The sequence below is a fragment of the Clarias gariepinus genome, chromosome 20 (assembly GCF_024256425.1).
Source record: "Clarias gariepinus isolate MV-2021 ecotype Netherlands chromosome 20, CGAR_prim_01v2, whole genome shotgun sequence".
NCBI lineage: Eukaryota > Metazoa > Chordata > Actinopteri > Siluriformes > Clariidae > Clarias > Clarias gariepinus.
The window spans coordinates 17551795-17676551 of NC_071119.1; the positions used below are offsets into that span (position 1 = coordinate 17551795).

The 124757-nt window shown below is 39.0% G+C and overlaps 3 protein-coding genes across 3 annotated transcripts; all 3 read left to right on the top strand.

Annotated features, from left to right (window-relative positions):
* Positions 1-8428: 8428 nt before the first annotated feature.
* On the top strand, positions 8429-14366 carry LOC128508428 (fucolectin-like). The gene is made up of 6 exons (XM_053479769.1): positions 8429-8441; positions 10306-10371; positions 10467-10749; positions 13428-13567; positions 13697-13788; positions 14289-14366. The coding sequence occupies exons 1-6, from the start codon at positions 8429-8431 to the stop codon at positions 14364-14366; spliced, it is 672 nt and encodes a 223-aa protein (XP_053335744.1).
* Positions 14367-54030: 39664 nt separating this feature from the next.
* Positions 54031-91880, top strand: arhgef40 (Rho guanine nucleotide exchange factor (GEF) 40). Its single transcript, XM_053480040.1, has 27 exons — positions 54031-54259; positions 63397-63486; positions 63824-63931; positions 65415-65700; positions 68788-70036; positions 72981-73222; positions 73312-73500; positions 73590-73704; positions 75065-75158; positions 75252-75338; positions 75494-75610; positions 77109-77207; positions 78877-79028; positions 79166-79304; positions 79392-79511; positions 79587-79778; positions 79865-80380; positions 81195-81586; positions 82407-82656; positions 83082-83171; positions 83541-83747; positions 84743-84922; positions 85133-85313; positions 86735-86845; positions 87429-87538; positions 89034-89080; positions 89198-91880. Exons 1-26 carry the CDS (start codon positions 54257-54259, stop codon positions 89058-89060), a joined length of 5346 nt encoding a protein of 1781 aa, XP_053336015.1. The 5' UTR covers positions 54031-54256; the 3' UTR covers positions 89061-89080; positions 89198-91880.
* A 3589-nt stretch (positions 91881-95469) lies between these two features.
* On the top strand, positions 95470-110934 carry znf219 (zinc finger protein 219). The gene is made up of 5 exons (XM_053480173.1): positions 95470-95572; positions 103942-104016; positions 104122-106150; positions 106440-106577; positions 106797-110934. Exons 1-5 carry the CDS (start codon positions 95534-95536, stop codon positions 107891-107893), a joined length of 3378 nt encoding a protein of 1125 aa, XP_053336148.1. The 5' UTR covers positions 95470-95533; the 3' UTR covers positions 107894-110934.
* Positions 110935-124757: the final 13823 nt, after the last annotated feature.

Below are 124757 nucleotides of genomic sequence, written 5' to 3' on the forward strand. Positions count from 1 at the left end.
AGACGGAAGACACTAGAGGGAGACACTAGAGGGAGAGGGAGACACTAGAGGGAGACACTAGAGACACTAGAGGGAGACACTAGAGGGAGACGGGAGACACTAGAGGGAGACACTAGAGGGAGGAGGGAGACACTAGAGGGAGACACTGACGGGAGACACTAGAGGGAGACGGGAGACACTAGAGGGAGACGGGAGACACTAGAGGGAGAGGGAGACACTAGAGGGAGACACTAGAGGGAGACGGGAGACACTAGAGGGAGACACTAGAGGGAGACGGGAGACACTAGAGGGAGAGGGAGACACTAGAGGGAGACACTAGAGGGAGACACTAGAGGGAGACGGGAGACACTAGAGGGAGACACTAGAGGGAGACGGGAGACACTAGAGGGAGACACTAGAGGGAGACGGGAGACACTAGAGGGAGACGGAAGACACTAGAGGGAGACACTAGAGGGAGACGGGAGACACTAGAGGGAGACACTAGAGGGAGACACTAGAGGGAGACGGGAGACACTAGAGGGAGACACTAGAGGGAGACGGGAGACACTAGAGGGAGACACTAGAGGGAGACGGGAGACACTAGAGGGAGACACTAGAGGGAGACACTACAGGGAGACGGAAGACACTAGAGGGAGACACTAGAGGGAGAGGGAGACACTAGAGGGAGACACTAGAGGGAGACGGGAGACACTAGAGGGAGGAGGGAGACACTAGAGGGAGACACTAGAGGGAGACACTAGAGGGAGACGGGAGACACTAGAGGGAGACGGGAGACACTAGAGGGAGACACTAGAGGGAGACGGGAGACACTAGAGGGAGACACTAGAGGGAGACGGGAGACACTAGAGGGAGACACTAGAGGGAGACGGGAGACACTAGAGGGAGACACTAGAGAGAGACGGGAGACACTAGAGGGAGACACTAGAGGGAGACGGGAGACACTAGAGGGAGACGGGAGACACTAGAGGGAGACACTAGAGGGAGACGGGAGACACTAGAGGGAGACACTAGAGGGAGACGGGAGACACTAGAGGGAGACACTAGAGGGAGACGGGAGACACTAGAGGGAGACACTAGAGGGAGACACTAGAGAGAGACGGGAGACACTAGAGGGAGACACTAGAGGGAGACGGGAGACACTAGAGGGAGACGGGAGACACTAGAGACACATTGGATGCTAACTAACTTCCTTCTGCTAAATCCGGATAAGACAGAAGTTCTAGTCATAGGACCGCATACAGCTAGGAGTAAAATTTTAGATCATACCGTAACTTTAGATGGCCTTTCTGTTCCATCAAATGCAACAGTGAAAGACCTTGGTGTGATTATTGATTCCAGCCTTTCATTTGAAGCACATGTAGATAATATTACCAGGATAGCATTCTTTCACCTCAGAAATATTGCCAGAATAAGAAATTTATTGTCGCTAAACGACGCAGAAAAACTAGTTCATGCTTTTATCACCTCTAGGTTGGACTATTGTAATGCCTTACTGTCTGGTTGTTCAGCTAGATGCATAAATAAGCTTCAGCTAGTCCAAAATGCAGCAGCGAGAGTCCTCACCAGAACCAGAAGATATGAGCACATCACCCCTATCTTATCTTCACTCCATTGGCTCCCTGTGAAATTTCGCATTGATTTTAAAATACTACTCTTGACATATAAAGCATTAAATGGTCTCGCGCCGCAGTACCTGAGCGAACTGCTAGTGTCTTACGATCCGCCACGCCTACTTCGATCAAAGGATGCAGGCTGCTTGTCAGTACCGCGTATTATGAAAAATACAGCTGGGGGCAGAGCTTTTTCTTACAAAGCCCCAAAGTTATGGAATAGTCTTCCAAATAGTGTTCGGGACTCAGACACAGTCTCAGTGTTTAAGTCCAGGCTAAAAACCTATTTATTTAGCCGAGCATTTTTATAAATAGATTTGCCATAGGTAAAGGAGCAGATCTGGGGGACTCATGGACGTAGAGTATTATGGTAAACTGGTATGTTTGGATGCTGTCTTCCTCACTCACCATACCTAACTGCCATCTCTCCTCTTCTTCTCTTTCCCCCCCTCTTTCTTTTTCCTCTCTCCTCCTGTCCCCCCCTTTCACTCTTTCTCTCTCTCTCTGTCGAGCTACACATGTCGTTCCTGAGCTGCCAGTGATCCAGACTCCCTCTGCCCTCCGGACCTGTCTGACCCATCCTGGTGCCCCGCTTCTGGCTGAAGATCTCGTCACATGGATGCCCCGTGTGTCTCTCTGGGATGTGTCTGTTGTCTGGGAATGATTCTCTCTACCTAGAAAATGGTTCTGGCCTTGACTGGTGTTGGCAACTGTTTCTCTGGGGACTTGACAGTTCGATAGTTCATGACTGGAACTTCTTACAAGTCTACCTGGGTCTTCAATAACTACCTGGACTCCATATTAACATCAATTAACATCAGCTATTTTAGCTGAACTGCCTCCCACCCTACACACTGTATAAATGCAGATCATTTACTGCTTTTTGTTTCACCCAAATGAGGATGGGTTCCCTGTTGAGTCTGGTTCCTCTCAAGGTTTCTTCCTCTTACCATCTCGGGGAGTTTTTCCTTGCCACTGTCGCCCTCGGCTTGCTCAAAACTGACCATTTTGATTCATACAAATTCACATTTCATACAAACCTAAATAATTCTTTTGACTATGTAAAGCTGCTTTGCGGCAATGAAAATTGCTAAAAGCGCTATACAAATAAAATTGAATTGAATTGAACTAGAGGGAGACACTAGAGGGAGACGGGAGACACTAGAGGGAGACGGGAGACACTAGAGGGAGACACTAGAGGGAGACGGGAGACACTAGAGGGAGACGGGAGACACTAGAGGGAGACACTAGAGGGAGACGGGAGACACTAGAGGGAGACACTAGAGGGAGACGGGAGACACTAGAGGGAGACGGGAGACACTAGAGGGAGACACTAGAGGGAGATGGGAGACACTAGAGGGAGACGGGAGACACTAGAGGGAGACACTAGAGGGACGGGAGACACTAGAGGGAGACACTAGAGGGAGACGGGAGACACTAGAGGGAGACACTAGAGGGAGACGGGAGACACTAGAGGGAGACGGGAGACACTAGAGGGAGACGGGAGACACTAGAGGGAGACACTAGAGGGAGACGGGAGACACTAGAGGGAGACACTAGAGGGAAGGGACGAGGGCTAAAGACATGGCAATCAGCTAGGCATGGCTTTTAGCTAAACATGGTTAAGATGTGCTTAACCATGGCAGTTAGCTACACATACACCTAGCTAAGCATGTCTTTAGCCCCAACATGCACTAAGCTACACTTACCTAATAGCTTAACACACACTAGGGAATGGGGGCACAGAAACACAGACAGAGGATACCCAGTGGCTAGGCGAGGCGGCCCTCTAAGGCTAAGCGAGGTGGCACTAACAAGCTAGTCGGTACTTTAAAGCTAGGAGGGGCGGCACTCTAAAGCTAGGCGCACTGGGACATTAGGGGGATAGGAAACACAGAACAGCTAGAGACACAAAGGGGCTATGGCTAGAAGCATGCTAGTTAGCTCAGCACAGATTTTAAACTTAAAAAAGAACTGTGGGATTATTATGGTATTAATATGGTATTATATTTTCATACATATTTTAGTAAAGTATAAAAAATAAATGTTAATACACAGCAACTTTTATAAAATTATTTATCTCTATAGGGTGGCTCTTCTTAGGGCCAGAGACAAGGCAAAATGTTTTCCAGAGATCAGAGACGATCCCCAGTTGCAATTTTAGGTTAAAAATATTTTAAATGTGCTCCTTTCAGCACATGCTTTCAGCGGTCTTGGGCAGACCTATGTAGGGTTTCAACTCTGGGTCAGAGGTGACTTAAATCTTTAACAATTTGTGTTAATTTGATTAAACTAAACGAAATATATACAGTTATAAATTCATACACTTAATCATCTTTCCGTCCAGCGTTTAGCACAATTTAGTGTATTTTATCAATTCTGTTTATCTCGCGACCGAGGATGATAATACAAAATCAGGTATTTACTAATTTATGAGTAAGATCTGGGCAAATGTTTAAACTTTAAAATACATGACCAAGACGACAGTTCTTTATAAAGAAAAAAGAATTTATTTGACTAACCTACGATACATGAAACTACGCTACTTAATTACACACACACACATAAAAAGTTCAGAGGGTGAAAGTTAATGGAGTTCTTCTAGTAATGTTTAAAAGACCTGAGAAAGTCACAATAGCGGAGCCTTGAGTTTACAGTAATATTACTGTTTAGTTATTAATCATCGTTTGTTTACTTGAGTTACGTTTTGTTCTCATCTAGTGGTTCGCCTCCAGCGAAGGGAATTACAGTGTTGCTAATTGTTTGGTCCGCGGTTGTTAAAGATGAAGAGATGGCGCTCTAGAACATCTGTTGTTTCTTTGTTGCAGGACTTCTGGACTTCTCAGGACTTGTTTTTATTTATTTTTAACAAGTGTATGGTTTTATATGTGACAAACAAAATTTGAATTTGAGTGCTGGGGGGAGCCCCCTCAGTTACTTTTTGACCAGGGGTGCGTTTCCCAAAAGCATCGTTAGCCAACTATGGTCGCAAGTTCCGTCGTTACCAACATAGTTCAACAATTCGGTGTTTCTCGAAACCATAATTCAAACGAACATTCGCGAACAGCGTCGCTAACTTACGTGTTTGGAACTACAGCCTTCGACCTGTGGTTAGAAGCATAGTTCCTTGCCACGGCTGGGTGTGTTCTATTCACAGTTCACGACCCTACGCTCTATTAGTTTATAAAAAAATTTCCCAACCACTTTGAGCGATTTGGAAAACGTAATGTTTTGGTGCTCAGATATTAGGCTATTCATTTTTCAGTTATTTTGATTACAAATTTACTTTGAAACGATATAACAGCGATACCATCGCAATTATTCTCCCTTCGAAGTGCCCTACGAAAGCATTATTTATGCCGGTTGGAACACAGCCTTGGTTTCGTTTGTGCGAAGAAAAGGTGAGTTTTTAAGTGAGTATCCTTGTTGTGCTCTCAAAAATTGAAGTAGAATATGGACTATTCATAGGTTAAAAAAAATAAAAATTATATATATATATATATATATATATATATATATATATATATATATAAAAAGGGGGAAATTTTTCTTGACTGCAATGTTGTGGACAATTGCAGTAACTACAATTACATAGCAGCTTTTGGAGGGGTTCAGTTTCAGGCCACCACTGGACTTGTTTGTTTGGTCACACTTGCAAAGTCCCTCCACTTGTTTCTGACTTCCTCTGGGCTTCTCTCATACCCATTTCCAGAAGCATTAATTTTTTGTGCGATTTTATTCCATGTTTTTTTTATTTTTTGTCAGAATTTGTAACTGTGTTTTTTTTATTTGGAGAAAAGCAAGATTTGATTGTTTCCCACCACCTCCAAAAGAACTGCAAGCTCTTTTGTCGTAATTGTGGTTTCCGTGTTATTTTTTCACATCAACTCTCATTAAAACATGGCTTTATGTAAAGGGACTTATATAGGAAATAATCTTGAGCAAAATAGGTAACAGGTGTTCACAACACAATCCCAGCATTTTCAAAACCCATACTTTCTTTTTATTTTAATTGTACTTATGTATCAATACCAAATAAAAATTAGTTCAAATGAAATATAACTAAAAGTTATAGACTTTGTTATTCGAAAAGAGCACATTTAAACTGTGTATGCCTATATATGTTTTATTGTACAAATAATTAATGTTGCGTTCGTGACATTATTACACCACTTCTACGTAACGTCACTGCGAAAGTGCATTGAATGCGAGACGAAGAGAGAGAAAAAACACTTTACACTAGGGTGCGATATGTGCCTATGGCACTACTCCGCCATAGTATTGAAGAAGAAGAAGAACGACAGATTAAACCAACATGGTTTTAACGATGGAAGTGCGACACAGGTACTATGGTGTTGGGAAAGAGTTGTGACTAGTTAGTTATTTTCTTCAACGTTGCATCGTACAACGGTGGTTAAGCAAAGAGCTACATCGTTGTACGGGAAACGCACCCCTGATCTGCAGTAATTGTGGGGGAGAGGCTTGGTACATGTTGTGGAGGATTGATACTGTAGTTCAGGAGGATGGGGGAAGGGAAATAAACAGACCTCATTAGCCCTCTCAGCATCCTCATGTATTACATTGTTGTCCTTCTTCTTATTACCTGTTGTGGCTTTCATACCATGCCACATGTTATTTTTCTGCAGGTTCTTCTCTAAAATGTTTTGTATGACAACTGGGGCTACCTCAGACTTATCTTAAGTTCTCACTAAAAGCATTTAGCTCTGCCTGATCTCAATTCTTCACCATGAGGCCCCTCCAGCACAAACCTAAAAAAGTCCTTCATGATCTTCTTAGCCTCAGGCGAATATTGTTATGAACCTGCCCGATCAGCCAAGCACATCCAGGTCATAATTTCACCTTAGGTTTACAGTACCTTAACACATGTATAACCCATAAAGTAAATTACCTTTGGCTTTAAAAAGACGCAGAGAACACCATTCCCTGCCATATTTTGCTTGCGAGCCACTCATCCTGTTTTTTAGCGATTTTCATTACAGTTCAATCTGTGTTTGACCCTGCCTGTATTTTGGATTTCGTCTCATGTTTTTGTCCTCTTGATCTTTTGCATTTGGATTTCCTTATGTGTATGATCTCAACTGCTTTACAACCCTGCTTTGTCTAATGGACTTCCCACTCTCAGTTTTGTATGTGTGCTGGCACTTCAACATTTGTGGATATGAGACAAGAGTGTGTAATCGGCATATTCAGACATTCACTCTCTGCTAGTGAAAGGAACCGAACATTGGGCTTAGTGAACGTGTTTACTCTGCCATTGCTTGAAGACTTTACACGCTTTTCTGATACTTTTCCTTCACACTGTTCCACGCGTTCTTGGGACATTGATCAGCCCTATCACGTCATTGGGGATTTTCCCTCTCATCCAAGAAGTCTCCTATTACACACTAATTTACCACATCAGCACATTATCTGCTCAGCCTCTGCTTCAATGTGTTTAATTCTTTATATTAAATTGTCTAAACTTTTAAGCGTCTGCTTGTGAGTTCAGTGTTCCTGAATGTGTGTGTGGTTGTTGACTGGCTCAAGACACGGGGCTTGTACTTGGGCCATTCCCTATAATAGCCAAAAATAAATTAGCTTAGCAATGGCTCTGAGATCCTGATACTTTTTTTAATGCTTAATGTTTTGAATAAACAAGAAGGCTACATCCACAGCATGTAGATGAAAATGGCATATTAATAGGATACTAAAATCTAATAAAAAGACTACTAAATATCCTACATGGTTTAGGGGAATGACATATGCATTTTTATGTGCAAGAATCTAAAGTGTAGTGTTGGCATCAATAAAATTTAAAAAGTGTAGAAAAGCCAACATTTTATACCCTTTTTTTCAAGGACTCCTAATTTTTTATCTCAGCACTCCTAAGGACAATCATAATGCATGATCTTCTAAAATTCTATTTAACCTGCTTAGAGACAGGACCAATGGTGTCATTAGGTCCAACCATTTACTCAGGGTTTAGCCCCAAACATTTTCACCTTGAGGTGGAGGTGTTTCGTAGCAAAACATTAGATTAATCACTAATCACCACTCTATCTATAGAGTAAGCCTTCCACCAAAAGTTCATGACTGGATAAAGATGCCATAGTAAGTGAGGCTATGGGTAAGGCCTGCTTACAGAATGTGAGTTCTTTTTTCAGCAGACACTTGTGGTTAGCAGAGAGTCGAAGTTAATATAGCCAACACAACAGTCCCACTCTTTACCTTGGCATGCCATGATCAACTTAACCTTTCTGTTTGTTTTTCTTTTTAGTGGAAAGAGTATACACTGAAAAGTGCTTGTGTTTAAATAGTCTAACTAGGAACGATATTGTGGCGTTTTTACGCCGGGAAGAATGCTGGAGAGACGAGTGAGCTTATTTGCTACCCAATGCAATGGCTGGGAGTACTTTATTAAGCACACAGCATGTAAGGCATGAGCAGCACCTTCACTCAGGAGCCTACATCCAATTCAGCACTAGCTTGAACTGGAGCACATTTCACACGTCACACCCACCTCACACACAACAGGGCCTAAGCCACTAACCAGAACACCTTTCCCCAACATGGTGAACACACACCGACATCCCCGCAAGGCATGCTGGTCGTCAGCCGCCGCCCCGCCCACGCCACAAAATAAATAAAAGGATGCATAAAGCTCTGTCAAATGGTGCCTGTATACACACACACACATACACACACACACACACAAACAAAAGGGGATCGATATAGTATGATTTCTGTACATATTTTTTGTCACATGCTCTCAGCATTCTTGGGAAGACCTATTCCAGGCCAGCTGCCATGGTGCCATGATGCAAGGTGCAGGTGAGGTTGGCTGATGTTGCAACTTTTCTGACAACTCTTTGTTTGTTTTTATTTATTTATTTATTAAAACTTAATAAAAGAAAAAGTAAAATGCCTTTTTGCAGCTGTCCTTAACGTGAAGATCATACAGCTGTACTTACAGTAGTTCTATGGTCTTTAAAGTCCCTTGGACGCATTGCACCACTCTTCCGCATTTTAAGTGTCCGCCATGTGACTCTGCTCTGTAGACCTCCAGGACCTTAAGCTAAACTCCCCTCCTCGTTTTAACATGGCAAAAAGCCCAAGACCCATTTAAGATGATTATCAGCCAGCCATGCCCGTTTCCAGTGACCCCACCCCTTTGCACACCTGCAGAAAGGAAGGCCACCTACCTAGTAAGCCTATGGCGTGAGTGAGGAACAACAAAAGATTAGGGCACACCTCCATCTCTGGCGCACATTATAGCAGGTTGTATATGCAACAAATTAAATTTGAATTTGAATTTGAATGCTGGGATGGAGCCTCCTATGTTCCTTTTTGACCTGATATGCATTTGACCTGACCTGCATTTTAGACTCTGGTAATATATTGTCATGATTACAGAACTTCATTAAAATAACAGTATTATACCAGCAGCAGCAGTCTGGAAAGTTTGTGCTGTTGATGCCAAGTTCTGATCCTATTATTTACATGAGACAAATGTAATTAGGTAAAAAAAAAAAAAAACAGAAACTATGATTCATCAAATTGGGCAACATTTTCCAGTCTTAAGCTGGTTAATTTTAATGAGTCTTTGTCCAGTCATCAGCTCCTGAAATATTTCAACCCAGCTATTTTGACATCAATCAGTGAGGACACATTTCTCCACTTCTTGGGATGCTACCACATGAATGAGCTTAGTCCACCCCCCACCGTCCAATGTATTCTACAAAAACAAACAAGATACTTTCGAGAGTCTAATGTAAAATGAATGCAAAATGCTACTACAAAAATCCCCCCCCCAAAAAAAACTCAAAGAAGACCAAATAATTAACACTTTACATACATCACATCTTACGACACACATAGTGTTACACCTATTGAATTGATCCTTGAATTGCATGTTATCAAAGGGGTCATAAGGCATATGCAAGTGCAGTTTTTCTTTAATAATCATTATAAACTAAAAAGGCAGAAGCAGAAACTGGATCACTCTGTATAAGTTTTTTATTAATCAGAATTAGATTGATTCATTAATTCACTGTGACACTAAATAAAACCCATACATATATTATATCGTTCTTTATGAATAAAACCTAAATGGAAGCTTTTTGTTTCATGTTTTCGCTTTAAACTTTGTACCAGATTGTCATCTGTGGCAACTCCCACCCTTTTGTTTGCATTTGTAAAACACCAATGTCCATTTGTCTTGTAAATTTGCTGCATAATCTTTAAGTGAAACACCAAGTAGCCAGCTTAAAGTATAAAACGGTTGAGGAGTTAACTTTCTGATCTATGTGAAGCAAGGTAAGAAATCCCTCAAAAACTGTCTTTATGTGGCTTGATAATATACATACAGAGTTGTACAGTAAATCTGAGGCTTAAATGGTGAATGCTACATTGTTTCCTAATTGAACTATTTACCTTTCTATTTTTTCTGGAATAATGTTTAAATTGCTTAAAAAATTGGTATCTTTCTGTTTCAATAGAAAATGAAGATATCCATGAGACATTTTTTAGGTAAACTCTAGTTTTATGTATTAAAATGATTTCAGGTAAAATCCTGAAATCCATAGATAATATGATTTGATATCTAGAATAATTTATTAATTTTAAGATAACAAAGTCTTATACTTTTTAAAAATGTATAAATGTTACATCTCTCTTTAAAAGGCATAGTGTATAGGTTTATATATATGTTGCACAGGGATCTGTTTTTTCTCATTGAAATGGATGCTGACCCAACAGAAAGGTAATACTATAATGTGATATGTGTATGCACTATATATATCTCCAACCTTTTAATTGACATTTATGTATATAAATATGTTTTCTTTTACCCTCCAGTCAATGTGGCCTTAAGAGGAATAGCAACACAATCTTCTTTATTCTCAAATTCTGTTCCTGCTAACTTGGCTATTGATGGCAACAAAGCATCTTCCTTTACATCTTACTCATGTGCTTGTACAGTTTGTGAAAACAGCCCGTGGTGGAGGGTAAATTTGTTGGCTGTCTATGATATTAGTGATGTAATCGTCACTAACAGAGGCGACTGCTGTGCAGAACGGATACATGGTGCTGAGATTCACATTGGCAACACCCTAGTCAACAATGGCAACAATAACCCCAGGTGACTTTTTTAAAATAATAAACAATTATATAAAACAAAACAAATATTTATTCATAAGCTAAATATAATAACAAAAAAGTAATAAAGAAATTGAAATATATTATATGTTTAGACAGACTATCTGTTTTTATCTGTCTATTGTTATTATTAAAGAAAACAGCACAAAAAACAGCTCAAAGGCTTGTAAAAACATTTTAATTTTAAACGGTAAAAATGTCAATTTTGGAATCCGCAGAAGCTCAGTGGTCTGAGCACAACGTAATAATCTTTGTATGATAAAATGACTCGTGGCATGAATCTACACGGAGCGCTTCAGTTTTAAATAATCATACAACTCTAAACCCAAACAGCAAAAGAACATGATAATAATAATCAAAAGAATAATAATCATCATGCTTTTTGCTGTTTATGTTCAGCATTGAATAATTATTTAATTATTAATTATTAAAGCTGCTCACTTCGCGCACGCTTTTACTTTTAAAAACTGCAGTGTTTATTCAGCAAGTATATGTCACCCCTCTTTATGATAGGTGAATATTATGACTGAGACAAAGCTGCTTGTGTCGGCAGCTCATATTGGGAGCATTGTGATTGAAGGGCGATGAAAAGTGAAAGGTGAAATTGTGTACCAACAACACAGCATGTGGTTGTAAAAAAGCCTTTTAGTGAATGTAAAATGTTCGCGTGAACCCGCGGCGATATGAGAGATTTATAAGAGATTTCTCATTCCCAGAAATACAACAAACACAAATTTATACTTCATAAAATAAGCGCTGTCTTTGCGGCGCTGTGCAAAATGCACATTGATGTGAGTCGCGTTATTTCAGGCATAATATACTAACATATTTTTGCTGTGTAGTGGACCGCGCACGCACAACCTCTCATGGGTGAGCCTTTCTCTGAATACGCCGTTTTAACGGGGGTGAGGTTAAGAAACACCGCACAGACAGAAGTAGACTAATGATTATGAATGCGTCAGGAAAAACGGCAAGGAAAATGATGGCCATTTTAATAATTAATTAATAAGTTGATGTATTCGGTTTCAGCTGTAATAAATGTGATCATGTCATCACGTCATCTCCGCAAGCAGTGGATGCGCCAATAATTCACGTTTCATACGAATTACACAAGCTGATTTTTTTTCCCATTAGTTTATATAAAATCAGACATTTTATAGTTTATATAAAATCAGACATTTTATAGTTTATATTAAATCAGACATTTTATAGTTTATATAAAATCAGACATTTATGGGCAGACATGCCCATTAATCTGACAACAGCTGTGACTCACCACTTTTTTTGATGCATACCCAGAGTTTTCTGGCTACACGAGTGTTACACATGATAGAATATAAAGGCTCACTGTGTTACCATTCACTTTGCCTAAATTACTAAATTCGATTAAACTAAACATATTATTCAATTTAAATTCTAAATTTGTACTGTAATTTTACAACTTTAATGTTTAATAAAGGTATATAATATTAATGTAACGTTGCTCATGGCGTAATGTGGAGTTGTGATAATTATATTTACACATAATTATGAAGTATGATTCTGTATCATTGTCTTATTGAGTTTTATGTAATTGGCATTTAAACCGAATGGTCTGAATGTGTTTATAAATTTTCTATTACAACAGCTCTTACAATAATTTTAACAACAAGACAAATCACAGGCTTATATGAGTGCACTAATTTTAATATAGTAACATTTCTCTTATTAAGTTCAGTCTCCCTCAGTTCAGTCAAATATTTGATCAAGGTTGGCAAAACTCATAAACCCGGGCAGACAAGAAATCAAAAACCAGTACAGTAAAACGTCAAATTGCTAGTATCGTGGTTTGCGAGTGTTCCGCAAGTCGATTTTTTAATTAATTTTGACATGAAAAGTCTTGGTTTTTGAGTACCGAGTATCATGTATCACGCATGTGCTTCTTGTTTTGACGCCGAGCGTCACGTGATCACAATGTTTTTTCTCTCTCTTGCGCTGCGGAATTGTGGGTAATCGTCTCTCCTGCTGGATCTTAGTGCGCGTCTCACTAGTATAATCAACATCTGTGCACGCATTTTCTTCCTCAGCATGTTGTTATGTGTGTGCGTAATTTGACAACAACCGTGCTGGTTCTCTCTCTCTCTCTCTATCTTTCGCGCCTTTAGCGGTGTCAAATTACACGCGCACACACATAACAACAAGCCCAAACACACACACACACAGCGCCTGCACGGATAAACGGAAACACTTATAGTCCTCATAGTGTTTTCTAAAAATCCATTTTCTCTCATCCTGTCGTTATGTGTGTGCTCGCATAATTTGACACCATGCCCGTTTACACACTTTCTCTCTTTCTCTGTCTCTCTCTCTCTCGCCTTATTGGTGTGTGTGTGTGTGTGTGTGTGTGTGTGTGTGTGTGTGTGTTTGTGAACCGGCACGGTGTCCGCACACACATAACGACAGACCCAAACGCACACACACACACAGCGCCCGCGCGCATAAACGGAAACACTTATCTGTCGGGATTATTTTTACTTTGTTGGTTCTGCTGCTTTAGCTGGCCGAACAGTAATGCATAATTAATCTTAAATTTAACTTAATATTATCCTTAACTTGAAAGGCTCGTAATTACCTCTTGCCCCCTACACCCTCCTCTCTCTCTCTCTCTCTCTCTCCCTGCAGTTGTGTTGTTATTTCCAGCATTGCTGCAGGCACCTCTGCAAACTACACCTGTAATATGAGGGGCCGTTACGTAAACATCAACATTCCCAATATTACCCAGTTTCTTACTCTTTGTGAAGTGGAAGTTTATGGAGTTCCAGGTTAAACTTTTAATTCAACCTTTAATTTTAATTAAGAAATTTATACAAATGTGAAGTCATAACCAGTTTCACACCATGTGCTAAATTTGAACATTGTTTTCAACATTGTTTCCTTTTTTGTTTTTTTAGCTCCTGTTATTAAGAGGGCATTTTTAAAAGTGAAGTTTAAAAGCATCGAGGATCTCATCAACCCTACCATTAGGGACAAAGTTCTTCAAAAGGTGTGTGTTTGTGAAAATATACACTCCTTGTAAGTTTGTTAGGTACATACCCCTTGTAGCTACAGTCATTACCTATTACTGATTGCAGCCCCCTGTTGGGTTGCACAGCTTCTTGCCTTCTGCTGTTAGTAGACAGGGGCTTACTGTTAGCTGCACAATTACTCAAAAAAGCAGTGACCCAATCCACTGCTACCACAGCTCCTGATACCCATGTGGTCCACAAGGGTCAGTGTAACTGCTGGTTTGAGAATGTGCACCAATTACAGTAAATAAAACAGAGAGTCAGTGTCACTGCTGGGTTGAGAGTGGTTACCAATTAAATAAAAAATTTGATCATAGTTGGTCAAATGGTTGTTCCTTTCTACAAAATAGATTTAGAAATATGTAGCATTACCTGAAGTCAGAAATTGTATATATGTTTCAAGTGCATTATGGTATATACTGTTCATAAAGTATTATGAAGTATTGTATAGCATATAATAATATTTTGTTCTTAATAGATAAAATCTGCCAGTGTCCAGTCAAAAGTATTTCAGGTCACCTGGGCAAAGCCACCAAAACTAGAAACTCAAACTTGAAAGTAAGTAATAAAAACTAAAACAGCACCAGTTCTATACTCATACAACTTCGCATACCACTACTTCTATTACTACTACTATTTATAATAATAATAATAAGAAGATGATGAAGAAGAAAAAAAAAATAATAATATTAATGTGGTATGATTATATAGTGATTAGCAGTGTGACCTCACAGCTCCAGGCTTGAGTGTCTGAATGTTAGTGTCTGTTTTTGTTTTCTTGGTGGGTTTCCTTTGGGGGCTCCAGTTAATTAGGTTCATTTCCAAATTGTCTGCAGTGTGTGAATGAGTGAGTGTATATGTGTGCTTGAAGGATTCAGGCTTCCTTGGACCCCATACAGGTTAAGCAGTATAGAAATTGAATGAATAATAATAACAACAACAACAACAACAATAATAATAATAATAATAATAATAATAATAATAATAATAATAATAGCTAATTGACAGAAGACCAGTACCTTTTTAAAATAATTCAGTTAAAAAAGCTAAAGCACACCAAAATTCAACTCAAATGGTGTTTTGGTTCCTAAAAAAAACACGTATTTAAACTTAACTCTGACCACTATGAACACGAATATGGCTCTCACAATTTCAGTAATACTGTATCGGGTACCATTAGTAAAGCAGTACTTTAATCAATTACCATTTATGTTTTATGCCAATAGTTTAGCGACAGGTGTCATGGTGGCTTAGGGATTAGAACTGTTGACTTGCACCTACAGGTTCCATGTTCCCTCTTGTGTGTTCCCTCTTGTGACATGCAGATTAGGCTGAGTGTGTGTATGTGTGCCCTGCAGTGGATTGTACAGTGGCCAAGAAGTGCAAAACTAAATAAAAAAAACAAAAACACAGAAAACAAAATCACAAAACCAAAAACAATATAACAAATCAGTAAACACAACGACATATCCAGATACAAAATACCAAATGAGAAAACACAACAATTTACTCAAACCGGAAAAAGAGTGTATAGTTTGCGAATGAAATTCTTATCGCTGATTGGATGAGTCACTCAAGACCTACAACCAGTACTATAAAGTGAAGTCAGAATAATTTTTAAAGCACATTTAACACAACTTAGTTGATCAAAATAATATATAATCCGAAAATACTGAAATTAATCCTTAAATGAAAATACATCTAAATGTCCGTGTGGCTGCAGTACTTCCTGTGTATTTTGAGTGACAAATGTCTTGTCCAATCAGCGGTGAGAATGTCATTCGCAAACCACACCTACCTTTTGGTTTGTTGATTCTTACCTCTTATATAAAGTACTGCAGCTACACGGTCATTTAGATGTATTTTAATTTAAGGATTCATTTCAGTATTTTATGATTATACAGTACTTAATTATATTTATATTTAACTGTTGATTGAAGGTTTTTTAAGTCACATGAAAAAAAAAAGATGTACTATTCTTACCTGCTGCTCATTTGGAGACCTGCTCCAATGTAACTTAAAAAAACCTTCAATTGTCAAAGAATTAACAGATAAATGTTTGACATTATTGGCACCCACACAGTTTATTCCCTTGTCCAGCCTCATAGGTGTGTTGTTTATATTGCTAATCAATGTGAGTTTAAAGTTATATGCTGTTTTCTGGTTACATTTTTCTGATTGTACTTGTACATAGAAAAAGGTTTATAGGGTAAAAAGATTGTGTGATCGAGAAGACTCATTTGAGTACTGATTCTGAACAAGCCAAATATGTATTAAACATCTATGGGGGCTGAGCCCCTCTTAACTAAAAATCCTAGAAACTCCCCTGCTACACATTCTACACCTGCGCCATTATCATCACCACCAAACCCGGCCCATATTATCTCAAAACATTGAGGATGCAAAAATGCAGAAATTTCTAAAGTCTCAAACAGTTTAGCCATGGTGACGCCTTAAATTTATGCTGAACAGTGGCTAATAACTTCCCGGGTGACATCATATTAAGTGACATTATATTGAGTGACATCTGTATCCGATGCTTTTTGGAGGTTTTAATACAGTATGCTCAAAAGGCATACAGGTTGATTGTTGCACACAGCTGGCAATGACTCAGGTACCTGGGCCAGTCATCAGTACACACACACACATACACACACACACACACCCACACACACACACACACACACAACAAATCCTACACACACATACACTATACACACACCCACACTACACATCCTACACACATCCTATGTCCTACATACACACACACTACTTATCCTATACAAACTCTCTCTCTACACACACTACACATCCTACATAAACAATGATCAGCCCAAGCACCTGCACCATTGTCTCCCATGCGCACCAGAATGGAATGTCCAGCCGTGGCTGATCAAAAACTCACACAGATTGTGCAGTGCACCCGGGTGGTGTTGTTTTTTTGGAGGTCTTAACATGTTCAAAAGGCACACAGGTTGTGTGGTACTCCCCAGTGCCGATGGCACAGGTGTTTGGGCCCACTCATCGTTGCTTGCAAATATATTTCAAATTGTAGTACTGCGGGTATAGCTCAAATCATGAACAGCACCTGCATTAAAATTGTCTTTTAAATTTTCCCAACAACCTCTGTTCGCCACACATCCTAATTAGTTTTTTGTGTGCACTGTTTACTATACCACTGTGACCACGTGTGTAGGTAAAACATATTTTATTTTACGTTTGTATGCGTGTGTTTACAGCGCGTGTGTAAAGCAAAAGCAAGTCTTATTAGAGAGGTAAAAAATCAATTCTCTCTCTTTGTATCAGCCTGCTACTACTTTCGCCTTTGCAGACACACACAGACACACACACTCTTTCTCTCTGCTATACAGAGAAACACTGCTCTTTCGCGATTCTTTACAAAGGTAAAGTGCAGGTTAATTTTTTTTTTTTTTACTTTACAGCAGTGATTCTGTTAATGTGTCGCTCAATCGAGTGTCAGATGTTTTTAATCATGTTTTTGTGTTAACGTTTTGCACAAAAATATTGTTAAAACAGTGGCCACTAACTTTTATACATGCCTGTATGATACTATGATGTTGTTTCAGTTAGTACGAATTTACACTTGAGACTTGTTCTGACCTGTAAAGTCAGCAGAGCTATTATCAAATGCAGGGGTGGACTGGGACCAAAATGTGGCGCTGGACTTTCTGGCCCACAGCAGCCCACCTCATAATACATTGGCTAATGTAAAAATTAATTTTTAACACAAGTTACTAGTATAAAAATATAACACAATACAAAAACCAATGCTATTTAAACATTATTAGAAGTTCACTGAACATATAGTGGGTCATATTAGTAAATCAAAGAAAGAAAGGAACGAACATCAAGAGAAACAACATATAAAACTATAAAGACAATATTTTAAAAAGAATGGCAGTAAAACTGAACAGGTACAGTAAGCTGAAATACAATCAGTAGCAGCATTAGCTCACTCCAGTAAACTAGTTACTTATTTGAATTATTATTGTAGTCAATATCAATAAAAAAAATTCTGAGAAACGTTATTTTGAATTATTATTGACTACCATAATAATTACTAGCTTAGTTAATGCTGCTACTGATTTTATTCCTGATTGCCATTCTTTTCACTTGGCTCTGGTAGATTAGGGGAGAGGTGATCAGCATCAGCAGGCACTGGTTCATCATCACTGACCCTGCTGCACTAGCAGCTTACACTGATGAGTGGTACAGTATATCTTACACTGCATCAAGATGATACCCCCTGCGAAATGTTTATTATACAGTATCTCACAAACAAAAAGGCCAATTTGTCTTTTCCTTACGAAGTGTTTGGGTGAAATTCCACCCATACAATGTGACAAATATGCAAAGAAAAAAAAATAGAAAGGGGCAAATACTTTTTTATGGCACTGCACATGTATTCAGATTGTTCCACTGGGATGAAACTGTGCCAGGTGGAGTTACAGCACTTTCAAAATCATACTAACTTTACACTGATATGAATAACTTTAAATAATAATCCTTTTTAACACCCTTGTGACTCAATAAGAGACAATGCACAGAATATTTTCTAACAGCCTGTAAATGATACATTTTGGCAGTATTGTCTTGCATCTTTTAAAATAAATAAATAAAAAATCACAATACTGCCAAAATGTTTAATTTTGCTGTCAAACTGTTTATAAGCCTCCTGGGTCTCTGTGAGACTGGTGCTACTGGACATTGAAAATATTGTCTTTATATGTAGTTTTATATGTTGTTCAAATTAAAATTTTATTTGTCACATACACAGTCATACACAGTACGATATGCAGTGAAATGCTTATACGACCGCCGGTGACCTTAAAAATAAAAAACTATATATAAGGAATAAATATTAATAAAAGAAAAAAAATACTAAGGAAAATAATTGTAACTAGTAAAATTAACAACTGTACAACTAAGGGCATGTAAAAATATTACAAAAATAGAATATAGGAATATGGGGGGGAAATATATATATAAAATTTTTAAAAATGTTTTAAAGTGGCATTAAAATGTCTTAAAGTGTCAGAGTGGCAAATTGTCATGTGCAATGGCAGGTAAACATGTAGTGTATAAAGTGGCATGTGCAATGGCTTCAGATATGTAAATATGTATTGCATGAATGTGTCCATGATTGTCCAGTCAGTGTCAATGTTTAAAAGATATTACTCCTGTGTGGTGTGATGTGATTGAGAGACCTTATCGCCTGCGGGAAGAAGCTCCTCCTCAGTCTCTCTGTGTTGGCCTTCAGGAAGCGAAATCGCTTCCCAAACCGCAACAGAGAAAACAGTCCATTGTTGGGATGGCTGAGGTCCTGCACAATCTTCCTGGCCTTGGTCCAGCATCGCTTGCTGTAGATCAAGTGCAGGTCAGGGAGCTCGGTGCGGATAATGCGCTCAGCTGATCGCACCACCCTCTGTAGAGCTCGTCTGTCCTGCATGGTGCTGTTCCCGAACCAGGTCGTAATGTTTCCCGTCAGGATGCTTTCTATGGTACAGGAGTAGAAATTCCTGAGCACCTTAGAGGGCAGTCTAAAGTCTCTCAAGCGTCTGAGGTGGTAGAGACGCTGCCGGGCCTTTTTTACCACGGTGTTGATGTGACAGGACTATGACAGGTCCTGCGTGATGTGAACACTGAGGTATCGGAAGCTGTCCACTCTCTCCACTGGGTTCTCATTGATGATGGGGGTCTGGTAGTTCCTCTCCTGCTTTGTACTAAAGTCCACTATCAGCTCCTTTGTCTTGCTGGCGTTCAGGAGGAGATTGTTCCTCTGGCACCAGTTCTCCAGATTTCCAATCTCCTCTAGGTAGGCCGACTCATCATTGTTGGTGATCAGACCCACCACGATAGTGTCGTCAGCAAACTTGATGATGGCGGTGGAGTTGGTAGTGGCCACGCAGTCGTGGGTGTACAAAGAGTACAGCAGGGGGCTCAGAACACAACCCTGGGGGGCTCCAGTGCTGAGAGTGAGTGAGGCTGAGATATGTCCGCCCATCCTTACTGCCTGTGGTCTGCCAGTCAGAAAATTGGAGATCCACTGACACATGGATGAGCTGAGTCCCAGGTGCTCCAGCTTGGTGGTGAGTGTGGGGGGGAATTATGGTATTAAATACAGAGCTGTAGTCGATGAAAAGCATTTTAACATAATTCCCTTTCCTAGTGTCAAGGTGAGTAAGTGATGTGTGGAGGAGATTGCATCGTCTGTGGAACGGTTCTGGCGGTATGCAAACTGTAGTGGGTCGAGTCTCTGACCAGGCGTTTAAAGCACTTCATCACTACTGAGGTGAGGGCTACAGGGCGATAGTCATTGAGAGAAGCAGGATGAGGTTTCTTCGGAACAGGAACAATGATGTACTATTTGAAGCATGTGGAGATCACCGACTGAGATAAAGAGATATTGAATATCTCAGTAAACACAGGTGTTTGTCTTATTGTTCTTTCCTTTGTTTGACAAATATGACCCAATATATGTTCAGTAATCCTTTTTTATTTACATTTTTGTATTGTGTTATATTTTTATACTAGTAAGTAGTTTTAAAAATTAATCTCCACTTTAATGAGCCATTGTATTATGATGTGGGATGTGGTGGGCTGCTGAATCCAGCCTTGCTGTCCCTGACTGTAATGTTAGAGATGCGGAACTGTAACTTTTTTCTCAAAAAAAAAGAAAATAAAACTCAAAGAAAGGTGGGGTCGTGTTTCAAAACATGGATGGAATAGACCAAACTAATTAATATTGAGGAAGAGCAATACATCCGCATGTGCGGTAACAAAACACACGCACTTTGTCTGCGGCGCCCGTGCAATCGACACACTCTTCCATATGTGTAGAAAAAAGATGCAATATTATGGTTTCCGTCATTTATTATATATTTGCGTAGTGACTGGGCTGGCCCACATAGGTCAGCGCCCACCGGGAAAACGCTCCAGATGGCCAGTCCGCCACTGATCATGTACCCACCCTAAATACTGAGTTAAGGGATCCCTTAGTTTGTTTCATCACATTTTTCTGTCTACAAGCTTATATGATTAAATTCAAGAAATCAGAATTGTGCATTTTTCCCATCCTTATTCCATATCCAGCTGTCTACGCTGTGAGTAGCTGAAAGCTGATGAGCAAGCCAGAGGGGATGGTGAAATAAAAACCTCTCATGCCCTCAGCAGTCCGCAGCCAATATAGCCAATATAGTATCAGCCCCAGGTGTAACTTTTTTGGGTTTCCCCTCAGGTAGGTCCTTCTAAGTTCTTCAAGGACCCTTTCAGGTAGTAAAGGTGATCCCTTCCTTTTGCCTGTTGACACTAGTATGGTACTGTAGGTGCTGTGCTGCCGTTGGCCACAGTGAGTTGAGGCACCCTGCCCTGTGTGCATGAGGTGCACACGAGAGGTGCTGCCTCTAGGCCCACACAGACACACACACACACACACACACACAGAGAGAGGATCTTTAACCTCTCTAATGAGACTTGCTTATGCTTTACATGCGCGCACACACGTGTGTTATAATCTGTGTTGGGGGACGTTACTTTTTAAAGTAACTAATTACATTACAATATTACTGTCATTAAAAAATAATCAGTTACATTACACCATTACTTTCTGATAAAAGTAACTAGTTAGAGTATTTTTCCATTGCAGAAAATGAAAACTCCTTTGTGATTTCTCATGCATGTTGTTGTCCTTAAGACTCTTATAATTATTCTACCATCATTATTCAGCGAAGTTTGGCCCATAATCTCTTAATTACTAATTTCCCTATCTCACGTGCCCGCTTTCGCGCGGTGGCTGTAAGTACCGTTCATTATGATTCACCGAAAGTTTTGGCGCTGCAATTACGTTTCCATCTTTCCACGCGACAGTCCTCGCATATTCAAACAGCATAGGTGAGATAGGGGTATAACAGCAGGAATAATAGAGGGGGGCAGGTTATCGGGGGCGGGGCTTGTAGGACACACGCGCACACACACACCAACGAATTGGGAATGATTGCTGTCTAGCTTACGGATTACATAAATTGTCTGAATAACAGATTCCATTGTTAAAAATATAATTAAATAACTGAGTACTTAAATAGCGGACCTAACACCTTAGATTACTCGTTACATCAAAAAAGTGATCTAAGTACTCTAACGCGTTAACTTTTGTAACGCGTTACACCCAACACTGATTATAATAAACAGTACACGTGTGCTGTACACACATACATAAAAACACAAAATAAAAGATGCTTTACACGCACACACATGGTTACAGTGTGAGACGATTACCCACAATTCCGCAGCCCAAGATGGAGAAAAACCATTGGCTCAGTTGTGATCACGTGACACTCAGCATTAAAACAAGAAGCGCATGCCCCAGCAATGACCCCTAGAGGGCACCTTGTGTCCAGAGAACTAAATTTACCAGAATGCACCTTGGTTCATGTGATAGGGCACTCACCTGAGGCGAATTTGCTAATTAGTTTTTGGGTTATAAATAGGCGTGTCTTTTGTGTAGAGTGGTCTTGCATCTGTGCTGTGCTTCCAAGCTGTTTTGGTACTGTTGGTTTTCCATAGCTTTATGTGTCGTCTGTTTATCATCCAGTTCAGTTTTCTTTGTGTTTTATGGTTTCTTAATTTAGGTCTTTACCTCTGCAACTATGCCTCGCCTGCAATACTCCAAATGTGACACATGTTCTATATTTTGCTAACAACAATGTAGGCACCAAGCATAGTTAAATAATGTATATTTTTTTAAACTCCAACCCACAAAACAACTAAAATAAAAAAAATAAATAAACAAGTTGAGACACATATGAGACATATTGACATGTTTCGGAAAGAAAACTTCCAGGACATACTACAGAAGTGGCAGGGACACTGTATTACTATACAAGAGGACTATTTTAAAGGGAGAGACCTGTGTAAATACAGATAAATAAACAGAGCTAATCTCTTAAACTTTTTGATACCACCTTGTATAAGATCTCACAGTAGATTTGTATGCCAGAGTAAAAACAAATCCATGAGGTTAAGAGAATTAGCTGTTGACCTGCGAGACAGAGTAATGTCAAGTTACTGATCTGGTTGGTGCATGCCTACCACCCTCTCTTACTCTCTCTCTCTCTCTCTCTCTGTGTTGAGGTACAAATGGCACTTCTGATATACAGTACCAGCGATCCTGACACCTTCTCCTGAATTCTGCCTGATTCATTCTGATTTTCTACTTATCTCATGAAGAGAAGTAACTACTGCTGAAAATGGTGCTTTGTGGTTTGCCTAAAATATAGTAACTGGGGATGGAAATTCAACAGAAAATTCTTGAAGAGGGCTTTGGACTGCATTGGTAAAAATAGTTTTGCAATAACTTCACTGGTGTCACATAAATGATTACACAATTTATCTGGTATCACCCAACTAAAGGTTTCTTCCTCATGGCTTCTCAGGGAGTTTTCCTTTTCACTGTCACTTCTGTCTTGCTCATCAGGAACAAATCAAAATGCAGATTATTTTTTCTTTATATGAAGTTGCTTTGTGACAAAGTTCTTTGTTAAAACTGCTATGCAAATGTATGTGAATAAAAACGGTTTGTCTGTACATTGGTTTTAGAAAATCATCTGTCTGTATGTCTATATGTCTGTCCAGCCATTTGTCACAGCATCATGCAAAAAGTATTTGCCTGAAGTTAAACATGTGCCATAAAAGAAATTAAATTGTTGATGAGTTATGAGCAATTCATTGCCAGATTATGTCACAGCATCCAGAATTTTTTATTTATTGTTTTTTGACACAAATAGCTTTTTTTCCAATAGAGGTGGGCATAGCTATACGCGTCACTCAAAAGAGCCAATCAATGCAACAGTTTACTGTATATAAACAGTATGCAGAAAACACAAAAAAAACATAATGCACCTACAAGTCACCAAAACCCCCCCCCCCCCCCCAAAAAAAAAAAAAAAAAAAACTTAAGCGCAACACAGCATGGCTTACAAAAAAAAAAGGAAAGCAGACTATGAAACCTAAATCATTGTACTGTATGTTTAACCTTCCTCCACATTAAAATAAAACACAGGTTGTTAGAGAAAACATATCTGCGGCAGTCTGAGGTACAGTAGGGACATGTAAAATACCCAAACTAAAAGCCCAGTGTAATGCTCTAAAATGCCCTTCCCCCCCCCCCCCCATATTTGCTATAAAAATATACATTACAACATACTTTTTTCACTCAAATCTGGCTGAACTGACCAATGAAAATTTTGCAGCTCTTTGGTATCTGCCTAAAGTTTAACCTGCACCATAAGTGACAACAAAATTTTAAGTAAAAGCAATGTTACGAAATGCTTATGTGCCGGATTTATTAATCTACTTTAGAATAAGCTATTTGCTCAAAGTAAACAAACACCTATATCTGTATAGTTTAAATAACAGCAATAACATAATAAGTGGTATAAGTGAATTCTAAGGCACTGAAGTATTTTTAAGACAAAATTAATCTTTATCCAATCTACTTTTTCGATTTCTTATTTGTGATTCACGCTCTGATTTACTGTACAGGAAGTGTATTTGGCTGATAATGAAAGTAGTCAAACTTAATGTAAACACAGTGCAAGATACTCAACCTTACAAAATTCAATTTCTTTGTATAACAAAAAGTTAGGCAGAGAGTTCTGCTGTTCAGAAAGACAGGCAGACATGTCCGTGAGCTGCATACATATACATGGTACATAGCAGTGGTACAGGTAACTAACTGTTGTTCAAAAAGCAATATAACTGTAATGTAAAAAAAAAAATTACAACATAAATTTTGAATTTATTATTAATGTATTGTTGCAAAACTTCTTCTTACTGTGGTATTTGTTGAAACAACAGGTAAGATTGTGTTCTTGAAAATTTAGAGACTAAAAAACTTATTTAAAAATTTTATACAACTCCCGTCTCCCTCTCCTCACCACACTGACACTGTCAAACTGCACTAAAGCGGGATGGCTGTTTTGCAGACTCTTTATTCTGGGTTTTTCTTTAAATAAAATAAGTTGCAGCTAGCTAAGAGGTATTTCGGACAGTTAGCATTATATATGTGAGGCTGATGTAACACCGCTTATCGTAACACGGAGGCACGCTGACATTACTGAGCTGAGCTTATCTAACGTTTTAGATAAGGCTTTATGTTACCACACTTTATAGCAGTTCATTACCGCATCTATCTTTTTTCCCCACTCTGCCCTGACTTTTTCCCAGCAACAGCATCATGCTCCACCCCAGCACACATGGGTGCTCAACTAATGAAAGTTTGAGAAAAACCCTAATTAATTAACAGATAAAGAGCTACGATGCTTCAAGACGCAGTAAGTTAAGGGATATAAAAATGTCTGTGTTAGTTTGGCTTCAGAGTCACTATAAAAAAAGCTCTGAGTGTTGCTAGATCGTTTTATTTTTCCACTCTTATAGAAACTAACAAAAATATCGGTGATAAAAATATCCTAGATTTTTATTTAACACCGTAGCACATCTACGAGTGTTATATTGTTTAGCTTATCGGTATGAAAAGCAAATTGATTAGATACCCAGTTATTTTAAAACATCACTCCAAACTGTAACATCTGAGAATGGCAAAGTAAAACCCTTATATCAAAACTATTTTGAATATGAAGCAATATGTAGCTTTAACCCACCATTAGAATTCCAGAAACAATGTTTTACACTCTCTGGTGGTATATAGCCTTATTAAAATCAAATCATAACTAGATATGACAGATGGCCTTTTGGAGCTATGGAGGAGCTATGTTTGGTCAGGTCTGTGCTCTAAACATTACATTTTAAAATAGACTGTATATACACATATAAAGCTATCCAAACTATTTCTACTGGACTTGAAGGGACATGCTCCTCTCATATTCACATGCTGAGAAACAAACACTTGTTGACATATATTCTTTTTTTTGCATCTGACACATTTGGACACACCGACATCACTGAGACACATTCAGCGCTTTGTGCTGAAACAAACACTGGTACCAATGTACACAGCGCAAGCGCAAAACTTGATGCCAGTGCAGATTTCATTTACAGTTTACAGCTGAAAGTGTCCACGCACCAAACGTTTGCACCAAAAAAACAGCAGTCACAGACACTTAATTAAAAATAAAACACAACCAAACCGAGGAAACAAATAGAGGAGACATCCGCCACAGAACTGACAAATAAACGGAAAACCCGCAGTCAGAATCCGCAGCACAGGAGTGCGAAGAGGCCAGGTGCAGCACCGTACAGCAAACACACGCAAACACACCTGTAGACATAGAGGAGCAGATCAACTTCTTTCCACAGCTGTCTAAAGCAGAGAAAAGACAGGTAGTAAAAATGTTAAACGAAGAAATGGACAACAGCTGAACCAAACCACAAACTGTAAATAGAACTGCAAATGGACAAAATTTTTTACAAAAAATTAAACTGGGAAAAAGAGGTCAAAGTAAAAGTAAGTAAAAATGTAAAGTAGTTTTTTCATGTATTTTTCAAGGCATAAAGAAAATGCTGGAAAATTGAGCTTTGAAAGGCACACAATAACCTGGTAAGGGAGTGTTGTTAGTGCATGGCTTAAATTGGAAGGAGAAGTGATTATTGCTGAAAAACAGGTGTGCAGAGTGGAGAATAAGGCGGTGGAAAGAAAGGAGTGGGGTGGATTATGGAAGCGGAGTGCACAGGTGATGTGTTGCACAGGTAACCTGGTTGGTACCCAACAGGAAATGATCTTGAGTGGGAGGTTGTAAGCTGATAACATGACCATTTTGGCCAATACAATATCTGGTAGGTGGTAAATAGGGGCGGCTAGTCGTCTTGTTGTCCTGGCGCTTAAGAGCTCTTGTTGAAATATGTGTGTGACCTATCTGCATGTGTTCAGGAGGTGATTTAGAATTGGTAAATGTGGGAGTCGGGGATTAGGATTTATTTAAGTCAATGAGGCCCTGCAGGTCTGATGGAACGCGTTTTTTAAAGGAAATTGTTCTTCTGATTGATAATAATAATAATAATAATAATAATTATTATTATTATTATTATTATTATTATTTTTATTTATATAGCGCCTTTCCAGAGCTCAAGGACACTTGTGACAGATTTAATGTGAGGCTGAAAGGAGAGTGCAGAGTCAAAGATTACTCCTAAATTTTTGACAGAAGTAGATGTTTTGATGTGAAAGCCAGCAATCTCACAGGTGAAGTTAGTGGAGATGTTGCTGGTGAGTGCTGGGGTTCCGATGAAAATTATTTAAATTTTGTCCATGTTAAGTTTCAGAAAGTTTAAGTTAAGCCAATCTCTAATGTCCTTCACGCAAGCAGAGATTTTGTCAGTTTGGGCAGATGGAGTAGGTGTACAGATAGAGTAAAGTTGAATGTCGTCGGCATAAAAGTGATAGTTAAGACCATGACGTTGAAGGATCAGACCGAGTGGGATTATGTAAATCATAAATAATAGTGGGCCAAGAACAGATCCCTGGGGAACACCTCGCTTCAGTGGGACGGTGGGCGATCGAAAATCCTTAACAGAAATATAAAATTGTCTATCTGAGAGATAGGAAGAAAACCAAGAAAGAGCAGTACCAGAGATACCCAGACTAGAGAGACAAGAAATTAGCAAATCATGGGAGACAGTTTCGAAGGCAGAGCTGAGATCAAGTAGCAGCAGTATAGACAAGGAACCAGAATCACAAGAAAGAAGTAGATCATTCACCACCTTTACAAGTGCAGTTTCGGTACTATGGAGGGGGCAAAAACCAGACTGAAAATGGTCGAAGAGATTATTATCAACTAGATAAGACTGGAGTTGGGCAGCAACAGTACTTTTTCAGTAATTTGGATATGAAAGGTAAATTAGAAATGGGACGATAGTTAGATAAGACTGAGGAGTCAAGGTTGGGTTTCTTAAGCACAGGTGTAACTGCAGCAGTTTTTAGTGGCAGAGGAAATAAGCAGAGGTAAGAGATGTGTTAAATGTCCTACACATCATATTTTTCATTAAATGTTAATATGATCTTTAGGGTCCTAATGAAAAGTTGTTATTATACGTTAATAAAAAATTCAAAAGGATTGTGTAAAACGCTAATAATCCGTTCCCACAACTTCTTAAGCTGTTCCCTCAGTTTAATTATCCGTGTACTCAGATTTTGTAATCCGTACCCACAAATTCATAATTCTGTGCGCACGCTTTTGCAATCTGTTCCAACAGGTTTGTACACAGACTCCTTTTAGAAGAACAGGAAGCTCCTCGCTACGTGTAAATGAATCTTATTACATATTGTTTTATTGTGGATTATTAAGTGTAATACATCAAAATCTCTTACAGCATGCTTACAGTGATTCTCTAGATCTCAATTGTAGCAGCTTTGAAACTGAAAGCGTGCGCACAGAATTATGAATTTGTGGGTACAGATTACAAAATCTGAGTGCACGGATAATTAAACTGAGGGAACAGTTTAAGAAGTTGTGGGAACGAATTATTAAACTGAGGGCACAAATTACAAAACTGTTGCCACAGATTGTTTTTTTTTTTCTCCTCTAGGTGACTTCCAGGGCTCCGTAGATTTAAGTACGGAACCTACGCGGAAGTTTGTAATATCGCCTGACAACGCAGAAATCAAAAGAATGGACATGCATCGACTCGATTTGTCTCTCATCACTGCATGGGCATGAATTAATGGGCTGTTGCGCTGCCGCGAGCAACAATAACAAAAAGCGGAGAAACTTACTGAGAGAGATACGGACGCGATGTGTTTACTGATGTGTTTACATGACTTCTTAATCTTCGACAGACATCGTTATAAACCATCTAATGTTACAAAGGTAAGCATAATATAGTTTCCCGACTACGTACACAGTTTGCAACTAGACAGTCACCTTAATGCATTGTTTATTATAAACGGGCGATTAGGAATTATATAGAGACGGATATACACAGAGAAGAAGCCATAACCATGTTCTATTAGAGTATAAGTTAACTTACACTCCGCATTCATCATGATTATTAGAAAAGGCGATCTGCAAAGAGTCATAGTAAAATAAATTACACTCACCGAGCCTGGTGAAGATGAAGCAGGAACACGAAGCGTTAGTACAGATCCATTTTTAGGAGCAGCTTCCTAGTAAAACCTGCTTTATATTGACCCGCGTTTATAAAGCAGTCTGGTGAAAAATGATTATCGCAAACATCAGCGGGTAAATCAGCGGGGAGGTTAGCTTTAAAAACTAAATTCAGCCACTGCCTCCTCAGTGGCTCAGATACCTAACCCTAGGTAGGTACCCTAGGTCACTAACCCTAGGTAGTGAATGACGACTGCTGTGTTCGCTATTACACCCAACAACTGTACACAACACTCGCTTAGGCAACATTTTGCTCCAGCGGCGAAAAACAATGGCCGACAGCTTCTTCTCACTCGGGGCGGGTCTTTGCTAAAACACCAGTGTCAATCAACTTGTGTAGGAGCGGCCTCTGTCGGTTTGGCGTCACATCGACAGGCATTTGTGATTGGCCTGATTTCAGAAGGGGGATGTTACTGTAATAAACGAAAAGAAAACCACTGGGCGGCTCTTTATCATCGTAAAGTGGTTGTGTACGCACTCTCCTAACACACAGTTCAGTCCAAACAGCTTAAAATAGTGCATGTAGTGCTGTATGACCCCTTTAATGAAATGAGAAATAGGTGCAGAAATGGCAGAGTGACATAGTTTCAGGAGAGAAGTAGGAGCAGGATCAAGGTGACAGGATGAAAAGTTGGATTTAAGGATTAGCTTAGAGACAGAATCTGGGGTCGTCGGAGAAAAACAAGAGAGAGACTGACGGGATAAATTTGTTGGATGGCTGAGCTCTGTATTAGTAGGGAAACATTGGTGGACAGCATTAGTCTTCTCAAGCAAATAATTCAAAAAAGAGCAGCAAAACTCATTAGATACTAGAGCATCTTGAGGTGGGCAGTTGGTAAGTTTATTTATCGTATTAAATAATGCTTTTGGCCTGTTGCTCGATTTATTAATTGTGGCAGAGATAAAGTTAGAGCGGGCGTAGAAAAGAGCACATTTATGACATTTAAGATGATCTAGAAAAGCCAAATAGTGAACAGTAAGACCGGCACCGTACTCTTAGCGCACACAGACATACAGGACATACTGTATTCACACACACACACACACACACACACACACGCTCGCTCATATTTCATTCATCTAAGCTTCACACACAGCAGGCAATACTAGCTACACACACACATCCATGGGTGCACTAAGGCTTGTCACATGGAATGTGAATGGAGCTGGCTCCAGAGAGAAGAGATTAAAAATACTCTACCAACTTAAAAGACTACAAGCAGACGTTGTTTTATTACAAGAGACTCATAGACCTGCCACAGCTATAGATGAACTTAAAACAGCTGAGTTCCCTAATGTGTTCGCAGCCTGCTATAACTCTAGGCAAAGGGGGGTAGCAATTTTATTACATAAAAATGTTACATTTACAGTACTCAACACAGTTATAGACCCGGAGGGTAGATATCTAATCACTAAATTATCTATATTTAATAAAAAGTTTTGTATTGCCAGTATATATGGTCCAAATGTTGATGACCCCTCCTTTTTCCACACTTTTTTTACTGCACTTTCTGAACATCTAGACTGTACACTGATTCTTGGTGGAGACTTCAACTTTGGACTAAATAAAGAAAGGGACAGGCTCAGCACAGCTGGAACTCAGCGTAATTGGGAATCCACTAATATAGTTAAACAGTACATGAGCGACTACGGACTTTGCGATGCATGGCGATCTCTTCACCCCAACTGTAGAGAATATACTTTTTTTTCAAAAGTCCATCACAGTCACTCTCGTCTGGATTATTTTTTAGTCAGCAGCTCACTGCTGAGTGACATTTCAGACACAGAAATACACACCATAGCTGTCAGCGACCATGCTCCTGTATCTTTAACTTTAAAAAACAAGAAGGACACTCCACCAAGTAAAAACTGGAGATTTAATACATCATTGCTTAAAGATGAAGATTTTATTAATTATTTTAAGAAAGAATGGGCTTTATATCTAGACTATAACGACCAGCCTGGAACTTCAGCATCTGTTCTCTGGGAAGCAGGCAAAGCTGTGATGAGAGGTAGAATAATCTCATTCTCATCACATAAAAAGAAAAGGGAGAATAAATATATTCAGGAATTAGAAGAAACAATCAAATCTCTAGAAGAAGCTTATGTATCCTCTCAAGAGAAGGAAATATTGAAGAAAATATGTAAAGCAAAACTAGAATTAAATGAAATTATTGATAAAAATACTCAGTTCTTAGCACAAAGACTCCGCTGGCAAAACTTTGAATATGGTAACAAATCTGGTAAATTCCTAGCTAACCAGTTAAAAATAAATAAAGAAAAAACAACTATATATGCTGTTAAAAACTCAACTGGGGACACAGTATATGACCCTGAAAGAATAAACAATACTTTCAGGGACTTTTATGAATCTCTTTATTCACCACAGATGAACCCGTCTAAAGAAGAAGTTGACCAGTTTCTTGATCATATAACTCTTCCGAAATTATCAGACAACCAAGCGATGGCATTGGATTCTCCACTGACATCAGATGAACTCCAGGAAGCCTTGAACAGTATGCCCAATAAAAAGGCTCCAGGTCCAGACGGCTTCCCAGCGGAATTCTATAAAGAATTCTGGACAATTCTGGCACCAACATTCAACAGAATGTTGCAGGAATCTAAGGAAAATGGTAGACTCCCGCCAAATATGAATTCTGCTAACATTAGTCTCTTACTAAAACCAGGTAAAGATCCGGTACTGCCTAACAGCTACCGTCCAATATCACTTATTAATGTTGACATTAAAATAATCTGCAAAGCGCTCTCAAAAAGAATAGAGAAGGTAACCCCTCTCATAATCCATCCAGACCAAACTGGTTTCATAAAAGGAAGGCACTCCTCAACAAATACGCGCAGATTACTTAACCTGATAGACTATTCATGTAATAAAAACCTTCAAATTACAATATTGTCTCTAGATGCAGAAAAGGCTTTTGATAGGGTTAATTGGAATTTTTTATTTGCAACCTTACACAAATTTGGTTTTGGAAACTCCTTCATAAACTGGTTAAAAATATTATATAATTCTCCAACAGCATGTGTCAGGACAAATGACCAAACATCCTCCAGCTTCCATCTTAAGAGGGGCACCAGGCAGGGATGCCCTCTCTCCCCTTCACTTTTTGCAATTTTTATTGAACCATTAGCAGCAGCTATTAGACAGACTATAGCGATTAAAGGCATTAAATGCAAGAATATAGAACATAAAGTTAGTCTTTACGCAGATGATGTGTTACTTTTTCTCCAGCATTCACAAACCACTCTCTCTGAGGTAATTACATTAATAAACTCTTTCTCAAGAATCTCAGATTATTCAATAAACTGGTTAAAATCTACTGTTCTTCCGATTAACTGCTCCTTTCAGTCCTCCTCCTCCACTCCACTACAATCTGGAAATATTAAGTATTTAGGTATTAATGTCTCACCTAGGCTCGCAGATTTAACAAAATTAAACCACATCCCACTGTTAAAGACGATAGAAGATGATCTAACCAGATGGAAGTCTCTACCCATATCACTCATGGGAAGGGTAGCTTCAATAAAAATGATGGTTTTGCCAAGAATTAATTACCTATTTGCAATGATCCCAAGCAAACCGTCAACTGACTGGTTTAGATCTCTAGACTCCTCCATCTCTAAATTCCTTTGGAAAGGTAAACCCCCGCGTATTAGCTTAAAAACACTACAAAAGACCAAGGACAAAGGAGGTCTAGATCTGCCGAACTTTCACCACTATTTCTTAGCCAACAGGCTTCAACACATATCAGGGTGGTTAAAACACACCCTTTTAGATGAGTCTTGGCTAGATGTAGAACAGGCACTATGCAATAATATAGAGATTTCAGATCTACCATTCATTAGCTCAAACATTAAACGACATGTTTGCTTCAAAAGTATCAGTATCAGCTCCTCTCTGACAGCATGGTGGGAGTTTCTTAAAATGACTGAGTCTTCACTAATCCCATGCAAACGCACTCCCATATGGAACAACCCTGACATAGTACAAAACAATAATATGATAAACTTCAGGGACTGGGGTGGTAAAGGTATTAAATATTTGGAACATATATTCGAAGGGTCAGATTTTATTCCTTTTGATATATTGGTCAATCAATATGGGATTAACAAGAATAGATTTTTAGAATATCAACAAGTTAAATCTATAATAAGAAAGAAATTTAATTCCGATCATATCAAATTACAAATGCCACCAAGAGTGGCAAAATTCCTTGACCTCAGGACCCCCAAATTATTATCTAAAATATACAGGACACTATCCAAAATAGATGAATCAGTATCGATTCCTATTGCAAAATGGGAGGCAGATTTATCAGTCAGCTGGGACCACAATTTCTGGTCTCAGATATGTTTAAAACCTTTTGAACTGATTAGAAATCCCAGTTTACAATTAATACAATACAAAATTCTGCATAGAGTGCACTACACAGGTCATCGGATGTTCCGGATGGGTCTTACAGCTTCTAACAACTGCTCATACTGCCAAAACAACACACCTGACAATTACATACATGCTCTATGGTTCTGTCCACCTGTTCAGAAATTCTGGTATGAGATTTGTGAAGACTTATCAAAGTGTCTTAAATGTTCCATTCTAGCCTCTCCTTCAGTTTGCTTGTTGGGTGACCTAGAGGGTGTCACTACAGAGGTCAACACAATCCACATGGCTTTCACCGCCTTATGCATTGCTAAGAAGACTGTCCTCATGAACTGGAAAAATAGAAATAATCTTAATATCAACCAATATAGAGATCGTTTGTTAGACTATATTAGTCTTGACACGGCGTCTGCTGCCACATTAGGTCAATCTCTCTGGGCTCCTTTGATCGGCTCCATTACCTAGTGTGGCTGGGGGCCGCAGTTCTGTCCGGTTTGGTCCTGGTTGCTGGTGCGGCGGGGGGCATGCTGGCCTGGGGCGTCTAGGCGTTCTTGCGGGGTGGGTTTCTTGGGGGGTCCGGCGCTGGGGCTGCGGTCCTGGCCTGGAGGGGGCGCGGGTGGCTCCTGGGCGGTGTTTTTTTTTTTTTTTTTTTTTTTTTTTTTTAATTTATTTATTTATTTACGATAATTTTATTTTTATTTCTTTTTTGTCTTCCCCCCCTACCGTCTGCACGCGGCGCTGCTGGGGAGGGCCGTGTCGGCGGACGTAGGTTGCCGGCCTGGCGGCCATACTGCTCCGAGATAGGTCCGGGGGGGGTTTGGGGTCCTGGGTGCGCTCTTCCTCTGGGCTGGGGTTCCGGCTGGGCCTGGGGGGCCTGGGTCCTGGCTGGTGTGCTGCCGTGGTGTGGGTTGGTGCTTGCCCTGGTGCCCGGCCCTGGGCGGGAGCCTTCGACGCATCGGTGGAGCTGGGGGGCCTCTTCAGCTGGTGGGTGTGTTTTTACCATCTGCAAGTGTCCTCTTTGCAGGGGGGGTCCATTACAGGAGGAGGACGGGCCTAACTTGGGTGTCTATTGTTCTATGTAGTCTGGGAGTCGACTGAATGTGGGGGTGGGAGTAATTTTTTTTTTTTTATTTTTTTTATTTTTTTTTTTTTATTTATTAATTAATTTTTTTTTTTTTTTTTGTTTCCTTCTTCTTCCCCTCTGTTGTGGGGCCTGGTGGGCTCCCCCGGGCTCTGCGGTGGCCGGTGGGGCCGCTGCCATGGGCCCTGGTTTGGATGGGCCTGGGCCCCCGCCCCTGGGCGTGTTTTTTTTTTTTTTTTTTTTTTTTTTTTTGGGGCAACGGGGGTGCCTATGGGGGTCAGTAGGGGAGCTGGTCCCAAGGGGGGGTACTTGCCTCCTCTGATTATTTTCTCCCCATCCCCGATGCTTCCCTCTTCCCGCTCCATCATAACACCATACAGGTAGGGCTTTGGGGTGCGGGGGTGTTGCTGGGATGCAGGGGAGGTTTTCCTTTCCTGTCTCCTTGTGACCACCTGCATCTCAATTTTATATCACATTTTAGACACTCTCATTACTTACTGTCATGTTACACATACATATAGGGCCTTGGGGGTGGGCACACTGAATGGCGTCCAGAGGGCGGGCTGTTTAATCAGCCTTACCTCTGGTGCCAGTGCCCACTTCCCAATTTTAAGTGGCACGTAGACATTTAGGGTTCTTGTGAGGGGCAGAGCTGACACGAGCTGCCGGAGGGTGGTTAGTGTCTTGCCCCTCCCTTGTTTTAAAGCACTTTAGAACAACACACACCAACACTACATTAGAGCGGGAGGAGCGAAGCAGGGGTCTTCCTTTTTTCTACACCCCCGTTCTCTATCCGCGGTCCAGGGCCGGGGGCTGAGAGGAGGAGCTGGCCGTTCGGTCGGGGTCTGGGCTGGTGGTCCTTTCCGCTGCTGCGGGGACCGGGGGGGTCTTTCTGTCCCCACGGCGGAGGGAAGTGGGTATATGGGGAGTGTGAGTGTGTATATTGTCTATTTTTGTGTGTCTACATGTGTGAGTGTGTGAATATTTGTTTGTATGTATGAGGGTGGGAATATATGTTTGTGTATGTGTGTGTCTGGCTGTCTACGTTTAGGTGTCAGGTCAGGTCCTAGACTCCACCTCTCTCAACATCCCAGGCCCCCCCTGCTCTGCCACCACACACAGCTGTGGGGTGCCCCCGGCCGCTGGTGGGTTGTTGGTTTCTCGCTTCGGGGCGGGGCGCCCGGGTGAGCGCTGGCTCACTCGCGGCGGTCGCTGGGCGGGATCTGGCTCTCCTGGCTTGGCGAGGCACCAGCTTGTGGATGGGGGGGGCCCTGGGAGCTCTGAACCCAGGAACCGGACTGCCTCGGAGTGGATGACCACCGGCGGAGCCTGCGGTCCTGTCACCACGGCACCCTGGGGCGTCTGCACTGGGGCTGCTAGATGACCCCCCTCTGGGCTCTCCGCTGCCCCTTTCGAGGTGGGGGGGGCTGTCCCTGCGGTGGTTCTCCTGAGACTCCTGTGCTCTGGGGGACCTCTGGATGTCTGGGACCCGTGTCTCCGCCGTATCTGCTCCATGCCTCGCGGGATGGGACTGTGGTCCCCCACACACACTATTAAACATTTACATGGAGGAACCCTATGAAAACAAGCGCGCTCACACACACAGGTGTGCACACAAACGTTCACACTGGTGTACAAACAGGTGCTCACACACACACTGTCTTTGCTGTTGCTTCAAAACAAAATGTTTATTTCAAAATATTTTATGTGCGCGGCTCAACAGATTTAGGGACTTGTGGTTTGCCGCGAGTCGTGCAGGTGTTGGTTGTGGCTGCGGTTTTTCTGCTGTTGTTTTTTCTCTTTTTCTTCGGCAGGTGCGGAAGCGAGTTTTGACTATATTCTCTCCCCCCTCTCACCCCCCCCCCCTTTCTTTTTTTTTTTTTTTTTCTCTCCTTCCCCCCCCCCTTTCTTTTTTTTTTTTTTTTTTTTCTCTCCTTCCCCCCCCTTTTTTTTTTTTTTTTTTTTTTTTTAACTCTCTCTTCTCTTTTTTTGGTCCCCGGTCTTGTCTGTTATAATATGGGAAACAAAATAAAAAAATAAATAAATAAATAAATATTAAAAAAAAAAAAAAAAAAAAAAAAAATGGCTGTGAATGATGATAGAACAGCTACACATACTCTCTGCTATGTGTTATCTGTGATACTGACAGGCCGGGAAAAAAAAAAAAAAAAAAAAAAAAAAGACCGGTTCCCTTTCAAAAGCTACACTCGATGCTGCGCGAAAGCGCTATGGGAAACGATTCCTCGTGACCGGTTGTGAAGCACGTGTGTGTCAAACACGCCAAATATTTTGGCATCTATAACCTCAGGCAGGTGACGTCAACCGATGAGGTGCACCTGGAGGTTATAAATAGGCATGAACCGGAAACACCCTCAGATCATTTTCTCTTCAGGATCCATGTTGTGTGTGTGCGTGTGTGCAAGCATTTGAACAGAAAGCGAAAATAGAAGTGTCTTACTACTCACCAGAAAGATGGCCGAGTAAGACACGAGTCCGTCCCTCCGTGTAGAAGAATATCTCGCTGAGGGCGATCTTCGCGTTTCTGTCTGAGTGTTTGGGGGAGGAGCACGCTATCTCGGGCTTCAGGGAGCAGGTAAGTATTGCGATTTTCTCCCTATTAAAGTCCCGCGCGCTCGGGTTCGCTGTCTTAAAGTGAAACCGCGACCCGCAGCGCATTTCTGGCGTGCAATCTGGCCGAGGTGCGCGAGACAGGATTTTCCTTTTCTCTCGCTCTCTCGCCGGATTATGAGTCTTTTACCTTCCACTTCTCCAGCGCGCTTCGGCGCTTCTGGTGAAGGGGGGAAAAAAAAACTTTCTCTCTCGCTCCCGCGGAGATGGAAACTATCACTCCAGACCGCTCCTCTAGTGATGAGCCGGTGTGTTAGTTTGTGTTAGAGGTGGTAACGCGCGGTCCGACGCGTACACCTCGATTCGTGGTAAAAATAAAAATAAATAAATTAAATAAATCCCCCAAACGCTCACGGTCAGCCGACAGGTGTCTGTCGGGTGGCCGGAGGAGGAGGGGCCTCAGTGATGGCCCCTCCCCTCCTGGCGACCTCCATGAGTTAACTCTTTCATGGAATAAGCCATATTTATCCTGTGTTTTTGTGCTATTGACATTTGGTTTGTTCCAATGTCATGGATGAAAGCGCGGTCCTTTATGATGATGTCCCAGATCAGAGAGACGCTCACGGGCTATCTCTCCCCTGGGAGCTCATCCTCTTGGGAAAAATCCACACTCCCTACCAAGCGTGTAGACTAACATCTTCGTTGGTGGGAGAAGATTTTTCAGGCAGCGGGTCAGCCTGGTGCAGCCCTGCACACGATGGCTTTGCAGGCAGACCAGACTGACCTACTGAGAGCTGCACCTTTTAGAGCGGCTGGCAGCGGGGAACCTACTGCCAGCTATGTCTCTTTAGGTACGAAGCTATGAAGAGGACCAGCATCCTTAGGAGGCCGTGGTTCAATCTCCGCCACCATTGGTGTTTCGGAGAGCAGCGGTCTCCAGTGACACACCCATCTAGCCGAGGTGGTAAAGTTCGTGCACCTTTAGAGAGGCTGGCAGCAGGGAACCTACTGCCAGCTATGTCTCTTTAAGCACGAGGCACTATAAAAGACCACCACTCTCAGGAGACCGGTGTTCAATTCCCGCCGCCACTGGTGTTTCGGGAGACAGCGGTTTCCAACAAAGTGTTAGGTGCTCGGTTCCCTCCTGTCGTGTTTTCAGGACACCAAACACCTAACAGCCACCACCATCACCACCACTCCTCTGCCTAGCTGAGCAAAAAGCTACCGCCCCTTTGGAGAAGCTGGCAGCGTGAAAGCTACTGCCAAGCATGTCTCCTGGACTACAGGATTCAGCCATTGTGTTTCTACGGCGTGGGTTTCCACCTCCGTGAAACCACAGTGAGCACCTCTGTTAATTCAAATCACAGGCTGGCTGGCAAAGGGGGCCATAGCGCATGTTCCCCTCCCAGACGAAGCCATCCGGCGCCAACACGTCGCCCTAGCTCACCTATCTTTCTCTTCAGGGCAGAGTTCTAACGCCCAAAAGCGTTCTCCTTCCTGCACGAGATATGAGCTTGAGTGTCATGCGGAATCCGAGCGCAAGGCCGGCACAGCTGTTTCCTGCGTGCGCCGAATTCCATACAGCACTCCAAAAGAGTATAAGCTAGGCCAGATGGTAACATTACTGCTTCCAGAGTGGTTTCAGTGGTGGCTAAGTGCCGGGGGATTTCATCTAAGGGCCAATCCCCAGAGGCAACAAGGGTTACGCGCCGGGAGCTTCGTACCCTTTCTATGTGGTTCAGACCCTCGTCCTTGACTCTGGGTCCCACTCTAGGTCCGTGCTGTCGTCGCGAGTTGCTAACGGCAGACGTTTTTCCCTTAGGGGCCGGAGCGCAACCTTAGATGGCCGCCCAGCCCAAGGGAGCTGGAGAGGTCATCTTCTCGTGTGGCACATTAATTGCCCCGAAACGATGACTCTATTTCTGGCCCTGAAATACTCCCTCCAGCAACTGAGAGGCAACAGGGGGTTACGCGCCGAGAGCTTCGTACCCTCTTCATGGAGCTAGCGCCTTGGCATCAACATGTCATTGTAGCTCACCTCGTTTTCTTTAGGATCGAGTCCCAACGCCACGGAAAGCGTTCTCTTTCCTACACAAAGCATACATTGAGTGTCATGTGAGATCCGACCGCAATGCGGGCACAGCTGTCTCCTGCGCGCGTCGAGTCTATTCTGAACACTCTAAAGGAGTTCAAGCTAAGCAGGAAGTAACTTTCACCGCTTCTGTGGTGGCTAAGTGCCTGGGGATTTCATCCAAGGGCCAATCCCCAGAGGTAATGAGGGTTACGCGCCGGGAGCTTCGTACCCTTTTTATGTGGTGCAGACCCTCGTCCTTGACCCTGGGTCCCACTCTAGGTCCGTCCTGTCGTCGCAAGTTGCTAACGGCAGACGTTTTTCCCTTAGGGGCCGAAGTGCGGCCTAAGATGGCCGCCCAGCCCAAGGGATCTGGAGAGGTCATCTGCTCGTGTGGCACATAAATTGCCCCGAAACGATGACTTTATTTCTGGCCCTGAAATACTCCCTCCAGCAGTCAGGAGGTTAACATGTCCTAGCGTGGAAAACTACACTAGGACATGGCAAAACATGCAGACCCAGTCCACTGCCGAACTGCTTCAGTGCTGGAGCTTCTGCAAGAAAATTGACCTCAGGCTTTTGCCCTAGTGCACTCAGAACATACGTAGCCGCTCCTCGCCTACGTCCTGACTGATGGGGCTGGTGGAAAGCACCCCTTAGTTGCAGGCTTATTCACGGGCCTCATCAGCCTTCTTACTGTGCTTAGGCTTTGCCATTGGCTAGCTAGAGCTATTCTGCATCCTCACCCAGCTATCTTCTGCAGTTGTCTTCGAAGCTTCTGTTCTCCGCCGTTACAGCCACGGGGCAGTAAGACTTCATTAACTGCGTCTAGTTCATGCTCATTAGGATTTACAGTACACCACCGCACTAGCCAGTGGCGTAAATCAGAGCAGATTTCATATGTCTTGGGGCCGCAGCCGGAGGGCAGCAGCCATTAGACGAGTTGATGCTAGATGCTAGCGCTCTAGCCTAGGAGTACAGGAGAAATTCTGTCCCTCGGGACCTTTTACACTCCAGCCCAACTATCTTCCACAGTCGAAGCCTTCTGTCCTCCGCCGCTAGCTCCGGAGCAGTTAAGACTTCAGTCGCTGTGTCCAGCTCATGCTCTTCAATTTACAGCGCACCTTTGCATTAAGCCAGGGCCGTAAATTAGAGCAGGGTTTCATACGTCTTGGGGGCGCGGCCGAAGGGCAGCCGCCATTAGACGAGTTGGGTTGGAAATGCTAGTGCCCTAGCCTAGGAGGACAGGACAAATTCTGTCCTTCAGGATCTTTTACATTCCAGGACATAAAACATGTAGACCCAGTCCACTGCCAAACTGTTACAGTGCTGGAAGTTGCTGCAAAAAAAAAAAAAAAAAAAAGCCGTTCTGCATTTTACCCAACTATCTCCCACAGTTGAAGCCTTCGGTCCTCCGCCGTTAGCTCCGGAGCAGAAAGTCTTCATTCGCTGTGTCCCGCTCATGCTCTTCAATTTACAGCGCACCTCTGCATTAAGCCGGGGCCGTAAATTAGAGCAGGGTCTCATATGTCGTGGGGCCGCGGCCCAAGGGCCGCCGCCATTAGACGAGTTGGGTTAAAGATGCTAGTGCTCTAGCCTATGAGGCGCGTGGCATACTTCGCCTCTAGTGACTAGGGCCGTTCGACCAGGAAGCTTGCCTTTGTCTATTGCTCCGGCAGGAGGGGCTTCCAAAGATGGCATGCGGCAGGCTGCCTTTCCGCAAGACATCGGTCAGGCGTCATGGTTTGATGCCATGCTTACGGGGTCTAGGACTCCTTGGGGGTACTGTGCGCACACGACACAACCCTGGGGGTCCAGACACTTGCAGTGCGGCGGAGTGGGTATTCTCGTTCCCATAGCGCTTTCGCGCAGCATCGAGTGTAGCTTTTGAAAGGGAACGTCTCGGGTTACTTTGCTGTAACCCTGTTCCCTGAAAAAGCGGGAACGAGATGCTGCGCTACAATGCCGCACTGCATGTGTGACTGGACATCCTTCAGACAAAATTGACCTGAGGGTGTTTCCGGTTCATGCCTATTTATAACCTCCAGGTGCACCTCATCGGTTGACGTCACCTGCCTGAGGTTATAGATGCCAAAATATTTGGCGTGTTTGACACACACGTGCTTCACAACCGGTCACGAGGAATCGTTTCCCATAGCGCTTTCGCGCAGCATCTCGTTCCCGCTTTTTCAGGGAACAGGGTTACAGCAAAGTAACCCGAGACGTTTTCCTGTAAAGACGTTCAAGCTGTCTGCCAGTAGCCTTAAGAATACGGAGCTCAAGGGTATACCAAGGAGAAGAGTGCGTGGCAGGGACGTTTCTGGTCTTAATAGGAGCATGCTGCTGTAGGATTTCAGAAATTGTAAAGTTGTAATTAAATAGTATCATGGATGGAGAAGAAATATCAATGACATTAGAAAGATTTGAAGAGACAATAGAAGTACAAAATGATAGTGTCAATTTTTTAAAATTACGATATGAAATAACAGTTTTAATGCATTTAGAGTGCATAAGCAGATTGAGGCTAAAGTTAAGGAGTTTATGGTTAGAAATACCGGTGTCAGAAGCAGAAATGGATGTAATATCTCCCCTTGAAGTACATATTAGATCAAGGGTATGACCACGTGTATGAGTAGGAAAGCGAACATGCTGTGTCAAATTAAAACATTCGAAAACAGACAGTAATTGGGTGGTGTTGGGGCAAACTGTACCAACATGAATATTGAAATCACCTAGCAGAAGAATAGGAGATGACAATGAACAGGCAAGGGTTAACAGTTCACTGAGTTCAGAAAAAAAGCTCAACGGGGCATGGGGAGGAGGGTAGAGTAAGATGATTGTGAGACAGTCAGCTTTCAAAACAATGTATTCCAATGAATTTGTATTGTGAAAATCAAGTTGTTTCAGATGAAGATTGTCCCAGTAAATGACAGCGAGACCACCCCCTTTGCCATGCAGTCAAGGTCGGGTGAGATACTTATATCCATCAGGTGCAAGAAGATTTAACTGAATAAAGTCCTCCGGGGCTTGCTGGGTTTCAGTGAGAAGAATAATGTCAAGCTTATTGTCAGTGATAATTTCATTAAGATAAGGGGCTTTGTCCGATATTGACCGATAGTTCAGAAGTGCAAAGTGACGATGTACAGAATTAAAATTTGCAGTACGATACTGAGTACCAGTGAGATAAATTAGAGAGCGATGTACAGTACGACCAGCAGGAGGTTGTTTGGGATCAGATAATCTACTGTATAGTTAGTCAAGATGCATGAAAGGGCTTCTGGTTTAGAGCAAAAGGTACTCCTGAATACACCTTGTGAGCAGTGGATGTAGCGTGGGCGCCGGAGAATCCCTAAACTCCGGCAGAGCTCATACGTCATAGAATCAAGACGCGGATGGTTGTTCAAGGCCCTTGACTGTAATGGTGAATATCCAATATCCATTACGAAGGCGAGGTGTAAAATAGGGCAAAAAAGAGAGCAGAAAAGAAGGAAAAAAGAAAAACATTGCCCAAGACATTATAGTATTGAGCAAGTGAGAGCCAGACACAGGCAGAAACTGCCTGACACCAAGTCTGGCTATTTTGAGGCGTGAAGCACAAAAAGAGAGAGTGGCGAGTCGAGCACCCCCTCTTAGGGACTGGGTTGCGGCCCGCCGCACTTCACAGTCTGCTTCAAGGAACAAGCTACCGCAGCAGATTCTGCTTTGGGCACAAGACAAGTTCTTGTCCCTCAGGGCGATTTACATTCCAGGGCAAATGAATGTGGTAGCAGACTTGCTGTCCAGACAAGCTGTGGCACATGGGGAATGGAAACTCCACCTCGAAGCGGTCAGTCAATGTCAGTCAATTTTATGTAGCAGAGGTGGACCTCTTTGCTTCGCAGGACACGGCACAATATCCCCTTTACTACTCTCTGACTCTCTGCTCCCCTGGGTCTGGACGCCATGGCCCACATGTGGCCCAGGCTGCATCTTTACGCATTTCCTCCAATAGCTCTGCTCCCCGAAGTCCTAGTGAAGGTCCGTCAACAGGGGTTTCGCCTCTTATTGATAGCGCCCCGTTGACCGACCAGAGTGTTGTTCTCAGATCTAATATCCTTTCTTGACGGCTCACCTTGGGCAATTCTAGTCAAGGAACAATATTTCATCCCAGGCCCGAGCTCTGGAATCTCATGTCTGGCCCCTGAGGGGGGCCAACTGAGAGATGCTGGTCTTTTAGTCGATGTAATAAAAAAAATTTTTTTGTTCTAGGGCTCCCTCTACTAGAAGAACTTATGCCCTCAGATGAAATGGTTTTGAAAATTGGTGTATGGCAAACCATGTGGACCCAGTCCACTGCCACTTTCCTCGGGCATATGTCCTAGCACTCTTAAAACATAGGTGGCCGCCATTTCGGCTCGCCATGTTCTAATTGATGAGGTTTCTGTGTTCTGTGGGAAAGCACCCTTTAGTTGCATGCTTTATTGGTGAAGCTAAAGTTTGCCACTTGGCTGGTCAAAGCTATTTTGCATACTGACTCGAATTATCTTTTGAAAGTTCTATTCTACGACCATCCAGTTGTTCTCAAAACCTTTTGTCAAGTTGGTCCTCTCCGCACACATTTGTCAGATTTTATAGCTTGAATATCCATGTTACTCCAGGCTCACGGGTCAGCATCCCAGAGTCAGGTCTAGACCTCTTTGGTCATCGTACGCACACGCTACACAACCCTGGGGGTCCAGACACTTTTCAATGCAGCAGCGTTGGTATTCTCGTTCCCAATAGCGTTTTCACGCAGCATCGAGTATAGCTTTTAAAAGGAAACGTCTTGGGTTATTTGACAGTATCCCTGCTCCCTGAAAAAAGCGGTAATGAGATGCCGCACTGTATGCGTGACTGGACGTCCTTTAAGGCAAAAATTGACCTGAGGATGTTTTCGGTTCATGCCTATTTATAACCCCCAGGTGCACCTATTCAAATTATGTCACCTGACCGAGGTTATATATGCCAAATTTTTGGTGTGTTTGACACATTTTCTTTAACAACCGGTTGCGCAAAAAACGTTCTCAATAACGTTTTCACAGCCATGAATAAAGAATCCCCCAAGAGCCACATTCTCCGAGAGCCACTTGTTCCACCCATCCAAGAACAGTTTGGGAACAGAAAATGCTTTTTCCAGCATGATGGAGCACCTTGCCATGAGGCAAAAGTAATAACTAAATGGCTCATGGAACAAATAATAGAAATTTTGAGACCAAGTGGTCAGTCCTCAAGAGGTTAGTGGACAAACAAAAGTCCAAAAATTCTGACAATCATTAATCATGCAAAAATGGAAAACGTAATGTAATTGTCAATATAAGCATTTGACATTTATAAAATGCATTTAATTATATTTTCTAAAAACATTAAAGCAGCAGAATATGTGAAAATTAATATTCGTGTCATTTGGCCATGGCTGCACAGAGTTGGGTGCTTTGCCTTTTTGACTGCTTTGCCTATTTGGCTGCTTTGCCTCTCTGGCTTTCTCGCTTTGCACTTTTCTACGTCATTGTTGTGTAACTTCATGGATACTTCATCTACACAGCTGCCTGCTTACATGACTTAGATTTCATTGTTGTTTTGTTTTCTTCACTCCTTGTCTTGACCTTGTTTTTCTTTTTATGTTTTTCACTTTTATTTCTGCTTTTTTTGTGTGCATTTGTGTTTTTTTAATTACTTTTTTTTAAATAATACAGTTATTGTAGCTCCACATGCTTGCTCATTTCCATTGTTACATCAAGCTAGCATGTTATTTTTATTTGATGTTTAATGTTTTTCTTTGTTTCTTATTTTTTGTATCTCATTGGAGCACAGCTTATATGGCTATTTTGTTATGCCACTGTTTATGTCTTCTTGTTTAATCATTGTAGCATTTCTTTATTTTTCCTGACATTTTATATACTATATCCCAGTTTCTGTTATTTTCTATATTTTGTTTATTATTTCATGGTTATTTATTTATATGTTATAGGTTTTTGATGTAGGCGGCATGGTGGTGCAGTGGTTAGCACTGGACCTTTGCACCTCCAGGGTCCGAGTTCGATTTCTGGCCAAGCTCAATTCCCGTCTCTGGCCATGGTGTCCCTCGCCTTGTGCCCTAGGCCTCCTAGGATATGATAAAGCAGTATAGACAATTAATGATTAATGTTTCTCATGTAATGTTGACCTATTTGTTTTGTTGGCTATTGTTTTATTTGGTTAGATTTGTTTTGGCTAAGGCAGGGGTGTTAACAGGCAACAGGCTCACCTCATGGTTTCAATATATCTTGTGTTTTGTGTTGTGGTGGTGTGGATGCACCTTCTTATTTATTTATTTATTTATTTATTTATTTATTTATTTATTGCCAAACTGGGCGAGAAATCCCAGATTTATAGCTTGGGCTCTAACTTGTTTTCCATTTTTCCCTTTTAGAGCCAGTCTGTTAGTTACAGTCACCAGGTAGGGAGGGTTATTTGTTTGGGGTCTCCACACACTGTATTCAATACTAGTAGTAGTGGAACACATCTCATTATTTATTGCTGCTTTAGGCTGTGGTGCATGAAGGTGTGTTTGCATAAAAATAAGGGCACTATGGTGTTTTGGTCCACTGTGATTTCCCCCTACAGCTGGTGCAACATACTTTTTAATGCTATTTGCGAAGGTACTGGCTAAGGCAGGGGTGTTATCAGGTAACAGGCTCACCTCATGGTTTCAATATATCATGTGTACTTACATAATCATTGGAAGTTGGTTGTGTAGCCAAATATTTAATGCAGCAGATGAAAGACACATAAAGCTTACTTACCTTTGAGAGATGCTTACGTCCTACAGTAAATGTCGTCCAGCAGTGCCATCAGGAAAGAACTGTGTGAAGAACTATCCATGTAAATGTAAATCCAAATGAATCTCCAGGGCTGCTGTATACTGGCTGACCCAGCGCACTGACCACAGCTTATTAAAATAAAATATCACTGTGCTATAAGGTGCATGTGACAAATAACTAAATCTTAATCTTAGAGAAATTGATGGCAGTTTTGGGCTGTCACATCAAATACTGATTTCATTTGATTTTCTCATCTGCTCATTTACTTTCCATTTTGTTAACTGATAATAATAAGCTAAATAATTGATAATAGTATAGTAAGTTTACACTTCTATATTTGAAAGCATTTTTCCCCACACCTTTCTTAAACATTTGCACAGTACTGTACATACAGTACAATACAGTACCTGCAGCTGTGTTTATTTTTAGTCTAAACTTTTTTTATACATTTCTATTTTATGACTTCTTTTTTAAATTAGTACAAAAACAATTTCTGTTTTCAAACAGTAGTATTCCAGCAAAAATAATAATAATCTTACAGGAAAATATATGTAGCCCAGAAAAGAAACTAGCATGTTATGTAACAGACAAAAACTAACAATAAAATGTTTTAGTTTCCCCCTTTTTCTTTGATCATCACAATTGCATTCACATCTGCATGGTTTTATGTATCCTACACTCCAGGAGATTTGAGCAGCCTAATGCAATACTATCCCTAAAAAAATGTTTTCATTGGATTTATTGTATTTTATGTAGTGTAACAACCACTGAAAGAACTATTTAAATACACGTGTTTCATCATTTTTAAATATAATAATAAAAATAATAGACTAAAGGAATAAACATGTGTAACTTAATCAGTGTCCCATTTATATTAAGCGGGCCAAAAATCCCCCACACTATTATACCAAAACAACTAAAACGTTGATACAAGGCTGAATGGATCCATGCTTTTTTGTTGTTTATGCCATCATCCAAATGTCTAAGCAGAAATCAAGACTTATATTCCAATGTACAATTTTGGTGATCCCATGTGAATTGTTATTTTAAGACACAATAATCATAGTTAATCGATAATCTTTTAAAATGTAGTCTCCAAATTGCATGTGAATTTTTTTTAACAGCAGAAGTTGAACCATTGCTAACATACACACATGTGCAGACACACACACAGTCTTTCAGAAACACATATTTGCAAACAAGTCTTGGGGAATTCATAGAATTACTAGCCAGCTGATTTATGAACAGTTTGACTGCAAAACACAATAAATGTCATTCACTCAATATGGAAAAAAATATTTTCCTTTAGGATACAAAGTTGCTATAACCAAGTTAAAAAAAATTCTATATATCCTATTTTAAAAGCTTTACACCTACAGTACCTGTTTTTGTTTAGGCAAACAATAACAGTGAATGGCCGCATTAAATGATTACCACAATGCATTAGAAACAAAAAGCTAATCAATATTCTTTCCTATGATCAGTAAAGCCTGACTATAGGCTGGGCAAAATAGCAGCTTCAATCCATTAATCATAAAAATAATAAAAAATAAATTTGGAGAATTTTGAAGGCAAAGTTCCTCATGATTGAGGATTGTTGTCATCTGGTGGTGAAGGTGCTGAGGTTGCACTGCTGATGATGACCGTTTTTATGCTGTATTGCAAACTGAACTTTTTTTATATGTAATTAATATTGGTTCTTGCGCTATCAAACTCCAAACAGATTCTGCTGTATGACTACTCACTAGAACTTAATCAGCATATTACTGATACAATGTTCATACTAAGTATTACTGATTTTCATATTTATGTCTGCACAAACACAACTGCAGGCTAATTTATCAATTACCAGTAAACAATGGGAGGTGAATTTATAGTGTTTGGAAAATCACACACACACAAAATATCACTGATATGACTATAATTTCCACATACTATGTTTGAATTTTGTTGTTGGTGTTCTTTTGTCTGCTCCCATCAGTGGTTTACCACAGCAGATCATCTAATCACAACTTAACACAACTCCTAACCACATGCCTGTCCTGGTGTGACCCTCCCATTTTATCTGGGCTTGGGACCAGCACTGCAACCATAAGCTGGGGTTTGGATATTGGCTTGGAATCAAATTCAGCCCATCTAATAAATTAACATAGAACTCTTTCTGTTTCTCAATCTGTCTTCTCTAATTGAGTTAGTCAATTTTTGTGTGTTAGTCTAATGTTTAAGAAATCATAAATTATCTTTTAGAAGGAGTATATGTTTAACTTTACCCCTGTTAAAATGAACAATATTATTATTTTTCCCCCTGTTCTGTGGCTAATGGTTTATGCATGCAGCTTTATCTTCATTTAAGCTCACTTTAGTTAGCTAATGTTAGCTTAGGAAATGAGCCACAGTAAGTGGACCTTGGGTCCTAAGGTGCTACATACATGCAACATAAATTGACACCATAAATGAACACTGATAAAACCATGCAGCCAAAACAACCACTGCTCATTAACATCCAGGCTAAGTCTTGCCCACAGAGCTCATCACAGACAGATGACTTTCTCAAAAACAGCCAGGGAATTCAGGACAATATACTACAGCCACCGAAAACACCAGAGTCAGAGCCGATCTCGCAAGACACATTACCCCTCTCTTCAGCAAATCCACGTCTAACCTTCTTACAGAAGATGAAAGCACTGGTGTATACTGGGAGCAAAGTCTCCCACTCTTTTGCTGCAAGCCCCTAGATGCCAATTAAAAAACAGCCAGCTCTACTACCCCCAAGGTCTGTGGCCCCGTGATAGTAAATTTAAGGTCTTCTCAAGCCGTATGGCTGGCCCATCTAATCTGCGGCCTATTTTCAAATTAAGATTAAGAAGTAATGCCATCAGGTTAGCATTTTAAAATATTTGCTCATCAGTCCCTTTTTATTGAGGAGACTGATGGCTTGTGAAAAGAAGGTAAGAGCAGAACTTGTCTGTGGCCTCAAGGCATGACTCTCTACGAGACATCTAAAGGTGTGCTGTGGTATCTGACACCAGGATATTAGCAGCAGAACCTGTTGTAGTTTGGAAATTTCAGGTTAGGGGCAGTGGTGGCTCAGTTGGTTAAGGCTGTGGGTCACTGGGTTACTGATCGGAAGGTCGGGGGTTCGAGCCCCAGCATCGTCAAGTTGCCACTGTTGAGCCCTTGAGCAAGGCCCTTAACCCTATATGCTCCAGGGGCGCTGTAAGCTGGCTGACCCTGCGCTCTGACCCCAGTTTCCTAATTAGGATATGCGAAGAAGACATTTCACTGTGCTTTAAAGTACATGTGACAAATAATTGAATATTATTATTATTATTCATGGATCAGGCATGCTTATCCAGCACATGCAATGGACGCTCGATTGGTGTTAGATCTGGGGAATTCGGAGGCCCTAAATGTTCTTCTTTTTATTATTATTATAGCCAGCAGTGTTTTTTTTTTTTCAGCAGTTGTATGCTAAATTAGCTTTTCCATGGGATTACAGTAGATGAGACATTTTAGCTTTTCCCCTCCACAGGCACAAATGAGTACAGTCACCAATTTACTGGAATATAAATAATAATCAATGCTAATAATCACATGGTGGTAGTGGTGGTGCTATTAATGTTACAGCTGATCAGTGTATATTTTTAAATTTTTGTATGAATACCAGTGTGATATACCAGTGTGAGTCAATGCAAACATTTGTTACTACTACTACAAAAAATTCTTATTGTGCCCTTCTTTGGGTTCTCTGGTTTCCTTTAATCTAGCAAAAACATGCAAGTAGGATTGTCTTTTCTAAATTGCGTCTTAGATGTGAATAAGTTCCATTTAGGGTGTATTCCTTGTCCCCAATCTTCTTAGGCTGTGATAAGTTTCCAAATGATACCTGATGCAGAAAAATGTATCGTGCTTTCCTTCAAATTTACTATTCCTTACGAACAGCAGATGTCGCCACTTCATTATTTTGTTGGTGAGAAAGATGAAATGCTGTATAAATGTGTAAGCAGTAGAATATAATTCTTACAGGAATGCTGTAAGTTTTGGAGACTATCACAAATGCTTTTTGTCCCAGCACACTATTCCTAATATTTATGACGCTATGCGATATGTTGCAATAATAATAATAATAATAATAGTTCAGCTTTTATTTGTCACAGATACATTAATCACATTCTTCGTTCTTCCCATATGTTAGCGTTGTTAGTAGGCAGGGGTGAAGGCGCAGGGTCAGCTATTCTACCGCACCACTGGAGGAGAAAGGTATACCTATGATGAAAATCACAGGCCTCTCTCATCTTTTTAGGTGGGAGAACTTTTTGGCAAAATTGGTGGCTGACTAAATACTTTTTTGCCCCACTGTACATAAAGTTAGCCATGAATAGCCCTGGAGGTATAGTACACCTTCTGCTGAAAGTAAGAGACACAACCTTTAAACCTGATATATATATATATCACACAGTGATATATATATATATCTCACACAGTGATATATCTGTCACTATACAAAATAGTAATATTGAACATTTAAAATTTCAGACAAACATACATATGTTTAGGTAGCAATTAATAATGGTGCAGCAGCATGAGCAGAAAAATGTTTTTTCTTTTATCTAATGTGTGGCGAAATGGCTAAGGCAGCTACATTGAAAGTGGACATTATAATTCATATTTCACTTTTATGTCAAGTAGTACACAGCATAAAACAGCATATCTCTGCTTACTGTTTGTATACAGATATTGACTTACATGTAGGTAAATTTGACTTATATTAGGTAGTTTTCTGTTTTTGTTTTTTTTTTCCTTTTCTTGGGTTATTCGGAGGGAATTCTGCCCTATTATTTAGACGTTCGTGCGTGTCCATTAGGTTTATTAGTGATATTACTGCTCATGGAATGCTTCCGGTTTAATCATACCTCAGTAACAGTTTGGTCGGGATTAACTGTAACATTCAATTCAGTTTTATTTATATAGCCCTTTTAACAATTATCACTTTCACAAAGCAGCATTACAGAATTAAAAGAAAATTAATAAAATGAATATACTGTAAAATGTGTGACAGCATATGTATGAATCAAAGGGAGTGCCTGATGAGCAGCCTAATGCAAATTCCATGTGAAATACTATCCTAAAAACCCTGAAATTTGATTCAGTGTATTTTATGTAGTGTAACAACCTACACTGAAATAGCCATTTACAGTAAATACATGTGCGTTATCATTTTAAAATGATCAAAAATCCCCCACACTATTATACCACCACCAGTGAACTGTTAATATTAGGCAGGATGGATCCATGACTTCATGTTGTTTATGCCAAATTCTGACCCCACCATCTAAATGTCTCAGCAAAAATAGACTCTAAGCCAATGGTTCTTCCTGCTCTATGAGATTGTGGATAATCGTTTCCAATACTCAGTCTCAATGTGCGTGTCACTCGTATAGTCAACATTCGCGCACATAAATCTTTTTTTATTTTATTTTAAGTATAAGTATAGTGACTGTTCTTTAAACTAATCTGTTCAGAGGAGTGATTCGTGTGTGTGAAATTCATTCTACACAGTAGCCCAGTCACAATTGTTTTCAAAGGTAAAGTGCAGGTTAATTTGTTTTATTTTTTACTTTATATTTTGTAATAATATTAATATTTTAAGCTGTGGAACGATTCATTGGGGTTTCCATTATTTTTTATAAGGAAATTAACTTTGATATACAATTATTTTAATTATACAAGCATGGTTCCAGGAGTTATGTTCCAAGGTTTAACTGTAATTGCAAACATGACTTAGGGTTCTGCTGCACCCATGGTTTGAGTGTAGCATATGAAATTACTAGACAGCTGATGTATAAACAGTGTGACTGAAAAAACAATAAATGTCATTTACTAATTAAAGCTAATTATTTTCCTCCAGGATACAAAGTTGCCTATAACCACACACAAAAAAAGTAATAAAACATCACATATCGTATTTTTAAAAGGTTTTAACCTACCTGTTTTGGTTAAGGCAAACAATGACAGTGAATGACCACATTAAATAATTACCACAAGGCCAATCTACCAGTAAAAAAGAAAAAAGCCAATCAATTTTCTATGATTATATATCAATTTTCAAACCAAATACTCTGGTTTGAAAATTATAGAGAGGCATAAATCAAGAATTTCTATGATAAGGCAGTGTTGTTATCTAGAGATGGAGGTCCTGAGGATGCACTTCTGATGATGACCGTGCTGATGATGTATTGCAAACTGAACTTTTTTTTTTTCTAATTAATGTTTTTCATAATCTTCAACAATGTTTGTAATTAAAAAAGGTTCCAAAGCTACCAAACTCCAAACCTTTTTCTGTTTTTGTTACATTCTGCTACCAGTCTGACTACTTACTTCAAAAACAAAATTGATACAAAGTTCATACTAAATATTACTTATTCTAATTTGCATATTTATGCTGGCACAAACACAACTGCAGGCTAATTTCAGTTACCACAAAACTCGCACAAAAAAAGTCTCTATAATTTTGACACAGTTAACACATGAAACACATTTAAATATGTTTTTTAAATATGTTTTTATTTAAATTTTGTTGGTGGTGGTCTTTCGTCTGGTCCCATCAAGAGTTTACCGGAGCAGACAATCTGATCACATCTAATCACAACTTGGCACAAATCCTAACCACATGCCCTTTATGATGTTACCCCTAAGTGCTACAGTATTCCCTGGTGCAGGAAAACGTATCATGGTTTCCTTTAAATTTGCTAAGGCTTACGAACAGTAGATGTCGCCACTTTATCATTTTCTTCGTGAGAAACATGACATGCTGTGTAAATGTGAAGGCACTAGAACATGATTGTTACAGGAATGTGGTTAGTTTGGTAGACTTAGTTACATTCATGCTTTTTGGAATGTTTTAGCACACTTTTACTAAGGTGTATGATGTTACGCAATATGTTGCAGCAGCAACAACAACAACAACAACAACAACAACAATAATAATAATAATAATAATAGTTCAGCTTTTATGTGTCACTGATACATTACTGAAATTCTTTATTTTTCCCATATCCCAGCATTGTTAGTAGGCAGGGGTCAGGGCGCAGGGTCAGCTGTTTTACAGCACTCCTGGAGGAGACAGTGTTTAAGGAGCCTAGAGCCCTTAAGCATTGCTCAAGGGCCCAAGACACTAATCCATTGATCCATTAACTTCTGTAGTCCAGCTACCGTGGAGACCAGTGGTAATTGCCATTATATTTATTTCCATTTTACAACCGTGAATTGTAAGTAGGATCTCCAGTTAACATTCACACACTATGGGCAATTTGGGAATGACAATTAGCCTAATCTGCATGTCTTCACCGAGGTGAGGAAACTGGAGTACTCAGAAAAAACTCACCAAGCACGTGGAGAACATGCAAACTCCATGCACACAGACCTCAGGCCACAGTGCTAACCAAATAATATAAACAACTCATTAGATATTTCATTGGACAGGATTAGGATATAAACAAATTCTCGTCTATGATACAAACGACGTGCAAGTTATTTTCCCTTTTCACATAGAAAGATATTTTTGTTAAAAGGAAACTTTGGGTAGAAATATAACACGATGCAAGCGTTCCATTTCCCTACGTGTGTGTGTATGTGTGTGTGAAGGGAAAACTGGTTCGTGGTTGGACAGTCTGTCGTTGTTTATACACTTTGGAGGGGAAATGTTGAATAGTTGGAGTGATCAGCAGCTGTAGCTGTAGCTGCTCTTCTATAGCGCTGCTGTTCTAAATGCTGAGGGCGGGACCGGACTATCGGGTTGCCAGATCGTTTGATTCAACTCTTTTTTTTTTTTTTTTACAGGAGAGGTAGTGTTAAACGTAACATTTGGCTAATACGGGCAGTACACATGAAACATCTTGTTCCCATTAGCTGCGGTTTAATGCAAGTAGAACTGTCGGTTTGAAAGTGTTGTCGAAACAAACTTCTTATAACATGTTTATCATATTTAAATCCACGTATTAGTTAAAAGTACTATTCAGTCAAACATGGGAGTTTATCAAAATAATTGTGTTTTATTTGCGTTTTAAACTATTGGAGAGGGAGGTTTAACTCCAATATGGCAACCTATGTTGGCATCGGCTTCTGTATTGAAACAGCGTCTCTCACATCGCGCTCTCGAACTAGAGAAGACAAATCCTGATACAATGTCGTGCAGTGATCTCGACTTCTTATATTAGACATGAGTGACAGACACCGACACAAGCTATAAGCTTGCTCCAAGCTATACTAAGGGTAACATTCGGATTTACTGATGATATTGGATCACGTATCGGGACAAAAGGAAAATATAACGGCCATGTAAGCAACAGGGACACAGAGGACAGAGCACAGTCATGGTAAGTGTCCCACTCGCAAATTCACTCATCAAACTTTTTTTTTTATATATATAAGAAAATGTTTGTTTGTTTTTATTTCCGATCCATGCAGCAGTAGATCTCGATTGCTTCGTTTTCCATGCATTTGATTTTCCCCCCTTTCCTCGTTTTTTCCTTCTTAAAGTTCCTTTTGTACAGAATGAACAACTTCCATTAAAACGCATCTGCTCTCATTCAGACTTCCTGTTCTTATCTCTAAAGAAAAGTCGTTTGTAGACTTGGAATGTGGTTGTTGGTGAGGGAAATCCCCTCTTCTTGCACTGGGAAAATTTCATACAATTCCATGGGAACTGCAAGCTGTACTGTAGTTGTATTAGATTTGCATGAATTAAAGAAATTCTGGTTAAAGCTATTACTATCACGTTACAGTATTTCTGCAAAATTATTATTTTTTTCACTGTGCATAATAATAAGGATTGTCAGGAAAGACAATAATTAATTCATTTTTTTTTTTTTTATTATAAGCAAGTATACCTAAATACATTTATGTACTTATAGCTCCACTGTCATGCAATAGCACAATAAAGACTGTCTTGAGTCTAGGAGATTTTAGAAGTAACTTACCATGCTAGACTGTACAATTTTAATTACACTCATTTTATTAACATTATAATACACTAGGCCTATTCATTATTTTCAACTTAAGTTATGAATAGCGCTGCGTACTTAAAAATTGTTTGGTTTTATGTGTTTTCACATTGGCAGTTTCTAACTTATGGTCTCTGCCTATTAATTGTGTTCATTAATGCATGTTTGTATAAGAAACAGTGAATGAAATAGAACAAAATATTCTGACATTATAGGTGAATAATGGTTATATTGCCCTGTGGTAGAGGATCTTTAAATGTTTTGTCCTAGGCAGTGTGCATCATTGCGGGCGTTGAGGTTAGAACTGTTGCCTTGCACATCCAGGGTCAGGGTTTGAGTCTGTTTGGTGGATTTCCTCTGAGTGCTCCGGTTTTCTCCCACACTTTAAAGACATGCAGATCAGGCTAATTGGCGTTCCCAATTGTCCCATAGTGTGTGGTGGATTTGCAGGGTGTACCCCACCTTGTGCTCTAAATTTCCTTGGAAAGGCTTCAGAGTTCTATATGAACTTGCATTTATGGATAAAATTGGTTAAAGGCAAACCACAATAAAACAAACAGCTATTAATTTTGCACACAAATTCGCTGTGCAGTTTTAATTGCCACAAAATCTCAGAAAGTGAAACTGAGCTGAAAATGGAATGGGAAAAGCGAGTGTATGGTTTAAATTATTGCAGGCAAAAAAAGCTCTATAATAGTGAAGCCAGTATTTGATGTGTGGGACTGGGTGGAGTAGTTTGGCCAAGAGAGGGACAGAGAAAGGGAGGGAGAGGCCCAATTTATTTTGGGAGATGTAAAGAGCCATGGTGATGGTAGGAGTGATGCTGCATTTTCCACATTGGAAATACAGAAAGAGAGATGGGAGGATGGGAAAATTAGAGGGAAAGAAAGGGAGAGTAAGAGAGATTTTTTTAGTTGGAAAACCTCTCCACATAGGAAATACGTTTTTGTAAACTGTTTTTAGCATAAAGCAATGTACCACAAAATCATCATGCCGAACATTAGCAAAAGATCTGTTTGAATCAACATTATTCATTCTCTTCACAAAAACACATGGTGTAAAATTAGGAAAACACAACTGATAAACTGACAACTGGTAGATAGTTTAGAATCTTTTTGATCCCTTTGTTTTCCCCACAACCTTTTTCTATTTAGTTCTCTTTCTCAAGGATCATACAGTTTCTTGTTATTTTCCTCTCTTTTACTCATACTGCCAGCTGAGGCAGTCTCTCACCCTCACTTTTCTGTCCTGTGTCTGTTTGGAGGAGGTCTCCAGACCTTTCCGGTAAAGCGTCACACTTTCAGGCTGGTGCGAAAGCGAGGAAGTTGAGAGGAAAGAGAGGAAGAGCAGCAGAAACCCCCTTTTAATACACACCCTACTTGACAGAGTGCTTGGTCACACATATACCGACCACCCAGCAGATGATACTTATTTACTTGCTAGCAATGCAATCAGCATAGAAAAGGATTAGGGCCACCAGTAAAAAAAAAATACCTTATACTTAGAATTCTGACTTTTTTCTCAGCATTCTGACTTTAATCTCAGAATTCTAACTTTAAAAATGTATTTGTTTATTTATTTCAATTTAATTATTTCTAACAAATTATTAGAATTAACTGAAATATTTAACAAATAAAAAAACATATAAAATATTTAAGATGGCTATGACTGTCATATAAAATCCATTCATTTTGGTACAGGATATTGGATTCATTGTTGGATATTGGATCCAATACTTGTTCAAGTCCTCTAAACAAATAAGTAATCTCTGTTGACCAAAAAAAAAAATCACAAAAAGTAATAAATGTTCAGAAACCAAATGTTCAGAAACAAATAAATACAAGAGTATAAGTGCTTAATTAGCAGCCTAATAAAATGCCCAAGATCAGTTAATCATCAAGATGTAAATACCTCTATAAAAGCACATGGTGTTCGGGAGAACATGTCTACATCATACCAAGAAGAGAGAACATTAACCATGACTTCCGAAACAAACCGATGGTGGACTTTTACTATATCTGCTTTAACACCATGCCCATTATATTGAACTTTCGATCTCATAGCAATGAGATATACCAGGGACTGATTCGTGGTCATACTATACAATATCATCAAAATGAGAATGGGTTCCCTGTTCAATCTGGTCTACTTTTTTCTTATTTACCATACATTTTCTAGTTTATTTCAGTTATTTAAGATGCTTTCGTGACAATGACCACTGTTAAAAGCTATACAAATAAAACAAGGCCATCAAGGCACTTGCCAGTCTCCCAGTTATGGGCATCCCATTTGCAGTTATTGGGAGAATAATGAATTCCATTTCAGTTTTTAATGTCAAAGTAAAATAAAGTTTAATTTAAGTTTAGTTTAAGTTTAGTTTGAGACTTTTAGGATCTGTTGGCAACTTCATACCAGCTTTTTGATTTGTGTCAGTGTAACTGAGAGTAGTTAAATATATGCTTTAACCCTTTATACTTGAAAATACTTGGTTATACTTGGAAAAGCAAAATTTTTGTGATTTTTTTTTTTCTTTTCAAAAAGTTAAATTTCTATCATCATTTTTATATTATACAAATCAAGGTCAGTGAAGTTACCATATATGGTTCTTTGTTTATCTACGAAAAAAAAAAATACCAAAAAGTAAAAAATAAAAAAAATTATTATTAAAACAAAAGGCACATTCATTTAAATATAAAAGCATACAAAAATATAAGCATAGTTATTGTTCTCCAAATGTGTTTTTGTCCTAGAAGTACACTGGCACTGACACCGTTAAGATGCATAATTGGTTAAAAAGCAGGGTTTAAGACTCATAACTAAATTATAAGTTGGAATTATAAGGAAAATCAAAGTAAAAGGAAAATACTCTACAGCAAAATTAGGTGATACTGTTTAACATGCAACAGAGAGTTACTATTACCACACCGAAGTTGATTATTTTCCAATAACAGCAAATCAGTATTTTTCTTTCTTATATTCCATAACATTTTTCAATGGCAAAAATTTTGACACCAACCAGCTGTGGGTGTCTGTGAGTATAAAAGTGGAGAATAGGGCAGTTAGGGTTTTCCTCCAAATGTGTTATGTTGATGTGTGATGCAACATCAACAGTAGTCTGAAAAAATATGGTTGCCTGGCTTCATGTGCCTCGTCTGGCTTCATGTGCCTCGTCTGGCTTCGTGTGGGAGCTGATGAAGTGCCAAAACTATCCTTTGCGGTCATTGATTGACTGTGTGATGTCTGAAATCCATCATCTGAAAGACATCATCAAATGCTGGGATTGTTCCCTGGTGAAGCTTTACCAGGATTTTACTACAGCTGTGTTCAGTTCCTGCTTGCACTTAAGGCATTTCCTGTAAACAAGTGAAATGCTTGCTTAGTTAGTCAGCTCAGATGATTGATTTGACCATTGCAGATCATTCTGTACCTTAAATCAAAGTTTTGTTGTTGTTGTTGTTTGTTTTACCTTTAAAGTATATTTCAGGTTTATCTGCTCTGACAAGCACCATCCGTTCTGTTTTGAAGCAGAAAATATCGCCTCATACATATAAGCAGGCATATCTTTGCTTTTGCCACATTATTAATAAATGGAAGGAAACTAGTTCTATTAGTCGCTCACGCCATAAAATACAGTAAGACAGTATGCTTTGGATCATGAGAAGTTCTTTAATGTTTACATACCCTTCTCCCTTCATTATGGTTGAATTTGTTTTTGTCTCATTTGTTTAAACGGTGTTGTAGTATGTAATCTACAAGTACTCGAAAGCCAAAATGTGATTTTCCCAGATGAAAAATATGGGTTAAATAATTGTTCAAAATAAACATGGATATAGTTTACATTTCTTTACTATGGCTCTTCCTCTTTAATTGTTGCCTTACTTTGTTCCCATGTGGCCTGAAAACGTGCGTTCAACATTTTACAGCTGGTGTTTAGTCAAAACTAGTGATGTACACATTGCGAATTTCTGGTCTGGTTCCAATTTTATTTATTTTTTAGGAACTGCAATTGCCAACAGTGCCATGTGATATGATGTGATGTGATGTAATGTGATGCCAGCTTAAGGTCTCATGGTTGAGAATTTGGAAATTTTACACAAATATTCCAAAAGGCCAGCGCAGATCATAAGAACACCAGAAGTGGACAATGCGCTTACAAACATACCAGAATAAAAGCTGAAGAGTTGGCCATGTTGGCTTAAATGCTTGGTGGTCCAGGATTTTTTTATGGGTTAACCAATGACAAGAATTCATAGATGTTTATATATTATTTGTTTTCTTTAAATTTAATTAAATGAACCTCTCAAATTGTACACATCACTAAAGTCCTTGGGCAGTAATTGTGCCCATTGATAAGACTCAGGTAGGCAAGTCTGTCCTTGCCAGTGGTTTGCATCCTGTAGTGAAGTTTTCTCTTGATTGTTGACTTAATAATCAGAAACTCTTACCTTCTGGAGAGTTTTCTTGAACTGATGAACTGTTGTGAAGGTCTTTTCTTCATCAGGAAAATAAATCTTTTCTTATCTACCTCAGTTGGTTCCTGTGAACTGCTGGGACTTTTGGTGTCCCAGACCTTTGGTCTGGGACTTTTCTGAGCTAAACTAGTCCATTCTTTGTTTTTTAGGAATGCATCTAACAACTGATTTGGTCACACCAGATGTTATCTCTTTTGAGGATTTGTTTTTTGTCTCAATGTTTGTTGTTTTGTTTTGTCAGCTCAATAATGGCTTGCATTGGCACTGCAAGCACTTAGGAGATCCTAGACCTAACAGAGTTGAACCAAATTCATCCCAAAAGTCTATACAGTACTTTGACTTTAAATTATTTATTTACTTTCAAAAATGTATTGTGGCAGAGAGATAACATACAGTAATAACATCTTTGTGAATCTTTAATCCTGAACCTGAGAATATATTAATAGAGTGCTCTCAGCCCTCTCAATATGTTGAAAGCATTTAAAAGGCACTTTTGTGTCTAAGAGGACATATGACAAATTATTTGTCCCTGCTTAGTGTAGGCCTGAGTGTTTATCATTTAACTTTAAAAATGCAGTGACAGTAAAACAAATGGAGAGGCCATTTGAGCCGAAAAGCTCCAGCAGAATACAATGCGCAGGAAAAGGGCAATCGCTCCCCAGAGAATATTTTTCTTCTGCTGTGCTTTCTCTCTCAGCACAAAATAAAATTGAAGCAGACTAAACATGTGTGGTGGTGGCCTGGGAAAAATGTTTTAACATATGATATACAGTGAACCCTCGGATTACGAGTAATGCAGTTTTTAATACATTTTGACTTGAAAAAACGAACAAGTCTTGGTTTACGAGCACCAAGTATCATGTATCACGCATGCGCTTCTTGTTTTGTGGGCGTCTCTTACTAGTATAATAAACATCCGTGCATGTGTGTGCTGTTTACTATAACACTGTAAGCACGTGTGTGTGTGTGTGTGTGTGTGTGTGTGTGTGTGTGTAAAAGATATTTTATTTTGTAGCTAAGGACATATTATAATAAGCAGAATGAGTAGCTCACCTCTCATATCTCTCATATCCAGTCCGAGTCGTTCGTTCTTTTGAATCTATTCAAAAGAAGGAATGCATAGCGTCTATGTCACGTGACAATGGGACGAAAGACTCGGGACTTAAAGGAGAACCGTTCAATTCTGTTTCCTGTGACTACACTGCATAGCGTCTATGGAAGTCACATGATAAAAGAACGAACTTGGATTAGAAAAGTCATTAAGAAAGAATCGCTAAATTCTGTTTCCTGTACATAACCTATGGAGGTTTTGCGATGATTTCCCAGTAGAACATGAACGAATCACTCTTCAAGACTACGGGTTCTTCTAAGTCACGTTAAAGATTTGTTCAAAATGAAAGAATCGTTCATGAACGACCCATCAATAACACACAGACCCCTCCTATTTTCACCTTCACAGACACACACACTCTTTCTCTCTGCTTTACACAGAAACATTGCTCTGTTGCGATTCTTTTCAAAGGTAAAGTGCAGCTTAATTTGTTTTATTTTTACGTTACAGCAGTGATTTCGTTGGTGGGTCGCTTAATCGAGTGTCATTAGAGAGATTTCTTGTTTATTTTTCCGATAACACAGTGCTTGCGTTGTGTGCGCGCATGTGTGTGAAAAGAGTGAAGGAAGAGTAACTGTGTAAGATGAGAAGGGGAGAGCGGAGCTTACTTCAGATTCACACAGACACACACATACACAGCGCCTGCGCGAACAAGTGGAAACACTTGTGTGTCGGGATTAATTTTTACTTTTGTTTTTTTAAAAGGTAAAGTGCATGTTTATTTGTATTATTTGTACTTTATATTTTGTGTTAATTATTTTAATGTATTTATTTTTTGGGGATGTGGAACGAATCATTTGAGTTTTCATTATTTTTTATGGGAAAATTCGATTTGGTATACGAACTTCCGGAATGATTTATGGGAAGGTTCAAGCATATTGAATGCTGTCAATGCACCACGTCACATACCCAAAGGCATGTGATTTTCTTTTTTTTTCTTTTTTGGTTGTTCGTTAATTAAACTACAGTGGTATCCAAAGGATTTTCCGAGGCTAATACACTTAAATTAACAAACAAATACATAATAACAGCTTGCTATTGCTTTTTAGTGTAGAAATAATTATTAAACCCTAATGGATGCAAATAGGATAACATAATAATAACAGTAATAATACTGTCAGATTTTCTTTTCCGTACTTACAGACCTATTTCATCAGTTACAATTACTTAATACTAGACTAATAATATCAATCTGAATTTTGCAACTTCGTCTCATGCCCTAGTCATCTCAAGGCTGTCCCCTTTCTCTTCCTTTTGAGTGATTCAACAGACAGTACAGTTTGATTCCAGCAACAACAATGTGATCTAGAGACAATCCAAGGAAGCTCCAGTTATATGATAGTATGTCTTTGAGCTGTTGGGTCTAGCACATAGTAAAGTGCTCTTGTTTGGTCTGCCACAGTACTGGTAGTTGTGCGCACCCACATACAGAAGGCCTTTGTGCAGAGGCTGAGTTATCAAGCACTGTGAAAAGACTGAACTCAGAGAAAGCCTCATACTGCAGATTCCTATCTCTGTGTGCATCCCTGATACACAGTGAGACATTTCAAGATGCATTTCAGCATTGTTTTTGCCGCTGTTCATGAAATCCAGTTTTAATCCAAAAGCAATATTCATTAACTGCTAGACCTAACTATATTACAGTACTGGTTTTTATATTAAAATCTTGATTTTGTTAAAAGTTTACACTAGGACTTACACATGGACATGCCACATACATTTGTAATGGATTAAAAGTGTGTAGATTCTTTGCATGAGATAATGTATTTAAAATAAAAAAAAAGAATTATATGTAATTTACAAACCATATCAATGATTTGTAATAGTAATAAATAAAGCTCTTCCGTTATAAATATGAAATAGTTACATTTTTAGGACAGATGAATATGAGTATTCATTATTCAGAACAAGAACAACAAGTTCATTTTATAATTTACGCAATGGGAGCGCTGTATCATTTACGGTAAGGGTTAATTAAGATTAAGTTATAATAAAATTAAGATTATAACAGTCAGATGGATTTCCGCATGCTCCATAGCATATGGTTCTATTCTAACTGTACTTAGATGTGCAGCTAGAAATCTGATAAGCTCAAACCAAAACAAGAAACCAGACGAAACAAACTATGCTGATAATGTCCTGTGCCTCACTATTTAGGCTACATTTTAGTCTTCATACTGCTCTCATCTTTCTGTCCCCCCCTTTTTTTTTACTTTCTTTCCTACCACTTTCCTCTTAACATTTGTTTTTCTTTTCCTCTCTTCCCACTCGTTCTTGGCCTTGCATAAAACACCCTTTTCCTGGCCCGTTATTCCTAGTCATCCCTCACTTTTTTTCCACCCCTTCTTTTCCCCGGTGCTCGTTTTTCTGACCTGCTCGCCAAGACCAGGCTAGAACTCCGGACTTTTTTTTAGAAAATGTCTCACTGTAATTATTGTCAGATGATTTTTTTGAGGGAGAGGAAGAGATGAATAGAGCAGAGCGGAGAGAGAGGAGCTAAGGGAAGTGAGGAGAAGTAAAAATAATAAAAGAGGAAGAAATGTTGGAAAAAGTGAGAAAACACTTCGAGTTGCTGTGACAACTGGGTGCCGTGAAATAAGAGGAAAGCCACACATTAAACTATGGCTAGGATTTGCAGGTGTTTTATAAAGTCTATATGTGGGCGATATTTATGTTTTGGCAAAAGGGTTTAAAGGTCAGGGTAAATACTTGAAAGAAGACAACAACCATTTGGACCGCGGGAATTTTTCGACAGCCCCGAGAACACACAACAGGAAATGATGCCTATGTGAAACGAACAAGCTGCCATCATTTTTTCTCCCTCTTTCTCTCTATAGAGAGAGATACTATAAATCTTTAGTGTATCATATTTAACTTCATTCATATACATCATTTTGTATCTTTTTTTATATGTTTGTTTTATCCAGGGTTCAGAGGCTGTGGAGGACTGTGTACAGGGGGCGCTCTCTTCCCTCTATCCCCCATTTGAGAGCACTGCACCCCCTCTCCTATCCCAGGTCAGTAGTTCTTTCAGGGATTCTATGGTTGTTGAACTCATGGAAAAGTAAAAGGGAATGACATTTAATTTTCCACAGCTTGGAAAGTATTGGGGAAGTGTTCATGGATTATTTTTTTTTATTAGTCCCAGTATTATTTCAACACATTACACACAGTAGTTAGTTCTGGTACAACATCAAATACACCCCCGCAGGAGTTGGTTAAGAGCACAGATGTGCAAGATGGGGCTGCAAGGAAGGAATCCCATACAACGGCTGTAAATCATGCAATGTTTTTCAAAATGTCTTATTTATATAGTACTATTTTGATATAAGCTGTGTGTGTGTGTGTCTTCAGGTTTTTTCTGTCTTGGAGTCCACCTATCAGCATGACAGTTTAAGGTACCTGCTGGATTTCTTCATCCCAGCTAAACATCTTCTCCACAGACTTCAGCAGCATGCTTGCGTAAGTATGTACACTCACTAAACAAGGGTAAATTGTTTCATTCATATAGAACAAGGGTGCTCAAAGGGTGTGTCTAAATTAGGTTTAAGTGGGAAGAGTTTCCACTTTTAAAACACTGACTCACTTACATATACCTTTACATCCACAAACTTGCTTATCTACTCTTGATCAGTTATTTGTTTTCTTTGCCCCATATTCTCTTCTTTGTGTCTATACGTACGTTCAGGAGAATATAGAATACTCAAATATCACTTCACATTGCTGTTCAGATATAATTCGTGGTATTATTTTAAATGGTGTTTCTTACTCAAACACACACAACAGATATACTTTCTTTCTTTTATTTTAAGAATATATACATATTCTTTCTCCTGCTTCCATAGACACAAACACACCACTGTATGATTACATATGGGTAAATCTCATTCATTCTTAAACCAAAATTCTCTCACACACATTTTCTACTGTGTCTGTTTTCACTGTCGCTGTGAGCAACTGACTGGGACAAGAGCTATGAGTCATGACTATAATTCTTACCATATGTGTGTCTAAGAGAGAAGGGGTTGGGGGTGAAGGAAAGGGGGATTGGCAGCTACTTGTGTGAGAAAGAAGTTAAGAAAGGGGAAAGGGAGCAAAAAGAGAATGGGAGAGGCATCAAGGGAGAGAGAAAGAGAAGTCTGGGGCTTACAGAGAATTTATTGAGAAATAGGGAGGGATACGTTAGAAGAATCTTAAGGCACACATTGAGAACGTGAGACTGAGGCACTGTGGTAAATAGAGAGTATAGCTGAGGAAACGTCATAAAAGAGTTCAAATAAAATGTGGAATGTTTCTAATGAATCTATTTATATATCTCACAGAATGTCTAAGAGAATGATATCGAATACAGATTCAAAGAGAAGAGTGGAATTTGACAGTGGTAGAATAAATTAAAGTGGAGCCGTGGTTTATAATATACTTTGGTCTTATGAGTGTGTGAAAAGATTGAGAGAGTTAAAGAGCAGGGAAGAATGTCTAATTAAAGAGAAAGTTTTAAGAATTGAAGAGAAAGATCTATAACAAGAAACACGTAGGTGTAAAGAAGTACAGTAAACTGTGGCTTGTGGGTTGGACCCCAAGAGCTTGTTTTTTATTTTTATTTTTCGATATTCTTTTTTGGGTCCTCACTTTTTACAAAAGTTTCTACTAGTAAACTGGTTCAAAGTTATTTATACTGGAAGAAAGATGCACCAAAGGGGAGAGAAAGCTGAAGAAGGACAAACAGCATTTACATTTCTAAATGTTTATTAAGTATAAATAAGTCCAGACACATTATATTATATTATACATATTATATGAACCAAAAATTCACTTCAAAGAGTAAACCTTTTTAATTTATGATTAAAAATAATAATAATAATAATAATAATATTAATAATAATAAAATAAAAAGAGTTATTGGTATTTGAAGCCAGTTTTTACAGCACAATCTTTTTTTTTTCAGTCTCAGTATTTGGGCTGTTTGTTCCTCCACTCTGGTTGGCCCCTGTGTTTGGGAGAGAAGGTGGTGGTCCAGCTATCTACACTTGACTGGAGGCTCTTGCGAAGCAGTGACTTCTACCTGCAAGTGGTGCCATTCTCCACGCGCTGTCCCCGCCTGGCTCTCAAGTGTTTAGCTTTGGGTGGTCGCAATGTCCAGGAGGTCCTGGTTCCTGAATCCCAGCACTCTCTGGTGTTTACAGCAGAGTGGCTGCATTGCATCAATAAGGAACGTGGTTGCAAGAGAGAAGGTGAGCTTAATACCTCGATATTTGTATAGTTACAAAAGGTTATAACATTCATACATGCCAGGTTTAATATTTGCATTAAAGGTTGCTTTCTTTATATGAATTAATTCTTTGTTGCCAATATGAGCATGTGTTTAAACTCAGAAACTTAATTTGTTGAACTGATTACTGTATTATGTGTATGTTAAAGCCGTGAAATTCTTTTGAAGTTAATGTTCATATTCGAATTACTTAAAATGTCAAACGGTTGGCTTCAGAATGAGAATCTGTTTTGGCAGTTTTTCAAAACGAAAAAAAAAACAAGAAGTATGACAAACTGATTAAGTCTATTTGGTGCATGTTTTCTCTTAGTCACCCAAGCATTAAAAGTTATATCTGTGTAAATTTTGTACAAGTTAGCGAAATACTACAGTTGTTTCCAGACTATCCAGGTCTTTCTGGCAGCAAGTTGGAACAAGGAAAAAAAGTATTGAGATTGTTTGAATTATTGTTTCCAAAGTTTTTTGATCGTGAGAAAAATAAAATTAATACATTTTAAATGCAAAAAGCTCATTTTACAATGCATTATACGTCTCCTCCTGTACTAGTTTCACTAGTACCACTTCAGTAGCTGACAACAGCATCTTTTCATTGTAAGTATATGAACCTCATAATGTCGGTGGCCCCGTAAGGTTATACAGTAACAGAGTTCAGAAATCCTGATTGGATAATGAACGTAGTGGACGTCTTTCCACAGCAGCACACGTGTCTCTTGCATTGAACCCAATATTGTGGCATTATTTTTCTGTTAAATATTACTGTGAGATGCATCATGACTCCCAGAAGCAGCAAAGCCAATGCTAGTAACCTATTTCCTTCTAAAAGGAGGATATATAGCAATAAAAAAAGAAACACATGGTTGTGTGCCTGAGGGTAATACAATGCCCAGCCAACAAAAAAAGTCACCTGGTTTTAACTAAGCTAATAGTTAAGAGCCTTCCATTGAATAATTACTGCAGTGATTAATATGGTTCAGCTGGCAACAAATTATTTAATCCTAACTGTTGCAGTACCTTCTTAAACAACCATGGCACGTCATGTGGTTGCGGCAAAGATTTTAGTGTTTCATTAGGATCAAATTATTGTCTTGCATAAAAAAAAAAAGAAAACAAATAAGGAGATTGTTGAAACTACTAAAACTGGGTTAAGAACTGAAAATGCATCATTATCTTCAAGGTAAAAACGTGGTCAGAAAAATGTAAAAGAAAATCAACAGTAGAACTCATGTTTGTGTTTACCAGTAAAAGTAGACGTATTTCCACTCACACACTGTGGAAAGAACACAAGGGATTGTGATTAAACAGCTGTCTAGCCTTAAGAAAACCACTTATGAGTGAGGCTGTTAAAAAAAATAATATTTCAGTTCATAAATACTGGATCGTGGAGCATTGGAAAATGTTTATGTGATATAATAAGTCCAGGGTTACCCTGTTCTAGAGTTATGGGCATATCGGTAGGAAGAGAGGTGAATGAAGTATTCATGCCTAGTGCCTATTAAACAAACCTGTTGAGGCAATGTCATGATCTGGGGTTGCTTCTCTTGATCAGGTCTAGTTTAGGCAAAATGATGTGCTCAAAAATTTTGGTTATATTTAAGATAATCTGAATATATTAAATGACCAGGTTTTTCCATCAGTGGATTTTTCACTTCTCTGACGGCACAAATACTCCAAGATGACAATGCTAGGATTCATTGAGGTAAAATTGTGAAAGGGCAGTGGTGACTTAAATGGTTACGGCTGTGGGTTACTGGGTGACTGATTGAAAGGTCAAGGGTTTGGGCACTGTATCCTGTACTATGACCCCAGCTTTCAAACTGGAATATGTGAAAAAATATATAATTTCTCTGTGCTGTAAGGTACATGATCGTGTACACAGATCATGTACCTTACAGCAGAATAATTAAATTATTATTATTATTATTATTATTATTATTATTATTATTATTATTCAGGGGGCATGAGATATGATTTCTTTAATTAGGTTAAGGTCTGGACTCTTTGGTGGCCATCCATGAGTAAAAATTATGCCTGAACTACTCTTTCACAATTTTACCCTAATGAATACTGCCATATTCTATGATCATTTTGACAAATGGATTGGCCACCACAGAGTCCAGAGACTCTCCATTGAGAATATTTGTGATCTCTAACTCTTCCATCATTAATACAAGTTCGGGAGAGAAATTAAGGCGACTTTAAATGAAAGTAAATGTTGTGACATTGCATAAGCTTATTAAAACGATTCTACTGCTGTAATCAAAGAAAAAGGCAATACAATGACAGTGTAATTTGCCAGCATAAGTAAAAGTTTGAACGTCTCCAATCAGAGATGGACTTAAAGTATGAGGAAGTAGGGGTATCAGGGCAAGGTATGAAAGCATGTCAGATAAAACCATCTGATTCTGATCAGTCACTAAAGTTTTGGAATCTTAATAGAAAATACTCATGAAGTGGAAAAAAATAACACACTGGTCCTGGCTACTCATGAACTGCTTTTCCTGTGTATACAGCCACCTAGTGTTAAGGCTGGGTATCACTCAAGATTTTTTGATAATCAATGGGTCTTGAGAGATAATCAGTACTGGTATATATACCTTAACCTCTATACTAAGTGTGGTTTAACTTTTTCTGTTTGACTATGTAGTTTTATGCTTCATTTTTTGCCCTCTTTTCTTAACGCAGTCTCACAACATAAAGAACAAATTAATTTACTACCATTTAGAGTAGTCCTAACAGTGTTGTTTAACTTAGAATAAAGGATGTGTTTCACTGGGTTTATGGTTGTTTACCATTTTCATCTGTTCTACAACTTGCAACAAAGTCACTTACAGACACCAAAGAAACAGTCCTAAATGTACATATAACTGCAGTATAGTAGGTGCATTTTCCTCATTTCCCTAGTGTCATGCCTCTAAATATGGGTTCAGTCAGTCTGATTTCAAACTGTTTGATGGTACATGAGGCTAAAAGATTAAAGTGATTTGGTTAACTGTGTTTTGCTTTATCTTTAAAGTAGAAAGTAATTTAATAAATTTTCTTTTTTTTCCAGGTGGAGGTGGTTTAGACACTTGTCTGGTTAGTACTTCTGATGGAGTAGTACGTATTCCGTGGGATGAGGTCGTTTACCCAAAATTGCTACACAACCCCACTGACCTGGAGCATCCTTCCACACATCCACCTGCCCTGGACTACCTATCTCCAAACACTGGGAGTCTGGGATGGTGTACTTCTTCTGGAGATCCTGACACCTGGTCCTGGGATGAAGAGGATGATCTTCCTCCAGATGGAGATGAGGCTGATATTGACTCTACTCTGCGGCACCTCAGACAGGCCAGTGATGGATGTGGAGATTATGTAGACCTACTTGAACCTCGAGGAGGTCCAGATGGTGGCACCGATTTTAAGCAGCGCTACTTGGAGATGCATGGGATCTGCAAGAACAAAACTTTGCCGCTGTGCAGGCGAAGCAAGGCAATTCGAATTCGTCGGGGGAAGGCCTGGGGCTACGCGAAGACCGAGATCAGTGGAAGGACAGGAAGCTTACGTAGGAGAGACAGCAACAGCAGCAGAAAGAATAGTGGAAGTGCTCGCACAGATTTGGCCAACTCTAGACCCCCACCCCGTGTCATTGATTTGGCCAGAGAGAGAGAGGCATCTGCTCAGTGCGTTCAGGCCTCATATGAATGTGGCGGAGATGCAGGAGTCTTGGATACTAGGGACCTTTATTTAGAGGGTCCAACCAAGGAGAGAAGGCCTGGCGTCGGTGAGGAAAGGAAGGGAGCTGGAAGTACACTACCCTGGGAAGAACGTCATAGAGGAAGAGCCAGCAGTAGTGAACTAAGCTCTAGAAGTAAATATATCAGTGAAACAGAGACTCATACTGCAGGAAATATAGCGGCGGACCAATCAGATCAGGATCAAGGATTTCACTCAGATTGTGTTTTTGAAGATGATAAGTCACTGGCTGAAGGTGACACATTGACTAAGGCTGCGGCAGGTTTAAATAGTGTGTCTGATTTTAGCAGGCATCTGGCTAACAGATCAAAAGGAAAGCTTAACACGCAACCAGATTCATCTCAAAACAAAGAGTTAAATACTCCCCAGAATGACCAAAACACAACAAACTCAGGAAAGTCCAAAGGACAAAAAGGAAAATTGAACGAACATAGAAAACCAGAAAAAAATCTCTCTCAGACAGGTACCGACAACATCTCTGGTGAAAGGCAAGTTGGAAAATTGGATGAACGTGTGTGCCCCAGGGGAAAGGATGTCAAAGTGGGAGGATTTCGAGCACCCAGGTATAACATCACCAGAGGTGGGTAGAGTAGGCAAAATTTAATTAAGTAAAAGATTTTTTTTTGTAATCAGAAGAATAAAATGTAAAAAGAAATACAACATAAATATATCCCCCATTACCAACCTAAGTAGTATAGTCACGTTTAAAAGTACCGTCTCTAATCATATGTTTTTTTTTGTGTGAAACATAACGAAAATTATCAAATCACTTTTTTCACAGTGGCATTATTTATTTAACGAAAATAGAATTAAAAAGGAAAAAAAAAAACATGTGGGCAATACTAAGTACCCCTTTACTATTTATTTACTACAAGATTTAAGAGGGAAAGTTGCAGCGAGGTTCTGAAACCCACTATGGTGCTAAGGTGGTACTGTGGTACTAAGACCCACTATGATCAGATGACTTTCACTATGTTTAACACAAAAACACAGAAAAATTAAAAGACGGGGTTCATTTTGAACATGGCTGTATGTGTGTGTGTGTGTGTGCGTGTGCATATAGGGTTATATACAATTAAACCTTGGATTGCGAGCATGCTTGTAAATTAAAACACTTGTTAATTTCAAGCGAATTTCCCATTAAGAAATAATGGAAACTCCGATGATTCATTCCACAACCCAAAAATATTCATCTGATATTACTTAAAAAATTAAAAAAAAAAATATATATATATATATATATATATATATATATATATATATATACAAAATTAACCTGCACTTTACCTGATAAGAATCGTGGCTAAAGTAAGAGGAGAGGGGGGCTTTTAAACTAACACACACACACACACACATGCGTGCGCACAAACACACACACACTAACAGAATCACTGCTTTGTCGGAAAACATCTCTAATGACACTTGCTATTGACTAATTTTAAAGATTTTGCAGAAATGTGATGTTGGATTGTAGTTAAACAGATTCATCTCCCACACTGCTACAGCCTTTTAACCTTTATCTTCACGAGTGCCATTGTTACTAAAGAACAGTCACTACACTTGGACACAACATTAAAAAAATGCTTTACACGCACACATGTGGTCATAATGTTATAACCTTACTCGTGTCTTAAGTTAAAATTTATTAAATTTCATCTTGAAAAACAACTTCCATATCAAGTTACTCACAATCCAAGGTGCCACTGTATATATATTTCCCATTTTAAAAGACTTCACTGACTGAATTCTCATTTTACAGTCAAATAAAATGTCATATACAATAATACTGGGGATAAGTAATTTAAACAAAACATTAAACTTAATAAAATATGTCAATTCTAGTTTTAACTAGGTACTACCCACCTCTGAATATTCCACAAGTATCCACAAGTGTCTATTTACAACCTTTTTATTTACTATTATTATTATTATTATTATTATTATTATTATTATTATTATTATAGACATATGTAATAATAAGCAAGGTCAAGAATGAAAGCAAAGTCAATATTTTCAGCTTTAAATCAAGGGGTTCAACAAAAGTGTGTCATTAATTATTCAGGAATTACAGTCGTTTTCATAGACACACCCATTTTTGGGAGCTCATAAATAATGAAACAAACAAAAATAATTCTAGGCAAAAGGATTGCCTTTAATATTTGAATGAAAATCCTTTGCAGTTAAGAACTGCCTGGAGTATGGGACGCATGGAAATGACCAAATGCTAAGTTTTCTTTTTCAAGATACGTTGCCAGGTCTTTACTGCAGCTGCATTCAGCTGCTGCGTGTTTGGGTTTTTTTTTCTTCAATTTTGTCTTCTGTAGGTAAAAGACATACTGTATAGGGTTGAGAGCAGGTAACTGATTTAACCAGTGAAAATATCCCATTTCTTTGCCTTGGGTAGCTTTTACTGTATGTTTTGGGGCCAGGGGTAGCTCAGTGGTTAAGGCATTGGACTACGGTTCGGAAGATCCCAGGTTCAAACCCCACAACCACCAAGTTGCCACTGTTGGGCCCTTGAGCAAGGCCCTTAACCCTCAACTGCTCAGATGTGTAATGTGGAGATAAAAATGTAAGTCGCTCTGGATAAGAGTGTCTGCCAAATGTAAATGTCTTGTGCCATTATAAATCTGCATTATAAAGTGCCCTATTGATTTTGCAGTATTTGGCTGAATCTAAGCAGAGAGTATAGCCCTATATACCTACGAATTTATATAGCTACTTTAATAAGCAGTCAAATCATCGAAAAACACCAGTCAAAACCACCAATATACAGAACCACCTTTTGTCAGCCATTTGTTCCATTATTTATGAGTTCTCCAAAATGTTGTAATGATGATATAAATGTAAAATTATACAAAAAATTTTAAAGTTTTAAATCTAAAATGGCTGCAATTCCTGAATAGTTAATGCCACACTATTAGCCAAAACCCTTGAATGAAAGCTTTACTCACATCTTGAGTGTTTGATTTCTTTTCAAATGCCAAAAAACTTACTGTATCTTTATTCCAAATTGTTTGGACCTGACTGTATATGCTGTTTCTTTTTCCGGTTTTCTGATTATATTTGTCAGTTGGATTTCTTTTAATTCAGCTTCAAATTTTAGATGCACTCTGGCAAGTGCATAGTCTAAAGTAGTAAGCCCTTGGGTATAGATGGCATTACAATTCAACCTAAATGTGTTTAGTTAGTTTGAGATCAGGCCCCTGTGCAGGCCAATCAAGTACATTGACTCCAACACTGACATGCTATGTTTTTATGGGATCTATCGTGCTGTAACATGTTTGGGAAGCTCAGATCCAGTTAAGGGATTTTTTTTATGCTACAGCATACAAGGCATCTTGTATACTTGTGTGCTTCCAGTTCATGGCAATAATTTGACAGAACCTCACACATGGCTGTGATGGTCAGATGTCTTTAAACGTTTATATACTGTAGTAATAAACTATACCAGTGTAGTTTTGTGTAATTATTTAATGTATTTGTTTGTTTTCTCTTTGCTTATAGGAGAAGGAGGAAAGCTAAGGGGAAAGGGAAGGGCAAAGCTGGTGGCCGTGGCAACCCTAAAAACAAGGAAGAACCCAGTTCCTCAAAGAGTCAGAAGAAAGCAAGCCACTTAGAGGAAACATCTGATTCCTCAGCTAAATTTCCTCTCTCCAAAGATAGCCATTCAAATGAGGGTAAAAATACACTAAAGGACATAGCGAATGGTCATGAAGCTGATTCTAAACCTGCTGATGGGACTGGAGGTTTGTCGGAATCTGATAATTCACAGAATTGTTGTCATAGAGCTGTGCCTACAGTACAGTACATAACATTGTGTCTTGTTACTTTGCAGAAAAACAACCAGAAGGCCAACCAGACATCTTACCAGACGCCAAGGTTCAATCAGACATAGATCATTCCCCAGAAGAGACAGTACCATCACCACCTTCTGACCAATCACAAGCACCATCTCCAAAAGCCCCTCTTCTACTTAGAGAGTTGAATGAAGACCTGCTCCAGTCTGGAAAGTTCATGTTGACAGGTAAACTTGATAACATAAATATAGAATATGGAGTAGTTTCCAATTTGCTGTTTTTGATCAGCTCATTGTTTTTTTTTACCTGTGTGAAGGTACTGTGGATAGACTGGGCCATGGGTTGGTCATTACAGAAGCACACGTTCCTGAGGAAGGTTATAATCACAATGACATTGTGCAGCTGTTATCCTGTTATTACACCATTACAAGGTAACATCCAACATACTGTATATGCCATTTAAATACCTTTTAGAATTAATTAAAAAATACCAGCAGTGTTAATAATAATTCACAATCTAGTTGATGTACTTAACTTGGTTTGACATAATCAGTTTTTTTTTTTTTTTTTTAACTTAGATACTTATTTTGCTTAGTTGGGAGTCTACAGTAGGTTGCTGTAAACTTATGACAAATGATAAAAGAAATACAAACATGCAACTTTGCAAACAAGTGGAATTTACAAATGTAAAAGATAAGTTGAAACTTGTTTGGTGACAAGCTTTCCTGCTTAATTTTTGTTCTGAAACTACACATGTATTATAGCCAGCAAGGAACTCACTTCTAAAATCCTGCATACTCAATAGAAATATATGCTTTATGAATTAGGACACTGTTTGCTTTGCCATAATGCATTAAAAGAACAAAACCTACTTTTGTTCTTTCAAAACATAAAACCTTTCACTAACCTGCCACAGCTGGAAATGCACTGTAGTCGATAATAATTCATGCATTCATTTACTCATTCATTTATCTTTAGGGGCACTTAATCTTGGTAAGGGTTGTAGTAGATTTGAATCCTATTCCTGGGCCAAATCCAACTAGTATGGGTTGTCAGTCACCATGCACACACACATTCACATACTTATGCACACCTATGAGAAATTTAGCATAGCAAACCCACCTGTTTTTTTTTTATAATTAAAATATGCATTATTCCAGATAATTAATTAATAGCTTAACAATATAAGTCATCATATGGATAATTCTGTATGTATTTATGTTAAATGATTTGGGGTTATACTGTATCGACCATCATTTACACTGCCTTTCATAGCCCTTTCCAAAAACTAAATACGCAAGTACGACATCCAGCATGTCTTTTTTGTGGAAAATGCTTTAAATTAATTTATTTTTGGCTGTAGTATTCCGTCGAGAGCCATTACTCTTTGTGGTGGCAAAGAAATAGCACAGACCAGTGGGAGGAAGTGATAATTCAAAACCGTATCCAGAATCTTGTTAACCAATACACTTTGGTCTTATGAGAACATAACACAAGACTGAGAACTGGTTCAGTATTGTGACTGAGCTGTAAAAGGCCTCAAGAGATTGCAAGACCAAGACCACAAGAACGAGAGGATTTTCTCATGCTGTTAAAAGTCAAATAATTCGCTGAGCATAACCATATTTAAAAAAAAACCTTTTATTTGTATGGATATTTTCCCCTTATTTCTTAATTAGTCATGGTTTATTTCCTGCATTGAGCTTTTTTCATTCCTACATTAGAGTTAAGTTTAATAATAATAGTAATCACGATAATCATAATAATTTGTTTGTTTGCTTTTTATATTAGACCTGCAGCTAGAGAAAAGGGCTTAACAGTGCTGTTGGACAGTAGACAGGCTTCTCCTTCTGAGCTTTGCTTCTCTGCCTTGAGGTCATTCAAGGTGAGAAATTATATACACTATGTACTGTACGTACTGCATATGCACATTTATGTGTGCATATTCCCCTTAAACAGTATGCATGTGTGTTTTCAGGCTCTGGTACCAGCAGGCCTTGGCTGTGTTCTCATTCTTACAGGCGAAGAGCAAGAATCAGGCCCATATAACCTGAATGGCATAGAGGTGCCCCACATACCTCTACATAGCACAATTCTTTTAATAATATTTAAAAAAAAAAAATTGAAAAAAGTATTTTTAAAAAGTAATCCTAATTTCAGGTCATTTGTAGTGACCTAATTAATACAACCATGCTTAGTTTTTCTCTTTAACTCATACAGGTATACACAGTAAAAGGAACAGGAGTCCTTCAACAGTATGTAGATAAACAGCAGCTGACTAAAGAATTGGATGGAGACTTTGAACACTCACATAATGACTGGTTATCCTTCAGACTGGTGAGAATTCCTCTATTTGTACATTTTGATTGTTAAAAGAAACCACCATAAACCATCTTTTAGACATGCTCACGAGATGATGTTGTATGTAAATGAGAATTAATCTTTAATTGTTTGATGTGGATAAAAACTGATTGGAAGGAAAAATACCAACCTCTTAATTTTTATGGGCCTTTATACAGTAAATGCATTTGAAATTTCAGCGACTTTTTATTTTATTTTATTTTAAAATCAGGTAGATGATTTAACAGCAACTATGCCTCAGCTCTATTGAATCCTTAGATCTTGTTGGTTTGGTTGATTGATCAATTGGAAGTTTCAGCTTAAATTATTTAGTCGAATCTTTATTATTAAGTCAAATCCAACTAACAAATAGCAAGTTTATATAAAGGTACTGTATATATCATATTATTGTTCTAATACATTATTGTTTCACTAAAATAACATTGTGTAGTATTTAGTATAGTAGCAGTTAATTCACAGGGGCATGTATGGCTTTATCTATGTTTTTGAGAGACATTTAACATTTTTAGTAGGAGTTTCCAATATGTCACTTGGTAAAAGTGTAATGTAACATTCCTATGAGTTTTCATTCGGATGAATTAAGGGTTTTGTAATTTCTTTAATGAATCAATATTGGTTTGCCTCAGAAAATTGTGGATTTAAGAAGAATAAATTCTTTTCTCATCCAAGTGTACCATATTGTCGTGAGGACTTCATGCAACTGGAGTTGTTGCATGTTTAGAAAATTATTTTATCATCATAAGAAAAAAAAAAAAATTAAGTTTGAGGGGTGTTGAGGTCAAACTGGGACTTGGGATTGTGAAATTTCCTGTGAATAAAGGCGTAAAACTGGAAACAGAATGGTGAAGAGACTTTTGGCTGCGGTAAAACATTTATTTTTTTTATTTTTTTTATCAAAGTTTTTTTTATTGGAAATATAAACAAGTTACGTATACATACATACATTGTACACTATTTTTTTTCTAACCAAACCCCTCCCCCCACCCCACAAAAAAAAAAAATAACAACAAACAAACAACAACAAAGCTGCGGTGAAACGTTTGAATGGTGTAAACATTGTAAAGAATTTCATAGGTTTGTGAAAAATGATTCTGACGAATTCAAAGAGTGGAACACCTGATCCTTGAAAATTGCTGAGTAACTTGCAGAAGGGACACATCTGTCTGTGTGAACTGTACACATAATCGTTCACAAACAGCACTTGCACATCAAAAGGACTTAGCTGGGAGATGTTGCCTCATCTCCCATACAGTCCTGACCTCGTTCCAAGCCATTTCCACATGTTTGGGCCATTAAAGAACAACGTTTCAGACATGAAGCAGGCAAATGGAAAAAAAGCTAGTTATTAACTCTCATAACTGTGTTCTATATATCTATATATTGTACATATATCTTAACTTATGATATATTTAATCTAACAGCAGCAACACCCTAATAAAATGTTCTTGGTTTATTCTCATTGTATGTACTGTAGAGCCTGGAACAGCTGACTGAACGCTGTGAGAATGTCCTCTCTCTTTTGGAGGATGCACTAAAATCTATGGGCACAGAACCTCTGCCTGACTGTATTAAGGTAGGATGTATTTCATAGAAATGTCTTGACCTAAATCTCAATTAGGGGAGTGTCATTATGATGAAAGGATAAAAATAAATGTTAACATCACCACAGTCTATTTATATAACTGTATAAGTGACTACTGAGTGTATATACTGTAAGTCAGAATCAGTTCATAAAACATTGGGCCAAGGTCTTGTGTCCAAACAAGGACAAACGAGGCTAGATGAATGTGAAAAAGCACATTTAAGCTTATTAATCTGTCCCGTGTGCTTTACAACACTTTATACATGTATTCCCTAATCACAGGAATATACAGTAAATGTAGAAGTGGTATCTGATATGGCCACATAGGTTATAGTCCATCTGCCTCATGCTTCAATGTGTTGTGCATTCTAAGATGCTTTTGTTCTTTAAAGAATTGGAGAGACTGGTAATTGGAATTAGTGTAGGCATTCTGTAAGCTGAAACTTGTCAATCATTCTGAATCTGCTGCACATGAAAAACTTTAACCAAAGTTGCTGGTCCTACCCAAATGATCCATTGCCGCCACATGATGACTGATTAGATAATTGCATCAATGAGTATTGTAGGTGTGCAAGTGTTAATTGGCGCACTATTCAGAACTACCATTATCTCCACAGTGTTTTTTTTTATTAATCTTTTGCTATAACATTAAAAATTAATTCGTTATTTATCTGTTTTTCTGCCCCTTGGATGTATTTGAGTTGGTTAATATTGAGAAGATGATAATCAGCCTGATATAAAGATGCTAATAAGAAGCTAGCAAGGTATATCTGTTGGATGGTGACCCTATGCCAAGATCAAGTAATGCAGATAATTAACTGATTTTACCATTTTTTCTTATTAGTAAGAAATATCAGTTTGAATATTATATTTTTAATAAAGAGCAATATTATTATATATTTTATAAAAGTATTAATAGTAATTAATTAATAAAAGTATTCTAATCTTTTTATTAGTACAGCTTAAACAGTAAGGTAATAATGCCCTACAGGTAACATGACAAAAAACATATATGTAATGCATGTAATGTAAATAAACACAAAATATAGTTATTATGTTAAATATACATTTGTTTAAGTGTGTGTAAATGTACTACAAAGTATATTCACTGAAGCATACTTCCTAAGCTTGCTGAAAACATATCTAAAAGACATCTCCTTAAAACATACATTTAAAACGAAATGCTTAAAATGTTGCTATGGTTACTCTCTGGCTATCAATCTATCTACTGATTCGAGTTTTGGCTGAGACTGTGTAAACGGAAAATACAGTTAACAAAAGGAGTTTGTTAAAGGAAAGAGTTTTAAGATAATTAGGGCAAAGAAAAAACGAATCAACAAAATTTGTTTTAGATCAAGAATTGCTTTCTCGCTGTTTTCAGAGAGAAGGCTGGGCGGAGCAGAGTCGAATGATTCTCATGCTAACTATGCAACTACTGTATGCTATGCTAAGCTATGGAACTTGCTATGCAAGAAGTCATTAAATATGTTATGGTTTTACTTGCAATCCAAACATATAGGGTTGTTTTGGCTCTGACATGCTGTGCTTTTACTTTTTCTAGTAAGATACGCAGGTGAGCATGTGAACAATGTAGCTTGGGTTGCTGCAGCTTCTGCTTGATTTGTCTAATGAGACATTTCCTGTTTTGTTTTCACTGCAGTCTGTACCACTAAGTGTTGAAAAACACAAGCAGCTGATGACTGGTGTTCTATCTGACCAACGGTTGACAGAGCTACAAAGACGGGGTGGGGCTTGGCTGGCTGGACTGGCTAATGGAACGTCCAGATTGGCACACAGGTCACCAGACTGCAGGTATCCATAGAGACTGAATTAAGTGAATGAAAATATTATGTGACTCATTTGAGGTTTTCCATCTGTATTTATACTGAATCATATGCGCCACAACAAATTAGTGTTTTGACTCTAATGCTAACGTTTCATATTTTAAGAGCTGCCTTAGCCGAAACCTCCAGACTCTATGACAGCATTGATGATTCACTGCACCGATTGGTGCGTGTTTCTAACCAAAGAAGTCATGAATTGGAAGCACTTAGTAGACTGGCAACTCTAGTGGACAAACTGGATAAGGTGCTCTAAATATTTCCAAAATTGTGGAATTGATTTCTATCCACTAGTTTATAAATCATGTGTAAATAACAAATCTCTCATCCTTAGTGCGAGAAAGATATAGATCATGTGCAGGAGCAACTGGAGGAATACAGGGATCCTCCTCTGTCACTAAGCCGGCTCTCACTCAAACAGCAGAAGTTTAAAAGTTTCAGGGCATCGGCCATGGTGAGTGTGTGTGTATGTAATTTATTGATGTTTGAGAAACTCACTGAAGTCACTGACGACACTGTGTGTGTGCAGGAACTTCACAGTCAGACACTAGTGGTGCTAGGCGAGGTCGAGAATTGGTCTGAGTTGGTATGGGAAGGTCTGACAGCAGTCCTAAAGCGACTTCCATTGATCAGAGAGAAAGTGAGAGGAATGTCTCACTGCATTTCTGACTGCTGGACCCAACTGGACAACACCCAGAGACTACTCTCAACTCTTACTGAGGTACCAAATAAACCTTCACCACATAACAATACACTGCTACCCACACACCATTACTTAGTTAATACGAATGCCTTCTTCATCTACAGGCCTCCCAGTGGTGCGATGTGGTCTCTTCCTCCTCTCCGCAATCCCAACCATCCTCTCCTCTGTCCTCTCTCCCACCCATCCCTCCGTCCCGTTTTCAAGATGCACGAGCTCTGGCCCTTGAGCTTGGTGGCGGCGCTTTGTTGGACCTGTGGGCCCAGACCCTGGAGCGTTACCAACGCACACTAGCAAACTTCAAGACCCGCATGCTTCAGGCTGAACGTGGCATGCCCACCGTCCAGGGTCCGGATCCCAGTGTGGCCATGGCACAAACATCACCAAAAACACCTGCCGCCAGTACTTCTAGTTTGTGGGAGTTAGAGGGCGAAGGAGAGGGAGAATGGTGTGGAGGAGGAGGGGAAGGAGGGCTTCAGTCTTGGGGTTCACTGGCCTCACTGTTCCGTCCACAGAACTGCTCTACACTGAAAATAGGGGAAGAGAAGAAGAAGGAGGGAGCTTCAGGGACTGCAGGGGGAGGGAAGTTCCTGCAAAACTTGCTAAACCCAAGCAAGAAAAGTGTGAGTGGAAATTTTTACATGTGTCTAAGAGTTGTTCTAACACTATAAAGAAAATGCATCACAGTAAAATGAAAGGCTTTGTGTTTGTGATAATGCAGATGGTTCTAGTTCTGAACCCCCTCCCAAGAACTGTTTATAATTGAATATACACCAAGACAAGATTGTGTGCTAAAAAAGTGAAAAAAATAGAACTAATAAAAAGAAATAATCCCTATCAATGCACATCACCAATTAAAACAACACAAACAGAAAGAAACAGATATCACCAACGAAGAAAGATGCTCAGAATTTTGAGACAAAGACGAAGTGAATTGTCCTCTAGTTGGTTAGAACACTAATTGGGAGAGCAGTTGTGGTCTGAGAGCCAGGTTCTGCAACCTCATTGAGTTTCCCAAATGCAGGGTGGATCTAATTAGACATTGGAGTCCAAGCAGGGATTCGTGAATAGCAGAAGCTCAGGGAATAACTCGACCTTCGGCCTAATTAGGCAGTTTGACATGGAGTCAGACTAAAGCTTGACTGCACTTGTGAGGTATAACAAGAGGCATAAACAAACTGAGGAAGAGAGGGACAGCACAGACCAGAATGTCAGGCATTAACAGAACAGACCTTGGAATTTAAGTAGGACCATACCAAAGATGAGAAGGAATATGCAGGACATGTTGCTAGGTCAGAGAGGGGACGATTTTTTTTTTCTTATATTTGCATCCTTCAGTGTTTAATACAGCCCCTGAGGAGTTTTGGGACTGTGTGTGTGTATAATTGTCCTTTTGTTCATGGAAAATAAGCTTTCCATTCCAATCATTACATTTAGCCCACTGAAGCTCCCCTTCCTCCAAAACCGCCCCGAAGACGTCATCCAAGCTTTGACCTCCAAGCCTTGCTTGCACCCCGTCGTTCAGCTGCAGCCACACCAAAGGCAGCAGAGGCTCCACTTAGCGTGAGCAGTCGCTCTTCTCCTCTGTCCTGGCTGGGAAGGAAAGCCATTGCTGAGCCTATTCTCACGGCAGGGATTGCAACAGCTGTACCAGGATGGAAGGAAGAGAAAGTTGGAGGAGGTGTAGCAGGAGGGGGTGTCCTGATCCGGGGTGTGGAGGTCAGCAGTAAGGAAGTGGCAGATCATACAGGGTTCTCCAGGCAGCATGTGCTACTTGGCCGAACGGATCGAGAGACAGCAGGGGAGAGGCCTGGCACTACTGCACAGAGGTATGCATGTGTTTCAGAGACTGTATGTAGTTTTAAGGAAAAAAATGATCTGTGTGTAGACTTTGGAACTTCATGGTCTGCTTGCTACTTTACAATAAAAATCCCATTGTTTCTGATTATTTTCCTGCATGTGTTTTTATCATTCTATACCAGGAAAATGTTTTGCAGGCAAATTTTTTTGTATCTTAAGGGGTCATGTGTCCAATTCGGCCATGCTTGAAGATCATTGCGAGCATGGTATAGAGCAGGATATGATAAGTACTTTAACAAAGGCAGAGATCTGGTTTTGTCTTTGTAATCAAACATCAGTGTTTTAAATGTGATATGAGCCATAACAGAATGCAACATAGCAATGGGACTTGTGTGGAGAACCTCTGGAGGTTGGGAAAAAGTTGTGCAGTTGCATTGGGAATCATTTCAACAGATCGAATGGCACTCAAGATTGGAGCTGCCAAGAGTGAGGTGCAGTAGTTTAGTTTTAAAATGAAAAAAAAAAAAACCCGAGCAGCATTCATGGTTAGAAAGGAACAAATTCTCATATCGATTTACATGAGAAACTTTTATTACTAGGACAGTTTAGTGATGAGAGGCAGGAAAGGGAAGGGTTGCTGTCCAGGTCTACTCCAAAGTCTAATCCTATCCGGGATTTGCTGGTCTGTAGTGTTATATTTTAATAGAACATTTCATATAGAGATCTTAAGCATGCACAGTTTCACCGAGCATAGTCACTTTTAGTGTGAATTCATTGTATCTGAGAACTTTTGTTAATATAAGTAGTACTTTAACAGACTGTTTCTGTCATTCTCTGTCACTTCCTTAGCAAGTTGTATCTGCAGTGGTGCAGGTTGGTCAATTCGGAAAGGCAGTATGTAGCTCTACTCAAGGCTGTTGAGGAGACTTACTTCCCTCTGCTGGATAGTCCTGATACACCACTCTGCTTGAGGGGAAAGGCTGACTCGATCTTTTCCAACTGGAGCAGCCTTGCCACTTTTCATTCACAGTTACTCCTTCCTGCAATTGAGGGTGCTCTCTCTCAAACGTTACAGCAAACTGACTGCTTCAGCAAATATGTGAGTTGTTGTGTCTTTTATTTTCATGTACTCTCTGCATGCCAGTGCGTCCCCTTTTGATTGTGCAGTGCATCTCCATTACTATAAGTGCCTAGCTAGGGCATGGGTCAATGGAGCTCGGTTAAAGGAAGTCCCAGATCTAGCAATCCACAGATTTTTTTTTATATTACAGTTCTGTCTAGGTGATACTCAATTGTCCTAATGACAGCTGTGTCATATTCTTACTGTACTGTATGTGTGAAATTTCTGTCGTTACACATGTCCATGGCATAAAATAAAGTGGTACTTGCACAAATATTTAACTCACTAGGTAATCTGAGTAATGTACAGTATATCTAGCATTTATACAAATCTTTTTAATTGAATTTTAATTGAAACCTGTCTCCCTTACACAAACATTGTAACTGGAATACATTAATACCCAGAGGGACCAATTACTTCAGTACTCCCACTACATCCGTATGAAGCCAGAGCCGGACTCCCTGCTGGTCAGCCAAGCTGCCGATTTCTTCAAGGTGAGCTCCTGAAATTAACTGGTGGAAATAATTACTCTTGGTTTTTCTTAAATGTGTAATAGGGAGCTAAGATGCCTCCATGTGCCTAGTAATGGGTCCAATGGGGGGGACTGTCACCAGCTCCATTTTGACATTTGCTGTAGCATTACCATTTGTATCCACTAGGTGGTACTTTTTTTTTGTTCATCCATGACTATTCTCATGCACAATATGTTATAGAACTGGAGCACAATTATTTAAAGATAACTCTGTTATCTTAAGAATATTTGTTATACAAATACAAATTTTACATCTGCTGTACCATTAGGCTACTCAAGTTCCTGCTAAAGAGCAATCTTCAAGTCTTCAACGACCTTTTCTTCATTCTAGGCAAAGCTGTCCAGCTCTCCTCTGCTTTCGACGATCTCCTTCCCTCAGTGCCTTGCTGCTCCAATTCAAAGGCTACAACATTACTGTGAGATCCTTGAGGAACTGGGGGGAGTAAACCCTGGACCTGATTCTGCCCTCTCCATTATTAGACATGCACAACGCCATGGGGAGGACCTGAGGATCAGTGACCTCATCACTGGCTGCCCGGTGAGGTTTTCACTTGAAAGGGTTTCCAGTATCACAGAAGTACTTTAATAGCTCAGAAGCAAAGTTGTCAATTCCAAAAATGTTTTTATCACAAATCAAATAAGAGGGGGGGGGGGGGGTAAAAAAAAGTTTGTTCTTTTTCAAATGCAGCTTATCTGCTTTCATTCTATTTATACCACAGTAATTTGCCAGCGATTAAAAAGAAGGACCTGTCATACATTGTGTTCTGGGACAATTATGTTAAATGTTGTGGAACATCAGCGAAACAATCTACTTACTGCTTTTCATCAGCTATACGCACTGTGGTTTAGTGGTTAGTACTGTTGCATTGTTCATTCATTGTTGGTGGTTGGAATCTCACCTCTGGTCCGTTTCTTCAAGTTCTCCTTGTGCTTTGTGGTTTACCTCTGGGTTCCTCACAGTTCTGAGACATGCATCGTAGGCTGGCTGGCATTTTCAAATTGCCTGTAGTGTATGTGTTTCAGTGGGTGTGCATGTGGGTTACACGGCTGGGAGACTTAGCAATGAATGACCGCTCGTGTTGACATAGGTCATTCCATCCTACCACCGATAACAATGATGGCGATAGATAAACGTTTGTTCCTTCACCAGACTCTCATTTTTTCTCCCTCAATGCCAACCATCCAATGTTGCAAAACACAAAAAATAAAATGAAATCAAAATTTGTGTGTTTGGTGTAAAGAAGATTTACACCATGATTACACAAAAGAATGCAATGAATGAATGGTGGTAGTGTGTATGCAGCTCGTACTTTAACTAATCCAATAGATCTCCATGGAATCTGGTGAAAAGGGTATTAAATGTTTAACATGTAGCCATTGTTACTGATAACATTTTTATGTGTACCCAAGGATAATCCTGCCTTATCCTTAGGTATGTTTTAAATAGTTTCTCAGAACAATGGAGTGTTATAAAGTTTAAAAGTTTTTAATTCATGTACTGGAAATGTCTAAATAGACGTATATGTGTCCCAGGTACCTGTGGCAGAACGTGGGGATTTGGTGCGTCAGGGAGAGCTATATGTTTGTCCAGGGGGACGGAGAAAGAAGACGGGCATCAGGACTGTATTCCTCTACCAGCATTACATTATTATTGCCAAACACAAAATCCCTAGCCAAGGCTGCAGTGTTTACACATTTAAAAACAGCATTAAGGTACACACACACACACATATAAATGATTTTGTATATATACTACACCTGTGTTCCAAAATCTATGGTTAAAAAAGTGCTATTATTTAATTGAGCTGTGTCACTCAGGACACAGTGCTGTTATGCTGAATATCATCATAGCTGCGATGCGGTCATACTGCAATCAAGAGGATTTAACTTTTGTACACGCTTATCATTGTCTCTGTACTTCAGACAGGAGAGATGGGTTTAACCCAAAGTGTTGGAGAGGAGGGTCTGAGATTTGAGGTTTGGGTGAGACAGACATCTCGCACCAAAACCTGTCTCACTCTCCAGGCCGCATCTTCAGAGGACAAGGAAGCCTGGACGCATGACATTGCCCAGCTCTTGTGGACGCATGCCATCCATAACACAGGTCAGTTTGAAGGAATCTTTGATATACTTCTTTAAATGAGCTTACTTTTAATATTACTGTTAATATGTCATTTATTTGTTTTTTAAACATAGTGTAAAAATTAATAAATGTATACATTAAGTAACATTCAAGTATGCATGGAATGTTTGGGCTTCATGAACCCAAAAAGGCCAGACAATGGTTTTAAAATGTGGTATTGAGCAAACATACAATTGTTTATTTTTAGAGGTATTTTTTCCCTTTTTTATTTATTTGTCATTATGATATTGATTGTGGATTAAAATGTTGTTGTTTTTTTTGCTTTAATTGATGATAAAATTAGTTATATTTATTTGTTCACCACGAGCATTTTAATTTAATAAATTGCATACACTTTCCGTAATTAAGACATACTTAAATCATTATGGGATGTCATTAATGACCCAGTTTTATGTGTAATTAAGAGATCAATATAAGGCACTTTAATTATAAAAACTCTACATGTAGTCTCTTTTGAGGAAACTGCAACTTGTCCACCATGTTCAAAAATGGGGAAAAATGAAAAGATGAAGCTATAGATCCTGATCTGTTCCAGAGTGTATAGATTAGGGGGTAAGACAGCTTGACATGGTTAGCAGAACCTTTTTTGGAATTTGTGAATGGGGCAATGCTTTACAGAGAGCTTTACAGCAATCCAGTTGTAGATTTAGATCCCTATTGAGGAAGATAAGTAAACTTTTTTTTTATTTTGATTTAGAACTATTTCACTGTCAGAAACAAGGGCATAAACTGGGTTCAACAATGGGGTTGAGATCCCAACCCCGTGTACAGTAAGAGGACAGTTTTGTGTCTTTGTGTTTTGTTTTGTTTTGTTTTTGTTTTGTTTTCCAATGACATTGAACCAAAAAATCGAACCATTATGTCATGTTTTATAACATTAATTTAAATTCATCATTATGATATGACATTTGGTATTGGACAGTTTTGCTTATTGGGGGTATGACAACCCATCCACCTAACCTCCCCATAAATTATGCCTATTGTCAGGAGTCGAGCAGAGCAAAGCTGGTCATGCTGTATACAGTAGTCATCTGTGATTTTAAAAAGTGGCACATTTTTTTTGGCAATGCACAAGAAGCTTGAGGTTTCAAGTTTTATTGTCATATGCACAGTAATTAAACATGCCCCTCCCCCCACCCCCTACAATGAAATTCTTTCTTTGCTGTCCCCCAATGAATGCCCTTAAAAAATTTAAAATAAATATATTTACTGGTATTGTATAAAAAGAATAAGTAAGCAAAAGATATAAATTAGACTAAATTAAATGTAGACCTCCACAACACCAGAAGAAGTTCAGAATGCATTAAGGAGACGTTTAGCATCAGGGAGAATCAGACATTCTGGATCAAAGTGTAAATAAGTATTTTTCCTTGTTTTCACAGAATTGTGTCTAAAGGAATCTCTGTGCATGGGAGTGTCCAGCAAGTTGCTGCTGGATGTGTCAGGAGCTCAGACATCTGAACTAGACTCGAGTTTCAGCCTTAATGACAGAGGTATAATATACACCCATGATTATGCACATTCTTGCACATTCACACCTTTCATTTTGCATACCCTTATGCCAGAACAAGAATAAAAGTAGTTTTATTCTAAAATGTTATGTTAGAGTTTGTGTAGGTACAATTGCAATTTTCCAATCACAGTGTAAGAACAGATAAAGAAAGAATTAGAAATGGATAGAATGCTGTATCCATAGCAGCAGTAAATGATAGATCAGATATTATTTACAAGAGTCAGTTGTTATTTTAAGACACGAAGGTCAGGAATAGTTCCTGCAAGAACAGTTTTGTCAAGTGAATTTGCAAAAATCATAAAACACCATGATGGAACCGGCTCTCATGAAGACCTTCTCAGGAAACCAAGACCAAAACTTACCTCTGCTGCAGAGGAGAAGTTCATTTAGAGTCACCAGCCTCAGAAATCACCAATTAACAAACAGCACCTCAGATTAGAGCCGTTATGAAGCTTTACAGAGCATAAATCTCAATATCAACTGTTTATGCATGTGATTATTGCATAGTGTATGTTGGATGCCTGCAGCATATGCAGATAATATCTTGGCTTTCTCTCTCTCAGTTCAGAGTAGCTGTTCAGACTCTTCCTCAGTTGGAAGTCAGAAAGAAGGAAGTTCTCCCTCCATTTCCAGAGAACCAAAGGAAGAGTCGGCGCAAACTGGCCTCACACAAGTAAGAACCACACACAGACACGCATTAAATCCTGTACTATTTACTTTTAAAAGGCTGCTAAAAGATACACTCACTGGCCAATTGATTAGGTACACATAATTATACTGGGTAGGACATCATTTAGCTCTCATAACAGCCTCAGATTCAGCTTTGTGGCATGAGTCTCACACTGTGCTGAAAGCACTACTTTGAGACACTGGTCTATGTGGAAATGATTGTGTGACATAACTTTTGCAAATTTGTCGGATGCATCTTCATGCTGCAACTTTCCTGTAACCCCAAGACAAGAGGTAAGACCTCTGAAGTACAATCAACTCATTTTCATGTTCATGAATCCACTTTGACACGGCTTGTGCTTTGTGACATGATGCAATATCATCCTGGAAGTAGACACTATAGAATAGGAAAATAACAGACATAAAGCCAGCGGTAATATTCAGATGCTCATGCTGGGTCATACAAACAATGCTTAATGGGTTTTATTGGGTATTGTGTGTCTCAAAAAAAAAAAAAAATCCTCACATCATTAGCCTGAACTGCTGCCCACAGGGCAGCATGGGTCCATGGATTCATGCCAAATTTGGACCGTACGCTTTGGATGTATCAGTAGAAATGTTGACTAGGTAACATTTTTCCTAATCTACATTTGTCCAGTTTTAGTGAAACTAGGCTCACTTAAGCCTCAGATAATTGTTCTTGGCTGAGAGGAGTGGAACCTGATGTGATGGCTTACATGTAATTTTCTAACCCAGCCACCTCAGGGTCGGAGATGTACTTTCTGAAATGCTTTTCTGCTCACCAATACAATTGTGGTGAGACAGGAGAAAAACAATTACAGATGAGTCACCACTGACGAAAGAGACTTCATCCATACATCTAGGAACCTCTGGAGTCCAACTAGGGACAGTGGAAGCCAATGGTGAACACTGTCTTTATTCCCATTCACACACACTATGGGCAATTCGTGAACGCTGTATATTCATTAGCCTAATCTGGGCTAATCTGTTATCTCAGTTAGCCTAATCTGTATATCTTTGGACTGTGGGAGGAAACCCACCAAGCACGGGGAGGACATGCAAACTCCATGCACACAGACCCGACACGGGAATCGAATCCAGGATCTGGAGGTGCAAGGCGACAGTGCTAACCACTAAGCCACTGTGCAGCCCCTAAAGAGAGTACTATGCATAAAAAAGTGCACCATGCAACTGTAAAAGATACTTGAGACTGAGAGAAACATCGCCCTGTTCTGATGTTTAATGTGGACTTCAAGCTCTTGACATGTTTCTTCTTGATTTTATGCACTGCAGTGCTTCTTCTTAATTTACTGATTGGATAATTGCATGAGCAGGTGTACATGCAGGTGTCTGCGGATATCAGCAGGCATATGTAGTTCTTTCTAGACTGTTATAAGAATTAGGCATTTTCACGAACAAGTCAAGAAATTGCAACCAAGAAATTATTTAATAAATCTTTTATTGTGTTTTTGCTTTAGAACTCATCACCATCAACCTCCGTTTGAATATCATCTCAACCACAAATGTTAGTCCTTTTCTTTACGAACATTTTTACATGCAAAATTTGAAAGTTGTTATAAGAGATAAGCACATACAGTTTATGACATAAATTAAGACACATTTTTCTCTTCCTTTTAAACAGAGTCTCAACTCTTTAATGGCAGTTAGAAATTCAACTGGACAAATGTTTAACTAACAGGGACTGGGGGATGACGCAGCAACATTACAGCATGATATGGTATACTGAAGTTTTGTAAGCCATGCTACATTTCACAGGGCCATCTTGGCTCTGTCTTTCGCAGTATGCAACTAATCGCCAGGTACTGGAGCGTGTAGCAGGGGATTGTGTTTCAGGCTTTCACGCACTGCTGCCTCCAACTGATTTGCTGCTTGCCAAGAACAACTTCAATATTATACCATAAGTTACTGTATTTTTTTTTTCTTTCTTACTTGCTTGATGTCTCCCATTTTAACCAAAGAATGTTCAAATTTTAACATTTTCTGTATATATATATAAAGGCTTAATGTTAACCTGTTATTTGTACACTTGATGTTTCATGTTGATTTTTTTTTTTTTTGTTATTAATATTTTTTTGAGACAAGAGCAAGATTGGTACAAGCTCAAAGATAATGCAAATCCTGTTTCACAGCCTGTAAATTCTAAAAACAATTTACACATAGCATTTTCCAATTACATTTTTCTCAAGCCATGAACCATAGCAACAAAGGAAAGTGTTTCACACAGAATACTGTTGACCAAGCCCCTATTCGCTCTATTAAAAAAAATCAATCGATTCTCATTTTAGCCACTGAACAACTGCCCTTTTCACTGAATAATATTCACTTTCCTTCTCCAGTGTGGAGTCTGTTATGGATGTAAGTCTTATTTCTAGGGAACAATAACCAAGATGTGTTTGGATGACGTGTAAGGTTTCAGAGTCAATTCATATGCAGATTTAATTCCATTAGCTAATCAAACCACAATTAAAAACAAATTAATAGCACATAATGACTGATCTAGGACCATGGTTCGCAAAGTGTGTTATGTGAAGCATATCCAAAAGGTCAATTATTTATTTATTTCTTTATTGTTTGGATACAGTAGAGAAAAATAACAACCAGGCATTATTATTATTATCGCTTTACTATTTTTATTAGCCGGTTTGACTGGTTGCTTGAATTAAATGTGTTAAATTGAAACCTCATTAACTTAAAAGTCAGCCTATAAATAATGTCAAATTGGATAGATTGTGTCCTGTTAGTAAAACATCAGGAGTGAACAAATGTGAATCTAATATATAGTTAGAATACTACGGTGCACATTTATATAATGACTCTAACTTTGGAATAAATGGATTACAGTCAGAGGGCACCTTTAAATTGTAGTTAAAATTCAAGGGTGTCTGACTACAAAATATTTGATTACTCCCGCTTTAGGGCTTGTCATAGTGCAAGCAACTTAAATGTCATAAATAGATGCGATGAGATGGAGTTAAGTCTAATTAAGTAATTCGATGAACCTAAGAAGAGAAACTTTAGTTTTTAATTTCCCCTTATTTTACATAACTGTTCAGGGAAGTAGAAAATGCTCTTAAATGAATTCTAAGGCGCTTGTTTTTTGTTTTTTTTTAGCCTGAAACCAAAGCCTAAATCAGATTTTGTCCAAAAGGTGGTGTTGTTGAGCAAGTGCAGCTTGAAAACAATGTGTCTCCTATGTTTTCAGACCAAAAGGCTATTTGTAGGACAGTGAATAGCTGCTCGTTTGTGGTGATGCTGTGCACATTTTTTAATTGATTGCACTTTTTCTCCATTCATTAACAGGCGAAACCTCATTTACATATCGCGCTTAACAGCATCATGACGAAATTGCCACGTTGATCTTTTTCCCCCAATACTTAAAATAAAGAAGTGTAGTTTGCAGTTTAAATAAACTCTCGAGAGCTGAACAGATTTCTCCACACAGCTCTGATTGTTATTGTTACTAGTTCCATATTTAGCACCATATGAATTTGCGTCGCTCCCATATGAATTTACATACCCACCAACTCTCACTCAGTTTCTCCCACTGTGTGAAAAAGAGTCGATTTTTCCTTTGTCTGTTTATGAGTTGCATTATGATCCAGCTGGCTTTGATTGTCATGGCAGCTCCAACAGCAGAATCCAAAGATTGCTTGCATAAGAGAAAATGCTATGAGTTTCTGTTTAAATCTTTGAGTTATGTACTTGGTGCACCCCACCCTTCTATATTCTATTATATTCTACTCGACCTTACACAGTCTTAATCTTGTATAGTTACTGCATTCCAGGACTCTTCATAAAGAGTTTGAATCCCACTTTGTTCGAACTGACATTAACCAAGCACTCATAATCCATTTTGGAACAGTTCCCATAAAAAAGAAAGGTTTGATCTAGAGAATTATTAAGTTGTTTTATATAAAAGGTGGTATGAGTGTGTATGCGGGCTAGATGAGGAATGAAGCTAAACCCACAGCCAGACTTAATCCAAATATACTTTGCACAGTGAGAAATGTGTTCATTTCAGCACTTTTAAAGCAGGTCTCTTCATAACTATAAATACCATGGCATGATTCATCATTCTCACTGTAAATACAAGCCTTAACCAAAGAAACAAGGTGCCTTTTGTAAGCTTCTCTGTATAACTCTTATTATATTGATGTTTACAAAATTTTTGGTAATGCAAAACCTCTTATTAGTTTTAATGATTTCATAATTGCATGCAATGTTGCTATGTATTTTGCACTTGATCAGTAAGAGTCTGTTCTCTTTAAATTTCTTCAAGAATTAAAAACTGGACATGACCCAGAGTGGTGTCTTTTGCAACCATTTTAGTGTGTGTGTGTGTGTGTGTGTGTGGTATTGACATTTAGCACTATTGTGGCATGAAGAAAGCAAGAATTATGGGATATATATGGAGAACATTAGTGACACAGTGAAAATGGCAGCAGCTGAGTAGTCAATAGACGGGATAAGATATTTAAGGGAGAATGAGATAGAGAGAGAAAGGGAGGGGTGGAATGTAGGGAGGGAGAGCACAGTGAGAAACAGGAAGGGGTTTGGAGAGGATGGGGCAAAAGACAGTAGATGGGATGATGGGTAATGACGGGGTGAGAGGGCTCAGACAGAGAGGCACAGAGAGGGGAGATGGAGAACAAGAGTGAAAGAATGAGAGAAAGAGGGGGATGCTGTACATGGAGGAATGGTTGAGAGCAGGGAAGTTTTTTTGTCTCACTAGAAATCTGAAGAGTGGGCAAGAGAGGGAGTGAATGTTGTAGAGAGCAAAGGTTATGGACAAAGAAGTTTGAAAGAGAAAGAGGGTAAGAGGGAAAAAAAAGAAGAGTTTTTGAGGTTATAGAGAGAAAGAGATAATGTAGTAGAGAAGAGATAGCCAAAGATTGGTGAAGATAGAGAGGGAAAGGAATGGAGAATGAGGGATAGACGGGCTATGTTGACAAAGCAGCGAGACTCGACAGAACAAAGGGGAACGTGGAGAGAATGAGCTGGGTGAAACATCAAAGGGATTTTTCGGCCCCCGTTACCGGGACAACAGGCATTTGCATGCGATTAGCTTTTTACATCATATTAAGGAGGGAAGGGGCGCGGGGAGGGTACTATAGATCATACTGGGAGAAAGAGGTGGCCACTCTCACTGACTTCCAGGCTGACAAGCGACCATTTGTATCTTCGAGAGCATGGATATAGATATATATAATGCTGAAAAATATAACTACGTTTATCATAAAACTAATGAGTGAAACTGCATGAGGATGCATGCAGTTAAGCAAGAAAATTCTCAGAAAAAAAGGTACTAATCTGTACTCTTCCTTGCTCCTGGCATGGTTCACATTTTCTGTCATCAGCAGGTAACTTTTACCTAGAAAGGTACATCTATTTATGTACCTTAAATCATTATATCATTGTTTATAAGTGAAAGCTGCACACTAAAAGCACAAAAGATTTGTATGTGCCCTGAATGCATGAATGTATGCCAACCCATCAATAAGGCAAGGTCCTTGCAAGTCCAAGCAGATTTCATGCCTGTGAAATTTCTGCAATAAAACTGAAATTATGGAATTGAAATTCAATAGTGTACTGTATGTTGTAGGAATTTGTACCTAGAGTATGACTGCTTCTGACAAGTATTTTATATCCGTCCCTAAAATTCCAAATGCACCTGCTCCCATCCCACCCCACCCAAACCCCTATATCTCTTTCACTGTCTCTTAGCTATATGTGATGCCTCAGTGCCCTCAGTTTTGTGGCCACATTGTGCTCCCCGGAGTCATCATGGCCGTCGCCGTGGTGCTATTGTCATGGCAATACTACAGTATCAATACCCCTGACACTGCGACAAAGAGACAGCAGCCCACTGCCACATCACTCCACCCCTTCACCATCCGCTCATCTCTGTCGATCTCTCCCTCCTCACCCTGTCCTCTCCCCCCGTCCTTATCGATCCCTCCATCTCCCACTAAATATGTACATATTGATCTCCTCACATTACCCCATCCTTCTCTCCTTCCATCCCTTTTTCTTTTCCATAAGACCAACTCTCACCATTTCCATACCTCACTCCATCACTCTTTCCCTTTCACGCCTTATTCTTCATCATCTCTCATTTCATCTTCCCTTACCATCCGTCCCCGTTATTTCTCCCCATGCCCTCCCTCCTCCCCTGCATGTATATTTTTCTCTGTTTGTCTCTGTCTCACTCACTCTCTGCATATTAATTGGTGCATTTTTGCTGCGGAGCAAAAAAAACAATCAAAGCTGTCAGGGGCGGGTGGCCATGCTACTGTATCACACACACACACACACACACACACACACACACACACACACACACACAATAGACAAGCAACAATATAGTACATAAAGCATGTTTGTGCATATGTTAATATAACATTAGGCAGATGGCATCTCCTACCTCCTAAACAATATGTGATAGAGGGTGGATTTCCCCACATGAGATGCCCCTCTTGCTGTTTGTCTATTTGTCCTATTTGGAATTGGGCTTATTAATCAGGTGGCCATTTTGGAACGTCATGTCAAGTGTTGCGTGGTGGGCTGAGTAAAATGGCAAAGAGGAAAGAGATTCTCACCTCAGAACTGAAGACTATACAGTTTATTTACACACACACAAGCACACACACGCATATACAGTACAGTGTATATATATATATATATATATATATATATATATATATTCCATTCACCTTTTTCCAGACTGCTTTAAACCAATGACATGTTTTAGTGCTTATTTTGTAAAGCTCATCAAGAGTCATGCATTAATGTGCACAACTATAAAACTGTCTTCAGTCTTGAATTTGTAGCCTATAACTTTGATCTCACATCCAAATTGACACATGCATTATTTAAACAAAAAGAAGAAGAAAAACATCAAACGTCTGAAATAAGTGCCTTACAATTTGATACTTTGTTTCATACAAAAGTTTCATACTTTCCCTTGAATATCTTCTGCTAATGAATACATGATATATAATATTATAATATAATGAATAAAAGTTACTGCCAAAGCACTAAATTCTTTCCTGTATTATTATTACTGTTGTGCAGTAATTTCCTATTTATGACAATAATTAAGGAACATGTTATGTTGTGTATATTGCAATTTTAAATTTTTTTGTATTTTTATGTTTTTTTTTTGTTTGTTTTTTACATTATCTCTGAGAGGTACCAAACGAATTTCGTTGTATCTCTACGATAACAATAAAGTCTCTCTATCTGTTTTTAAATGCATGATTCAAGAGTAAATGCTTGCCAGGCTTAAAGAAGTGGGCACAGGTTGGAGCGGACCGGACAGAGAAGCTTCTGCACCTGCGCACAATCACGTGATACGACACTCAAACCTCCTGCCCGAGGGGAATCTTCAAAGAAAAAACTTTTCTGTCCCAAACTCCATGTGGACTAAATAACTTCCCATGCTTTTTTCTTTTTCTTTTCTTTTTTTTTTTTTTTTTTTTGAGCAATTGATGCAAAACAAACTGCATCATATCATATATCATATCACATCACATCATATTATATCAAGTGGTGCTACTTTACAGTGATGTTCGGAGAAGATTGCTATGTACAAAGTTAGTTATCGCAGTTAATATAATAATGTGCACAACCTCAGTGCACATGGGTCGGTGTGCACACGAACATGGGCACGTTTAAAATGGAAACCCGTCCATTTGTAATTGCGTTTGCAACATTCGGCCACTTCTCTACTTCATCTTCACTCACACACTCACTCAGTCACTCACGACGACACAATAAATGGATCTTTAAAAAATGCAAAAGAGAGAGAGAGAGAGAGTGAGAGAGAGCGAGAGAGGAGGGGAGGAGAAGAGAGTAAGAGAGGGAGGGGGAAGAACAGCGTAAGCTTGTATACAACTACCTCGATTTCCATTTCCCCCCCAACTCGTAATGTATTTAATTCAAGCGAAACGTAATCATGACGTGTCTTGTCATTAATCTCCTCGCCGCCTCTCCCGTAAGTACATTGAGTCTCACTTTCATCACAAAAAAAATCTTATAAATTTAAAACTATTCGCTAATTTACACCCCGCGCGCACTTGTAAATGCTTATATATAATCATGTGTTTGTGAATGTGTGTGATCGCATGTGATTATTTTTTTTTCCTCCCGGTTTGCTGTGGGCTTCATAAACAACAAATAACCCACGACGACTTTTTTTCCTTTTTTTGGTGCTTTTGGAGAAAAAAACCTTTCTCAGATCTCGTGCTTCATAAGCTTCGCTTCACGTGTGTTTAAATTTTGTTTTTTTTTATAAAACGTTTAAAATGTGGCGTCTCGGGGTGATCGTCGGCTCGCGCATCCCTACAGGGTAACACGCATGTAACCGCACAAGGCAACAATTCAGAGTGTCATGTATGTGCGCCTTGCCCTTGCCACCAGAAATGGGGGTGCGCTTGGCTTTGGCTTTAGTCTTTTGGTCTGGGGTAGTAGTTAAGCTTTGCACGAGGGCTCGGGTTACAAATGATAATTTAATGTTTTTTTTAACATTCAATTCGAAATATAATATTCGAGCGAGCAAAGCATTGCAACTGTACGAATTTTTTTCTCCTTATTTGTTATTTGAACGTCCCAAAGAGGAACTTTGTGTTGCGAACTTAATGTCTGAATAGAATGATGGATAGAAAATAAGCAAAAAACAAACTTTTCTTAAGTCAAAGCCTGTACTCCAACTTCCCCGGTTAAACAAGTTGTCATTTTTACAAACATGCATCAGATAGTCTAATTAATGATGCACCAGTTTCTTCCGTTTGTGTGTCTGGGAAGTGCACCGAGGTCGCTTATGATCATTCATCCTATTTGACCTGCATGACTCCCCATATTAAGTAAGGCATATAATAACTGTTGATGTTTTTTTTTTTTTTTTAACTTGAGCGCAAGCTGTTTTGACAGCCCGAGCAGTTCCAGCAGGACCACTTGTCCTAGGCTCTTCTCACCTCTTTATAGTAGCTTACACAAGGCTACGAGCTCCGGCTTGCTGCATGCCCCCGCTGCGCTGTGCTAAATAAGTAGCCGTGTAAGTGCTGTTTCGAAATCTGTGCTATTTGAGGCAACAATAACACCGATGCATACAACGACCGATGCTGAAATCTAAGAAAAGTTCTAAAAGTGCCTGTTGGTCTGCGAGACGCAGGGGGTATTATGCTGTGCAGCCGATATTGGCAGCTAAATTTAAGATGAAACCCGTGATGGCACTTTTCAGCTGCTCCTTCTTCGCACTCGCGTGTCCCCTTTACCCCCCTCCCCTCCCATTATCTTTTGTCGAAAGAAAAAATGGGGGAAAAAAGACGAAAATAAACACTCGCATGCAACGAGCATCAAACCAAAGCATCAAACCCTACACGCACCATTATGCTGTGATTTGGTAAAACCCGGTGACTGCGCGCACTCGTTTGTTCGCAAGCCATTATTTATTTTATTAATGATCTCTCGCTCGCTCTCTCTCTCTCTCTTTCCCTCCTTAAAAATTTGAGATGGCCGCGAGAGGGAAGGGCGAGAAAGCCACTGGAAATGGTTGCGCGTTATTGACGCCCAAAGGCCGTGCTGGAAATTCCTCACGAGATAAGCGAGCGGACGTGTCATCAAATGTCGCCCTCCGTATCCTTAAAGTAGGATACGAAACCCAAAAGCCGCCTTTCCAGGTTTCCCTCTAAACTCTAGTTCTGTTTTTTTCCCCCTCTTATTAACTAGTCTAGGCAGTCATGAGGGAGGTATTATTTTTCCCCTCGAGACTTCCAGCTAACCTTTTAAAACTGAGGTGACAAATAAGCTTGAAAATGTAGGACTGCGAGGCACTTAGGATTCAAATAAAGGTTCTTTCATGAACCACTGATGTTTCAAAAATCTTTGTTTGGACAGATTTCTGCAGGAGGCATTAAAAGAAACAGTAAAAAAAAGGGAAAAAGTGTGCGTGCATATATACACTATATATATATATATATATATATATATATATATATACAGTGTATCACTGTGGCCTTGCACCTCCAGGTTCCTGGTTCAAGTCTCGCCTCAGGATCTCTGTGCTTGGAGTTTGCATGTTCTCCCCATGCTTCGCAGATTTTCTCCAGGTACTCCTCATCCAGATTAGGCCAACTGGTGTTCCCAAATTCGACATAATTGAGTGAATGTGTGTATTAATGTTAACATCGTAAAATAGGAATAAATACAATGGTAATCACCACTGGCCTCTAGTTGGATGGCTGGATTGATGGATTCACACTGTACATTTCTTATAGCTGTGAAGTTTCCTCAAGTTACAGTAAGACCCTTTGCACCTTTAGTGCTTATATTTTAGCTAAAAATGAGGCATGTATTGCATCTTAAAACCCAGAGCATTTTATCTATCTTTTGTTTTGATGTTTTTTAAACAAACATTACAAACATACAGTATATAGGGCTCAGGATTGTGCAGTGTAGAGTTACATATTTTTTAGCACAACCTACAGAAGGCAATATGATGAACTGAATTCTATATTTCGTTTTAACCAACTATACAAACTTGATTGAGCAAAAATATTTCCAAAAAGTGGGTCACACAGGCACATGTACACATGATCAAACACTTTCTGGTTGTAGTTCTACATTTTCTTGACAGCATTGTCATATACTGGTAGTGGTAAAAATGTATATGTTATTAAATTAATGCTAACTTTCAGTCTACCTATTCAAAAACCCAATCCGGGTGACTGAAGCATCCCCCATTAACACACACTGTAAGGACTTCCGTATAACCACACCCACACACACACACAGGTTATATATATATATATACACACACAAAAAATCGTCATTGAACTTTGCTATGTTGCCGGCATGAATCTGGGTCGGTTAAGTTTTAATGGGTAAATATTGTTAAACAGCAAATTGTATCATTGTTTTTAGGTAAAATCAAAATAGAAAGCAAACATACAAAAATATAGACCCTTGATGGCGTTGTTTACTGTTTTTTTTCCCCCAAAACTGTAAGTGAGTAATTCTCAAAAGTGGGTCCATGAAGAATAGCCTGGGGGTTGATAGCCCTTTTATACTTAGTGCTAAAAATCTGAACCCATTACTATTTAAGTTAATATTACTTATTTAAATATTCTGCTCATTAACCTGTTGGACTGGTCACAAAGCCAAAACCTACCCTGAGTGACTCAAAAGCACACTTCTTAAAAAATGTGCTGAAATGTACTTTGTTGCTGAGTTCGTATCCTCAACTCGTTGGTACATTTTTTTTTTTTTACGTTTAATATCTTTCCTTCAGGAACTGGAAAGGTAGATGTAATCTGTCTTAAAGTATTTAAGGTGCATATAAATAGTAACGGTACAAAAGGAAAGTAAGCCTGTAAATGATGTCAGCTTCAGTTAAATTGGTTTTATGGGATGAAACTTGAAATAGCCAAAAATATTCTTTTACACATTTAAAAATAAGCCTGCTATGTGAATAGGTAAGGAAGAACTTGTCAACCTTGAATGGAAATGTGACTGCCGTTTTATTTGAACATATTTTTTAACAGTAGGCAGATACATTCCAGGGTTGTAGCTGATGGAACTATAAAGTCGACTATACTAATGAAAGTTCTGATTGGTTTAATTGGGCAATTAACACTCAGCTGGAGGTAGATCTGTTCGTACTCCCCCACAGAGGAAGCCTTACCTCTCTTACTTACCTCCTGGGTCTGTGTGAGAGCTTTGCACATATTGCAAAAATGCCACAGGCTGGCAGTTTGAGCTGAGTTGTTTTGTCAGAGTGGTAAATGAGCAAATGCTATATTTAGTTAACAACAGATAAAGAATTAAAGTGTAAGGGTCAATGTAAGGGTTCACATAGCTTGCCCTGTGTGTATTTAATCATCCAACACAGATTTTGTTAATTTGGTCCCAGCAAGCGCAAATCACTGCCTTTATTTTTTTTTTATTGCCCTTAGTTCATCCAATTGCATTACCTTCCACTTTCCATGTCCCTGACACAATATCTTGATTTGAGATAAAAAAAAAATGCCTGGCCAAAATGAAAGTCACTACTTCAGAAGGGTCAAATTATTGGCCCGCTTCAAGTACTGAAAACAATTAAGGATATTATTATTATTATTATTATTATTATTATTATTATTATTATTATTACACATTACTAAAATCCATAAGGACTGTGCTGAACATTCAATTTCTTGGAAGAATTGTAGTCGGAAAAAAAATCATGAATGGAGTTCATTTGGGAGTATGACTAAATGGTTGCATGGCCATAAAAAAAACACTTGTTAGTGAAACTAATCAGGCAAAAAACACTTTTTAGGGATCATAAAGATTGAACTTTGAAACAATGGATAAAGGTCATGTGATCTGTGTCCAGATGGACCCTGTACCCGAGTAATGGGCACAAGAGAGTAAGAACTAAAGTGCCATAATGCATAGTGCTAACTGTTTAAGCCTGTTCTTTGGAAACGGTGTTATGATCTGGGGTTGTTTCGATGCTCTAAAAAAAAAAAAAAAAAAAAAATCCCACCCGTGTTTGACTGATGGTACTTAGTAACCTGTTCAAAGATTCAAATTGTGAAAGTGTGTTTCTGGGAGCATAAGGAATCATGTTCACACATGAATTCGCCACCACATTGTGCACGACAATCAAAGGTCAATTTTTTTCTTTTTCTTTTTCTTTTTGCCGGGCAGTGTATTATTCTGTAAGCCTGAGGAGATGTAGTGTGGAACCAACTATTGTCCCATGGAGCTCAGGAGGTTTAGTACTAGCATCAGTTTTATTTAAATAATGATTCAAATGGTGACAAATCAGGTGACAAAGCAAACCAGAGGAAGACAATCTCTATGTTAGATTACATTGGAAAAATCATCGACAGTAACAAGAATTAAAAAGAAATCAATCGTTTTCTTGATGACCCACCAGACAATTAGATTTTGGATCATTACAGTACACATCTGTAAAAGAGTAAAGTGAAACAGTACTATGTTGAAAAGATTGCTATTTTTTATGAGTAGTGTGTGAACAAGCAACCTGGGATGAGTATATAAAAGTCTTTTTGATTACATTAGAGATTCTTAGGTACAAATCTACAGTATCCAGGTGAAAATTTCCACTGAAGCAAAAGTGAGACTTGGGTTCGTGCTGTATTTGTGAAGTGCAAATTAACGCCCAGTAGTTGCTTATTATTACCCATTTCAACCCACCCAATTCAACAAACGCAAGGACTTAGTAATTAACTAAGGAGCTTGATATGGTGGGTTACATCAGGGAAAATAGAAACCTGTCGTGAAGTAGATGTGACAAAAAGCCATTAACACAGATTCACTCTCACAAGCTTATAAACATGTCGTACTTAGTAGCTGCTTGTCTACTCAATGCAAAACACGAGGCTATGTTAGAGTAAGTAGCAACAGGTGGCAGATCTTTTCCAAACTAGGAGTTAGAAATAGAATGAATCAAAAAATATCCTTATATAACTGGATTTTGAAAGAAACTACAGAATTTGTGTTTTCAGAGATTAGACTGCATATCTATAATGGCATCATCAACTTCTTTAAAGCTGACATTGAGGCCTTGTATAAAAGTTGATAAATGAGACCCATTGTGAGTGCTCTTTTAATGCTTGTTGTTAAATGAAATTAAACCGCCAACCAGCAAACCAAGCGGCAGGAGAATTGAAAGTAGGCACATAGGCGCTTTGAGAAATATTGCTAGAGAGACGGACGGGCTGAGGTGCAGAAACTTGAGTGGGAGAGAAAAGGAAACTGATGTATTTATTTCAAAGTCATTGCTATGTGTACATTATGCAATGCATAGGAAAAATGAGGGCAAGGGGTAAGCAAAGACTTGTCTTCAGGCCAAGATAAAAAAAAAAAGAAAAGAAGGAATTTAACTTTTTATGTTCGGTGACCAAGTTTAAGTCACGTGCATACACACACAGCCAATTAAATGAACGGGATATAATCCATACCCAAAGATTTTAGTACAGGCAGAGACATAGACACTCTAAAGCACATCAACACACCCACAAAGACACACGAGCACACACACCCTTTTCACATAAATTTTCTCAAGGGCATCTGTTACACACTGCATGAATAGCCACTTGTTCATCCTTTAGATACATTACATGGTTACAGATTATACAAATTTAGAACAGCAGATCCAGTAAATGTATGATCTAATAAGCTAGGAATGAAGCCATTTCTACGTATATTAACATTCCTGTTTTTGAATCTATACTTATAGTTAAAGTCATCAAATATGAAAGCTCGCATGACGGTGATCATTCGCACACAGTATGAAGTTTAAAATTATTATTAACTAATGAGATACCTAACTCGAAGTTTCACGCTCATCATAAGCAAAACGACTTCTAAAATTATATACAATGGTTTCAGGAATATTAATGTGTTGTTTTTTTTTCCTCCAGTATAATTCTCTCTTTTTCTAAATATAAGAATTAAGGAGGATAACAACAAGCTGAGGTACATAAATTGCCCAAATTGTGCTATTGTATTTGTGATCATAGGCATTCCGGTTGTTATGCAAGTAACTATTTTGGTCTGTTCTTTAAAAAGAATATTTAGTTGCATATAATAAGCTGTGATTTGTATAAAAATCAGTGTCAGGTAAGATATCTACTTGCAAAATTGAGGTCTGGAGGATTTGGTGAAGTTTGGCTCTCAAGATCAAAACAAAGCGTCTGCTTATCGCCTGTATCTGTATTCAAATGTAAACCTACAGAACATATTGTCATAATTTAGTTTTTAAGTTTTAGTCTTTTTAAGTAGGAGTTGACAAAAAAAAAAACCTATGTTGTTCCAGTGTAGTGTACCATGTGGCCATTTGGACAAGAGTGTTTAGCATGCATGAATCATCTGGTGACTTGCTGCCATATTGCAAATGTGTGTATGTGTGTGTGTGTATTATTTGTGCATGCTGCTTTATCACTTGCCTGCCTTCATCTTTCCCCTCCCCCCTCTGTCTAGCACCTTATCACTCCTTCTATCCAAATTCAGGAAAAAAAAAAACAAACCTTTATTAGAATGGCAGGCCTGGACTGACACAAACATAATCTGTCATGGCGGAACAATGAACTGGCACAAACAATATTCGTAAGAAAATAATACCGTCAGACCAAAGAGGTTCAGCATCCTCTACTCTAGGGCTGGGAATGCTTCGTGCCCCCTTTTTCATGAGAAAATTACCACTCAAATATGGCTCATTCAGATGTGAGTCTCTCCTCCGACCCCCCCTTTCTCCCTTTCTCCGTCTGTCTCGCTCCCTTCTTTCTCTTCTCCCTTCGCCATGTTATGAGGCCCCAATCTACCAGCTGATAGCAGCATTCCCTGGCATAGTGCCAACTGTCAGCGATGCAAGAGAGAAAGAGAATGAAAGAAAATTAGTGAGTAATAGAGGGAGGAGGAGTGAAAGAGAGAGAAAAGGAGAGGGGGATGGGAGTCTGTCGAGGTGAAAAGATGGAAAGAAAAGAATTAACAATAATGGTGTATTAAAAAAAGAGAGAAGAAGGGCAGAAGAAAGTGCTACTGATATCGTAGTGACGGAGACATGGCTGAACTATAATGTCAACTGGCCACGTTTATCTCATATGCACGCAAACCAATCTGATTCACACAATTACCTATATTCACATGCTCTCTCTCTCTGTGCAAAAAATAGAAACATACTGTCATCAACACAGAAAAGCACAAACTGTCACAAACTGTGACTCACACATACAGAAACACAGATGCACCCACACATGTTCCTCTATTCAGCAGATTTTTTTACATTTATTTATTTATTTTAATTTTTTGGCCACAATTTTCAATGAGCTCAATTTTCTTTCACCATTTTTTTATTTTTTTTATTTTATGTCTGGGCATGTCCTCATACAGAGCATATTTCTTGTCCTGATATAAAAAGGGACATATGCTTGTCAAGGAAGGTGTCTTTGCATGTGTGATTGTGATATTACACAATGTCCTCTGCCTGGGTTGGTGGAATGGATAACAGATTTTAATTTCTTTCTTATTTAAACAGCAACTTTATATTTGTGTGTGTGTGTGTGTGTGTGTGTGTGTGTGTGTGTGTGTGTGTGTGTGTGTGTGTGTGTGTGCGCACGCAGGAAGGGTGTGTGGGGAAATCAAAACATCTCACGCCCATCATGCTTAGGATAGTTTGTGTCCTACTGTACCCTTAGCTTTTACATAGTATACATACATGCATACAGGAGTTGTACATATAATACCCCAACAGTTCACGTTATTACATAGAATATCAACCAAAATATATCATAATCAGAACAAATGAAAACAAATCCAAGTGCATATGCATACACCTTTGTTTCTGTTTTGCAGGTGGTGTCAGAGACAATTTTGAACGTGGCTCCTCCCTCATCTAATGAAGTGAATGATGGAATACACACACTACTAGTGAGTACCCACTCTTTTATATAAGGGAAGCATGGTCAAATTTATACATGTGGGCATGCCACCTTTTTCATACTTCTGACCTCTGTCACTCTCTGTCTGGTACAGAGTATGGATTCTCCCAGAGAATGTATGATTGCCCTCTCCTCTGAGGTTCCCCTGTCCCCTCCCTCAATGCCCTCACTGGATGACAGCCCACACACCTTACCCCAAAGCCCTCACTCTGCCCAATCTAGCCCTCTAACTAACCCATACATCCAATTGTCACCTTTTGCTGATGTCACCCAGCAAGATGAAGAGGAAGATGAGGAACTGTCAGGTCCACCCTCTCCCACTACAGTTGCTACACTGTTTCCAGAAGAAGAACAGTTGTGCACTCCCTCTTCAGAGAGCAGTCCTCCAGCCACTCCATCTGCACCACTGCCTGGGTTTGGCGCACTGGAGCAGGTTCTTTCATCTGGGGATATTGCCACCAATGATGAACTAGACCTGCAGCTTTTCAGCAATGAAGGCCTGGCTGTCCAAGGAGGTTCTACCAGCGGCCCCTCCCTCAGGTTTCCTTGCCATGTTTGTGGAAAGAGGTTTCGCTTTCAGAGCATTCTCTCCCTGCATGCCCGGGCTCATAGTTTGGAGAGGGACCGCCAGCCCACTGCAATGTATAAAACTGCACAAGTCAAACCAGAGAAAAATTACTTGAATGATACTGTTATGCAAAAACGCAGGAAGATGAATCCGAGTTCAATATACAAGTTATTTCAGCAGAATCAGAGAGAAGAGACTGTACCAGAGGATTCTTCAGTCAATAGCCCTCAGTTTGAAATAGATGATGCCACACCGCTGACTCCACCTCTTACAGAAGAAACACCAGCCTCTTTAACCTTTTCTCCATTGGAGTCTACCCTTGTAGAAGACCCCATCCCTCCTATGGCAGCTCTCGCCTTCCGCTGCCATGCATGTAAGGGCAAATTTCGCACAGCCTCTGAGCTAGCTCGTCACGTACGGATTCTTCATAACCCGTACAAGTGCACACTGTGTCCCTTCTCAGCCAATAAGGAGGAACGCCTAGCTATTCATCTACAGGAAAGCCACCCACCTGAAGAGCCTGTGCCACACCCTGTCTTCCCTTCACACACCAACCACAAACCAATCACACACCAACCACAAACACCTTCGTCACAAGCACCAGCTGTTCCAGCCTTCCGCTGTGAAACTTGTGGTCAGCGTTTTACCCAGTCCTGGTTCCTGAAAGGTCATATGCGCAAACACAAGGCTTCCCTTGACCACAAGTGTCAGGTGTGTGGTCGTGGTTTTAAGGAACCCTGGTTTCTCAAGAACCATATGAAAGTGCACCTCAACAAACTGGGCCTGAAGGCTGGTCTAGGAGATCTGGGACCTTCAGGATCTGAAAATTCCAAAGGTCCTGCTGGGAACCATGCTTTAGGTGCTCTCTATTCTAATGTGCTCCTGGCACACAGTGTGGCAGGTGGAAGTGCAAAGACAGGGAATCGCATAGAGAGGTCAGAATTCAGTGAAGGATCAAACCGATCTTCAGTATGGGGCTACCTCAGATTGCCAAATGACAGCAGTGGCGCTAGTTGCATGGAACGCCTTCAGGCAGTAGCACAGGTAGCAGAGATAGGTAATGGAGGAGAGAGAGGAGGATCGGAGGTGTTGGATGGACGAGAGCAGGCAGCTATGTGGGATCTGGTTGCTCATAGACTGGCGGCAGTGCAGCAGAGCCAGCAACAGCAGAGATCCCAGGTGCAACACCAATACCCTTCCTCACAGGGAGCTGTTGTTGGGGACACCGAGCAGGTGCATGCCTACTTAGGTGGCCTTGGCTTAAAAGAGGACCTTGAAGCTTCCAGAGCACCTTGGGAGTGTCCCGATTGTGGCAAGCTTTTCCAGACTCTTCAGCAGGTTGTGGCTCATGCTCGAGTTCATTCTCAGAGACCACGAAAGTTTCAAAGTGTACATGGGTCTGTTAGAAAAGAAGAAGTTGGTGTACAAAAAACTGCCAGACTCCAAGGAGGAGAAGGACGAGGACAAAGAAACGAAGGCAAACAAGAATCTCAACAGCTCCAATCAGGAGTGGGGTCTTCTGGAGGTTTCCATTCTTCTATAGCACACCTCTCAGGTAAAAATAATCCAATAAAATATTTTTAAAATATATATTTTAAAGGCATTTTACATTAATGAAATGCTTTTTTTGTGTTTTGAGTTTTGCATAATCTGCTAATGTCTGTATGTTTATGCTGTTTCTAACCAAATACCAAAGATTAATGAGTGTGCAAATGTTTTCTGATTATTTCAGTATTTTTTCGCCACTTCTTATAGTATTAATAATAGGAAAAGTCTAAAACATTAAGTCTGGTTTTACTTTTGTGGTTGAATCTATACAATTAAATCTTTTAATTTTCACCCAGGGGACAATGGTCTAGGAGGAACGTCATTTGGACCCTCAAGAGAGCGGGTGCGAGGTACAGGAATGAAGGATTGCCCCTACTGTGGTAAATCTTTCCGCTCTTCCCATCACCTTAAAGTACACCTACGTGTGCACACAGGTGAGGCTGCTGCAAGAAATTAAATAATAAATGCATGCAGTAAACAATAGTAAATTCACTCTCTCCTTTGAGGTACCTCCACCACAGCAATCACTTAAATGTTAATATTTTATTTTATAAGAAATTCCAACTGTCAAAAATGACAAAGAGTGCCACCTGCTGTTTATGAGTAAGACTACAAATTGAATAATTATTATTATGATGCATGCTCTTTTATAGGTGAGAGACCATATAAATGTCCCCACTGTGACTATGCTGGCACCCAGTCTGGGTCTCTTAAATACCACCTACAACGACACCATCGTGAGAGAAATGCAATGTCACACTCTTCTAGCTCCTCTTCTTCAAGCCTCCCTCCCTCGCTTACTGGCTCGCCACGGGAAAAACAGCATAGAAACTTGACTGCAAACCAGGGCTCGTTCCCCACATTCAGACACAGCCAGTCCTTGGGCTCTGGATCTACAGAACAGAAAGAGCGTCATCTGAAGTCCAGAGAAGCTCAAAAAGAAAGAAATTTGGAGAGCCAGTATCGTGTTTTGTCTGGGATGATGCAGGAACTATACCCAGGAGGACTAGAAGGGAGGTGGAAAGGTGAGACACCTCCTCCAAAAATGCCCAAAATATCCAGACGTAAGCCACTTGTTACAAGTCGTATGATTTCAGCCAATGGATATCAAGGCAGCATGAACTCTAGTGCTTCCCAAGAATGTGGACCACTTGACCTCTCTCGCCGCCCTGTGTCTAGTATAGGTGCAGTGGAACAGGTTGGAGTAGCAGTTAGCAGCTCTGACAGTCCATCAGGGGGTACAAAAGGAGATTGTGATACTCTAAATCAGTGTGTGTTTTGTCCATTTCGCACCTCTTCCTCTGAGCTGATGGCCATGCATCTTCAAGTCAACCACACCAGCAAGTCTCGCCGCAAAAGGGGGAGCTCCGTAACAAGTGGCAATCACTCTCCCAGACTGACCCTGTATGGAATGAACCGTGACCCCTTGACACTGTGGAAGTTCCTTAGCGAAGGGGATGAAATGATGGCCATGGATGACTGGATCAAATACAGGTCAAGGTCTGAAAATGGGGTCAGCTTGGAAGATGGGGACCTAGATATGGAACACACAAAACAAGGGCTTAACCTAGGAGATGGAAAACTGGAGAACACAGATGATTATGAGACAAAAGAAATAGAGGATGACATGGAAACAAACAGCAACCTTGAAGATAACTCCCATCAACAGGATATAACAAAGGATCTATCAAACATGATGCAGGAAGAGTTTCCCGAGGATGGGGAAAAACTGAAGAACTATGTGATTTAAAGTGCCCCAGAGGAACACAGATCTAGAATCAAGGATCTATTGGCAAAATTAGACACAGCAAAGTAAAATGAGGTTGATCATGTTCTTTTCAACACAAGGACATCATGTCCTAGTTTCATGCATAGTCACTGACTTGCACACAGACATATATCCAGTATTCTATGCTAGTCTTAGCCTTCAGGAGTCCCGAGGCCTTCTTGACTGCTGTTTTTGTTTTCTGTTTCCTCTATTTTTATCATTTAAAGTAATTGCCAAGGTATATTTCCTTTTTACCGTGCTAATACATTGTCATGTCAAAACCATCTGTAAATGGTAGTTATTAGAATTGGAAAAGCAAAAAAAAAAACATTAAACTGTATAATATTGAGATATTTTTGATGGCTTACCATGGAAGCCAGATGTAGTCTATAATATGCATCTGACCAGATTTTACATTTTGGCAACACTTAAACCATTAACCAAATGGATGACAATTTTTTACCATACATTTACCAGGCTGCATGCCACAGTATGCTGTGATGACTAAATGGTAAATGGAGCTGACCAATTTTAACAGTACACAACAGAGCGAATAATATTTTTTTCCCATATATACAGTACTGTCAGCTAGGTCTGGCAGTCTTCTAGTGAGCAAGGTTCCTTCTACGTCATTCTGTCTCAGTGCCTGGTGCTCTGTTTATTTTTAGAGGAATCATACAACACATGAAATTATATTTCATATATACTGTATATTCCAGTTTATGTTTAAGAACTCTAAAGTTAAGTGCTGGAACATTGTAGTGACAATTTCTTGTTGCGCCAGGGAGAAGAACATTTGACTTGAAACATGAGAACATGGCCAGCTTAGAAAAGAACAAATTGCAGTGTTTACATCAGAAATACCACTATGATTTTTATTTTATTTTTCTTAATTTTTGATGAAACTGTATTGTGATCACTAAGGAGACTTTAAGAAGGATTTAGGTCTGGTTTTCATATATGGAGCAAAACATTTAGTTAACATTGAGTTCAACTCAAAGAGACTGAGTCTCGGTTAGTCATTCCTACTTTTTCTTTTCTCTCTCACCTGTAAATAGCCTAAGAGAGAGTTAAGGAAAGACACGTGTCCCTAAGCATCAGGGCAAAAACAACAAAAGAAAGTAATAATAACTATGGCATCTTTAAGATCAATAGTTTTTTTTTTTTAAAGAAACAATAAGAAACATTAATATAATCACTAACACCTTCATAGACATCCCAATAGAAATGTGTAGCTTTTATAAAGATAAAAAGAGAAAAAAAGTTTTTTTTTTCTATAAATGTTCCTTTTATTTTATTTCAAAAAGAGTTCTTAAGGAAAAAAAAGTGATATCAATATCAGTAATAATAATGGTTGTGGTAGAGTACTGGTTTGGAAAGTCTTAAAAACACTGTGCAACGTTCTTTGTTTTTCCAAAGTAGATTTTTCATTTGCCTTTGAATATAGACCAAACTTTTATTTTATTTTATTTATTAGTTATTGTTTATATTGAGTCAGTTTCATTTAAAGTATTGCTGCAGATTCAAATCTTCGTTCCTAATCATACTATGAAGTGGTTAACCAATCTATCAATCAATCAATCAATCAATCAATCAATTAATCAATCAATCAAAAAATGCTGATGAAATCAAAATATCGGCTATTGATCTAATCAGGCATGCAATCAAAAATCTATTTTCAGCACTAAAGTGTTGGTACATTAATGTATTTGATAACTTATTTATTAATTATCACAAAAAGTGTGTCAAGGACATATCACTTTGTTGTCAGTTTGACTGACTAGAACTATAAGGGACCGACTCCCGACTTGTACTTTTAAATGTTTAAAGCATTCTCTGACACTGCTAACCCAAAATCAGACAGTGTGATTGAATGAGTTGTACCTTGTTCCTGCTTCTCGTGCCACTGACTGATATAGATGGGTACCGATTGTTACTGCTGGCCTTACTATATAAATGTGCATGTGTTGTTTTGTGTGTAGAGCACCTTATGAGTTTGGTAGCCCCTGACGTGGTGGTTGTTTAAGATTACACACCAAGCCACTGTGCCTTCTGTCCTGCACACTTCCTCAAGTACTTTGTATTCTCACCAAATGCACCTACAATAACACAAACCATATCTGCTTTACACTTTTACTTGCTCTTTTAAACGTTTACTACATTTAAAGAGTTACCATTCTGTCTACATGTGCCCTTTCGTTTCTTCACCTCTTTCCTAATGTTCTCTCTCTCTCTCTCTCTCTCTCTCTCTCTCTCCCAGCACACAACCTTTTCAGATATTTTGCCATTATTCTGTGTATGCACTTATTTCAGTTCCAGTTGTTTCTGAACTGTTCCTTTTCTCCAACAAACACCACTGGGAGGTGACATACTATTTAGCATTGTGGCCTTTTTTTAAAGATGTTATTTTATTTTATTTTAATTTTTTCGTGATGTTCGTTTGCCAATGAGATGAGACCAGTCTCTTCTTATAATAATTAATGTTTCTTTGTTTTTTAGTATTACAAAAAAAAGAAAACTGTGTTTGATGTACAGATAGAGTTAGAAATGTGTTTCTAATGAGAGCTCCAACCACAGCGCCAACTCTTTATCTCTCTTAATAATGTTACCTATATAAGCTGCGTGGATACTTAATGTATAGCTCAGAGCAATATGACTATATGACTACTAATTAATCTAATGGGGAAAGTGTGGCTGATGCTATCAGTGAAAATACAACATTTAAAAATGTTGTACATTCCTCTCATATACTTAGAAACCCATGTGTCAGTTATCAGCACATAAATATAGTAATGTTATAATGCCCCCAGTGACATAAAAAAAAAACAGAAATCACCTTATTTTATGATCATAGGCATGCAGTTTCCTGGGGAATCTGCAGTAAAGGAGAGTTGAAGGGAGGGTCTGGGTTTGAGCTCTTAAGTAGTTGACTGCTATTGCAGTAAATGGGAACCTGGTCTAACATAGTAGTGATTAATATGAAAATGTGGACTGAGAAAAAAAAATAGTAGAGAAGATTCAATAAAATATAAGAAAAAAAGTTAATCTTTGTGTGTCTATATGTGTGCATCACTGTAAAAAAATTTTTATCCATGATATTTTTAATGTGAACACGAACATAAAGCCTTTCTTACTATGTTATATACTATATATCATTATATGTCTAAATCACAGGAGACCATTTTCAACCATGCAAAAAGGAATAATCATGGACACTGAGAAGCAACCTTTAGATTCCCTGAGATATGTACATCTACAGTATACTGTACAAAGGGGTTTATGGAAGCCATGGTTACCATTGACCCCTATTGACTGAACTTAGCAGATGAGACTTTTAAGGTGAGGTGAGAGCAGAAAGCACTGTTTTTTGATGTTGTGCTTTGTACTAACTGGGCTTTCATTTAAACTTATCAGTCTGCAAACTACAAACGATAATAAATGAAAGTAATGTCAATTCATACTAGTGAAATATCAGCAGTTTCACCTTGATTAACTGCAGAAATGGCATACAGTGTTGGCTACAGGTGTACAGTGCTGTCATCTAGTGGAAAAGAATCCGAATAATTAAAGTTTGTAGTTTTTTTTTTTTTCTCACCACCAATCCTTTAAGGGTAAATAGTAATATTTTAACTTTTTTTATGCCAAGATGCCAGGGACACAGAATCGTGATTAATTAATAATTCTACTACTACTACTACTACTAATAATAATAATAATAATAATAATAATAATAATAAAATCTATAACATTAAAACCACTGGCATGTGAAGTAAAACAATGTTTATCTCATTACAATAGCACTTGTCAGAGGTGGGATATATTACAAATAAGCCAGGTTCTTTTAGTTGGCTAAATTGTTATGGCTAATTGACTAGGTCACTCTATGTCGGGGATGGCCAAACCTGTTCCTCTAGAGCCGCATCCCTGCATGTTTTCCAATTATCCCTGCACTACAATCATGTTCTGCTGGGAAACCTTCGGCCCTGGCATTCATGCGGATGTTACTTTGACGTGTACCACTGACCTTGCAGACCAAGGCAACAGTATTCTGTAATGATATTGGCTTCCTTCAGCAGGATAATGCACCACTGTAACAAGTTCAGGAATGGTTTGAGGAACATAACAAAAAGTTCAAGATGTTGACTTGGCCTCATGAAAAATGCCCCATAATGGTATTCCAGGAACACTAGTCGGGAATATGCCCTGGATGTGATGTGATATTAGTCCCATCAAACACATTCATAAACCTATTCTCACCTATTTTAGACTAGTCAACCTGCCATGTTTTTACACTAAAGAACCGAAAGGAAACCCCTCTGGGACAGAAGGGACCCTAAATCTGTGAGGCAGCAACAGTGCCTGGTGTGATAAGCTTCAAACTCAAAATCTGTGAAATTTAATAAAGTCTCGATTTAATATGTTGTAAATACAGTGTTAAAATAATTCATATACCATTTTGTTCTCTAATGACTTAGGACTAAAGGCTTAGGACTAGGACTGAAATTCCTTCAAATAGTTTTAAATAGTCTCTAATGACTTTATATTAACCTCAACATTTCTCTGGTTTAACTGAACTTTTAGTCTCTTCCTCATGTCATTTAGGGAGTATTTTTCTTGCCACCATCGCCTTCTGCTTGCTCATCAGGGACAATATAATTATTATGATTTATCCACATTTCCTCACACTTTATAAACTCAATTCTATATTTATTTTATTCTGTTAAGCTGCTTTGGGACACTGACCATTGTTAAAAGCACTATATAAATAAGCTGAATTGAATTGAATAATAATAAAAAAAAAAAAAACAGAAACATCTTAACCTATCCTGCTGGGAATTCTCAGGCAAAATATCAAACTGCAAATTAGTCCACCTCTACAGTATATACACTCATCAGACACCTTATAAGAAGCACCATACTGATTCATGGCAGAGCCCCACTGTGCTCTCAGAACAGTCTCAATTTTTTCATGGCATGGATTCTACAAAGTGCTAGAAACAGTCCTCTGAGATTTTCGTTCAGGTTGAGAACACTGCATCACAGACTTGTCAGATGGACATTCATGCTGAGAATCTCTTATTCTACCAAACCCCAAAGGTACTTTACTGTATTGGATTGGAATCTGGTGACTGGGGACACCATTGAAGTACACTAAATTCATGTTCAGCTAGAGACCAAGACATTGTAGTGAGGCTTTTGTACTGTGGTGCATTATCATTCTTTAAGTACCCATTGTAAGACAGAAAAATACAGTAATAAAGGTAAATATATAGATGAAAAATAGGTAAAAGTAGAAGTCCTCCATTATCTTTTTTTCCTTTAAAAAAAAACCTACAAAAGTACTTGCCTTCATATTTACTTAAGTATCAAATGTACTGGGCTTATTAGCTCACAGCAGCCTTTAAGCCATAGACAAAGTAAAGGGGTCTCTCTCTCTCTCTCTCTCAACTTGCCTGAATGTGCAGTTTGTAACTGCCTGTAACCATCTCTGCTTCTGATCTTAAACACCTGTTTTTGTTTCACAAACAAAAGGCAAATAGGTCAAAATCACTATTAGGTGCCTTTTTGAGCCTGTCTAATAAAAGAACAAAAATAGAGTTTTTCTATTTTAACTTCGTATTAACTTTATCAAGCTGTTAGAAATGCATGTTGGTCAAGCTCCAGCACTTTGTATAAATTAACTAGTTTTTTGGAAAGCAAATCGCATGTAATTCCACCCAATCATGGACAAATTAAACTCAAGTTAATTGCATAATGAAGTTAAAATGTATTCTTTCTGAAAGATATATTGTCCTCTCCTTAAAAATATATTTTAGTTAATAAGAAAAGTCTATTGATTCACTGTTGAAGATGACTGTGTACTGTTTTTCCCGTATATTTTGAACTTCTGTAAGATTTTGATATTTATTAATATTTCATTATGATTAAGTGGGTATGGTAAGCTTCACAACATTAAACTACAAACACAGTATGATGAAAATCAGGAAATACAACTGTGAATATTGTATTTACAGCAGTTATTTCAAGCTTTACTAAAAAAAAGTAAAAACAATGATGTCACTGATTACACTGAGGCTGTTTGTCAAAGGTGCAGTTCCCCCACAATGACTGGGTGGAAAATAAATTTCAAGGACACATACAAAATGTTTAATACTGCATTATTATGAAAAAGGAAAGGGTGGTGTAGTGGTTAACACTGTCGCCTTGCACCTTCAGGGTCCGGAGTCAATTCCCATCTCTGTGTGCATGAAGTTTGTATGTTCTCCTCCGCGTACTCCGGTTTCCTCCCACTGTCTAAAGACCTGCAGATTAGGCTAATTAGCCCATAGTGTGTGAATGAGTGCATGTATGTGCTAAGTCTGTTGGGATAAGCTCCAGGCCCTGAACACAGAATCAAACTGTATAGACAATGAGTGAGTGAGTAAAAAAAGGAAAAATAAAAATGCCTTATTTAATCGATGACAAGTTAGGTGTGTGTCATTTAACACTGGTGTCATCAGATCAGCATGTGGGACATGACAAAATCACATACACCCAATCAAAGAAAATGTAATAAAATGTCATTTATTCTAAAACCTCAGTTTTTTATTATTTTGCAATATGTTCATGATAATGGTAAATCTGAGGAGTACACCATAGGCCTTTTATAGTGATATTGATCCAAATTACGTGAGTACACATAATGGTCAGCATGTGGTATTATTGTTTTAAATACACACACCTCTGTAGTTATGAAGAAAGTTAGGTTATGTGGATTTGAAGGAATTTAGTGATGTAAAAAGTACTAATAATTGCAGTAGAATATAGTGGAGTGAAGGGAACAAAATACATCATTTAATGAACCTAAAAACAGATACGAGAAATTTTACTTACAATTTACTTCCAAGTTACCTTCCACCTCTGGTCAGCAATGTTACTCAGATAGGCTGTGCCATTCAAACATACTCAGAAGATATTCAGGCTAAACGTGTCCCAAAAAAACTTTTCTCCCACTATTAAACAATTTTTGCCAGATTGAACTTTCGACAAAACACAGGTCAGATTTGTGAATTTGTGCTTTTGTCTCCAAATTTTGACCTTATTATTTTCATGTTGCAGCTGAAACTGAAGTTCATTTAACAAGGTGACATTCTTTTCAATCTTCATCTGTCCGGTCTGTGCTCGCTGTTGCCCTTCTTGGCTGACAGCATTGGAATCCAGTGTGGTCTTTTGCTCTTTTAGCCAGCTCAGCGTTCAACATGTTTTGCAATCTAAGATGATTTTCTGTTCAACACTGTTATAAAGAGTGGTCATTCAAGTTACCACAGCATAAATCTAGAGCTCTGTGTGAACTCTAGCAACTGTTGTGCATGAAAATCCCAGCAGATCCGTAGTTTCCAAAATACTCAAACCAGCACATGTCTCTACCAACCACATTATGGTCAAATTCAGGTCAAACTCTACTCCACTTTCTGATATTAAACATTAATTACAGATCTTGGCCTGTATTTGCATTATTTAATTCTTTGTTCTGCTGCCAAATAACAGGCTGATTTAAGGATGGCTTTAAATCAGCTTAGCCATCACACAGCATCCTCAAACATTCCCAAGAATTTCTTTGTTGTTTTTTGTTTTTTTTATGACGTTTAATTTTGAATGTGTGATGACTACAATTTCTCATTTTAAAAATAAACTAATAAAGCAATAAAAAAAAGTAGCTAATTAAGTAATAAAGCAAACTGTTTGATTTTAGACTAACAGCATATGTGCATATTTTTTTTCTTTTTGTTGCCTATTTTAAATTTTTAGGGTTTTGGTAGTTTTGCACAAATTTTGACTCCTTACTGTTAATTCTATTATTCTTTTTCATATAGCATCATTAAATCAGGGAAAAGGGAAACTATTGGTAACCGGAAGCATGAGTTTGTGAGGTCTGATTCTGAAGCTGAAATGCAAGTACTCGCACTTACATACACCATTGCATGACTGAGACACACCCCATATGGGAATCAATTTAACATAGTAATAATACTTTATTTGTAATACTCCCACTTCTTGCTAGCTTATGATCCTTGCATCTATAGTCTATGAATAAATTATAGAATGGTTGGCACATTATTGGGGAACCCTACATTCGGAATGACCACCTCAAAAATTTGGTAATATAATGAACCCACACTGCATTCAAGCTAAATAGGTGAAATAGAGAAATCCTACAATTTTAACAACATAAAGTTTATCTAAAAAAATCTGTTATTTATATCTAATTAGCTTATTTAAAATTTTATTTATTAAACGGTTATGCTTAAAAAGAAAGTTTTAATGGAACACCATTTATGTTGAAATTTGAAGATATGAGACATAAAATTAAAATCTTATAATGTCAATTTTTGTTTATCTTCACAAACTACTATTGTACATTTTGGAACAGCACACCCCACAATACACTGTGCTGCAATACACAACATAACACTACAAAAAATAAGTATAGATACACTGATCAGACATGAAAAGCTCTGAGAGGTTAAGTAAATAAAATTGATTATCTCCTAATACTAACTGACACCTGTCAAAGGGGTGTGATAAATTAGGTAGTAAGTGAACATTCAGTTGATAGGTTAGGAGCAGGAAAAAATGGGCAGGCATAAGCATCTGAGAGACTTTAACAAGGGCCATATTGTGATGGCTAAAAACACCTAGGATAAAGCATCTCCAAAATTGCAGGTCTTTGGGGCGTTCCTGGTATACAGTGCTTAATATCTGCCTAAAGTATTCGAAGGAAGGACAACCGGTGAACTGGTGACACAGTCATAGGAGTCCAATGCTCATTAATCTGCATGGGAAGCAATGGCTAGCCTATTTGGACCAGTCTCACAGAAGAGCTACTGTAGCACAATTTGGGCAAAAGGTTATTTCTGGCTTTGATAGGAAGGTGTCAGAATCCACAGTGCATTGCAGCTTGAATGTGTAATCGGGCTGCATAGCCACAGACTGGCCAGAGTGTCCATGCTAATCCCTGTCCACACATGACCGTCAAAACTGGACATAGAGCAATGAAAGAAGGGCATGGTTTGATTAGTCAAATTTTCTTTTAGATTATGTTATTGGATGGCTCAGTTCTTGTGCCTCATTTACCTGGGCAATAGATGACTCCACGATGAGCTCCGTGGTAAAGGCAGGCCTTCAAAGACAGTGTGATGAAGCCATTGCCGAACCCTGCGGAATTAGGAATGATTTGTGGAACATGACAAAGAGTTCAAGGTGCTGACTTGGCCTCCAAATTCCTCTGACCTCATTCTGATTGAGCATGTATGTAAAGTGCTGGACAAACAAGTCTGATCCATGAATGCCCCACCTAGCAACTTACAGGATTTAAAGGATCTGCTGCTTACACCTTGGTGCCAGATACCACAGCTCACCTTCACAGTTCTTTTGGAGGTCATGGCTTGATGGTTCAGAGTTGTTATGGTGACACAAGAGGGACTTACACAATATTAGCCATTTTATTGTTATATCTGATTGGTGTATATTAATAGCTGTATATTTAATTAATCGTTTTTGTATGACTTTGTATACATTTGTTAAAAGACATTAATATGACAAAAACAATTGCAGTAAATTCGCCATAAAAATCCTACACTCAGTTGCAGAAAGCAAAAGTATTGGAGCTAGGCTTAAAAAAAATTGTGTCTTTAATAACATGATACAAAAGAATCGAGATTAATTCCTTTTCATATCAAGTATCAAAATTATTCTCATTTTTTAAATACCAGCTCTAACTCCTCTCATACACTAGGCAGCATCATCGATGGAAGTCATATCCAGAGCATTAATTTAGCAAGAGGGAAACAAGCTATCTCGAAGCATGTTTACTTAACAGTCTGAAATGATAAGCTAATCAGAAGGATGTATTATCGCACATATAAGGCCCACAGTCCCATTTTATTTTTCCATTTCGCCTCTGTCAATTTACTACTCAACATTTTCACACTATTTACCATTCACAGCAGATCGCTACTGTTGATTTCCAAAAGTAGTTAATGTAAGCTACTGTATGTATGTGCACTCTGATTTTTACCTTGGCTGGCTAAATGTCTTGTGGTCTGAATGTTAAATAAAGTTAATGCCTGTATGCTGTGGTTGATGAACATTATTGTGTGTAAAATTATGTTTTGTTAAAATTTTGTCAGACTGATTTTTGTGTTTTACCCTGGAAATCCTAAAATATTTATTATTGCTTTTCTTGCCCGGTAAACCTGTGTTACCTTAATATCGCTGCTTTCTAGTCTGTTCAGCAATTGGGTTCCTAGCGCATTCTCTATCTCATCTGTATAGCCTTCAAATCTTTTGCCTGATCTGTTGTTTTCGCTCATTTGTATTCCTTCGCCCTGACATTCAATATTTGCCCTCCAACACATAAAGGTGGTAAAACCTTGGACCTGGTCTTTAGCTGCTCCTTTCCAGGTTCAGTTCTACTCTACTCCAAAGGCCATTTATCTTTCAAAATCTCTTGGTATTCTTCACCGTGACCCACCCTTTCCCACCTTAAATCAGCTGCCAATATTTTTTTTTCCCACTTGCCGAAACCTCCACACTATCTCTCTTTCCTCTATGGCTTCCTGCACCCTATTATACCTTCCAGGCCCTGAATTCTTACCACTGCAGCTCACCACAAACACATTCTCTTGTATGCCCACTAGCTTTTTAATCTAGAAAGATTTCTTGCCATGCTCCTTGGTTAAGGGATGTGTTTCCCAGCTATATGTCACAAAATCACAACTGCCTAAATTCTTAACTGAAGTGATTTCTCCAAAGAATGCCTTCTACAAGGAAAAGCTGGACATTCCTGCCCAAGATCCTGGCATACACTACAACAGCTTTGCTTCACTATTTAACCTTCCAACTCACCCTGTTCCATGCTTTCTGATTGATGAATACTTATACTGTTTTATAATGGGAAGGGGGGAAATCTGACATTCCTATCCCAGCACAAACACTAGTAAACCAAGATTCCGCTTATTTCTTACTGGCACATGGCAGAATGTGTTTACATTTTTAACCAATAGAGGTCACTACAATCAGTGTGTAAGATCAGGAATAGAAGCAGAAATGGAGTGAAGTATGTGTAAGAGATGAAAAAAAGAATAAAGCCCTAGTTTAAGCTAATGTTAAACAATTACTCTGCACTCCAGACCATCTCATAAGACCTTCACTGTCATCACTACTATTATCAATGATTTCATAACATCTGGTTATTTACCAGCTACATTTAAACATTTAAGAGAGCTCATAGAGTCCTGATTAAGCCAAACTCATCATATGATGTGTTTTAGGAAAAAAATCCTCAAAAGTACAGTCTATAGTCCACTGTATTTCTATCTCTCACAAAATCCTAATCAGTCAAAGTGGCACATTTCACTGAGACTGCCATTTTGCCCATAACTGAGAAGCTGCATGCTGCTAATCTGCCATAAGTCCTCATCCTCCTAAATCTTCCAGCAGTACTTGACAGTTTGGATCTGGACTTTCCTGTCCATTATTGTGAGTCTTGAAATTCATGCCACAGTATGGCAAGGATTCACTTCTTATCTGGAAGGTCATCATACAGTAGTAGGTGACGTGGAGGTGTTCCACATCTCCCCCATGATCCCATAAGGCTGAGTACCTGGTGATTTTCTGTTCAACCTTAATGCTTGTTCTCTGTGAGGTCATATCCTCACATGGGTTTTTATCCCACTGCCATGTGGATGACATAAAACTCGTCGCCCCCCCCCCCCCCCCCCTTTATTTCCCTCACACATTCATTTTTCTGCACATACAACTCTAAGATCTCACCTTCACTTTATTTGCACTGTTGGGGTATAGACAATCCCTGTGTTTTTCCGCTCAACTGGCTAATCTGACATCATCGCCTTTTTTCCTTTACAATTTTGGAAGGATTCATCCATTTCTATTTACACTGACCACTAAAGTGCTTGTTCTTTCACCTGTCATTTTAAAACTGAACTATTTCAATTTGCTCCTTGGAGGTCCTTAAGAGTTGCCATTGTTGTTGTTTTTGTTGTTTTGGCTATCCTAATTAAGAGGTTGCATCAAGACTATATGATCTGTATATATTACTTGGCTCAAGTTGTATGCCACATGCCCTTCCTGATACAATCTTCCTATTTTTATCCAGACTAGGGACCAGAATTATAGATGCCCAGCATCCAGTGGCTGAAAATCAAGCCCAGGGATTGCGCAAGGCAGATGAGAAGCTTATCACTGAGCTACAAAAGCCTCAGTCAATATGCAAAGGTACCAGGACAAAAGACAAAGATATATACTACACAACTAAAAATTTTGTCATGACCATTCACACGTTTACAGAATAACAAGTCTTGTTACAGGACACCAAGTACATATTTTGTAAGTATGATGTATTTAGTTCTTACTCTTGGCAGTGATTTGAAATAGAATCCAGGTTGGTGCTGTCAGAATGAAGATGAACATAAACAAGAGAGAATGTGAAACTTAAAAAAATAATAATCCCTGTACAATGTTCATGCCTCAAGCAATTTTTTATGCTATCAAGAGATAATAAGCATTATAAATAAGAGCCTGACAAGGTAATTTGTAACTGTAAAATATAATCAGGAAATACAAATAAATGCCTTATAAAGAAGTTCAAGTCTAATACAGTATGTTCAACATTTCATGGAGATGGAAATCTGGTAAAAAATCCACTAGAGGGCTAATATCTCTTTATTCAAAATATAACAATTAAATTTGTCATAATAGTTTTATTCATTCAAGCAACAGTAATTTTAAAATTTATATTTCCATATCTTTTATTTTTTTCTTTTAGTGTTTTTGCATGCTTTAATGGGTAATTTCTCCTTCGCTTTTTTTTTGTTCTATTTCTTTTTCTGCTTGTTATAAGATATTTTCTTTAAAATGTACGCTTGTATTTTTAGCCCTGTCTTTCTGTTTACTCTCACTGAGTTGTGTGCAGTGAAAGTAAGAGACCTGTATCCTGTCATCCTCTTATGTTACTCATTCCTCTTCTGGTGTAATATAAGCAGTACAGTTATATCGTAGAGTCTAGAGGAAAAGCAAAAGGCCTACGGGTTTGTTCAGTGCAACTGCATGTACCTAAATCATGTGTAGTTTAAAAAAATAATAATTTTTAACAAAATAAACATATCACATGTGCTAACTCTCACTTTCCAGAAGATGGCGCACATTTTGTCAAATCTGACTGACTGATTCTGCACACAGCAAAAGGTGCAGTGTTAAAAATAATGATCTGATGATAGTCATTGCTTTGTTAGTTTATTGGTAATGCACGTAGTGTCATGATAAGAGTCAAAGCATAATAAAAGAGCAACCCTCCCATTTTGTTCCAAGGAGCAACTCTCCCTCCTTGCTAAAAACTCTGCCAATGTGTCATATAATAATTGTAAGGGTGTATCATTGTAAAATCAGAGGGTTTCATAATGAAAACATGGTGCATGATAGTAAACGCAAAGTGTTATTGTGCGGGTCTTTCCGCTACTCCCATCCAGGAGCTTCCCAACCGCATAACAACTGAGCACAGCTGAGTTTTACACCGGATGTCCTTCCTGATGCAACCTTTCCATTTTATCTGTGCTTAGGACCGACACTGTATCCAGTGGTTGAGGATTTGAGCACTGGATGGGAATTGAATCCGTTCCTCCGCATAGCTGGCAAGAAACCACTGAGTCACCAGTGCCCGGTAAATGCATAGTGTACTACATAGTGTACTATATATGCATTTACTGGGCATTAGTGTATTAAAAACCCAATATATATTAAAGATTTACTATATAGTACACCATGCATTTACTGGGCGCTAGTGTACTATATACACGTTATATATTATAGATCTACTATATAGTACACCTTGCATTTACTGAGCATTAGTGTACTATATACATGTTATAAATTATAGATTTACTACATAGTACAACAAGCATTTACTGTCTATTAGTGTACTATATACATGCTATATATTATATATTTACTATATAGTACACTATGCATTTACTGGGCATTAGTATACTATATATGCATTATATATTATAGATTTACTACATAGTACACAATGCATTTACTGGGCATTAGTATACTATATATGCATTATATATTATAGATTTACCACATAGTATGCTTTGCTTTTACTGGGCATTAGTGTACTATATACACATTATATATGCTAGATTTACTACATAGTACACTATGCATTTACATTAGTGTACAGTACTATATACACATAGTGCGAATAAATAATGTTTAGCTATGACAGCTATTTACTACAGTGCACCAGGCATTTACCATGAAACAATGTGCTTTTATTGTGGTGCACCACTTACAACACATTATATTTTTATATAGTACATTATGCATTTATTGGTGTACTATATAGTACAGAAGGCATTTATGCTGTATGTAGTACACCAATGCCCAATAAATGCATAGTGTACTATAAAATACAGCAGTAAATGCACTGTACTATAGGCTATATAAAAAAATAGTAAGCAGTGCACCATAATAAATACCTAGTGTACTGTAGTAGATATTATCATAGCTAACTATTATTTAATCTCACTATGTGTATAACACACCCAGTAAATGTATAGCTTTAGTCTTACCGTGTGACATAATGAATCTAAACTGTGAGTCAGTGCATTAAATTAAATATTTACTGGATTACAGTAAACCTAGAGCGTGTCATGATAAAACGACGCAATATTGTAGTGTTTTCCGAGGGAAATCCCTCGCGTGCATGTCGGTGGAATAGAACTGTCGCTGCGTTTCCTCTGCTGGAATAAACGCGTGTCCGCCGCGTCATAATTCAGTTTTGCGCGCGGTCCAATAACGTGAGTTACTCCGCGTGTGAGTGGGCGAGGGGAGGGAGAGAGAGAGAGAGAGAGAAAGGGGGGGCAGGATGGGAGGTGGGATTCTGTCGTTCCGTTGCGCACAGCAGCACTGCTTTATACCGCATCGGCACAAAACCACTGACTGACTGAAGCGGCTGGTCGAATCCACTCAGGCTCCGCATTTTTCCCGCATCCACACTTGTCGCGTTTCCTAAGCGTCCGAATAAAAAACAACAATCACCGCACTCAAAGGAGCGCAAGAAGAGGAGGAGCAGAGGGACAGAAATAAGAATAAGAAGCAGAAGAGAAAAAAAAAATCTCTGCAGAACTCAACCACACATTTGCCAGCATGAGCGAGGTGAGTGGGAAAAACCTACCAGGTATATATTTATAAAAAGAAAAACAAGCTAAACTAATCTAAGACTCAGCGTCTAAAGACGCATACTTGAATAGAGTTCTCCGGCTCCCCATGCGCACTCACCATGCGCACAACTGTATCCTGTTGATATGACATACTGTAGAGTGGTGTTAGACTTAGTCACGGTAAGGCTGCATAGGACACCAAAGCAGAATTTAAAAAATGAAAAAGAAATCATGTATGACATACCTGCATAGAAGAAGTGTATGGTACAGTGGGACCTTGGATTATGAGCATAATTCGTTCCAGAAGCAGGCTCGTATTTCAAGACACTCATAAATCGAAGCAAATTTTCCCATAAGAAATAATAGAAACTCAATATATTCGTTCCACAGCCCAAAAAAATAAATACATAAAAATAATTAATACAAAATATAAAGTGAAAATAAAACAAATTTACCTGCACTTTACCTTTAAAAAAAAGTAAAAATAAATCCCGACAGATAAGTGTTTCTGTTTACGTGCGCAGACACGTGTGTGTGTGTGTGTGTGAAAATAAAGTAGGAGGAGGGGAGGAATCAGCCCCCTCTTCTCATTTTACACAGTAAACCTTAATCCTCACGTATTTGAGTTTCACACACACACACACACACACACACACACACACATTAATGGAAAGACTGTTTTATTAGAAAAATTAAAGGCAAGAGTGTGTTTGAAGGGGTGTGGTGTCAAATTACATGCACGCACACACATAACCACAGGCTGATACAGAGAGGGATCTTTAGCATCTCTAATGAGGCTTTCTTTTGCTTTACACATGCACACACGTGTGTTATGAGAAACAGTTCACGCGTGTTGTACACACCCGCTTAGAAGCACAAAGTAAAACATGTTTTACAAACACACACAATGTTACACACACGGATGTTGATTATACCAGTAAGAGATGCGTATTAAGACTCAGCAGAGGAGACGATTAACCACAATTTCACAGCGCAAGAGAGAAAAAACATTGGCTCAGTTGTGATCACGTGACAATTGGCGTCAAAACAAGAAGCGTATGCGTGATACATGATACTCGGTACTTGTAAACCAAGACTTGTTCGTTTTTCAAGTCAAAATTTATTACAAATCTTTGCTCGTCTTGCGGAACACTCGCAAACTGCGTTAATCCCAATCCGAGGTTCCACTGTATATGGATGTCATGTAATCTGAGGCTGCATAGCAGTAAGTACTTTGCGACCTTTGCGCTTGTCCACCTCCACATCCGCATTATTCAAGGTGCAGTTTAAAGCGGGGGACTCTTTTTCTCCCTCTCTCTCTCTCTCTCTCTCACTCTCCCTCTCTTTCTCCCTCACTCACATCTCATCCTTCAAATGTATGATTCTGTTGCAGTGAAATGCAGAGACATTCTTCCAATCCACGTTTTCCACAATCTGCATGAGGTGCAGAAAAAGATCTCAGCATTTTACCTGCACACTGTTAGTTTTTTAATCTGTTGTAGGCTCCTGCCAGAGAATGTACCGTAAGTTATTATGAGTCAGTTTGTGATTAGGCAGCCTGCTTTGTGGTAAATCTATAAATTCACTTTATAGAAGACTAGGGTTATTTTTTTTATCCAAAT

What these genes read in the sequence shown, in the direction of transcription:
- LOC128508428 (XM_053479769.1), top strand. An exon ending in GATGCTGACCCAACAGAAAG is followed by an intron (nt 10,372 to 10,466) that starts GTAATACTATAA and finishes TTTACCCTCCAG; the next exon opens with TCAATGTGGCCTTAAGAGGA. An exon ending in GGAAGTTTATGGAGTTCCAG is followed by an intron (nt 13,568 to 13,696) that starts GTTAAACTTTTA and finishes TTGTTTTTTTAG; the next exon opens with CTCCTGTTATTAAGAGGGCA.
- arhgef40 (XM_053480040.1), top strand. An exon ending in CCTGGCACTACTGCACAGAG is followed by an intron (nt 81,587 to 82,406) that starts GTATGCATGTGT and finishes TCACTTCCTTAG; the next exon opens with CAAGTTGTATCTGCAGTGGT. An exon ending in CGCAAACTGGCCTCACACAA is followed by an intron (nt 87,539 to 89,033) that starts GTAAGAACCACA and finishes TTTTTGCTTTAG; the next exon opens with AACTCATCACCATCAACCTC.
- znf219 (XM_053480173.1), top strand. Translation starts at nt 95,534, where the DNA reads ATGACGTGTCTTGTCATTAATCTCCTCGCCGCCTCTCCC. An exon ending in TTCTATAGCACACCTCTCAG is followed by an intron (nt 106,151 to 106,439) that starts GTAAAAATAATC and finishes ATTTTCACCCAG; the next exon opens with GGGACAATGGTCTAGGAGGA. An exon ending in ACACCTACGTGTGCACACAG is followed by an intron (nt 106,578 to 106,796) that starts GTGAGGCTGCTG and finishes GCTCTTTTATAG; the next exon opens with GTGAGAGACCATATAAATGT.